The following is a 144,179-nucleotide window of genomic DNA, read 5'->3' as shown; positions in this document are numbered from 1 at the left end:
ACCAACTTTTTCCCATTTTTTTTATTAAAAACAGTACGAACGTATATAAGTGAGAATCCAAGGGACAATGATATTTTTCTCGCCTACGCAAAACTCTAAAGGTCCTAACCCGAGTTTTTCGCTTATTTAGTTTCGACTGTATTTATTTACAGATGCTATTGAGTTATAACAAAAGAAACTAAACTATTATTACGAATAAAATGGATTATTGAATAAAAATCATGATGTAAAAATAATATAACCAACCCCCAATTAATGGTAGTTTAATTTAAAATTACTCACTGAAAATTTAAAACTATAGTGTGATAATTAAATTTGTAGCCCGAGTTACGTAAGTGCTACGCCGTAGCACTATAGATGCATATAAAAAATTGCGGTCACGCGCTACTTCGGCAGTAGTATTACATACCACTTTATTTATAAAATCCAACATTTTTATTATGTATATAGATTTGCTTTTTATTGATCAACACTTAATCCATCGCTGTTTTTGGTATATTGAGTACATTAAATCTAAATTACTAATTTATTATCGTCTCATATTACAATAATATATAATATCTTGTAGCCACAGTGTCTAATCACATGGTGGAGGGTATCAAATTATAAGAAAAGTTACAAAAGTTAATACAACTTAAAAAAAAAGAATTGGATTTTTTTTTAGTATTTTTCCCCGTGTAGTTATCGATCTGGCTGTATACCATTACAGTTTTATTGTTGAATTTTGGGACACGCTGTATAATTATGTCTAACATATGTCAATTTACGAGTAAAGTATATGTTATTAAAGATTAAATATGTTAAAATAACTGGTCATATATACAATACAATAAAACTTTGTAGTACGATAATAATAATCCTATTCACTAATGTAAATCCTCTCCATATAATACAAAGCAAGATTACAACCACATTAACGCCATTTCGTCAACAATAATCACATAAAAATATTATATTACATTCCAATTCTATCTTTTAATATTACTATTTATTTATTTATTTAAGCACAACCACAACATATATATAACACACATACAACTTATCAATTAAATAGTATTAGACCTTATACATATAGAGCGTCGGTGGCTCAGGTATCTAGCAGTTGACTTGCAATCTGCAGGTCGTGGGTTCGAATCCCGCCATGTACCAATGTGTTTTTCGATTTCCGATTTACATATGTACATTTATCCGATGTTCTTACTGTGAGGAAAAACATCGTAATGCAACCTACACATATCTGAGAAGAAATTCAAAGATATGTGTGAAGTCAACCAACCGGCACTGGGCCAGCGTGGTTGACTATGGCCTAGTCACCCCTAACTTAGAGTAGGCTCCGAGCCCCTCGGTGGGGACGTATGAGCTGATGATGATGAGTCCTTATACATATGTGAATATTGGTGTACATAACGTATACAGAGGTTTATTTAGATAGTAGTTTAAGGTTTTGGAAATTATTATAAAATAGTAGCAATAGTTTATCTACGTAATTACTCTATTAATTGAGCATACAGAAATAAGTTTTAATTTTTTTTTACTTTTTTAATTACGACAAGCTGATTTAAGTCAAGGTAATAGTTTTTTTAATATCATTATAACTGTAATTCATAAGAAGTATACCATTCTTCTGCTGCTATATTTTTTTTCGCATACTTTTATTTAAGTCAAAACACGAAAACTAACTAGCAATCCAAAAGTTAGGAAATAAATTATTTATAACATTATTTGTACCTTGAGTCAGGGTAAATTGTAACACGATAAAAGCTACCACTGTTAAAGATTATAAATCAAAAGTTAACAAGTATTTTGATTTATTTGTTCTTGAGATTTCACATTTCGTTATACAGTTACGAGAAGATAGCACCTTTATATAAAGTAAAAGTACTAGCTGTTGTACGCGACTCCTTCCGCCCGGATTTAAAATAAATCATTACTACACGCCTATATGTTCTCCAGTCTATGTTCTACATGTGTGCAAAATTTCATCAAAATCCGTTCAGCAGTTCCGGAGATATCATCATACAAACATCCATTCTAACATTCGCATTTATAATATTATTAAGATTAGCTGTCGTCCGCGACTTAGTCCGCGCGGTATTATAAAAAAAAACATTATTAGTAGCCTATGTATTCGTAATAATAATAATGATTTATTTAAACTAAAGTACGCATAAAAATATACATCAGTTGTTGGAGCATCCTTTTAAGTATATAATACCTGTGACAGAATGCTCCGTTCTTCCGTACCATACATTTTTATTTTTACAATATGATATACCTTACAAATAAACAAAAAGAAATGACAAGCAATTTGGGTAGTTAGAAAGAGAACACTATTCATTGAAACATGTTGTTTTATTATTACTTACTCTTATTTTCTTCAAGTAATTAATTAGATAAATAAACAGAATTTGCCATTTGTTATCAAACACGTATACTAAACATGTATCACCTTTATACAACTTCTCGTATATAATTTTTATAAAAACTAACTACAACGATGATAAATATTTTATTTAGGCGTCAATGAACCTATTACGACGTTGATATGCCAGAGGTATATAAGCTGCGGAGCTATTTTTGCTTCACAGTTCTAACTCTGCGTCCATGAGTGGCAGTTCCTTTACCCAGTGTAATTATTGTGAAATTAAAAATGTAGTTTCTTTACAATATTAAATGTTATGTTGATAATAAAATTATTATTAAATATTAGAATAATTTAGCTGAAACGCAGAGGTGAGCTACTTTTTATTATTGTTCTGTTTTTAAATTATGTGTTGTTATCACCAAGGTTATCGTTACGGGTCACCGATGTTCCGTCAATTGCCAATAAACACGTAACATATTCGCATTTCTATTGATAATCTTTTTTTTGTCTCATTTTTAGATGAAACTTAATCATAAGTACTTTGTGGTTGAATTTTTGGAGAAGCCTTACAGTACTGTTGATCCAGTGGTTTGCGTCCCGTTTAAATGGATAAAATTAGCCAAGAAGACAAATGATATAGTTTCCGTAGCATATCCAGCTGAGCATTCCGTCTCTACTAAAACAATGGTTCGAAATATTTGTCCACAGCAAGAAAACTGACGTTATTATAAAGTTCAAACAAAATGTGGAAAACGTGAGTACACTTTTATTACTTAACGTGATTGTTAATGTAGTTTCTAATGTAATTGAGTTGACTAATAAATTAGACTATTAAACATTATTTAGAACACTACATAATATGTCCATTTTATTACGCCTTTGTGGAATTAAAGCTTGCGCTTGATGTGATGCTATTGGTACAGTACAGTAGTAATACATATTTGTTATTTTACTCGATGCTGTAAACGCCTGCACAAAAATTTCAGGCAAATATACGTAACTGTGAAAACTATATTATATTAAAATGAATGTATTTAAATCGATTTCATCAATTACATCTGACTTAGACAATAACATGAATAATTGAAATTTAGTCGATGACTTATCGCAGTACTCACAGTTATTTAAATGTCGACACAACTCCGATAACCTCCGTATTATTAATAACACTATATCAAAACGACGCTATTGTAGTCTATGTACGTAAAAACCTAACCGTCCTCAACCACGAATCAAATGGAGGGTTATTGTCTTGTACTTAATATTGACTATAAATATTCGATTATTTGCTCGTATCACTTTGCTTGGCTTATCCTCAGCAATACTTAATGTCTTTAAATAATATTTTAAGTTAAATTTGAGATGAATACCATTAAACATGTTATTATAGAGTGCACCCAGATAAGGCAAAGATAGCACTGCTCAAGCACTGGATCACCATAGGAGTTATTACATCAATTTGCCAAAGGAACAAATTACATAAAATAGATAGATATATAAAGCCTTTATTCACTGACAATAATAAAATATACTTTTACATTATTAGCGTTTTATTTTCGAATAATATTATACATATTAAACTTACATGTATGTACAATTTATTGCCCTTTGTTGTCCTTTTCACATAGGCCTACCCTAGTTTCTTCCATACCTCTCTATCGAAAAAATTACTTAAAATAACCAAACTTAAACCTGATGGTGACCTCGCGAATAAAGCATTTATTAAATATAGAAGGGCAATATGTAAAATGTAAAAAATCAATACTACCAAACTCAATTGCAAAATAGCGAGAATGATATCAAAAAGACGTTTACAGCATCGAGTAAAATAACAAATATGTATTACTACTGTACTGTACCAATAGCATCACATTAAGCGCAAGCTTTAATTCCACAAAGTCGTAATAAAATGGACATATTATGTAGTGTTCTAAATAATGTTTAATAGCCTAATTTATTAGTCAACTCAATTACATTAGAAACTACATTAACAATCACGTTATCGTTAAGTAATAAAAGTGTACTCACGTTTTCCACATTTTGTTTGTACTTTATAATAACGCCAGTTTTCTTGCTGTGGACAAATATTTCGAACCATTGTGTTAGTAGAGACGGAATGCTCAGCTGGATATGCTACGGAAACTATATCATTTGTCTTCTTGGCTAATTTTATCCATTTAAACGGGACGCAAACCACTGGATCAACAGTACTGTAAGGCTTCTCCAAAAATTCAACCACAAAGTACTTATGATTAAGTTTCATCTAAAAATGAGACAAAAAAAAGATTATCAATAGAAATGCGAATATGTTACGTGTTTATTGGCAATTGACGGAACATCGGTGACCCGTAACGATAACCTTGGTCATAACAACACATAATTTAAAAACAGAACAATAATAAAAAGTAGCTCACCTCTGCGTTTCAGCTAAATTATTTAATTTCACAATTATTACACTGGGTAAAGGAACTGCCACTCATGGACGCAGAGTTAGAACTGTGAAGCAAAAATAGCTCCGCAGCTTATATACCTCTGGCATATCAACGTCATAATAGGTTCATTGACGCCTAAATAAAATATTTATCATCGTTGTAGTTAGTTTTTATAAAAATTATATACGAGAAGTTGTATAAAGTGATACATGTTTAGTATACGTGTTTGATAACAAATGGCAAATTCTGTTTATTTATCTAATTAATTACTTGAAGAAAATAAGAGTAAGTAATAATAAAACAACATGTTTCAATGAATAGTGTTTTCTTTCTAACTACCCAAATTGCTTGTCATTTCTTTTTGTTTATTTGTAAGGTATATCATATTGTAAAAATAAAAATATAAATGTATGGTACGGAAGAACGGAGCATTCTGTCACAGGTATTATATACTTAAAAGGATGCTCCAACAACTGATGTATATTTTTATGCGTACTTTAGTTTAAATAAATCATTATTATTATTATTATAGTTATAAATCTACGAATAAAACAACATGATTTTTGTGGTTTTCTTTAATTCCATTCCATGAGAAGCTAAGAACTAATATTTAGATGCTGGTTTTCATGGGCGTCAAACATGACGAATTATTTTTAACTTTTATTTATTTATTTGCACATTTATGCCTTTTTCAGGCGTTGTAACACATTATTTCTTAATACGACACTTTAGTAAGACATACTAAATAATATACGATGAAGGAAAACATCATGATGCAATATGCATATATCTGAGAAGGGATTCAAAGATATGTGTGAAGTCAACCTATCCGGACGTGCCATGATGGTTGACTATGTAGTCACCTGTAATTTAAGGTAGGCTCCAAGCCCCGCAGTGTTGACGTAAAGTTAGGTGATGAATGAATTAATAATATTACTAAGAAGTATTAAATCAGCTGTGTATGTTGTACGCGGTGTACGTTTGAAATTGAATGGATTGGATTCTCGGATATTCGCTTCCAAATCTAAAATACTCCTAGTTATAACAACGTCAATTCTTATCAAGTTGGTAAAATTAATCGTAGTCCATTGATCATCATGTAACTGATCATCATGTTACTGTTTATTATTCTGCTTGAAAACGAAATAAAAGCGACTAAAGCCAAAAAAAATAAATTTCGTTTCAGCAAAAACCACAGTGCTTTCATTAGCAATTCACCCCGCAATGTAATGTTACGTAACAAACAGCTACGGTACGCTCGCCCTTCACAAAGGTCAAATAAACTTAAATGTATCTGAATCAACTTCAATACATTAAAGATAAAAAAAAATTGTACGATTTTTTTGTTCACAAACAAGAAATCCGCATGCTTTTCACGATTTCGACTCGTGCATGACACTATTACTGATTTTCATTTATCTTTCTATCTGCAGTCTATTTTATTTCTAAAAGTGATAAAAATGTCATCTAAAATCTTAACATGTTTTATTTCGCAACTAACTCAATTCACATGAAAATGCATTTTCTTTTCTTATATATTTGTCTGCCCAAAACATTACTTCTTCGTCTTTTGGTGCATTTCTTTAAATTGCTTTAGGTTGCGTCTAAAATTCATTATTTATTATTTAAAAGTAGTTGAAAGTTATATAATATAAAAGTTATATGAATATTAAAACAGAAACTTCAAAATAGACTAGCGTGAATATTGTCTATAAAACTTTGTTATGAATGCAGCGTGCATAACTGCTACCATCTTGCTACGAAAATACGTTGCAGTGCTACGAAATCCAAGTTATATTGACTTACTAGGTAACGCCCGCGACTACGTCCGCGCGGAATTAAAAAAAAAACTTAATTAGTAGCCTACGTGTTTTTCCAGACTATGTTCTACATCTGTGCCAAATGTCATCAGAATGTGTTTAGGTCGTTATGGAGATACCTTCAAACAAACATCCATCCATCTAAACATTCGCATTTATAATATTAGTTTGAAATATGATATAATAAGATATTTGCTAAGCGAAGATTGCTTATGTTTTATTAATAGTAAGGTTTTAGACAAAAAAAAAACTATAACTAGAAAATTTAAAACGTTATAAATTTTTTGTACTATTGTAATTTTGAACATTTCAAAATAATAATCAAAGTAAAAAAATTGTAATTTTTTTTTGTTGAAAAACAAAAAGGTGTTTAGCGGGACATGGTTTCGATCCACGGACCTCTGGGTTATGGGCCCAGCACGCTTCCTCTGCGCCATCCCGCTGTGAGCTTTCGTAGCGGATTTCACAATTCTATTATTTCGATATTGATTTTCACTTCACCTTGTTAAGCTAAAGCTACACGGAACTGTACATCGCTTTTGAATTTACTTATCGATTTCTAATGCTGAAAAACATATAATCTTCTACTTAAACAAACCGAAGAAATTTCCAAACTAAAACTGTTTGGTAAACAGTAAGTTTAGAATTTATCTACTTAAACTTACGTGTAATAAACTGAAGTATCGTAAGAAGGAAATTCCTCCCAATAAAGTCTGCGTGCGTAAACAAATGAACAGATATTTACAATACTTAAAGTGAGACATAGATGTAAAAATGTTTACTTATATTTAATGCACTAAGAAGCTAAGACTAATTGTATGATCAATCATTAGCCAAAATCGTTCAACAAATTGTTACACGAGCCGACATTTATGTAACCGTAGTCAAATTCTATCGTAATAACATTATATACGCTGTAATAAAATTAGCAGTTTTCGACGCAGTACCGTGACCTTTTTAAAATTTGCGTCAACTCACTGGTTTTTAAACTTCATTTCGTTTAATACTGCAAAAACAAATTTTTGTAACCGTGTGTTTTTACTACCGAGAACGAATCGAATCTGAATCATAGTTTCGTATAGAATTTAGATTCAAAACGTAAATTATGTAGACACATTTTGACAGAAATATTTTGGTATAAATTTTAGTGAAAATTGTAATTTCTTTGCTGTCTATCGTTTAAGGTTTCGATCGAAATGCGGTACACTCTTCATCGCTTTCCTACCTTTTTACAATTTGGGAAGAATAGAAAAAGGATTGACATGGATGGGGACAAACAGGAAATTGAAATACATTTTGTCTGTATATCTCTTCCGCACATTGACAGACGGATGAAACTTTTTACCTCTATCCTTATAACCATACTAGCTGTCGCCCGCGACTCCATCCGCGCGAAATTAAAAACAAAATCTTAAAAAGTGCTCTACGAAATATGATCATGGGTAGGCTTCCAAAATACATTGTTGACAAATAACAAAGTACTTGCGTGTACCGCAAGCAAAGGTGGTACATATTTAAGTGTAAAATATATTCCTTTATTACCACGTTGACGTCCCTGACATCAATCTGCGGCGTTCAAAGGGTTAAAACAAGGGTTAAGATAGTATCTTTTTGTAACTTTTTTTGACGAAATACGGTAAAAGTTTGTATTTCTATTATATTTGTGTTAATTGTATTATATTTATTATCATTAATAGTTTGAATATGGAAGAAAACTTTGAAAGTATTTTAAAAACCTTTTATCATTGTTCTATAAAACAGAAAACGATGTGTTTGTTGATATCCTGGTTATGAATACGTTTGATACGTCAATTTTATGAACGACAGTTCCGATATGTTAAATGATATGTTTTTCTTAGTACCTTTAATACTACCTACATTGTTTTAGAGATTATTAATTACAATCCTTTGGCGCGAAATGGCGGGCCTACATTGCAAAATCAAGTGTCAGAATGATTAGTGAGGGGATATGGGGTGAGGCTAGTGTTGTGCCAGTATACCGGCACAGTGTCGGATTTTCTTGCTAACAATTGTAAAGTACTTTCACTGTAGCACGTATAAGATGACTTGTTGGTAGATTTTGTACTTTAGTAACTAAACCACAGTATTTTTTAGAAATTTCGAATTTCAGTATCATCTTTTTGCCAAGAAATACGTCTGGCAGAATCAAATTAAATATATTTTCCTGTACTATCGAATAAATCTTTCGTATATGAAGGCTCCCTAGGGTCATGTTCTCGTGACAAGCGTAAAGCAAAGAGCTATAAATGTATACGTGAACTCACCAATCTAGATATTTGACATAACACAATTTATCTCGCCTTTCTTGGGACAACATCAAAGATTAGAAAAATAAAGATTTCATTATTTATATATGTCCTTATATCGTATCGAAATCGTAATTAAATGTACTGAAAATATTATTAAAAAAACTAACACCTATAGCTAGCTACCATTTTTTTTCTAAAAACAATTAATGTTGTTGCAAAAATCACTCACGTGTTTCTTACTGATTTCTTAAACAGCAAATCCGAGTTTTGACATGAAAATATTTCGCACAAAACAAACATGTTTTCCACAGAACAAGAAAGTAAAACAGAATTGACTTTTAAACGGCTCAATAACAACAAAAATAAGGTAGGAGACAACGTTACACTTAACAAGTAGGCAAATTGTTTATTTTTACAAATTATACAGACTTATTTTCTAAATGAGATTTTATAAGAAATGACATATTTTACAATTTATGTTAAAATGACATAAGTATTAATTTAAAAAAAAAACTAACTTTTTAAATTAAAATTTAAGTTTTATATGCAAATTGAAGAAGATAAAATTTAAATTTAAGATATTATGATGAGATAATTTATTACGATTAAAAGTCTAAGAGACTAGTATTATAGATGTCTACTGCCATGTTATATGCGGTTTACTTTGTTATGGCCTGTCTATATTTAAAATCCTATATAACTCAACACAACTTTGTAACAACTCCCTAGCTGTATGCTACAGCATTATAACCTCATCATCAGCTCACTATACGTCCCCACCGAGGGGCTCGGAGCCTACCCTAAGTTAAGGGTGATTAGGCCATAGTCAACCACGCTGGCCAAGTGCGGGTTGGTTGACTTCACACATATCTTTGAATTTCTTCTCAGATATGTGCAGGTTGCATCACGATGTTTTCCTTCACCGTAAGAACGTCGGATAAATGTACATATGTAAATCGGAAATCGAAAAACACATTGGTACATGGCGGGATTCGAACCCAGGACAAGCAGATTGCAAGTCAACTGCTTGACCACTAAGCCACCGACGCTCCCTATTATAACCTAGATGACTTTAAAACAAAAGTTTTTAAATCCTAATACTTTTCCAATGTACTATTCTAAACAATAATAATTTCCCAATTTTAGAAACTCTCAATATCTTGCCGAAATGGATGGAACTGATTTTTATAATGGCAATGTCAATCTCATTAAGAATATGAATTCGTTACCATGGCGTTAGCATTGTTATTGTCATAAATTATAAATTATTTCATTGTAATTGCGGTTTAATTTTTAAGTTCGCTATAATTAAATGTGTTAATATTTATGCGAAATATTTATTACTACAAAATGTTTAGACAAACGTAGTATAAAAGTTTAAAATGCTCGATTTAATATTAAAATGACATTAGATGTGTTGACGTAGATAAAAAGTGTTGCTATTTATGAATATTGCCCTCATCATAGTGTTGTTATATTAGTCAGGTTTTACCTAAAAAAAAGTAATAAAAAACACAAAACTATTAATTTAAAATGGAATTGTTTTTCGAAATACTCGAAATTAATAATAAGATCGTTTCACTTTACATCATGCGATGACCCAGCGCTTTTACAAATGCGTATCAATTTATGTTAATACGAGTACATTTAGACGTAATTTAAACAGTTCTAACCACAAGCAACATGTACTTTTGTATGGGAAGAATGCAATAGCTGCCAATTGTTCCATGTAATATCGTAGCATGGTATGAGAATGTACTTCTTTAAAGCTTATGGGAAAAGATAGTACTCCAATATTTTACACGATGTTTTCAATAAATTGCTTCTGTTATTAACAGGAGGTCAGGATCCCCAATTGACTGATGTATCTAACAATAGCCTTGTTAAGTTTAAACATACATCACGTTCTCATCATATGTAAACAATTATAAAACACGTAAAATTATCTTTTATCCAGTATACGTAGTATACTGGATAAAAGATACAGTATATTTTTTATTCTAACGTCATTTTTATGTGCTTTAGAAACGACTAAATTTTACGATGTCTGGTAATTCATCATAAAATTTATTTTAGTAGTAATAGAAAGGCAAAACGCTTGTGCCAAAGAGCAAATCTATATCTATCATTTATAACGAAAGTCATAAGTGTTATATGACGCCTGCCATTTTTATTCTGCAATTTATACTTAATATATATTGCTGTGGTGGATGGGTAGTAAAAAATAAGACACGATTTTAATAATAAATATTTTAATCTTTAATAATTATAATAGATATACATTATTAACGAAATTCGGTTTAATTAAGATCTGAATTGTCAAACGCGCAAGCAATTCTTGGCTTACATTTAAAAATTTTACACAAAATTTTACTCGAACGTAGAAAAGCGAACTGTCGACTTCGACTTCCATGACACTTGAATTGACACATATTGTCTCTGTTTATTCAAAGAGAATGTAAGAGATAACAATATATGTCAATAAAGACATCCCTGCAGACGAAACTGCGAATTATATATAAAGCTTGTGTACCAAATTCTGTACAGTATTGTATGAATTATATCAAAAACATTTTATATTTAGGAAAAAATACAATTAAAGAGGGCATTTTCAAAGTTGGCAACCTGTAATGGCGTCTTCAGTGACGTCACATCGTGTTGTAGAGTAGAATCGTATCTTTGTATGTTGTACTGAATACTGAATTACGAAAATATCAAAAATGACAGTGTGACGCCATAATTAGTTATAATAATTGTTATTTTCATCTGTCTTATTACGAACATGTTAATTAAATTTTAAGAAAATCAATATCATCGCAATTCATCTAGTCTTCTTCGTCGTTACAGTCTTTTCAGACTGGTCGTGGTCATCAAGTATCGTCGTACATCATCTAGTACACAAGCCGGTCATTAAACCGTTGGATTCAGATATCAAAACCTCTGTTTAAAACATAACAAGGATGTTAGTCTCAGAAACTCACGGTTATATATATAGAATATATGTGCAAACATTTAGCACAAATATTAAGATATATTTTACATAAGCACTAACATAAAAACGAATTTATATACTCAAGTTATATTTGTGCGAAGCCTTATATATTTAGTTGCATTACAATATGTAACTATATCTTATTAAGTAACATTCTTAGCTTTAAGATATATGTCATTAATTAAACAAAATTATATTAGACACGAAATATAAAAATAAAATGATTAAAGCTAAATATTCAAGATGAAGAAAAACATTGATCAACATAGTAGGTTTACACTGCGGATACAAGTACAAGACCTTTAATTCTCTATAGAAATTGAGAATATTTTATATATAAATGTTACAACAGTGAAAGCCCACAATAATAACACATTTTCTTAAACTTAATGCGTGCAAACTTACTATCTGTTAGTATTATGACTATTAAAGAATTGTGACAATGTTATTAAAAAAAAACTATTTTTAAGTTGTTTTTTTAAGCTATTATTAACTTAGAAAATATAATAACGCCCACTCAGTCATTCAGTCACTAAGGAAGCCTCTTATTGTAGATTAATCAAATCTAATATATACTAATGGCCACCCTTAGTACTTAATGACTCTGAGTGCCAATAACTATGCTAATTATTCCCGTCTTTTCCACCATATACGTACATCAATAGTTAAGTATCATTAAAAACTATAGAACAGTTTCAAAAGCAATTGCTTTCAGCTAATTCAATGTAAACATAAACTAAGCAAAATATTTCGATTAACGTATCATTAAAATAATATTTACGTGTTAAAATTACTAAGCGTTAATTATACAAAATAAAATAAAAAATACATTACGTAAAGCTTTGCCGGATTTTGTCAAATAATAATTTAAATTGTTTAGAATCTAAGTATATAGTCACAGGAATACTATTAACACTTTCAGTGCCACCTACACACTGGTCATTTTAATATTTTAAAATAGTGGCATTGAACGTGTTAAAATATAATTATAATCTAAACAATTTCAATTATAAGACATAAAATCCATAAAACTAATAATATTTAATAAGAATTACATTCAATATAGTAATATCTAATGGTTACCCATTTCATACATTTTATATGAATATTTTATTACTAACATGTAGATATGTTAAACATTAACTAAAGTACTGCAAAGTCTAATTACATATACTAAATAAAAATAAATTAATACGAATCATTAAATTAAAAAATAATGATTAATAGTTAGTGTATTCTATTACCACTGATTTATTACCACCTAGTGGTAATACATGTGTGTATTACCACAAATAGAAAACATGCTGTATTTTAAATGTTAAACTGAGTAGTTCGTCTTAGTTTTAGATTCTAGTCATTTTATTTATTTCTAGAATTGTCATGAATTTTTAAACCTGTCGTATGAAGATATCTTTTCTTTGCATATCATTTGGTTAATAATGTAGGTAATACATGGTGTTCAAAATTTTATTTGTTTCGTATTTAATGTGAGAGAAACAAAAAGCTAATTATTATAGTTATATATGAATTTGGTTTACACATATGGTAATATTCGTACAACGTATTACCACTTAGGACAATACTTCAGAGGTAATCTAAATGTGATTTTAAATGTAAAAAAAATGAAGTCCTCTAAAATACATTATTTTTTTTATTTTATGTATTTACAAGATAAAAAGATCGTGCTTTTAGCCGATTTATGCAAATTACCAAAAATTCAAGTTTTTAATTCGAAATTTACTAAAAATTATAACGAGAAGAAATTAATATATTTATGCGTTGAAGATTCTCTATAAATATGAATTAACCTAAATAAGTATATTTTAGTGTTTCCACTATACGAAGCACGCGGGAACGCCTATAAAACTAAGAATCTATTAAGTTAAACTTATAAATTTTTTGTTCGAGAAAAACTTAACTTAAAGCTTTAATAATAATGAAATATTAAAAATAAATTGTTGGACAGTTCGATAAGAGTCATATTTCTAAATATATATAAAAAATGTTACGCGAAATAAATACAATCAAATGATTGGTGACAATTAACTCAAATGAAAATTATTTTAAATTACCTTTTTTGATATAAATCACATAAAATATGTATCAATTTCGTTAAAATTAAGATATGTTATGACAAATTTAACCTTTAAAAAGTTTAATACATTGTTTTCAAGCATTTAAACATCGAATTAGTTAAAAATTCCTATAACTAAGACATAAATATTCCAAAAATTGAAGAGAATTTCACCGCGTCAAAGGGGTGAATAAATTTTAAAATTTATCTATCAATTATCTCTTGATATAATGTTATGTTAAATGAGGTTATAATTTACGTAGCTTGAAGTAATGAAAATCGTTAAGACCAAATTACATAGAGCTGTAATCAAATAGCTCTTACACCGGTGGTATGGTCCAAAGTACAGCGGTTCTGTCCGCTGACGTAGACAAGAATGAGAAATCATCCGGATGCCATCTAGCTGATATCACCTTATCAGGGTGTCGAGCGACTGGCACGCTTGGCATCGCGCATGTTAGATCACCTGAATAAAGAAAACCTAATTATAATATTTAATTTCTAGACTGTCGTCAAACAACTTCCATAACAACTAACAAACATCCATCCATCCATCGAAACATTCGCATTATTAATATTAGTTAAATGTAACTAAGTTTCAAATAGAGAATTATTCTGAATTCTATAAACTAGGAAGTAATTAAGTACAGAATAAAAACACACCTTGTAGATCTGTCAGTACAACCCGACCGTCATAACCGGCAGTCAGCAAGTAATACGCGCCGGGCGAAAGACGGACACTTCTGACGTCACCAGAGTGAGGAGTGAAGCGTTGCAATGCCCTAGAGCCACGGACATCGTGGAGGGCGCAAGAACCATCATCATGTCCGCAAACCAATAGACGACCACTAGGATCCACCGCTAGGGATGCCACTGCTGAACCCTGAACAATATTATTTGAACCCTTAACAAATTATACACAAATATAATAATAAATATTAGGCTGTCCGTAAACAAGGTAACCTTCAAGACTGAAGATGCACTAGAAGAATAAGACAAGGCAACGTAATCCGTCGTAACTTTCTTACCTTTGTAGCTTGCCCTGTGGGTGGTGATATGACGTTAACACATCCACCAGTACGCAAATCCCAGAAGCGCACCGATTTATCCTGACTGCCAGATACAAACATCGCACCACCCCAGTTATAGAGTGATAGAACGTGGCCTGAATGCCCGCTCAGAGCCTGCAAGAAAAATCATATTTACTCCTCTGGAAAGTACAAACATACTGTAAAATTAGCACAAGTTTTAAATAGTTGGAAATAATGTCCATCAACACACTGTTAGGAGGACCAATAGTCAATATATAGTCAAGTCTTAACGGAGAATTAATATAAAAGGTACTAAGCTCTTGCAACAATCACCAGAAAAAAAACTACAAATCTTTTTCGTCATCAAACAAAATATAGAATAACCTGGAAATAGTCTTAAATGAAATCTAGACTCAACACGGTTTCGTTGTATTCAGATTTCCATTTTCACGAGTATCTCGAATGGCGAAGAACAATGGACCACTTTGATATTACAACCTTCTACTTCAAAATACTTAAATTTAAAATATAAATAAAATGAAGGATTTAAATCGATTTATAAAAAATGAAAAAAGCAGCTTTAGAGATGCTAAAATTTAAACTCATAACCAACACAATAATATTAAAAAAAATCGGATTAGACTTGTTTTTAATTATTGTCCATTCTAATGATATAAATAAGACAAGTAATTAAAATCAAGACGTTTTATAGATAAATAATAGACCAATAAGAAACAGAAAACAAAGGTTAACAAATAACATCTTTTGTTTTCCGAATTTGTTAATAATTTTCTTTTAATTAATTCTTTCGTTACAGTGATAGAAGAAATGATACAGTTTTATGCTTTCATCATCTAAATAGAAGTACTTCAAATGTAGACCCTTAGCTCAAGGAAATTGTCTCCGTTAATGGCTAAAATAAAACGCTCCCTTTAAGGTAACGTAAAAAGGGTCGAGATAAAAACCGTCCCTTGTCCTTAAAAAGCAATTTGGATCACCTAATACATAGCCAACTCTAGAGTGACTTGTCTCCTTAAAATTATTACAACGTCATGGCAAAAAGGGGCAGGACATAAAATCGGTATTATAGTCTTCAGGAATTATCTTAAACTAAACTAAGCTGGATCGTATCATCAATTTTCTGTGAACTTAAAACCAAATATTACACGTTTGTCATCTTATAATTTGTACAGCAGTAACTTACTTGGAATGTCTTTCCCGTTGCGCAATCGGTAACATAAATCTTGCAATCGCCAGCGCCGCCGCTGACCAGAAGACTTGTTTTATTCGAGGTATCCTCTATAAAGCACACATCTCGGACGGTGCCATCATGCATGGTAAGTTCCACCTAACAAAACAAATTAAAAAATAAAAAACCAATTACTCCAAAAAAAAATCGTCAAGGCAATACACTATTTAGGGCCCAAAATTAGCTATGAATATACAAACACATTCTGATGATTCTAATTAGTTTTAACCATAAAACATTCACTTAAAAAATTTCGATTACGAGAACACGGTAAATTTATTACAATGTATGATAAATTAGTGTAATCGCGTTTAACCATGACTGTACTAAGGCTAATTGAATTTATAAAGACATTTTTCACCATTACACCGATATGTTAATTAATGGCACGCAAGCCCTTGAAGTAATGTAACCTAGATAGAACATTCAGTCATAATAATTTACCACATTTAGTAAAAAATAAATATATTAAAATCAGTACGTCTGTCAACTTTGTTTACTACCTTATATCGCAGACAAGAATACAAATTTTCTAGAGATACAAACTTTATGATGCCGTTCCATTTTACTCAACAAAGTTGTCGTAAACGAATTGATTTGACAAAAAAGACAACCTTGAAAATTTCCCAGAAATTCGCTTTGTTCGATACTTGGGTAAACAGGACATTTTTTTTAACAGTGGTAGAGCCCGCTTTAACATCTTCGCACGAAATGGCCGGGCTCGCCCGGTGAAATACCACGACCACACAGACGACAGGCGTGAAGTGGAAGCGGTTTCGCGTTTCGTCTGATGAGTGTGCGTCCTGGAGGCCTAATTTAGTGCTCTTTCCCTTCCCATCCTTTTTCTTATAAGGAAAGGATGGGAAGTGGAAGTGGACTTTCCGGACGTGAGGATGCATGGGAAGGGAAAATATTTTATTTCTGTGCATCGTCTCCTTCGTCGATTAAAGGTAGGCAACGCATATGCAATTGCGTATGTCTATGGGCAACGATCATTTCGCTATTTCAGCGATTTCATGTGGCCACTCGCTCGTTTGCCCTTATCATATAAAAAAAAACACCAGCGTCTTAAGTTCCGTCATGTTATTGAAATATCGACATATTTATGTTAATATATTTATCCAAACGTCTGTGCTGTCTGATTTGATTCATTAACACTTAAGCATACATTTACAGGCAAAATATGACAAAACAAATCGTTTCAAACATGTTAATCATCCAAGATTAACATAATAAAATTTTATAAATACTAAAGTTTACATTAATGTATGTCCAGAACTAAACTAGTCTAAAACATGCTACTATTTATTTTATTTTATTCCGAGCAGACAGAGCCGCGAGCGCTAGTTTATAATAACTGCAACTGTTAACAATGTAATTAAAATAATATGCACAACATATTAATCAAAATATTCTCAGTAAATAGAGTGTAACTCGAAACAAACCGTGAGACGTATTCTTGTTCAGAAACCATAACATTGTTCACGGTTTCGAATCAGGATGACTCATTATCTTGTCGTTTTCACCCACGCTTACGTTTGCCTTATTTCTTTTAAAATTTCACCAGCGAAAAATAAAAAAATAAACCTTGTTTAGCGGTAATATATAATAATAATATTAGTAATACGTTTCAACTAAACTAAGTATTAATATGAGAAGTTAATTTTATGTAATGCAGACAAATTCCCCTGGCGAAGGGAAATCGTTCCTAGGAACAGGTCTACGTGCAACTTTGAGTAATTAGTTGGCAATGCGCTCTCGAGAAATAACTCAAGCAAGGCGACAGCGCGTAGGGTATCAACATGTCTGTGGAATTGGCGACTAAGACGCTTGTTTACCTCGCTTTAGATATTTATAACGGTCGTTCTGTCGACCACCGTTCGCGGCAGGTGGCTCACGAGAACACACTGTTAAATGCGTGAGCCGCTATTGTAGTGCGCAACAATGTACTTTTTATACCTCATAGACAAACTAATAATGTCGATTCGTAATATATTTACTTTAAAAGATATATCTAACTGGAATATGAAGAAGTGTGTAATATATACTTCGCACATTCACATTCGATAATAGTGATACTTCGCACATTCACACGTAAACATTTTTTACCTCGCATCATGAATTGCCATCGCAACGAAAATGTAATATAATACTCGTATTATAATCAATTTTTATTTGTATGTAGAAATAACTAAGGATAAAACAAAATTAACTGACATCACATAAATTCCTTTCATAGTACGTTTTAGCTATTTCCAGGTATCACTATCACAATCCTAGAAGCAATTATGTCGTCTACGATAAGATAGCAATTCATTTCACAATAAAACTACAAAACGCAAAAGATTAACTAGACAAAATATCGAAAACATATTTATTAAGCAATATATTTAACCTATTTAGCACCGTATTTTATGATGAAATGATATAAGAAGTGAAAGACTGAAGGACAAATTATAACGAGCTTACAATCTCTATCATATTTTACGCACGCAATTACAATAAGGTTTGCATATTTATATAAAACTAGCTGTCACCCGCGACTCCGTCCGCGTGGATATATAAAAAAACTTAATTAGTGTAAGCCCACCCATCCATCCATCCACATCACATCTATCTAAACATTCGCATTTATAATATTAGTAAGTTAAATAGAAAGCAACTCTTCAAGGCATAAATTCGAAAAAAAAATGAATAAATATCCTATGTCCGTCTCCTGGCTCTAAGCTACCTCGTCACCAATTTTCAGCCTCATCGGTAAAGCCTTTCTTGTGTTATAACAAGTGTAACTAACACGACTTTCTTTTATATATATAATTGAGAATTAGATGACATTTATTATTTTACATCAATTTGGAAAGAGCAGCTTCTGTTTGCAAGCAAAAGATAGATAAATCCGGCAGTCGAGAACTTGCGCATCAAAAATGCTTTTGGTACAATGTAAAAAATCATTGCTTTAACTCTTTTCTAACAATCATCACATTGCTTATCAAAGTAAAATCCATAGAAAAGAGGGTAGAGACAACTTTAGCCGACAGTACATCAGATTAGTCACTTTCTAATCATTGTAATTACATTTCAAAGCTTATTTTAATGCATTTCGAGTGTGACAAAAAATTACTAATGTGGATTTCCTCTTCGGAAATATTTAAAAATAAATTCCAGCTTGATACCTTCACGCGTTTTTGACAAAAAGGGTCTTGACAGACAGACGGACGGACCACGGACATTTTTGTTATTAGGGTTCCGTTTTTTTCCTATGAGGTACGGAACCCTAATATCAAAAATATCGAAAAATCCTATCGTAATCAGTAGCATTCTCCTCAAAAATATGAGCACGCAAGCAAACAATGTTACTTATGTGTGTTCCTCTACTAGAAACATACGATTATTTTGGGGCTATAAAAATTTCTATAGATTTATTTATTTAAAAACTTGTCTAATTATTATACTATCTGGTACTTTTGACATTTCACAGCAACCTCATCAAATATAAAGGCATGGTAACACTTAGTTTAATAAACAAATAAAATACAAAGGTAATTAAGACAATGCGGGTGTATAATGACCGCGACAAAGTAAATACGGTTAGCAAATAAAACAGTAACGTTAAATATAATAAAATAAATTTTGAATTACAAATGTTTACATACAATATAAACATAGCGTTTATCTAACCATATTCTCTATTAATATTCTTTTGAATATAATAAAACTAGCTTTCGCCCGCGACTGCGCCCTGTGGAATTAAGAAAAGGGTCTTGACAGACACGGACGGACAGCAAAGTGATCCTATAAGGTTTCCGTTTTTTTCCTATAAGGTACGGAACCCTAAAAAATGATAAGCAGCCTATGTGTTCTTCCAGACTATGTTATATATCTGTGCCAAATTTCATCAAGATCCGTTCAGTCGTTCCGCAGATACCTTCAAACAAACATCCATCCATCTAAGCATTTATAATATTAGTAAGAGTAAAAAATAAGACAGAAATTTCTTACTTAGTAACGGCGAAAGTTTTCTTTAAAAAAATCTCATGTTTTTAAAGTTAATTTACATTGTCTTGTCATAAATATTACGTACATCTGTTTACTTACATTCAAACACATTTCACAATTCAATGTTACCTAACTGTACACTTGTATCATTTTAACTGAATAACATTCCAACATGTTACAACGATTTATATATGAATAAGGAAGCAAACATGAATATGATTCCGCGTTAGACAGTCCGAGATTATACTTTGAAAGAATAGACCGCCTTTCAAGTCTACCTACTCTACTCTTAATGAAAACCATTTACGTAGTTACCGTACGTAATGACAGCTAGTTACTAAATTATCAACGTAAGATATATTGAGTTGCTAAAGTTATACAAGGTAATGAGGAAACAACCTAATACAGAAAACTTTTATTTTTGATCCATTAAAGGTTATCACTTAGAATATTTATTGATTAAATCAACTTTTTTTGTAATAATTATTTTTTATGAGATAAAACCATAGAGCGGTGACCCTAAATAGCTATTTTTTATAGGACAAGGGGGCAAACGAGCAACGAATCTCCTAAGATTATTTTATCCGACACCCATGGACATCCGCAACGCCGTTATTGTTATCGTTTATTGACGTTATAGTTAAAAAAGCTTATCTGACCCGCTAACCTTTAATTTCCGAGTCCAAAATGTCCGTTTAAACATATCGTCATCTCTATCACACTATATTTAAAACGGAGATTTTGGACACAGAAACTCACGGTAAGAGATGCAGCTATGACGGTTACTTCTACAATACGCATAGAAAAAATAGAATAAACATAAAAGAAGTAATATGATGACAGCAATGGTATGTCAATGATTTTGTGACAATTTTGACAATAACAGGTGGGCGCTAGTGAGCTATAATTATTTAGCTTGACTTATATAACCGGGTCAGATAACTTTGTCGGTCTATAGTCTACCCGAAGCTAAGTGATCTGTCAGCCTGTCACTCTAATGAAAGGAAAGATTGAACGCGACTACGGCAACGCCCAACCACAGCGACCAGAGCTTCCTGTATTATCGTATTACATAAAGATTTACGGAAAATATAGTCAAAAATAGGATCTAAACACCCTATATCTAAAAGCTAAAAGTTGTTTATATATAGACGTAAGTCAAAACGTCTTTTGTAAGATTTTTTTTTTCATCTACTACCAAATATAACGGCTGTCAAAACCCTAAAATTCGCGGTATTGCTTAACGGAATATAGATTCGATCAAGCTCAGCACTGAAGAATACCAGATAAGTCTACTGCTGTCTATCTAAATATACCATACCTCTTGTCCTTCCAGATTACAAGTGTGGCTGTTGAATCGCATCAGCTTGACAGTCTTGTCATTGGAGCCGGTAGCCAGCAGATCGCCGGCCGGGCTCCAAGCGAGGCAATAGATGCTACCTTTGTGGTGTTTTGTGCGCTTCAGTAGAACAGTCGGGGCTGTTGGTGCACTGATGTCCCTAATGCAAAAAAAAATGAGTAAGATACGAGGGCACTAAAACTTGCCTTTACTTTATTTGTACTAAGGAACTAAGCGTCTAGTAAGTAATTGTGCCGAATTTCACTTTGTGTTAATTACATCGTAGTGTTGTTAATTAAAGAGGTAGAACATATAAATCTGTATTAAGACTAGACTTAATATCAACAGACGTGTATAGTCAATTTACATATGTTCGAGAATGGAGTCGTCGTTGAGAATATTTACCACCGCGGACTTTCACCCTCGGTTAAGATACATAAACATAATTAAACTGGGGACTGAGCAACAATTTGTATTTCATTATAAACATGACTTAAGACAATAAAAGTGACGGATTTCTCTCAAACATTCATTTGGACGAACAAATAGATTCGTTTATTTTCTGTTTGTTTTCCAGCTGCTACATTACGAAGTTAATAAACAAGAGCTCTCTAAGAAAATATAGATTTTTTTACACTAGTTCCAATTCATCCAATTTCATTTATCCAAGCAGACAATTAATTTCAATGGTGTATTTATTTAATAATTTTATAATACCTAAGTAAATTATTTTATTCGTTATAATGCAAAGTATAAGTTAAGAAGTACATCGTATATCTCCTTATATTTTACCGACAAACAACACTGATATGGTTTCTAGTTAGAATAATTAGAGCTGCGAGTCGTCACCGGTTATTCAAAGAGCAATCATTACAAATAGCTTCTAAAGCGGTGTAACGTCATTTTAAAACAAGGCCACCATACTACGTTGGAAACACTAGAAACATGTATGGCTTTCTATCTTTGTACCGCTGATATGGGAAACGTACTGTACATGTGCGTATTTTTTTTTTATTTGTCTACTCTGGACAAAAATTTAGTGAAAAATTAATCCACTGAATTACCTAAAATCCTATTGGGAAGATGTGTAACGAGTAAAGTTTCACACCTAGACTTAATTTAAGGTATGAGAAACCCTGTCGTATTTAAACTATTTTTTTATGCAAACTGCAAAAAATATATCCAAACGAGTGTGATAAAATGACGTTGGTGTATGACAGTCTCATTATATTATGCATTAGAAAAAAAATGTAATAAGAGAAAATCTAAATAATAAACTTCAATGCAAAATGAGTTAACTGCGAATGGAATACCAAACAGTTCGTACATAAACAAATTCACTTCGGTCATTGGCTTGGTAGAGTCGTTAGTTATTTTGCCTTTGCGTCACTAATTATCACTAATCGTGATCGAATAATGAGTCACAAACTGTTAATAAATTAAAAGGCTAATAATAGTATATTTTACTATTTACAATACTTATTAAAAACTGCGTATTTACTTTGTTTCCCAAGTATTTAAAATACATAACATACGGTTGTCGTATTCTTTAATATTATAGCTACCTATATATTGGGATAGCATTTTAATTCATACGATGGCGATATGGCTTTCTAAAGAACTATTTAACATTTCTGAATTAATACATACTACATTTTATAAATACTAAAGAATATAAATTAAAAAAACTTACTTAATATCGTCGATTTTGGGGTAGGTGCATATCCTAAGAGTTTTGGTATTTGAACCAACAGCATACAGTTTGCCGTTGGGATGGAATTCTGCGCAACGCACAGCTTGCAAGTCTTCAAGCACGGTGACAGGTTTGAATGTAGGCCTGGATCCGTTGACATCTGCCCCCAGTCCAACACTTGCACCGCCGGTCGGCGAAATCGGTGCATTCTGATGACCTCCATTCCGGGTGGTTGTCTACACAAAAAGGTATTACGTAAACAGATTATTCATCGCGTTATCATAGTAGAATTTTAATACTAAAGTTAACCATTGGTTCAATATTTGTGTCCCCAGCATTTTGGTCTAAGTAATTGTAGCCACGGATCCTATTTTATTCTCTTTACAATATGTTTTTTAAATCCATAAAAGGTTCGGTAATTCGTGAATCGCAATTATTATTAAAATTCGACATATATGAATAGAAAATATTGTTTTCATTTGATTTGCCATACATCAATTAACTGCTGACAACTTAGACGAACTGTATCCTCTTTGAAGTCCAATTAAATATTATTAATTGCCTGCCGAATTTAACTAGTTTCGAATTTTTGGCATTGACCTAGTTTGATTCAAAAATCAGTAAAAGTAGTGCATGATTTAAATGTATACGAAAAGTAATTGCAAATTACATCCGGCTAATGACAGCATGTTTGCCTTGAAGAGGCATCCACAGCTTAGCCGGTTTGCGAGGTGGCCGAGTCACTTAGCTGAATCTCTTTAAAAGTTACTGTGCTCAAGGGCTACCGCCATAAACGAGAGTCTCGGACTTAATAACATCAGGAGAGGCATCTTTAAGTGCTACACTCAGGGTCATTAATTAGTCTCTTAGACCCAACCCATTCAACGACTGAGTGTGGCAGTTAAAATAGTAGCAAAGCATGTCGATACCGTTTTAAAATTAACAATTTATATGTTATAGAGATTACTAAAATCATGTCGGTAGCCAGCATGATGTCGTAATCATTTCAAAGGAATAACACTTCAATGCAAGCACGACGCAATAACAAACCATGTGCGTAATGAAAGTGTGCTGACTTTGGATTCGAATCGTGACCATTCGGTAGTAGGGTAATGATTCATGTTTAAAGCATGACGCATCGAGGTGAACAGTCGCCGAGCATATGGCGCAAGCTTTAACACTATATACGTAAAAAAATTTAAAGGCTATATTCATTATAACACTTTCAAATTTCATTGTTTAAATATAAACATTTTTCTTAAAAATATATCTTGGTAATCTTACTTCTTACTAATATTATAAATGCGAATATTTGGATGGATGGATGGATAGATGTTTGTGTAACAGTATCTCCAGAAAGACTGTATGGATTTTGATGATATTTGGCATAGATGTAGAACATAGTCTCGAAGATCACATTGGTTATTAATTAAAATAGATATTACTTTGATTATTTAGAGCTTTGACAATGACATGAACTTGTCATTACAACGCATACATAATAATGTATTGGTAAATAGAAAAGAAAAACCATCAGCAGAAGTTAAAATTGGTCCCTAAGATGTAATTTATTGACTTATTGGATCGAAGTTATAAAGACAGATATTCTTTTGAGATGATTAAATGTTTAGATATTATTATCATTTGCGTCGTATCAACAAACGTGTTTGCTTAAAAGGTGTTATAAAAGGACATCTAAAGTCATCGTCTAAAAAAAATGACATCATCGATATCGGAATCATTCCGTATTAAACAATTCGTTTATAACGCGAAAGCGAACGACGTTATGTAATTTGTCAATAGAGAGGGGCTGCGAGATTTTCTACGTCTACGCTAGATAACGGTACATTATGAATTGCGTGATCGTGAAAATCAAATTTTGTCACCTTCGATTCCGATAAAAAGTAAAAATAGTTATAGCAGTATCGGTTACGCAACAAGAATGGTACTCTATCATGTACTCTATCGTGATTGCGTAAAATTAGAAATATTTATATGAAAGTGTATTTGTTAAATCGAAAACCGGCAAATATCTATTGCATTTTTAAATCAAGAGGATGTACCTATTATACAAATGTAGGCCTATTACAAAATATATTATAAAATGTAACTTGACGTCGGAATATTAGTAATATGTTCCAAACAGGCAAATCTTACTAATATTATTTGTTTATAAGCGGGCATCACCAGAACCGCTGAATGGATCTCGATGTAATTTGTCATAGATGTAAAACATTGTTAGGAAAAACAAGTAAGCTACTAATTTTCTTTTTAATTTCGCGCGAACATAGTCGTGAGCTCAGGATATTATTATATATACTGTGGGACTATTTTGTAAAAGGTAAACATGCATTAGCGCAGTTATCGAGGTATATTACAATAATGGAGGTTCAGTGATTGATAGCTTGTCATTACGGAGGCATATATATTTGTTCCAGCAAAAAAAGGTCGCAACATACTCGCCTCAATAATATGCATCATAATTAAAGAATGTATTTGACATTGTTGTTTCACGTAACTTTCCATTAGTGAACCTGCACAGTGTATTACAAATTATAATCCTGACACAACTATAATAGAAATCTAAAAAAAAATTCTCACGTAACATTTTACGTAACCTGCGGTCGACTTTTTTAAACAAATGAAATTCAAAGTGGTCAACAGAACTAGTTTACGGCTGCAAACCGCGCAGCCGTTATGACCGATAGAAAAGTGCGTTGCCTTGTCTCAATATCATGACCGAATACTACCAAGATTGGAAACATCAACAGGTTTTTAAGTACCTCTCAAGGTCAACTATAATAGTTTTTATGTGATTAATTACTGTCGCCCGCGACTAAGTTTGCGCGGAATTAAAAAACTTAATTAGTAGCCTACGTGTTCTTCCAGTCTACATCTACATCTATGCCTAGTTTTAGCGAGATTTATGCAGGCATTCTGGAAATACCTTCTAACAAACATCCACCCATCAAAACATTCGCATTTGTTTTATTAGTAGACGATTAACATTCAAATATATCGCTAAGCATTTACCTATAAGATCCTTTAAACTTCTAATTAAAGACTACATAAGGTCTAAATAAAATTTGCAATCGTATTGCAATAAGCGACTCAACTTCATTTAGCAATAGAAATTGTATATTTAAATGCCATCTCATTGCAACTATTCAACTTATTTAACATCACTAATGGTATAATAGAGCTGTCAAACCTATTACAGTGACATAAATGATAACTACATAATTATTTTGAAACACAATTCACTATTTAATTTAAGATTTATTATTAGGACAATTTTATTTTTTTATTCCGCAAAGACATATAGTTGAATATTGTTTTTATAATTTCAAACTAATGTCAAAGATATTGCAAAAAAGTCCCATGAAACCATAAGACCTATTTCTAAATTTCCTCTACATGTTTGAGAACACAAACCTTCTATGGCATCCTAAAAGTAACCTATCAAAATTTACTTTAAATATTTTTTTTATTTCTTAGAATATAATACAAATAGATAAACAGTGACAACACATTAGGAATATGTAAATCCAGCATTATGACTTTCTATACGGAAAAAATGAAACTTTTCAAATCTAAGCTAAGCATTCGGATTAGTAACGGAACTGGAGAACTGTGCCATTCTGTACCTACTTATACCAAACAAAGGCACAATTGAGAAATTGCTTTACGCTTTCATTATTACACAAGTAAAATCATCGTCGAAATCATTATAATAATCAAGTGTAGCGGTTACATAACATCGAACGGGTATTAAATAGATTCGAAATTACGCTTTTAACAATTATTAAGCAATTTAGAAATCTTTACTTCTGCTATAAATTTTACGACTTTCGTAATTAATGCCAAAGTTTAATATAACTTTTAGCTTGCACTTTGATATTTATTGTTACTTCTTACTGATATTTTAAATGGGTATGTATGGATGGATGGATGTTTGAAGGTATCTCTATAACGGCTGTATGGATTACGCTGAAATTTGACATAGGTGTAGAAAACAATCTGTAAGAGCACATATGCTACTAATTATGTTTTTTTTTAATACAGCGCAGACGGAGTCGCGAGCGACAACTAGTGATAATCATACTTTTATTATACTGTTGCCATAGCATAGCTATGATACAGATAGCGTGTACCTCTTATTTTTATAGTAACATTAATTTAATCAAGTCAAACTCAAGCTTTCTAAGTCCAAACAATCTTATTTTTATTAGTGACTTGTAAACTATAAAAGTATTAATTATTATTCAGTTTCTAATTGTAAGAATTACATAAAAAACATAAATAATTAATTCAACCCAAGTTTCTAATCATTATAGCAATTAAATTGTTGGAATATTAAAAAGTAGGTTTAAAAATTGCATGAATACACATTAGAAGAGACGCAATAGTCAATTTAAAATTCTAACTAATGACCTTATTAGAAGATTTTTGTATTCGTAGTATATTACAACTAGCTTTAGCTCGCGACTCCGTCCGCGTGTCTTCCAGGTTATGTTCTACATTTATGCCAAACAGCGAGATCTATGCAGACGATTTGGATACACTTGTAACAAACATACAACCAACCAAATCCTTGCATTTATAATATTAGTAAGATTGAAATTATTTTTTCTCTTGCATGTTCTAAAGTCTATTTCTAAAGATTGTCATTTATAATGAGGAGTATTTATGCAAAGATACGATACTTTAACAAATCATTGACAAGAATCATTTCTAGAAAGTACGAGAATAAGCAAATTAAAATATTTACAACTCTTTGAAAGTTTTATTATGATAGATTTATAAATATCGCGAAGATTACATACTTGGTTTATAGTTCGAAAGTTGTATTCAAATTATTTAACTTTTACAATAATATTAAAACTTCACTGACAATTATAAATACGTAAACGTAGAATATTTAAAAAATGTTTTAGCAGGAGAAGATAGTGATTCACTTTAACGTAACTTTGTTTAGACTTTTTCAACTGCTAATGGAGAACAACGCTGCTTTGTCCATGTTCACTGTTACGTTGTGACGTTACAAAACATGAAAACTATTTGAAAACGGTACATTTGTGAAACAATCACAATAGAATTCTCATTCGCATTGCAAGATCAATCGGCATACAGGGACATTGGATCACCTGCAAACCTAATAAGTATTACAACCAACATAACGCAAGCTACATATACATAGATGATAAATTTGTGGTAGGCACATGGTATTATAATAAAAAAACAAGTATCGAACATCCGTTACAGCGCATGCGCAGGACGGCGCGCTGCGGTTCAACGGAGCTGAACGTGCCTGACGCAGCTTCACAGCTACTTGCTCACTCACATGCCGATTGATCAAAATTTTCGCGTTGCTTTTAATACGAACACTTCGCTAAACCTTAATGAGGCAATAATGCAAAATATACTATTAGAAAGTGCGCATATACATGTACTTTACTTGACCATAAAACGTAAATATAAAAAGGTGAATTAACGCCAACAGAGACGTCAAGTTGTGATACAGTTTACGATGTTTTTTTGTTCCACAACTATAATAGAAAGTAGACTACCTGCAAAGCGGAAATCCGTTTCGGTGGAGGCACTTGTGGTGATTTATCTACCAGGTTTTCCATTGAATGTCTCGTAAGAAATCCTTGTTTTTGAAATGATGTATTCACTTTGTATGGGGATCGGTTAAACTTGGTGGCGGGTGCAACGATACGGTTTCCATTTTCGTCATCGTCTTCCCACTCAGTAACGACCTCGGTGCGGACATCTTCCAACGAACGTGACCGACTGCACGGACAAGCGGCGGGCGATGCCGGGTTCGGGTGACGAAGCTGCCGGGGTCTCTCTCTATTGACATATGAATCCGCATAAGATCCCGGCGTAGGCGCACCGGCAGATCGATAACTCGGCGACAGGAAGTAATAATCGCGTGACTTATTGCTATAAGCGCTAACACCAGAGAAATCTGAATAAGTAGAACCCTTCGATGAAGATGTTTTATAATTCCTTGCGTCGATGGGATCCGGGGGGCGAAAGTAAAAGTTAGGTTGCGCTTGGCGGGAAAGCGGCGGCCATGGCCTAAACGGCGGATCTGCGTAATGTGCCGGTTTCGACTTCATATTCGCGATAGTGCATCCGAGCGCGGCGGAATCGGTTCCGTGCGGATGTAGCCGAGGGAGCTGCGCTACTGTTGGCGCGACCGACGAGCAGCGTACGCTGGCCCACCACCGGCCGACCGCTCTCGACGCAAATGTTAGACAGAGATGAGAACACAGAGAAAGGCGCACACGCGTTCCGCTCAATCCGTTGAATGCGAATACAAGTGAAAGGGGTGGCACGCTCGGTCAACACGCTCATACAGTACTCGTAAGCGGCGTAAGAGCAAATATCTGTATTATAAGACTTTACTAGTTGTATTGCTTCCAGCAGTAGACAAGACTGATAAAAACCCATTTCTATGATCTGTATACACGACCCATCAAAGGTGTCTGAGGGTTTATTTACGCGTGTTAAAAATAAACCCCTTTTTATTGACTGAGACGTTTTCAATAAAAAAAAGTCCGATTTTATAAGTATGATTTGAGTCGATATAATGTCATGGAGATTTCTAGTGGATGTAATTCGCGACGATTTAATTAAAATGTCATCGCCTGACAACTTCAACTTTACATAATGCACTTGGCCTGCGCTCATATATTATAGTATAAAATGCATGAATGGTAATAATAAAGACAGTTCGGTTCGCTTGTTTCGATTCATGTAGTATCGATAAAACGTAAAATTTGTTACGCCACTTTACAGCTTTCGCTTCTTACTTGCGTTCGGGCAGTTGTTAATCCATGTGTCATAACAAACGTAATGTTAAGTTAGCATAACGTATTTTGCAAACAAGTGCGACCACATACAAGTGCAAATTCTATCAACTAGTGCGCAGTAATAAATACATGAGCGCCCACGTGTCCCAAGCAATATGCTGGAAAATTCAAATATTTAATTAGTTACCTTATAAGTGACGAAAGAACTCAAGGTTGCACCATATACAGATCACGTAATAAACAAGATTATTCAGGAGTCATCATAATCTCGTAAGCATCCCACGCCATAAAAATGAGTACATTATTAAGATTGTAAATAGCCATGACCGAGACACGTCGGTTTCTGTTCTCGAAACTTGCTAGGACGAGTCAGAAAAATAATAAATTAAATTCTTCTACACTTCCAAAAAAGATATCCTTGTGTCAGTAGATATAAACAAAGTGATCCTATAAGGGTTCCGTTTTTTTCTATGAGGTATGGAACCCTAAAAAGTTAAAAAAAATGATTTTGGACAAAATAACTTAATACATATTCGTATATGAAGCAAAGCAACAGACCTGTGAAAAACTATGACAATTCGAATACAAGAAGCGATGCATATACTATATCGCTAGAAAATACAGCAGAGATTTTAAGTCAAACACACCATGACTCCATACATCCATGAGTCATGTAACTGAGATTCTTCATGTTACAAATGTAAACAATGACAACATTATCAAAAAAAAAGATGTAAAAATGTCGAGACTCGACGAACAGTTCACTTTGATTACAGTCAATTGGAAGTTATTGGATGATTGAAATAGTCAGTCGGAATGATCCGGAATGCCGATATTAGGTTGCACCGACAAAGTGATGTTCATCACGGCGTTTACCAAGTCGTACCGTATGTGTTGCAATATGTCGGAAGGTTATTGTTTTAGTCTGGTATATTGCAATACTCAAAACATTATAAAATAAGGGATTTCGGTTCCCTTACTTCTACTGCCATGACTCCATGATACATGCTATTCATTAGTACTAATTCAGAATGTTGTTACATTTGTTTTTTAAAAATATTTGTAAACAAACGCCACGACAGTGGAATACAATACGAAAATCCTATGTCTAAATAATGACGGTTTCATTTGCCATCAATAAAATAAACAATTTCTAACTTACATTTCGTTTAACGAGTTTTAACAATTCTGAATCAAATTATTAAGAAGATTATAATTCTTTTACATTTCTTTTTCCGATATCTAAATATTAAATTGAAAATTTGCAAAAAAATATTCGTAGCATCAACTTAAAATTTGTCAAATTGTATATGTGATTTGTCGCCATTCTTTACTACCGAAAAATCTGCATGTCCGCTGTTCAAATCTAATAAAAAAATTTGTCGATGACACTCCGAACAATTTCTCGGAAATTTTCATGCAAGGCTCTGATTGCAACGAATGCAAAAATATTTTTCAAATCATACGGTGTAACAAATAGTGGTTTGATATTTCGATTTAAATAACATTTACGATAAAACATTTCAGCAATACTCTGACGAAATGAGAAAGTCCAAGGACCTTGGAGCCGAATGCAACGTATCAAAGTTTCAGATGGTATAAAAAGTCCAAACACATAGACAAAAAAATTTTTAATGTCCCGGGCAAGTTAATTTTTCAATAAAAGGTCTTAATTCCAGTTTTTAAGTTCGGAAGTGAACTCTTCAGAGTAAAGTAAATTACAGTAGTGTGAATTTTATCCACATTTTTGTTATAAATTAATTGATAAAACCTTTATTTTTAGTATCTTAAGCATTTAGAAAATCAATTTAAATCAAAGCTGTCAACTACTCAGAAAACGTAATAAGAAAGCACTTTCCACCTACGTTACTTATCCTACAAAAATAAATCGTTATTGGGATAACACGAAATACCTTTTACGTTATATATCTTTGTAAACAATTTTCATATGTGTTATTCCTTTGAAAAGTTAGGCGAGGAATGTCAGTCATTTCTATTAGACTTCAAACTTAAGCTGGAAAGATGTTCAAGTAATTTGTAACACAAGAATACTTTTATTAAACGTAGCTATAAAATCCTCAACTATGCATTTAGCAGTATCAAATTTTAAAACCATATTACAGAAAAATCTTGAGTAATATTCAGATCATCTTGTTATAAAATTGACAATGTATGTTCAATACAATACTGTTCCTGAAAAAAATTTACCTCACTAATATTTTTCCACGATTCTCATACCAATCGATATTTTTTTGCAAGAGTAAAGACGTGTTACATAACACGTAGTAAACATTATGTACGGAATAGACAGTTGTTATGTCATAGATATAACTAGAGCCCAAGGTTGAGAGCGGATAACGTAATTATAATCGTCGTCAACTACCTACTGATACTACCATGTAAGTACCGATATATAATCTATGGTAAATTAAAAATCTCAATAGCTCAGCGGGGTTTGACGAAGTGCATTCGCTACGAAGCGATTCCATAACGAACTTCAAAAATGTATAGAACTGACAATAATTTTCGATAAGCCACGTGATTGTCACGCGTCACTTACATACAATTTGAACTTCGCTATGGAATCGCTTCGAAGCTAAGGCCCTTTGTCTAACCCCCCCCCTACACACTCAATAGCCATATGAGAATCGAATATTAATAGTCGAAGTAATAAGGTCTGTTTAAGAGTTCTATAACTGTTCTATTTCCGTCTCTCATATCTATACTAGTATGAATTATTATTCTTTGGTTCGTTTATCTTTGGATTTCCGCTGACAAACACTAATGTAATTGTAAGAAACTGATAGAATGCATTTAATAGCAGCTACATTCTGATGCCACTATTATTGCCATTTTTACACCTGAATTAACCATTTCTTTAGCCCCAGCTTTGTCGTTTATGTTGTAATTTTTTAAGTATTGTTACTATATTTTTTCCTGTACAATAAAACCGAATCGTACGTAAAACAGGACGTCAGAGAATAATATTTTAAATACCAATTCCATTTATACAAAGATTATTTTTGTTTACATAAAAAGCAACAACAATAATCACAATGATGTTGATTCGTAAACAACAACCAAACAATAAACTATTTTAGTCAATAATGAAAATATCAATTACCAATCTAAACACAATTGTACCGTTAATAATAAGAAAATATTTTCGGATCACTGTAATTTTGTACAGTATAGTACAGAATAGAAAAATCAGTAAGCGCTTTTTTATCGAATTATGAAAATACGAAGTGCCTGACGTATGGACTAAACCCGAAATGTAATTTTGATTTAATAAGTCTTACAAAATTATCTTGGACGGAAGACCACATACACGTCTGCTATTCATTTATTTAGCTTAACATGCTAAGAATTCTACAAAATTGTTGTAAGCCCTAAAATAATAACACCTCAAAAACTGTGAAATCAGATGACATTACGTAGTGACTATTACTTTTAGACATTATTAATTACAATCCTTTAGCCCGAAAGGCGCGCTTACATTAGCAAGTCAAATGTCAGAATGATTAGTGAGGGGACATAGACATCGACATTTTAGTAAGACTTGTGTTGTGCAAGTACACCGGCACAGTGTCGGATTTTCTTCCTAACATTACAGAATAGAAATGTAGAATCAAAATCATATAAACTAAGAAGATGTCTACTTCTCAAATCAATTTTGTGGAAATTAAACATTTGCTTGCACGTAGATAGTTATTTTAACATTGGTTTAAGATGTTAACATTTTAGTAGCATAGACATCTAGAAGGAAACTGATAAACGTCATAAATCAATATAATCCACTAAACACACTAGTAGCTAGGTAAATATCGACGCTATAATCTAGGCTAGACATTCCATTGTAATGTACGCACTAGTGACAGAATAAAGATAAAACATCACCGCTATTTTACTATGTCCCCGTGTATTTATCCGCGTTTAATTTTAAAAATGATAAGCCAATGAGCGTCGGTGGCTCAGTGGTCAAGCACTTGACTTGCAATCTGCAGGTCCTGGGTTCGAATCCCGCCATGTACCAATGTGTTTTTCGATTTCGAATTTACATATGTACATTTATCCGACGTTCTTATGGTGAAGGAAAACATCGTGATGCAACCTGCACATATCTGAGAAGTAATTCAAAGATATGTGTGAAGTCAACTAACCCGCACTTGGCCAGCGTGATTGACTATGGCCTAATCACCCTTAACTTAGGATAGGCTCCGAGCCCCTCGGTGGGGACGTGAGCTGATGATGATGAAGCCAATGTGGTTTTATAAGTCGTAATCAATTACAGTTACAAACATCATCCAGTAAAGCTCTTTTAAAGTATCATGGTGACAAATATAAGTACATCTAAATCAACATTTATACTACCAGAGTAAAGGTTTGAATGTTTACTCTTCATATAGTGTACAAAAAGCTCTACAATGTTCTTAATACAGTCCGTGAGACAAAATGTAAATATTGACATGATTTAGTCGTGACGGAGCGATAGTCGTCGGTGGCGTGGCCATTTAAGGCGGCCCAGGTCGAACATGCAGGCAAACGCTGCCCGCTACGGGCCTTGTAAAGTTGACAGGCATTCCGAGATCTTATCGAATTTCTATTTACAATTTAATGTCATATAGCATCGACTATCGTGGAAACGGACTACCCACGTTTATGATCTATAATATAAAATTGCCATTTGCCTTTGTGCCTTTTGGGATCATATACCAAAGCCGTCAGTCCTTTGTTATAGTTCTGTTCTAAGAAATTTGATATTTATATTTTCAAATTTATACGTCCTGACTATAAACTATATGAAGTAGTAACTGCACTTGGCCTTCGTTTATCTTATTTGATATTTATCGTAAAATGATGAACCAAAAACTATAAATAAACCCTTGACATAATATGACAATAGCATGAATTGTTCCCATTAAAAGTAAGAATAGCAAAGACTTTCGCAATACGTTTTTCTTTAATTCAGTTACGCAGGAATTGTATTCGTAATAATATAAAGTAGAATCGCGTGTTAACGTTGTATAAACCCTGCAACATGCAACAACTAGATTGATACATAAGCTATATTAAATGTAACGCTTCACGCTCATTAAAGCTATAACGGCAAGATGTAGAAATTGGCTATCAGAGCGAACATTAATTAAAACTAATCACATATATCTATATAAGGAGTATTGTTACATGAAATAATTGAATATATATTTACTCTTATCTGACCTATTTATTTAATAACGTCGCTTTCATATCACTTACATTATTAATAACGCAAGACACAACAACGATAAAACCCGAGATGTAGTCATTCGCATGTATAATTGGAAAATGATTGTTCATTTAACCTTTATAATAATATATATCCATAAATAGTATTATTCGAAATATATAAAAACTTTTTTCGTTTAAATTAATTAATTACCTTTTTTAGTCCGGTAGGAAACTTTTCATCGTGGGCTAAAGAAGATATTGAACTGTGCCGGTCCGTGTCCCATGTTATATGCCAGTTATCTAGCGAGTCTGAAGAGGATTTCTTTGTTTCGATAGAACTTTTTCTTGATAAAGAATTAGTTGAACCGACGTAGTCTCGTTTCATATCCCTAACACTGCCACTGGTAACAGAATCTCTACGGTTATAGTTCACTACATTGCAACGGGAGAGATTAGGAAAAGAACCCATAGAGTGACGTTTGCTAGAGAATCTCTGGGTAGGACTGGGAGTATCCCGACGAGGTGGCGTTTGAGAAGGGCTGTGCCGTTCGCGTCTGAGAATACTCGGAAAGGTTGAGGGATGTTCCAGCTCTCGCGCTGGAGACCGAGATATTCCCAACGAATCACGGCGTCTGTAAAATATATTTTTACCATTGAATTTTTAAAAGAAATATTTTGTTTTTAAATTTAGAATAAAGCATTTTTTCTATTTAACTAACCTTATTATCAGCCCGTTAGTAGGAGATATACATTCCCTATAATATCCTGGAGTAGACTCCCTGCTGTGCAGATAGAGAGACGATCTGTAGGGAGTACTGCACCGGCCGTGTACGTCGCAATGCGGATCGTGTTCTATAGTTGAGCTTACGAGGGGAGAATGTCGTCCTTCCCCCTCAAGGGTCAAGCTCCCGAACATTGAGTCTAATTGTCGCATAGCGAGCGCTTTCTTAACAGCTGTCATCTTCCCCCGCCTCACTGTGTGCCGATACGCACAAATAAAAGCAACACTAATTCATAAAATAACCACAAACCGCGTAAACGTTATAATTTAGAATAGAATAATGAAATTGACAAATATGTATGTCTCCTAAGTATGCCGCGACGCGACTGTTCGATGCGGTCGGCATTGTGCGCACAGCGCCTGCCGATGACTCAGAAATGCGCGCGCGCAAAACGAGACTACAATAATCAACATGTCCTACAATTACAGTAAATTTATATGTATAGATTATAAGAAGGTAAATAATAAACAAGAAATCCTGAGAGCAAATTAATAATAATGTCCAAGGACATTTCGGATGTGGGCGACGATACAAGATCACGCGATGATTGTAGTTACGACATAAAAATATTGACTCGACTTTTATAGCTGCAGCATAATTAAGTGGAACTTGCCATTCAGATAACGACCAAAAATAACTTTTGATAAAAGCTATAAATATGTAAAGTCACATTATCGTCATATTAAATGCCTATCAATCCCGTAATTACTTAACTACATACTAAATTATTGACTATTTTAAATAATTTGACAAACTAAAAAAAAAATTGCGCATGCGCCATAAAACTAAAACAATATTTAAAAACGGCACAAACTAAATCTAGGACAGACGTGAAATAGATTGAATAACGGTTATCAGAATTTAACCAAAGACAGTAGTCGATTAATTTTCTTCTCAAAACCATATCAGTAATCAAGCTGATTGACTAATGTTTGTAATCGAATTAACGCGGCAACTTACAATTTCTTAACGGCTTCGAAGATCCTAACGAATTAAACAAGATTAGATATGGATATATATGGGTCGGGTCACACGTGACAAGGACCGTTCTCTTGAATCTTAATTACTCTGTCGTAATAAATGGTACGAGTATATAATGAAAATCTTTGTATGTTTTTATTTATATAGTATTGAGAATGTTATTCTTTTCATTTGACAACCTAATTTCGACACAAACCTGAACATAAACCTACTTTTTTGCTTATTTATTTGACATCACGTACGTGAAATGGTTACATTGTTTAGTAATTATTGAATACCGCTACGGAGACAAACGATAGCTTGGTATTTTGGTTCTTACCAAAAAGAACGATGTTTAACATACGTTCCAGATTACTTCTTTGAACATCTCTAAGTTGACCGTTATTTAAAACAGAGTAGGTTTGTATAAAGCCAAAACTATTACTATTATATTAGTAAGTTGACACTCCTGAGACGCTAACTATTGAGACAAAAAACTATTATCATAATATATCACATCAAAGAGGTGGACATATTTTAGCCCTTCACATTTGTGACCTACGGTATAAATTAAAAATAAAATAAATCAAATTTTCCCTTAAAACTGAAAATATGGAATTCTGCAAAACAAATCAATATGAGTCCGTTAATTAAAGCGAATAAAGGCGTCTCTAAATAACAAGCCACAATAGTTACATCATCGTTGGACGATTTTATTCAATGACAACATTGTGACAACACAACCAGTTGAACGTCAATAAATGATAAATTCAAACGACCTTGACGATACAGAAATAAAAGAAAGGTGTAATGTAACATTTGGACACGGTCGAGACGGTGGTAAACAACGCAGTCAGAACAGCGACAAAGAATGTGAAAGTTCAATCTGTATGAAAATGAAATTGTCGTAATAACGAATTTCTAAAATGATACACAATCAATATTACTTACGCAATACTTACAGCGTAAAATAAAGAAATTTTAATCTAATATCAACTAAAATCTACTAACCTAAAAATAAAGTAAAGTTTTTTTCATACGCGTTATAAGCAATGAAATTAAGTAATTGGTATTTATAAAATAGAACTATATATAAGGGAAAGATGACTAGATTAAACGAAATAAGTAGGTATTCGAAAATTGTTAAACGTCCTGAGTACAGGCACTTTGACAAACCACCACTGAATAGATGATATTCAAGTGCCATATTTTACAATGTACTAGTTATAATATAGTAACAATGTATTTTGTTTATAGGAATTACCTACACTTACCATAGAGCTTAAGAGAAAATTGAACGTAACTCATTGACGCATACATATGTAATGTGATTACGTCATGTATATATAAAAGGAAAGAAATAGAAATTTACATCGACATTAAAATGAATAAATCAGCCGTATTAGTTATTTATTGAGGGTCTTTGAATTTATCGTAAAAATAACTACATAGCATATTTTAACTATTGAATTGATTCTTATTATATAAATAAATAAAAAATAATAGGAATACTAAGTTTTCTAATGTTATGACATCCATTTTATTGCATATGAAAAGTTTTTTTTTGTTTTTTTTTATATGGGACCATTATATTGGTGCGTCCCGGAGGCCTAATTTAGTCTTACCCTTCCCACTCTTAGGAAAGGGAAAATATTTTCTTTCTGTGCATCCTCTACTCCATCGATTAAAAGTAAGCAATGCATATGCAATTGCGTATGTCTATGGGCAACGGTCACTTCGCTATTTCAGTGATTTCAGGTGGTCACACGCTCGTTTGCCACCTTATGATTTAAAAAAAACAATAAAATATTAAAATTTCTAGATAAACTTTTTACATATTTAAAATGCTGAATTCCATTGAAGATTCCGCTTATGTAAGATGATAAAAAAAATATTAGATAACCTTTATTGCATATTTATTATTGTGTAAAATGTGAGATAATTATCCAATATTGTTTGCATATGTCTAAGTTAGAAACCGGAACAGGAAACGAAAAAAACTAATGAATCAATTTTTTTCTACAACAGAACTTTATATTATTGTATAATGAAAGGTCAACAATGTCTATGATTAAAGTTAGAAAATGATGTTTTATCTAGTCGCTTAAATTCATACATCCTACCTTTACATCTTAAATACTATACTATACTATCCTCTCGCTCCTCTCGATCTCACTAAAACTTGGCATAGATATAAAACATAGCCTGGAAGAACACATGTACTATAATAATTGGTTTTAATTCCGCGCGAACGGTAACGTATCTGTAATAACCATGCGCTTACGCCGTTCTACAATGATTTGTTTGACTGTAAAATTGAAATCACTATAATATTATTAGTACGTTACGAATAAATAAAAATATATCCAAACATTTTATTCATACGAGAACGTAGTTAATGGTGCAGTGGGCGTTTGCGCTTGTCAACCAAAAGCCATATTTATCACAAAGCTATAAATAAGATCATTTTTATGGCGACTGTTGATAAATCAATCGTATATGACAAGACAAAGACAACGCCTTTGAAGTTATGGCGTCTTTTCAAACGACTTAAATGATTCTTTCTTTGTATATATTTCTTATTCGCAATTTTTCTTAAATGGTAAATAGTTCATTTGCGTTTAAACTTAGATAGGGTTATTCTTTCTATTAATCAACTAAACTACACTAACTATAATAATATGTAAAATTTCCGTTCATTAAAACTATATTTAATACTTAAAATGTAATTTAAAAACATTTAAAGACACAGCATATCTTATTTTTTTACTGTCGTGTTGTTATTGCCATCATCGTATTTATTCCGCAAGACTTTATTAAAACATATTGCGGACTTAAAACTACAGGCGTTTGATATTTTATAATGTACAACTCATTTTTTAAGGAATGTTAAATGAATAATCCCTCTGAAGCCAAATAATAAGGTTAAATTGAAAATGTGAAAACGAATTCAATACTTTTATTAGCTTATTCCATTATGTCCAACTATTTACAAATACAAACGTATCTATTGAAGTCCCACTGATATATTTCATTACACGCCGAACAACACACAATCCGATAATCCTATCAAGACTAATATTTTATAAAGTGGCAGTGGAAAACTACATTATCACTAAGAAACAAAGACTAAATTAGTTAGTTTCTTTTTAAAATTCCGCGAGGACGAAGAGGCAAAAGCTAAAATAAATATGCTCTATGTTTCTCTACTTAACCAAAAATTGCCAGTAAGGTTAACAATTTCTTCTATGTTAGAAGGAGCATAAAGAATTTTAATCTAAGTTTACTACAGAAGCCTTAGTTCTCTTACTGCCACATAGATACTTTATTTGGTCACTTAGGTAGACCCTTAGTAATAGTTTATGTATAGTCTGCAGTAATTGAATGTAGAAGTAACGATTAAAGTTCTTTTTTTACAAGAGAAAAGTGTAAACGAGCAGGAACCGATCATTTTCGCTCATGACTATAATTTTGTTATGACTATTAGTAGAGTCAACATATTTAGCATAATTAAATATAACATTAGTTTTATTTATAAAAAAAACTTGTAGGAAAATTACACATGTGTTTAGCTTGAGTTATTACAATCTTAGACACATCTAAGCATTAGTGTTCAGAAAAAATACCAGTGTTAATGAATTGATTGGATTGTTACAATATTCTTTATAACTATGCATTTCGAATGCAGCAATACTTGTATTGACTCATGAATCATATTGTCGTCTCTATGTTTTCAAAGAGAATGTAAGGGATGACAATATGTGTCAATAAAAGGCAATACAGACGACACACTTAACTACTAAATCCGCAAACCCGCATAATATACGTCTATTAGACTTCCGCAGCACATATTTGATATACACTCGCAGATTCAAACAAAATCAAAGATAAATCATAGAAAGAACACAAGAAAACATTATCAAGTGAAAAAGAACGCCATTTGCTCGCGAAATATGCGGAGAACGCAAAAAATCTAGTACAGAACGATCATGATGTTCGGCCAAGAGCAACGAACCAGGAAACAAGAACAAAATGCCGTTATTTCCAGTAATTAAAATATTTTTTTAATATACAATCACTTACCATCAGTCCTTCCAGATTTTGAGCCAGCTCTCCTGCTTCGAATTTGCTGAAATTAAAACAAAACTTTTATAACTAACTTATTATTATAAAAATATAAACTTTATGGTATTTTCTAAGTTACAATTTAGAGAAATCTATATATTTAAAGGACAATTGAACACAATAGATGTTACCAGTTGACAAGCAAGCTTAACAAAGTAGCATGTTCATTCTACCATTGTAAGAAAACCGTAACTAAATTATTCTCATATGTTAAGTGTTCAGCGAAGCAGACAAAATCGTTGTTTATTTACCATCGTATCGTATTGTTAAGTGAACAAAATTGAACTGTTTATTGGAAATCACTATCTTTATTATTTTGTACTCTTAAAAATTGTTTTATAAATGAATGAATATTTGTATATTTTAAAGCAATTTATTTTTCATAATATTGATTGTTTCTTCATAAATAAATTACTGTCATATATTTAAAATTATGTACTGACAGTGTCATGCTAAAATGATCTACAATTTAAGTAACACGGGGAAGCAGGCATAGTTATACATAATATGGCTAGAAAACTATACCGTTTTGAACGCTACAGACTTATTAAATGTTTATTTACATTTATCAATATATTATATTACTAAGTATAAAATCATAACTCATTCAAACTGGTAATTATAACACACTATTTATATATTATAGACATAATATTAACAGTGATACAAAGATTTAATTTACCTGAGAGGCTGTTTGCATTCTACGGAGGTTTCTTGATTCATCTGTTGGGGAAGTCTAATGGATTGGGTGAAGCCAGATGCCGGTTCACCTTGTTGCTCCATCCTGAAATACATACGAAAAACAAACTGAGCTTCATAAAAGTTAATTGTAATATTATTAATTGAAACTCTTAAATAAATAACTTACGATTTAGGCGCCCGTAATTCAGAGGAGCATAGATTTCGTATATAATCATCGCATTCACGCTGCTTTTGAATTTGGTATTCCTTAAGCAATTCACGGCGGAAATCACCTTCCAGAGTTGGCACAAGCTTTGGTTCCACCTCCTGTGGTGCACGTTCTGCGAGAGAAGAACGTTCAGTAGACGCAGCTGTGGTTGATATCGAAGTAGACGCAGAGTAATCTTGTCCCCTGTGCTCTGGAGTGGTAGCATTTGACGCGCCAATACTGTTCGATTCATTGGTTTTTGTCGATGAAGCAATATCTCCTGTAGGTTTCAATTGCTCCTCAATTGGTTTTAATGATTCATTTAAACCATTGTACATACTGTCGCCATTTTTATTATCAAACAGTCTGTCCACAGATGTATTCATCAGTTTGCTCCCTTTTATACCAGTCAGATGAAAACCAGCAAAGCAAGAAGATGAAGGACCGTAGTCTATGGCAGATAAAGCCATTAATGCCGTATGACGAGGCGCACCATCGGGAAGAGGTCGAAGCGATCGCGTCATAGCATCGGCAGCGGACCGAGGGCGCCTGAATGGCATTGCCAAGTGCGGGAATGTCCGAGGTTTGATTGGTGTCACAAGCATATGCTCGGTCCATGAGGTGTGTAAAGAGGGACGATCCAGTTTCTCAACATCCACATTTAACATTCTTTGTTCAAACGGTACACTAAATGTTTCAGCTGGGATTGACTGCAGCCATGATAGTAGGCTCAAATCGGATTCATCAAACCCTGAACCGTCAAGTAGTTGTGAAAAATTAACTTCATTTGACTGAGCTTCTTTTGATCCTGTAGCTTTGGCTTGACAGTAATTTACACAAGATTCATATAAAATGCCTTTGATAAGTAACTGCATTAAGCGATCATTTTTAGCGCACTTGGCCACAGTTCCAGTAGACTTCTTGTCGCAAGGTAAGAACTGTTCCACCAAAGGATATACTTCTCGGAAACACTGTACTCTGGCATTACTAGGATTCCATTTCTTAAATTGAGCGTGATCAGTTATACTGGGGAGAGTAAGCAGTAAGCAGAGGTTGGAATATTCTTCTTTTGTGGGTGCAAGCTTCTCTAATTCGCTAAGTACTTTGACCACTTCATCTACAATATTCTCAACATTATTGTAAGCTTTGATTTCAGATCTGATGCAGAGAAGTTCAATATATTTATGCCTGAGTATAGCATAGTTAAATTTGTCTGCTTCAAAAGCTTTGAGTGCACTCAATGGTTGGATGAATTCAAGAACATCATCCCATTGTCCGTCCAGGATAAGTTGACGCAGAAAGAGTACATCGTCGGCATAATTTCCATTGATGACGCCGGTTTCACGCTCAAGCGACAATTGCGTGATGTGCAAGTCGCGGTTGTGGAGAAACTCGAGTGCCAGACGAATAACATCGTCTTCGCGCAAGTTTAAGTGTGTTGATGGCATTCTTGAGATGATTTACCTGTAAGAAAGATAATTTGATTTGATATAATATCTTAGATATACTATGTACGAACAAAAAAGGAAATTGTATGTAACCTAAAATTTGTTAACTTTTGTTTCATCTAATTTAGGTCACATGTAAATTACAACCAATGTAACGACAGCCTATCACTTCACCTAAATATACAACAACTAGGATATAGGAAATAAAAAAAACTAGAAACATTAAAAACAACGGTTCTCTCTATGAATCAATGTGGTGACACAGAAATGAAACTAATCAAACTTCTTCAAATGACTTTGATCTTGAACAGCTCAGGAATATAATCCGTGTCCTGAGCCGAGTAGGACACATCTAATACATTTGCAGTATTGATCCACTTAATAACATTTCAAAACGAAATTAGCAAATGCTCAAAAAATGTTTAAATTCACCTAACTGTTACAGAACAGAACTATTAGCTCTGTTTGCGATAAACACATGCTAGTATTAAAATGTTTAAGACACATGAAGAAAAACTCAGTAATTATATCGATGTTATAACCTAGTAGCAATAATTTTGCTAAGCAGCAGAGAGAGACCGGTTGCATCAGTAAGTAACCTGTAGCCTGAAGTATTGACATATTTATATTACCTCATTAGTAACAAATAAATAATCATCCTTTTAATTTATTATAAACAACATTAGTAATTGTTTGTATAAAAATTTATGAAGAACATAGATTTAGCTGATCAACTCTCTTTATGTATCATAAACAAATTAATGTCATAGTTAATTTTAAAAAGCAAGGAGTTAATTTATTCTTATTTTATCCCATTTATTGCCAATTGTGTTAAGAAAATTGTCAAAAAGTATAGCAGTAACCATATTACATTTCAATAATTAATATTTACTCTATATTCAGTTTTCTACTTGCTATATCACTTAATGAACCTGAGTTAATGTATGAGCATGGAAGGATTTGTTTTAATTTTATGTTAGCTTTGAAGACAGATATCTTGTCTCAACTGCATTACAATAATATTAACTAAATACATGAGTCAGAAATGGGTGTGGAATCATAAAAGTTATGTTTTTATAAGTAATATTTTGTGTTAATTTTACTACCATCAATGATATGAATTTCCATACAATAATTAATGTAATATTACATTTTATACTTTACAAAATGATTAAATATAAAAATAACAAAACTCTCAAAACTACTATTATTATTAAATAATTACTCATGGAAATTGTTATGTATTTGTTTAACCAGATAGTTCCAAATAAAGATAAAAGTTCGTTTGAAAAACTTTCACTAAGAAACGCATATTTAAACGTAATTTATATTCCTACCAAGGGAAAGTCAAATATCAATGTGAGTATATTAAGAGAAAGCATAATTATTATTTTAGCATCTCATCAAAATATACTTCGAACATGTGAATTGATTATCTTGCATTTTTAACGTTGGAAAGGAATCCTTAAATTCTAAACAATATATCTACGACTTGACAAAATTTCATGTAAATGATTACACCTACACAAATGTTGGATATCGACCGAGGGTGCCACCGTTCAATTATAACATAGTTAATACATATATAAATACTATTATAATATTTACCATAGGCAAAATACAAAAATCATGAACATATACAGTTACAAAAACAACTATCAATTATTTCAGATAAGTATTACATATTTCTAAAAATAATTAATGAACACTCACCTGATGTATGGCTGAGTCCTTTATTTAGCGGTAATGCTATAATAATTTAAAATAAATTTGTCTACATTTACGACACTATTTTTATGAGAACATTTGAAAGAGAATAAAAAAAAATATTCGACATAATATCGTTGTCGATTGTCGGTCGTTGAAGAAAGCTTACACAGATAATATAAATATGAGTATGAGTAGGAGATTATTACAGATTACTTACAGATTTTAATGTCACGTTGTCACGTCAATATAGAATTAACGTATAATAACATATCATTATAAGATAAGTGTGAATTGCCACTGATTACATTGCTTTTTCATCTCACATTTCTAGACTACCGCTGTTTTGGTTTTTAAAAATTACCGTCTTGTTTTTTATAAATTCTATCTCCATTCATCTTACATTAATTGTGGATTTCTATTATTTGGATGATTTATAGCTAGCTGCGGAAAATTACATTTATACCTCGCTTTCTTTAAATCTACACGTCTGTATATCTTGGCATATCTAAACTGCTAAAAGTAGATCAAGCTGATTCATTTTATTTACAATATCCTACACCAGAACTGTGATTCCAAGATCTGTATGCATTAAATGGGGATAAAAATAAATAAATAAAGTATTTTCACGATAAATGCCAATGTATTAGAATAATTTTACAGAGGGCGAAACCATTCTGAAAAAATGTGAAAAACCAGCACACATAAATAAAATAAAAAAAAATCAATGACACTGGCAACACAGCAGCTAATGTCATTGTGATTGTAAAATAAATGTGACAACGGCGGTCTCACACACTGATAGAAATATAATAAATTAAATTTTTAGAAAAGTATTTACAATGGATGAAGAAGGGGAAAGTATTTTGCTCGAAGATAATTATTATCAATTATTAAATGTGTCAAAAACGGTAAATACTTCACCGCATGTTACTTAGTATTTCAGCATTATTGCAACATTATTATATAACTATCCCAGTTATGTCAATAATTAATTGATAAAAACTTAATGTAATATTACAAAATACCAGGGTTCATCTAATTTTACACTGAAAATATTACATCATGATGTAATTTTCTTATGCCGCTGCGCATATTTGAGGTTATATTATTATGTTTTATTTATCGGGTAAGGAGATCATTTTGCCGTATCATATGCTCAATAGAAAATATAATGGTTAAACCCCGTTCTTAAAACCTTAGTTTAGCTTTTTTGTTGCAATTTATTTGGTTGTCATGACATATAAGTCTCCACCAAAGGGTTATAAGCTACTATTTAAACACGATAATCTTTATTTGTTTTCAGGCATCAACAGAAGAAATCAACAGTGCCTACCGCCGTTTCTCACGCATGTTTCATCCTGACAAACATAGTACTGACAGCAAGAAACAAAAATGGGCTGAACAGATATTTAACAAAGTAAAAGAAGCTTATGAAGTACTGTCTGATTCTCACAAGAGAGCTATTTATGATACCCTAGGTAATATCCCTGAGATTTACTTTAACTGTTCTGTATTTCTCTGGAAAATTAATTGTACAAAAGAATATATTTCACAGGAAAACGTGGCTTAGAAGTGGATGGTTGGGAGATTATATTTAGAACTCGAACACCAAAGGAAATTAGAGATGAATATGAAAGGTATGATTATTGTGAAAACCTTCTTGCTAAGTACTTTGTCTATTGATATAAAAAAATATGAATTATGAAAATGTTTTCAGGCTGAAGCGAGAGAGAGAGGAACGGCGGTTACAGCAAACTGCCAACCCACGTGGCACTATCACTTTGTCTATAAATGCAACAGATATGTTCACAAAATATTATGATCAATATGAAATTCTGTAAGTAACATCGGAGTTCTAGAGATGACGCAAATAGTCCATTATATGTAGAATCTACACATTTATAATTAAGAAAAATATTAATTCTATCACTAATTTAGAACACTTGAAAATTAATTTTATTTACTAAAAAAAAAAATGGACAGTATTTAATATTTTCTTTTATTTTTACTATATGTTTATGTCGTAGGGATGATACAGCATTAATTCCTAATATAGAAGTTTCCGGAATGACGATTCAGCAATCCATTGATGCGCCAGTTACTCTAAGGAATACCATGACTTTATCTGGAAATATTTCTACACAAAATGGAAATGGTAATTTCAAATTTATTTAACATAACTTAAGCACGAGAATTATAAAGATTAAAAACAGATATCCTTTTTGGTTTCTTTCTTTTTCTTTATAATATTGCAATATTAAAAATGTATATTTTCATTTATTCATTGTACGATCATGTGTTATTTGTATGAAAATTTAAAGTCATACTGCCTATTCTCACCTTGTTTTATTGTTAAGTAGTCTATTAGTGTATGTTTACCTTGCATAGAGAAAAATTTAGAACTATGGTCGAATCTAGATAAACAGGAATTCTCTAAAAGTGAGTTATTGTGAATCACTTGAATAAGAGAGAAATGTTTATTATATCACAGTCCCTTGGTTACTTGAGTATCCAGATTCAGCTGTATTAGAATTGATAACTTTAAACAATAACTTTATTTATGGATATTTCAGGTACAGGATCAGTGAATGTATCAAATCGTCACTTGAGTTCTGAAAAGGGGTGGACTGAAGTAGAATGTGGTATTGGTAATGGACCACTACTCGGGTTTAAGGTGTTTAGGACATTATCCCGAGTGATGTTCCTAAACTGTGGCACTGTACTGCAATTTACTCCAAGAGGGATAGTTCCGAGTTTTGTGTCGAGTAAATATAACTTTTCTACTTATATCTTATTTGAAATATTTATTAAAAGATGATTGTGTGAGACTATTTTAAACTAAAACTGTGATTAAACTTTTTAAAATCCGTTTTACGACTGATTTACTTATTTATTCTAACATTGATTTAGAAAATATTAATGTATTATGTAGCTTGCTATTGTCCATGACTTCGTCCGCGTAATTAAAAAATAAACAAAATTAGTAGCCTATGCATTCTTCTAGACTATGTTCTATATGTATGCCAAATTTCATCAAGATCTGTTCAGGTGTTCTGGAGATAACTTCAAACAAATATCCATCCATCTAAACATTTGCATTTATAATATTAGTAAGATTAATGATCCTGACTATATAACAAGTTTATATTTCCAGCCATGGCATTGCAGTTAGATGCACATTCAGTTGGTTACCTCACATATCGTGCAGGCGGTCAAAGTGGTTCATCAATGACATCCATGTATGTCCGAGACTCAGAGAAATATCACACAAACACTGCCCTACAGATTGGGAATCCACACTCGTTCATTTCTTTCAATGTTATGAGAAAACTGCCACAGTATGATATGAAATTAAGATTGGCTCTCAAGTAAGTTTTTTTTTTAATAAATAATGAGCTATTGCCTGCAACTTGGTCCATGCAGATATTAAAATAGAAACAGGTTGATAAGTATCCTATACCTGTCCCCTAGTTCTAAGCTAACTGCCCAGCTATTTTCAGCAAAATCCGTTAAGCTGTTCTTGAGTTATAGTGTTACTAACACAACTTTCTTTCATATTTAGATTTGCTACATAGACTAATGTTATTCCACAGTTTCCACTATTTATATATACCTTATACTAAAACGTTTTTTATCTCAATTTATTCTTTGTTTTAAAAATATTATGCTGAGCTTGTAAACTGTATCTTGAAATAAATTATGCTTGTAAAATTATCTTAGTATATAAAAGCATCTGAAGCTAAAGCTGAAGCTTAAATGTATATTTTAAGTAGCTGTCGCCTGCGACTCCGACCGAGTGTAATTAAAAAAAAACTATTGGTCGCAGCGTAATATTATAATTAGCCTAAAGCCCCTTCCTCTATAAATGGACTATCAAACAAAAAAGAATTTACAAATTGGACCAGTAGTTCCTGAGATTAGCGCGTTTAAACAAACAAACAAAAGTAAAGAAATATAGTTTTTAATTTTAGATGCTTTTAAGCAATTTATTATTTGTTGTGCTGTTCTATAATGTAGTCATTGCATTCTATATTTAAATGTATATATGATAAGATTTAATTTTTGTACATAGCTGAATAGCGATTGTTTTTTTTTTTTAATTTTAAGTCGCAATTTTTACGTACATTTATAGATGTCTATCTATAGTTATGTTGTGATCACAATTTTATGTCAATATTCACATCCTTGTCTTATTTTAATTAATATCTTACTCAGTATGATTCAATTGAATATGGATATTAAATAATTCAACAGGACACATATAATGATGTATAATTATTCAATCGAGTAAAATACATCGTAATAAATATATTGAAATAAATAATTTAATCATCACTATGTCGCGCTTTTATAAACGTTACGTAATAATAATAAAACGCATATTATTAATTAATATTATGTAACATAATAATATAATAAATGGATAATAAATGCTATATTAATATTGGCATTTTACTATGTTGTAATGAAGAATATCTATGATATATATTCGATGCACTTTATCTTGTTAATTTTTATTTATTTATTTTATAGTAAAAGCTATGCTTTATGCTGAGTCTCCATACAAGCTTGCTCTATGTTATTATGTTTGATACAAAAAGTTCGAACGTGGTATTTTTTATTAAAAGTTACCAAACAAGCAAGTGAAGCATCTGCAAATGCGTTGCGTGATCAATGGTGGAGGGGACGCACAGAAAGAAAATATTTCCCCTCCCTTTAAAATTGACTGATAAATATTCAAGTTTGAACGCAATAACATCAAGTAAGCTTGTATTTGGCAACCGGGAGTTGCTCTGCGCCGGCGCTGAATGTTGTTGTTTGACAGTGAAAGCGAACGCACACATGAAAAGGCGTGGTGTCACGCGACAATAACGACCATTTTATATTATCCGTAGTGTGTTAAAATACCTATGTGTTAAATAATGCTCGGCGATTTTGTCGGTATGTTCGCGAATTGTCGGCTGGCATGTAGCGATGACAGACAGAAGCATTGGCTTTCGTCATCCATCTCATAACGGAGATAACAATATTTTATATAACATACGGTTATGTTGGTATCGGAAACCAATGATAAATATTTTATGCATGCAAAATTTCACTTTATCACGCTTTATGCAAACTGTAGAACAGATTAAATTGAAATTGTACAATATGGTTAAAAAATATTACAATGCAAGTAAAGTGATGTTTAAGAATTGCTATTTACAAATTTTACCTATTATTTTTCTGATTGAAAAACTTATTTGTTACAGATTTGGTACATTTGGAGCAATAGCTGAATACGGTGCTGAAAAGAAAGTATCACAGAATAGTAGTGTTTCTGCTGCGGTAATGGTTGGAGTGCCCACTGGAGTTGTACTCAAACTTAAGTAAGTATAGCATTTGTTTTGTAGTCTATGTGTTCTTCCAGGCTATGTTCTATATCCATGCCAAATTTCACCCAGATCCATTAAGTTGTTCCGGAGATACCTTCTAACAAACATCTTTTTTTTTCATATCATAAGGTGGCAAACGAGCGAGCGGCCACCTGAAATCGCTGAAATAGCGAAGTGACCGTTGCCCATAGACATACGCAATTGCATATGCGTTGCCTACCTTTAATCGACGGAGGAGAGGATGCACAGAAATAAAATGTTTTCCCTATCTATGCATCCTCTCATCCGGAAAGTCCACTTCCACTTCCCATCCTTTCCTTATAAGAAAAAGGTAGGAAGGGAAAGAGGACTAAATTAGGTCTCCGGGACGCACACTCATCAGACGAAACGCGGAATTGCTTCCACTTGACGCCTGTCGTCTGTCTGGTCATGGTATTTCACCGGGCGAGCCGGGCCAATTCGTGCGAAGATGTTAAAGCGGGCTCTACCATTGTTAAATCTGTCCATCCATCCATTAGTAAGATTAATACATATCAGACATGATCCATGATACATAATTAGAATAATAATACTAAATATATTTTGTTGTTACTATCAACCAGAATTAATACTACAAAGTGATTAAATCATAATCTCTTATAGCTAATTAATAATACTTAATATAATGTAATAACTTTATTTATAACCTTGAAAGTGTAATTTCAATTAAAAATATTTCAAATGGGTAAGTCATATATGGTTAATTCTATGCCACCCATAGATGATAATAATAACAACATAATGTGTGTCTGATAACACATCATGCACCTGAATGAAATTGATTGAGGAAAGGAGAAAATAAGATATCTCATATTTCACTTAATCTTATCCGCTGTTCATTTATAATTGATTTGACTAAAATATAGCGAATCTAGCCTGTGTTTTATATACTAATAAGGTTAAAATTATTTATAGATGGAGCTGTTCGTCACAAACAATTGTAGTGCCAATGCATCTTTGCGATGAAGTGATGCCATCACCTGTGTTTTATGCCACTGTTGTCCCATTGGTCTCATGGCTGGTCTTAAAGAAAATGGTCTTGGATCCTATCGCTAAAGAGCGTCAAGAAAGAGAAAGGCAAAGATCTATGGAAGCGAATTTCGAAAGGTATTTATATAAGTACATTTTTTTTGTTAAAACCTTTGATTGCGTATAGAGAAAGGTGTTTTTTAACATACCAGATATGTCAAAGACCTCATTCCTCTCATTTTTTTATGAAGACGGACAACATTGTTTTTGTAGCGTTTTTCCAGTGAAAACTCACATTTATTGTAATACAAACTCATTAAACACAAAGAAAGGTGATATAGAAACTGATTGATGATTAACATTGAAGTACTTTTTTTTATTTAGCGATCGCTCGCGACTCCGTCTGCACGATGTAAAAAATAAACATAATTAGTAGCCTATATGTTCTTCCAGTCTATGTTCTATGTTTATGCCAAATTTCATAGAGATTTGTTCAGCCATTCTAATGATACCCTCAAATAAACATCCATACATCTAAACATTCGCATTTATAATATTGGTAAGATTAATTTATTGTTTATCTTATTATAATAGGTTACAAGAAATGCAGCAACAAGCTCGTGCTACTGTAGAACTGATGAGAGAAACCTATTCGAGAATCAGGAATGATGAGGAGAAAAAGAAAGGCTTGGTTATATTGCAAGCTTTGTATGGAAAATTACCTGCAGGTAAATCGATTTAAATATCATTTCAATTCTTGCACATGGTGTCCGATATTAATTAATATAGTAAACATATGTGAATTTTAATTTTATAGACAAAAATCTTTTAAACGATTATAAATACAGTTATTAAATAACTAAACTGTTGGTTTCTGAGATCAAAATTCTTGTACAGAACATATTGACATCCCTGTCATTAGCTTTAACTAAACAGAGATAACAATATGGTTTAAATGGCCAATTTGGTCTCAGATACCCAGAGGAAGTATGGAATACTTACACAAAAATATGCTTTTTATTGCTGGCAATTTGCAGTGTATGAATAAATTTAATCAAATTGGTTTTTTTTAATATTAGCAGATTTTTTTATAAATTTACTAATATTTCTTTTGCCATTCCAACTAAGCTCTAGGCTTGTGCTAGGACATGGTTTACGACAATAGTCGAATGGCGGGATTCGAACCCCCGACCTCGTGATCGGAAATCCGTACACTTAACCATTAGGCTATTGACGCTATTAAATTAGTAATAGTGCAAGTTACTTAAAAATAATGAAGATTAGTCTATTATAAATTCCATATAAATATTTTTCTCCCCTCTTCCCGCTACAGACAAGTCAAATTTACCAGTATTTGAATAGTATTAAGTATTTGAATACCTAAATACTGGTATTTCCAGACAGCCTGTATAAGCATCATCATAATATTTTAACATACTTGTGTCACTTTACTTCTGGACCCTGTATTTGGATTTTTTGTTTTCTATTTGTAGGTGCAGATAGCCATGATGTGGCACCAGATGAAGCAGGTGACGGTGTTCAACCAGAATCACCACACGGATATTCCGAAGTGATTGAAGTTACCATACCTCTGCAGTGCCTTGTTAAGGATTCCAGGCTCGAGTTACTAGAAGCTAGCAAGGTATATGTTACTAACGCACAAATAAATATATTTTAAACAATATTTGTTAGAATTCGTTACCAAGTCAAACGTCAGATTGATTAGTAAGGAGACATAAGCCACATAAGTTGATATTTTAATAGGACTTGTGTTGCGCCGATACTCCAGCACAGTGTCGCTTTTTTTTTCTAAGAGTATAAAAAATGAAGTGACACATTCTTATGTTGAAGGAAATTATTGTGATGCCGAATTCCGAGATATTATTAATTATTTGCTTGATATTATCCAATATTGATTTATTCAGTCAGTGCAGTGCGCACACCGGCGAGGGCGCTGTCTCTAAATCAAGTCTGTCACTTGTCAAACGCATTACTGACAGATGCAGTGACTGTCAGACGTCAATCACACCGAACAAGCAATGTTGCCATTGTAATAAAATAATGTTATAAATTGATATTCTCTGATTTTTTTGACATTCAGCTAGCCATATTGGAAAAGGCCTAGTTACCCCTAACTTAAATGGAGATTTTTATGAACTGACAACACAAATATAGAAAATGCTATTTTGACTAGTTTTATAAATTTTTTAGCAATAAAATAAGAGAAGGGACCCCCTTAGATGTAGAAAAACGAATGTATCATTGTATAGGTAATGTCGGGCTTCTACTGTCGAAACATGTCACATGCGGTGTTATGAAAGTTTTCACAGTAGACATGACAATGTGTTTAGTTACAGTTGCCATGGAAACTACACGATTACGAGGTTTGTACTGCATAAAAGTGCTGAATTTCTTAAACGCTGCATTATAGACCGACAAGGTTATCTGACCGGTGGGCATAAGTCAAACTAAATGATGTCAGCTCACTACCGGGGGGCGCTAGTGAGCTGACCAAAGTCAAAAAATATCGCAAGATTAATTTTAACAGTGGTAGAGCCCGCTTTAACATGTTCGCACGAATTGGCCCGGCTCGCCCGGTGAAGTACCACGACCACACAGAAGACAGGCGTGAATGCATGAAAGGGGCATGAGAGGATGCATGGAAGGGGAAGATATTTTCTTTCTGTGCATCCCCTCCTCCGTCGATTAAAGGTAGGCAACGCATATGCGATTGCGTATGTCTATGGGCAACGGTCACTTCGCTATTCCAGCGATTTCAGGTGGCCGCTCGCTCGTTTGCCACCTTATGATATAAAAAAATAATTTTATACAGTTTGTTTATTTTTTACCTTACCTTATGATCTAAAAAAAAGATCCCCTTTATACTGTAGTTGTCATGTCATTTTCTATGTAAGTATGTTTTATACATATTCTGACAGCATTAATCGCTATTATCGATAGTAGCGCCTCTCACCGGTTCAGTTATATTTGTTTCTATACCTATGAAAATTCACAAAATATATATTTTTAAGTAGCTGACAGGTTTAAAATATTTTAATAATTATTTATTTTTTCTATTTCAGTCGGAGTTACCAGGATTCTATGATCCATGTGTTGGGGATGATAAGCATCTTACGGTCAAATACTCTTACCATAATAATCTTTACATTTGCACCATTACTGATCAACAAGCCGTCGTATTGCCGCGCAATAGTAAGTAATATTATAAACCTATTTAAAAATATATAGTTAAACACGTTTAAAACTTTGAACGCCGGTGAAGGATATAGACGTGGTACTACTTTTGCTATAAGTTTTTAATTATTTATTGGTCAAGAACTAATTTCGCTAATAATAATGTTTTTAATAGCCACGGTTTGTCAAAAATCCGTTAGTTATGTCACGGTATAAAAAGGTTAACATATGTTTAAGCTAAAATGTACGTATGAAACATAGTCTGATTTTTGTTTTAAGGCTTTTGTATAACATTTAAAGCACATTTTTTTTATTTTATTTTGTTATACATACAGACAGATTGATTTTATAAATGTGTGTTGATATGTAAATTAAGGTATGTCTAAAATATAATATCTTTGTTTCCAGGTCATCGAATAAAAAATAGATCCTGAAAATTAAAGTCGAGGTGCAAACGCTAGCACCCACAGCAAATGAATGCAGCTTCTTCAAAATTATTATTATTTATTTTAACATCTTGTTGCTGGAATCCAGTATTTGTTTTGTGAAGTGCGTGAAAAACTCGTTTTGCAATATTTAATGAAAGATATATTTATTTTTGAATTGATATGATAAATGTTATATTATTGTCTACGAACATAGCATTATATATAGTACATTGTTATTTTTGTACTATATTTTGTTGCCATGGTAACCTATATGATGTTTAAGAAGTGCCTTTACGTTCGCATGTCAGCCATGTTGAAAAAAAAACAAGATATAAGTGGACCAATTTAATAGGTCATTTGACATTTTAATGAAGTTCCAAAATGTAACCTTGAAACGACGGACTTAAAATATTTTTTTTTGAAGATAACAGTACAAAACTGGTTAACTTAAATAATGCCAATCGAACGTCGTTACAATGTTGCTTCAGTGAGAATTTTATCTTTTTAAACACTAAATATTACAAAATCGAACGAAAAACATCGATTTTTGCTAAGTGTATTCGATTTACAAATGTTTACAAGTTAATATCGATTAATTCATTTTAATCGATGTTTTTAAGCAATTTAATCTATGATGAATCTTAAATAGATAAATGTCAAATATGACCTATTTTATTAGCCCACTTATAGTACCGAATATCGCTATGAATTCGTAAATTTTACGTACCTGTATTTACAAAAGGTGCTCATTCCAAGATGTAAGTACCAATGGCTTAAAAACATCTTATTTTTCTAAGGCTATTATACGGGCAATAATAATATAAGTCCAGCAATAATATAGAAACAAGCATATAGAGAATAATGAAGTTCAATATTTTATATTTAATGCTTTTTGAAATATTTAAATAAATTGTTAATAAAGTTTTCTTCTATTATATATGTAGTTAATATTGGCACAATTAATTACTTAAATTATAGCAATAAGTCAATTTAAATAAATTATAATAATTTTGATGAACACCAAAACTATTTATTGATACGTCTGAGTAAATGAATTCAAAGTGTAATTGTAGCGTAAATGCATTTGAGTTTTTCTTGTATTAAGTATGGTATTCTATATCGTTTGATGTCAAATTTAAAACATATTTAGGTGCTTGGGGGCATTTTAGATTAGCCACATTCACAATTGTATAAAATACTCAAAAAGTTTAATGATTTTTTGAGTGTTTGTAACAAATTTTATCATGGAACGATAGTTTAAACTGTAGTTAACTGTGAATATAGTTTAAACTGTCGATTGGAAAGTCTTATATTAGGCAGAAATTTTCCAAAAGATGGTATGAGTGCATACTATATATATTTTCATTATTATTATAAAAAAACAAATGTAAGAGGTGAGTATTTAGTAAACAAAGATATTTTAAAATTAGTCATGTTGATTGTAGATGCCAATAAACAATTTTTAAGCATTTATAATATGTTTTCTTTTTCTTAATAATATTGATATCCTGTCTTATACAACTTAGGGTCCTTCAAGAAGCGAGCCTATCACCACCTCAAAGGCCGGCAACGCATCTGCGGTTCCTCTGGTATTACTGATGTCCATGGGCGTCGTTGAACCTCGGTGTTCCCGCTGCTCGTTTGCCCCCTTCTGTTATAAAAAAAAACTAAGTTTCAAAGAATTATTTAGTTGTTTTGAGTTTTTATTACCATAATAAATATATAAAAACTTATTGCTATCACAACTTTTCAAGGATAAAGAGTGATTAAAGGTGGCAAATGCAATGTCTATGGGCAGCGGTCACCTCGCTATTTTCTAGCTATAATATTAAAAAAATGGGACACCTGCAAGCAAAACCTTTCGATCAAAATCGGAACACCAGGGGCGGAGTAAAAAAAAACATACAGACGAATTGATAACCTCCTTCTTTTTGAAGTCTGAAAAAAGTTTTAGAAAATGGAACTACACAAAGGAATGTTCAAAATTTGAAACAGATTGATTATAGTCATGTGCGAAATCTTAACGAGAATTGCGAATATAAGTAGCATAAAACATTACATGTCCGTTTTACGATATAGTTACCCTTTGCGTGTTTATACTATGCTTTTGTATTCTACCACACAATAGATAATAAATCCATTCTAGGTGTGATGAGATGACTATACAAATTGAACTCCGACGTTTACAACGATTACGAAATTAAATAGATAAACCACTTACTGCCATGTAATTTAATTATAAATATTCTTATTGAAGACTAGCTGTCGTCCGCGACTCCGTCTTCATGTAAAGACAGTATTTAGTAGCCTATTTGTTCTTCCAGACTATGTTCTATTTGTATGCTGAATTCAAGCGAGATCCGTTCTGGAGACTCCTTCCAATCCATCCATCTAAATATTCGCATTTATAATATTAGTATTGTATTTCATTCCAAGATAAATGTGTCATTTTATCTACGTTATCATAATAAACAATTTTTGTAGACATAAGAAAAATTATATATAAAGTAAATTATAAATGCCATTAAGGCATATATTGTTTGAAATTCGACCATAATTAAAGTTGAAACTGACTTCTTAATTTTTAAAATAAATTAATAGTGAACAGAAATTAAAAGTATAAAAATAAAACATGAACCTCAAAAAAATCGTAGCTCTTGTACTATGTAATTAACTAATTTATTATAAGCGTTGCCAACCGCAGTGAATAGCATGTGTGTGGCCTAACATCTAAATATAAATTATATTAAAATATAAGCAAATACTAAAAATATTTATTTCAAAAAGACAAAAGAAGAGGGTTGGAAGAAAAGTTAATATTACAAAGTAAACATAAGTTCATCATCAGCTCACTATACCTCCCAACTGAGGGTCTCGGAGCCTACCCTATGTTAGGGATGACTAGGCCATAGTCAGTCACGTTGATCCAGTGCGGGTTGGTTGATTAAATATATTAAACAGAAAATCATCATACATTACAAAGATCCTGCCTCGCACAGCAACGTTGTGGAATGGTCTGTCTTCGGCGGTATTTCCAAACCGCTACGACTTGGGGTCCTTCAAGAAGCGAGCTTATCACCACCTCAAAGGCCAACAACTGCATAGCATCCTTACAGTATACAACCAATTTGACACTATACACACTTTACCTAATAGTTTACACGATAACATATTTTATAATACTGTAAAAATACATAACAATGACAAATAAAAAAACAAAGATAAACACTGCAAGAATATATCAACGCATAACTAAACATCAATATTAAAACGTCTTCCACTCATCTGTAGACAGCCTCTGTGAATTTCGGATCGCTGCAATTAAATAAATCTATATCTCTAGATATTATATTGAGAAAGCGTATAGCCCGCATTATAGGAGCATTTGCATAAATAATAAGGAATAAACATAATCGAATGATTATTTACACGTATGAATATTAGACGTTTTTCTTGCAATAACGTCATAAAAGTACAGCAAGCGCAAATACGTCATTCGCAAAGAGCCTCCTATTCAAAACAATTTAATCCTAAGTTTTTTACATAAACTAGTACCATAAAGATGTTTCCTTTGGTAAAACCATAGATTATGTTGATTGTTATCACAGGTACATCGTTAATTGCCTTCTTGCTTATTCTATAGATGTAAAAAATATCAGGTAAGTTTCATGTTATTACTTTAACAAAGCGAACATCGTGACTTAAAGAAAGGCTATACTCAAAGAATCCCAAATTCAGGAGATTAGCCCAAAAACATGTGCTAAAGCGGTATACAGCAAGAAATCCGTTATCACTGCTTACCCTTTTGACATAGGAGTGCGCCAACATTATTATTAGTAGATTTTAAATGCGAATGTTTAAATGGATGCATGCATTTGTTTGTTTGAAGGTATCTTCAGAAGAGCTGAACGGATCTCTATTTGGATATAGAACATTTTCTAGAACACATATAGGTTAACTAATTATGTTTTTTTTTAGATTCGCGCGGACGTAGTCGCGGGCTACTGTTAGTTTATTTCATAATTTTTATTTAGGTTCTTCTGAGAATCGTTGAAATCTTCCTAAATATGACACGTGGGGGAGCGTGTCAAGTATTAAACATTACATAAACGTAATAAAACGTTTGTCCTTGAGTGATGCATTGTTAAGTATTTCATTGTATAATTACTTAGTCAATTAGTGTTAATAAGAGATTCCCTCGACGTGGTGTAATTGAAGTAATAGAATACTTAGACTAAGACTTAGAGCCTTGTATACACTTTTGCCTAAACTTCTAGATTTAGGTAGTTATGTAGTCCCTGCAACGCGTTTGCCACAAAGATGATTGCCATTTCCAATAACATATTCCCAGTTTTTTAAGCCTTAAAATATCTTTTGTTACAAACCCACGTGTACAAATAAGTATTGTCATTTTTAGTTGGACTTATGACGACGTAACTGTAACAAAATTCTTCAGAGTGTCATCGTCCGTTGGAAAATTTTATAATTAAAATTGGATTTTCCTATTTTAAAGTTTGTACTAGGTTTATTTTACTAATAATTGAAATGAGAAATTTAAGATGGATGGATGGATGTTGATGGAAAAGGGTTGAATGGATCTTGATGAAATTTGGCATACATATAGAACATAGTCTGGAAGGTGTTCTTCCACCAGGCCACTAATTAGGCTTTTTATTTCGCGCCGACGGAGTCGCGGGCGACAGCTAGTATAAGATAAAGGTTTGATCGCGCACAATGTGCCTTTAGATTGATCTGAAATCTAACGAGTGTTTTACGTAATATCGCATTGTATTGACCACGATTATAAATTGAGTCTACCGAGCCTGGAATCATCATTAGTTTAAATGGCGTTGTCACTACCTCAAATTATGTTTACAATTGTTGTTTGTAACTTGCTTTTGTTGCGTAACGTAACATGACATGTCAAAGTCAATATCAACGATGGTGTACCGTCAGTTTCAGATATCTTGGTGGCTCTTAAATCAAGCGATTCACTGCGAATAATACAAATTTGAATGTAGCGATATGCGGGGGGAGGCGCCGATGACATTGGGCGGCCAAGATATTTGGAAAGAACTATACCTTAACTATTAAAAGCCTAACTAAACCTAAAAGCGCATATGTGCTAAGCATTTCAATGATATGTATGAAGCCAACCAACCCGCACTTGGCCAGCGTGGTTGACTAACCAGTCATCCCTAACTTAGGTTAAACTCCGAGCCCTTCATTTGGGACGAATAGTGATGATGATGATGATGATGATGATGATGATACCATAACTTATCCTTTTAAACACAATCTTTTGGGTTATTAAACTTTCTTATTTATTATTATTAAACTTTGGGTTATTAAAGATATGGAAAACGGTAACTAAATTTACGAGTACCAAACGCAACTTATAATTACGGTTAACAGTTACGAAATGAGAATAATTGTACCTGTACGTATCACGGGCATGCATTCTTTAACTATAAATAAACTCTGTTATAAATATGAATTTTCGGGGCACGACGAATTTTAAGTTATAATAACTCGTAACAAATTAACGTATCCATCGACATCTTAAAACTACGTACAAATACTGGCTCTGTATTATTTAAATTTCTCTGAATTTATGTGCGTTATCCAAGGATCAGTAACCTGAACAAGTTTATTATAACAATAAATCGACTTTCTTATTTCACTACACGACGATCTTTTCCTCATGATAATTGGATGGTCCCGTTATTTTTAGTTTGTAACTGACGTAATATTAATCGTTTAATCTTCACTTAAGGAGTTTCTTAGTGTGGACATATGGCGCTATAAGAATAACTGGGCCCTATGATACTAGCGCTCCCCCAGACAATGTTTAAAAATGCCTCATAATCAAACCTTGTTGTGTTATAGCTATCTTCTCATAATTGTTATCTCATTTCCTATTTCTATGTAGCTTTTATATGTTTTGTGACAGAACTATACCGGTTCAGATAAGCTTATAGCACTATACTTACTGCTCTGGCTTCTACAATGGGTATATTTATATCTTCTACAGCATTTTCCTTCTCAGTCACTTCAGTCCTTAGAGAATAGTCGTGGTCATCGAGTAATGCGTGATTCGTTTCACCGAACGCCTCCACTTTTCCCAGACTACTGTTTTTTACGTACATATATGCAGGAGGACGTCTACTACAGCTCTAACCTGGTCTGTTTGTCACTTTTTCCTGGAAACAATACATAGTTCTTAAAGGTAGTAATTTTTTTTATTTACATAGAAGGTAAACTTTATTTATTCGAATTTGTATTTTAAATTACGTTACAACTTGCTGAATGATTTATCGCCACAGTTTTATTCAGACTATTGTTAGAAATACTGTCTGCAATTGTATAAGTAAGTTTAAATTCGTACATTTATGTGAAAAAAACATTTAAATGGCGACAATTCCAAATTACTAGAAGTTTTCTCATTTGTTAGCTGCACAATGAATGCGGCAGAAAAACTCCGTTACATTTTTTTGTGACTACATTTACGATAATCCAGGTAGATAAGAAATATATCTATATATAGTTGGATGGTTTGTATTTCAGTTCCCGTTTGAATTTAACTGATGTATTTCCATTGGTGAAACTCGTGGTTAAATACAAATTTTATTTTTATAATACAATGAGATTAATTACTAAGCTGTTAACCATTAGAAGTTAACAAAAGTGTTAACACTTTTTTAAGTTAACTTAAAAGTTAATCCTGTAACCAAAACGTTAACAAGCTAATTAATGAATAATCTACCTTTGCTGTTAACGTTATAGTGGATTTCGAATGTCGTGTGTATATTACGATCCCTTTCATATCCTTTGACAAAACAAAGACAACAATATGTATTAATACAAATATGACTGCAGTTGTAATTATAAAGAAGAATGGCCTTGAATTAATTTAAGTTTGAATAATGAAGTAAACAAAAAACAGGCGTGAAGTGGAAGCAATTCCGCGTTTCGTCTGATGAGTGTGCGTCCCGGAGCCCTAATTTAGTCCCCTTTCCCTTCCCACCCTTTTCTTATAAGGAAAGAATGGGAAGTGGAAGTGGACTTTCCGGATGAGAGGATGCATGGAAAGGGAAAATATTTTCTTTCTGTGCATCCTCTCCTCCGTCGATTAAAGGTAGGCAACGCATATGCAATTGCCTATGTCTATGGGCAACGGTCACTTCGCTACTTCAGCGATTTCAGGTGGCCGCTCGCTCGTTTGCCACCTTATGATATAAAAAAAAATCTTTAAACAACGACCTACATTAAGGAGTGGAACATCGAATTCTTTGTAATTACGTTTTGAATGTCGCCATCGATTATCAGATATTTTTTTCAAACTTAAAACTCAATATTCTAACCAACAATATTTTTAGCTTCGCGCCATTTTAGCGCAGATTTTTCGAAATTCTTTCTTTATCTTCGTTCGTATGAAAACTTATATAAAATTTGCCGTGACATCTAGAACTTTCAGCTGTTAATAGGCAGGTTCATTTACAAGAAGATAACAACTTCCTGCGCATTAATATAACTTACTGAATTAAATGCAATAATTATGTAAATAGCATCCGTTTACATGATATAAACGTGTGATATAAACTCATCTAAGCATAAAAGTAATATATTTTAAGTTAAGTTACTTATATCTTTTAAGTTAATCTTCATATTATAATATTATATACATTTTACTAATATTATAAATGGGAATGTTTGGATGGATGTTTGTTACAATGTATTTCGAGAACGGCTCAACGGATGATGGAATTTTAATCGATGAGAGATGCTCTCGATGAAATTTGGCATCGATGATCATAGTCTGGTAGAACACAAAGGTTACTAATTATTTTTTTAATTCTGTGTAGACGGTGCTGCAGGCGACAGCCAGTATTACATATAGCCTTTAATGATAGAGAAATTTTATCAGCCCTTGTTAACGACCGTCATGTGATATCTTAAGGACAATCTAACAATATTTTAACTGAGGACTTTATATCATAAAATCCTTAGTTGAAATTGCATGATTCACGGAATGGATATGTTTTGGCTGGAGGTTACACTCAGTAATTTATAAATGACGTAAGCTATGTTTATAACATTTGAACGTAGTTGTTTACGATGTGCGAAAATACTAATTTTTCCACGCACAATTAAGTGCTACTAATTAACCTCAGTATTTTCAACAAGCCTGTCAAATGTAAGTCCTTATTGGGAAAGAGGATTTAAATAGAGGCCTAATTTTAGTCCACTGTCTTTTAGTCTCTTTTCTTCAAAGGTTAGCGTGGAAAGGAGAAGTAGATTTGACGGATGAAAGGACGCATATGAAGGGAAAAAGCTATGAAACAATACATTAAATTTCTCTCTGAAAAAAAAAAATAGCTTTCAATATTAGTCACATTTTAACTAATTAGTAACAATTAAGTAAAAACAAATAAAAACCAATTAAATAGAAGTTATAAGCTATGAAAAACAAACAAAAATATATTATTTTGAGAATTAAACAAAAATAACCATAATACCAACTAATTAGGGTATTTAATCGTATCAATATAGGCTGTAGGACAATTTTCGTAGCAACTATGGAGGTGGAGTCAAACCGTTGTTGTTTCTTATTTTGAAAAAGAAAAAACACTTACAAATGACATATTAAAGGCTGAAATTAAATTAACCTTCTCAAATAATCGTATCCGGAATCACGTCCTTCTTTGTTTAAGATTAAGATTTACCTTTCTGTTGCATTCATTTCTTCAAGTTTGTTGAATACTGTTTATCTTTCGCGCACTGCATTTCCTTTTTTTAATGAAGTATTCATCATCAGCTCACTATACGTCCCCATCGAGGAGTTCGAAGCCTATCCTAAGTTAAGGGGGATTAGGCCATAGTCAACCACGCTGGCCAAGTGCGGGTTGGTTAACTTCACACATATCTTTGAATTTCTTCTCAGATATGTGCAGGTTGCATCACGATGTTGTCTTTCACCGTAAGAACGTCGGATAAATGTACATATGTAAATCGGAAATCGAAAAACACATTGGTATATGGCGGGATTCGGACCCAGGACCTGCAGAATGCAAGACAAGTGCATGACCCCTGAGCCACCGACGCTCTAATGAAGTATTGCACTTTGATAAATATTGGATGTTAAGTTATCCGCTTAATAAACTATTATTAAACTTTTAATAGATATGTTTGTATTTAAAAATGTAACATTTAGTTAACAAAAACAAAAATAAAAGACTATTAACTAATGTTTCACTTTTAAGTAATAGGTTACATTCTTTCTTTTATGTAGTCTCAAGTAATTGGGAAATTATTTGCTTTGTGTTTACAATAGTAATTCTATCTAGATATTACATATTTTTTTCTATAACAGAAGGGGGCAAACGAGCAGCGGGAACACCGAAGTGTTCAACGACGCCCATGGACATCAGCAATACCAGAGGAACCGCAGATGCGTTGCCGGCCTTTGAGGTGGTGATAGGCTCGCTTCTTGAAGGACCCTAAGTCGTATTGGTTTGGAAATACCGCCGAGGACAGACCGTTCCACAACGCGGCTGTGCGAGGTGAGAAGTTGCGCGAGAATCGCACCGTTGTAGAATGCCAGCCATCCAGGTGGTGTGGATGGAACCTGGCGGTCTGTCGTGTCGTCCGATGACGGAACTCGACGGAACATATTTTCTTCTTCGCATACTTCATTACTGAAGGTATTGCTCGTCTTGATATGATTTTACGGATGCGGAATGGATTGTACTTTTGTGCTTTGTAAATTATTATGACGGAGTACATGCTTATTTTCTGGTTGTGGATTAGGCGTCCGGTAATAACAGTCTGCAATGTATTAACACTGTTGTTATGCTTCTTCCAATAAATTAAGTGCGCATATTCTTATCAATCCCATGAATTCAAGGATTGTTTCTATATATACAATGTATCGTGAGTCTGTTCCACTTGGACAAAGGTAATTTTACATTTTGTATATTTATTTCTTGAGAACAACAGGAAATTGTACGTGAATTGTATAATAGAAGGACTTTGGTGAATTATAAATTCGGCTGTGGACAGATTATCGTTGGTATTATTGAAAAAAATATATGGGATGTTCAAAAGTAAGTGTCGAGAGTATTATATCTCTATGTCGATGTAATAGTGAACTCAGTGTTGAGTTTACTCTTGGAGTCGCATTTTAAATGCACTTAAGATGAAGTGCGTCTAGAGTGAGCAAAGCGGAGTAAACCAACACGATAGCTGATTACATAGAATGCTATTCACCAATTCTCGCAGCGGTGGCGCCGAGGCTAAATAATTTATAGACAGATCTAAGGGATGTTGTTTTACCGTGAAATATGACAACATTGTTAGCGAAGGTTTTCTGGGATTTCCGGTGGCGCTGTAATACATTTTCTGAATGCTTGCAGATAAAATCGTAACTAAAACAGTTTACTGTTATGTAAACATCGAATTCATGAAAACTCCTGAAAGCATTTTCTGTCGTGTAATCGTCCTAGATTCTTTTCAGTTTTTGTTGATGATGTAATAAAAGATGACAATTTCAAAAGCTTTAACAACAATAAAAGCAGCGCAGAGTTGAGTATACATTTAAAGTTTTTGAAACGAGTGTTATATTTCAAATCGAGGTGTAAACTTGAAAGGCGGATTCACTATTGTGAGCACAATGGGCGTGCCTAACCTTATCTGTGACAATCCCATTTCGTGTAGGTAGTCGCTTTTTTATTACTGTCCACAACTTTTCTAGAGACCGAAACGTGTTGATCGCCACCTAAAAATAATTATTGTAAAATTTATCTTTTAAGTTTTTATCGCCAGATTCTTGCGCGGTGTCTGAAAGATTTTCCTGGCAAACCTGAATATGCTTAATGTAATGTAACCTTATATATCAAAAATTGGGCCGCTGAGATGTCAACGGAGGCGGCTGCGGAGGTGGTAGCGCGATGACGGGGTGACGGGGCGGCGGGGCGCGGGTCAGGGGCGGCGAGGGCGCAGGGTGCAGCGGCGCTGCTCCGGCGCAACATAAAGCGCCCCCCGCTCCGCGCGGCTTCAGTGCCCACCGAGACCCGCGACTGTTAACACGCTTTCGCGACTCCCTGCCGCACTACACCGCTGACGCTGAGCCGCAACACGCGATTGTGTACACTTGTGAGCGAGGCGCGCGCCCTTTCTCTCACGCAGTGTGATCGTGCCTCGGTACGTGAATGCAAAACCGGACTGCTCTCTTGGCAAGAGACAACGAAAAGGAATCTACCGCCGTGCGGGACTCTGAAGTATTTCAACGGGTAAGTTTGATATTTATAATTTTTGAACAGCCTCAGCGACTGCATTTTGCCTCTGCGAGAGTTAGAAGAAAATATTAAAGGACATAAGTGTGGACTTCATGAAAGCCTCTCAGGTATCCAAGGTGCGGTCTGTGTTCGGTGATCCATGGTCGGGATGCATTAAATATTTCAGATATGCAGCAGGCCCTTATAATTAAGTGTTCCCTTCGACGGGTTAGAACTGCGCGCCGAACGTTGCGGTGCTGTTAAGGTGAACAGCTCTACGGTATTTGTAAATATTGAGACTCGATGCGAATAATTCACTTTTACGTCGACTTTGAAACAAAAAAAAATTAAAAGACGCGTTCACGTTTTATTTTTATTTTCGTAGTATTGTACGTTTGAAAAATTTAAACGTCCCATATCGATGTCACAGTGAAATGTGGCTGGCGATTCGACGCGTATGTTTGGTTCTTTTGTTCAAGTATTATTCACTGCGACTGGCACGAAACACAAAAACCCATTATAACAGCAATGTATTCGCCGTCAGTTTGTTGGGTAACAACTGAAATATTGCCGTCCAGCGCCCCCCGGGCTCGTTCGTCCGACACTAAACAACTCGTCGGTCGTCGCTTATAGGATTCTGTTACACGTTCATCAAAACACAACTTTCTTTTTCACAGAAAGTAAACAGAATACGTCGTCCGATACATTTTCAAAGTTTACCTTGTTCAACAATCGGTCATATGATATTATGACCCGTATAAACAACATTATTGTAACGAAGAACAATGTTATTGTGGACATAGGAAACAAGTCCAAGCGATTGCGCCCGCTCCTATTATCAGGACACGTGTACATACATAACTTAAATAGATATGAGGTCCAAATTCTTTCTTTAAATTTGTCCGTTCATTTCTTAACTGAGGTGATTTTTTTGTTTATTACCTACCCACCTTAACGATCTAAACGACTCATTAATTAATGGCATGTACTCATTAAATAGTTTCGAAGAGATAATGGGTTTTAACTTGTCGATAAGTGCATTCAGAGAGCCACTTAGCAATGTTTAAATAGAAAAATGACAGTAAACACGTTCTCTTAAGTAAACATTAATATTCAGCTCTTTTGAAATTAATATTTTATACGATTTTTATGTATATTATATGTTAAGATAGTTAACAGGATAAAATTAAAAAAGATTTTATCAAATCAATTCAAATACATTTAAATCAATTGGTTACAGACTATATAATTTTTATAACACTTTTCCTGCTGCCAGCGGCTTCTGTAGTATTACTTGGTGTAATAATAATAAAAAAAATATTTATTAAATATTGTTTTTTTTATAAAAGCATTTTTTTTCGTATTTGCAGTACTAATATAAAAGCTATAAATTAACTTATTTTGATTTTAAAATTTTCAATAAATTATCGCGTCTATAAATATAATACCTAGGTAATTTTATTTTTTATCCATATAAATGTAAAAAAATAATTTTAAATATGTATTATAAGAAATTCTTTAAAAATATACATATTTCATATGTTCTAATATTTTAAAGCGTAACACATACTTCTTTGTAATTCAAGATCTATGCAATTCCGCCATATTTTTGAATAATTCTCTTTGTAATAAATAACTATATAATGACATGATTTAGGCTTGAAAAAAATATGATAGAAAAGGACAAAAATTGCAAGCCAATAGCAACAAAGGTAGTTACGGTAGTCAACCAATGGCGAAGGCCTTCGTTGTCATTTGAATTTTGACATTTGCAATAAAACAAAATTTATCTGTGTAACAAAATTTATGGATATGAAAGCGGATGAAGCCGCAATGAAACAGTTTAATTTTTTTTTGCGTTATGACATTAGTTTTGCAGTTTTAGCAAGTACGTTTATTAAAATATTTAATAAAAAATATGTTGTTTAATCAGATTAAGTGGCTTTTTTCTCTGTCGAGCGTTAATTCTTACGACAAAAAGCATTAGTTAGTTGATGCACGATGAGTAATTATTCAATTATCTGCTATAAACAAGGACTGGAACAATTTCTGTATCACAGTGGTTTTCCTCCTTCATAACGATTTAGGTTTCGTAGAGGCCTCGTATTTTAAATTCATAGATATGTACAGTCAGCTGCATAAATATATATACATCTACAAAACTTCAGAAAGTTGTATACGCTTTAGTTTCAAATAAATATATACATGTATCTGTGTTTCTTCTGACTATGAATTCTATGTTGGTCGAATATATATCTATTTTTGAAAGTGAAGACCTGTACAAATTTGTAAGTTTTGTAAATGTGTACATATTTATGCAGCTGACTGTACATACGTCTTACCATTTAATTACTTGTCATATATTGTACGTTTGTACATGAATTAATGCTCAGATGGAACTGTCAATAATGGATTATCACAAACTGGTCTTGATGGGTAAATATTTGAAACATTTTAGAGCTATGTTTCTTTTTTAATTAGAAAAATAGTAAATATATAAATTATTTCATATTACACTTCTCAACTTGTATTAAAATTATATTTGTATAATATTGTGATAAAGATTAGAGCAATTGAAATTGATTTAATTAGTAGCGAAAACCTTAACTGAAATTTTTTGTTCCAAATTTAAAAAAAAATGGCCAGTAAAAAGTGAGGTTATATTTTAGTTGTTAAAAATGACAACTTATTTAGTCCTTGTTATTTTAGCTATAAAATCGTTGAAGTTTAAAAAGCACGCTTCTCCGTTATTTACTTTTCGAATTTATATATAAAAAAAACTTTTCAACGTTATAGAAATGTGTATTCTTGATTTAATAAAAGAATAATGAATAAGTTATATGTTAACAATTATCGCATTATTTCCATTAATTTATGATCTGATATTTTTTCCTTTAACTCCTAATTAGACATTTTTTATTGATTTGTGCCAGTATAATAATTATAATTTCTTACAATAAATATTTTATACCATAGTTTTCAAATGAACGATCCCCTTATGTAAAAATACAGACAGAGGAACGACGAAAAAATATATAAAACTAGTGTTCTTGTAGCTTAGTGAACCGGTGGAAAAAAAAATTCTCTGAAAATGGAACACTCCGCTCACCTTTTGGTTGCGACCCACGGGTTGTAAGCCCCTGTCTTATACGTTCCGTGTTACCTTAAGATTATGTCTACAGCGTAAAATGTTACATGAGTGATTTCCACGATGTGACGTATCGTATGCATGTAAAGAAAAACAATAAACAGTTTGCCGTTTTCTCGTCAACTTCGTAAGTCCTTAGCAGAGGTGCGTTACCAAATGATTGTTACAAGTGTCGTGTCGCAACATGTGGCGAGGACGTGTTTGTTTACTTGGTACATGTTGCAACAACTCACAGTTTCGGAGCCTTCGGATCCTCCCCGGTGCTAAATATAGCCTGTTAGTATATGTTATGTATTTCCCAGAATCAATCATGACTTGAATATGTTACCTGAACCTAACGGATTTTTTTTTTATTAATTCTTCTTGAGTCCGCTTAATTGATTTCATGTTATAAATAAGGTTGCAAATTGAAGATTATTATTTTTTTTATACTACTGTTATATCTGTAGAAATAAAAAATTTAATATGAAATTGTTAAAAAAAAACAAAAATAAAATAAAAAGTATTAAAATCAAATCAATAAAATTATCGTAGACGTAGAACCACAGATCTCGCCGCGGTTGCGTGTAGCCGAGAAAATCGTTTACAATAATGCGTCATTTGAAATTAACTTAACCAGATTTAACTGGTACGATGCGGTTAATTCGGTTGACTTCATTGGTGCCATGAAGAAACGTGGAAGGTGGACGTGTTGCGTAACATTGCTAGGAAGCATAAACAGTGCTCGTATAAAATATAAATTCGCGTTCTTTATTATGTCGTTGATGTCTTCACATCGGTACGACTGTCACAATTAACTCGTTTTTAATACGTCACACAAATATTTCGCGTTTGAAGGTAGACAAAAAAAATAAGGTGCGTCTGCTCGGATGTCATCATCTGATAAGCATTTAAATTTTGAAACAATATTTTATTCGTATTATATATGTATTTTATACATTCAAATAAAAACTAGAATAACAGCATGAAGCGCATGATTGACATTTCGTTTTTACTAAGTCAGAATTAAAAAAAAAAACTTAGTGTAAACTTATAAGATACACATTATAAATTTAATGTTGGTAAATTAAAAAAAAACCTTACTTACATCATTAGTGAAGTTTGCTTATACTGGGGTAACCATCATTGGGGGGCTTGTGCCAATAATCGCCACTCTTGGCAGGCGGGTTGGCGATCGCAATAGTTCCACTGTAACCTAGGGACGCTGCTGCCCGACCTCCTGCTTATACTATTCGTAGTTAAATTGATAAATATTAAGACGTAATGTATATTAAACTTAACTTTAACTATGCACAAACCAACGCTGATATATCATAATAGAAAAAATCTACGGATTTAATTTAACTATAAACTTGATTTTATATTATGGAAACAATTAGTACCTTTAAATGGTAATTAAGAAGAACTTTAATTGTGATTAAGCCAAACTAATCGTACATTAAAAACAAAAATACGTTGACATACATATTCTTTCTATGTAAAACTAACTGTCGCCCACGACTCCGTCCGCTCGCAATTAAAAAAAATATTTAGCCTATGTGTTCTTCCAGATTACATTCTATATGTATGGCAAATTTCATCGAGATCGGATCAGCCGTTCTGAAGATAACTTCAAATATCCCTCCATCGAAACATTCGCATTTATAATATTCGTAAGATGTAAGATGTCCGATTTATTGGCTAAGAGATATGAAAAATACTGACGAAATCTTAAATACAAGCTCTAAATAATGTTGAATATTTCTAATACTAGATTTCAGATTATTAGAATATTTGGATATCACGTCAAAAGTAAACCGGTATATATAAATACGTATTTAAAATGTATTCTGTAATACGATTTAAACCAGTTTCTAAGTTGTTTCACTTAATAGCTTGTATTAGTGAATTGGTGATTCAAACGGGGGTTTGGCTCTTGTAAGTGCACTTGATACAACCTTGTCAAGGTTGGAATGCATTAAATATAACTTGTATAAACTTATACTTACTACATTCTGTAATAAATACATTTATAAAAATAGAGTTCCTTGCCTTATAAAATTAAAAAAACTTAATAAGAAGCTTATGTGTTCTTCCAGACTATGTTCTGTATATATGCAAAATTTCAGAGCAATCCGTTAAGCCGTTCCGGAGATACCTTCAAACAAACATCCATCCATCTAAACATTCATGTTTTATTAATCAAATATATACTTTTAATACAGCAAATCGATATTGCGATAATCTTGTTCCATCCTCTAAAAAAACGGGGTTAAAGTTTGGTTAAAGAAACATTTTCTTTAAGCAGAATTAATGATAAAAATGCTTACTTCTTCAAACCGTTTTTTTTAATTTATCCTCCTCGTAAACTTACTAACTTTAACTAGTTATAAATAAAATGATTTAGGAATTCATTGTCGAGAACAAAGACGAGTACGATATGAATCTTTTGCATTAACATTAATTCCCTTTCTAGGCTACATGGCAAAAGGACTAAGGAAAATTAACCAAGTATCATGCGCCGTCTCGGAAACCTTCGCGATAAGTTATTTAAAACTTTTGTTGTACATGTCGAGGGCAATGATAAAGTTATCGAAAGATTAATCCACTATTTTTTTATTTATTTATTTTTTTATTTATTTATTTATTAGTATTTACCTTTGATAATCTATAGTTTTATTGTTATAAATTACATTACATTTTACGTAACGCAATGCAATTATTAAGTAATATGAAAACAATAATATCAAAGCTATTATCGGTGCTATAAATTGACTTTTAAACGTGGCTAGACCATCAATGATTATAAATGCTTATGTGTTAACATTATATATAATTGTATAATCACTTTAACGGTTTGTTTTCGCACTATAAAGAATATTATCTAACTTTATATAAAATCTATAACTATAGAAGAAAAAATATACTATATTAGCTGTCGCCCACGACTGTTTCTGCGCGGAGTTAAAAAAATCCTAAGTGTTCTTCCAAATCGTTGTCAGCCCTTCTGGAGGAACTTTTAAACAAACATCCATCCATCCAATTATTCGCATTTATAATATTAGTTAAATTAATAAGATTTTTATATTTAACAATTTTAAGAATAACTACAACAAACTAGGGTTATATCTTTAAAAACTTAATTGAATTAATTAAGTTTGTTAATATTTTTTATGATTTATTAACGAAAATACTAATACTAAACAATCACACTATTAGACCGTTTTTCCGTTATATCAAATTGTCTTTGCTAGTATGGTCAATGTATTTCGCTTACTTTGTTAATGTATTGTACCAATGCATTGTTTTCGTATGTGTCGGGCGATAACAAACATTTCCTCGTACATTAGTTACGGCTTAATTAAATTCTAGACACAAACAAATTGTCTCTGAGAACGTCTCCATATCATCACGTCACGGAATTATTTAGTTGTGTTGAAAATAGACCTAGAGATTAATGTGAGTCATATGTTCAGTGCTCTAACCACAAAGCGTTAAAAATGAAATGCTAGGAAGATTATCATGGTCAGGAGGAATTTTGTTTAAATATTATTAACTTTTTAGATAATTAAAAATCTTTTCATTTTTGTTTCCTATATGACAATATTACTTTCAGCATAAGTACATACTAAGTTTAAGTTAGACAAAGCTAATTGCTGATTAAAATTATAGATATTTGGAGAGATATAATTTTATACACAAGTGTCTTTGTTTACGCTTTCGAAATTTTCGATATTTTTTTTTCAAATTATTTTTACCTTTTAAATATTTATTTGGACTCGTTAGTTGTGTAAGTAAACATACGGAACTTTTGTAGTAGCCTGATTTGTAAGATATGTTTGCATTGTGATGAAACAATTATCGTGATAATAAATGATAAGAGATATTTATCAAGAACTATACGATTACTACAATTTCCATACTAACATAAGCTTTATGTAACTATATTTTGAATGCAATCACTCTTTCGAAATGTTGCTTAAAATAATTCTTTACCAGAAACTTTCTGTCACATTTTAAGCGATCTGTCGCTCGAGACTCCTGCCTCGTGAAATTAAAAAAAAAACAATTAGGATCCTATGTGTTCTTCCAGACTATGTTCTATATCCAAAGCAAATTATAATATTTGTAAGGTTTAAAATTAAAAGGGCATCGTTTATTTTACTAAATTATTTTTAGCTAAGCAAAATATTTCTTCCTTCTTTATACGTCCGCATCGTGCGTGTTTTACTTGCATTGGTATTTTACAAAGTGTAGGGAAGACAAGTTTACATAATACGTGACTAACATTTTTTTATGAATACCTCCTTAGTGTGACTGGAAAATGATGACACATAAAATATAAAAGAACAATTTGATTTTAAAGAAAATACATAATATGTTTTCTCATCACGCATCGACGGTGTCTTCGAATATAAAACCTGATTCGTTTCACCGAAATTGAAAGGTGGACATCTCAAATCAATCCTAACTTAAGTGAACAAATTTAGTATTTCTCTACTCTGTCGCTGGTAAAGGTAAAGTGGACGATACCTTGAACTGATATGAAAATTATAATTTTATTGCCATATACGAAAAATAAGTATTATTCCTGTGATATGGTAAGTTTTTTTTTACGTTTTATAAGCTAGCGCTTGACCACGATCCCACCTGGTGAAGTGGAGATTTGGTCGAAAGATGGTACGCGCTAGCTTAGTAAGTGCCTATTCACTCTCAAGTTCAAGGAAACACGATATTTTAGTTGCAGAAGTTCTCTATAACCCGAGTTTCTTTTGGAGGTCGATTGTCAAAGACTCGATTATCCAAGTTCAAATGTACCTACAGATCTACTGTTTGTTAGTGACCTGATACTTATTTTTAAAATATTGCAAAGACTTCTAAGTAAAAATGTCAACTGTCAGTGAATATTCAAGAAGCGACAAGTCAGAATAATATGAAACACGATTGTCCTTATCACGACTTGAATACTTGACTTGAATATTTCGCGTGCGATTGCAATAAATTTTATTGTTTTTTTGTTATCACCCCTTACAGTAAAACGTGCATATTTATGACGACGCTTCTTAATCTTGACACTACCTTATTATTGTTAAAACACGAGCATCATCATTCAAATTAAGAATTATACATCTATTTCTGCAACTGATCTTAAGGTTAGCTAATTTTGTAAGAAAAATACGTATGATGTTAACACGTTGAGCGCCACAATCCCGTTCAGGCCATAAGCGCCGCATATACGCAGTGGTATTAAAGGGCCAGTGTTTTCGATCGCAGTACAAAATAGTTTACATTTTTAACGTAATACCTATAGGCTTTGTTTCAACACATTACGCGCCAAGTCTGTTTTGTTTTTCTTACCGTTTAGCTCGCTCAGATAAAATTTCTTCGAAATGGATTCGTGGCCGTTAATCTTTTAGCGACAAATCAGTTCATTGCAGTTCAAATGTCATTGAGCGTCAAACATCCTAAACGTAAAATCTAGTGTCAGCCACTGATGGCTGACGCGGCCTAAACGGAAAGTCTAGTGTCAGCCACCGATGGCTGACGCGGCCTGAACGGAAAATCTAGTGTCAGCCACCGATGGCTGATGTGGCGTTCAACGTGTTAAAAGTGACCGTAAACAATAATGTAATACAGTATGTTTTAAATGCCGTGACCTATGTACATATTGTCATCCCTAATCATTAAAGAGACAACAATATTAACATGCCAGCACAATTTCTACGGTTAGTGAGACGAGAATGATGTTTGATAGAAATTATCTCTGGCCTCTAAATGTTAAGACTGCAGTTGCGTGACACAAAGTAATATTAGGTGTGAGAAATGTATAGACAAAACACAAGTCTAGCCTTTGTTTAAATAATATACAAGTAATATCAAAGAATGTATAGGAATAAGATGCAAATATTTCAGAATTTTATAATCAATTATTGTCTAGAATAACTAAACTACTCAAAGCGTCTGTTTTTATTTTTAATTCTTCAATATTTTTAAAATATTATCTATGAATTTACTTTTTTTATTTTTTATTGTTAATGATAAAATTATAGAAATAACACAAATTATTAGAAACACAAATCGTAAACATCGTTGCATATTTTTCATGGCATAAATATAAAATACTTATAAATCTAGATTCTTCAATATTCTGTTTATTTTTTTTACCTTAATCGAGTGTACGATTGCGTAGCATTTAATTTTTAAAAAGGTTTTATTTTGCATTATATTTACATTTTAATATTTTTTTTTGGTAAATTACTAAGACGTTACGCTATTTGCGTTATGAGGTAACCATATAACTTCAAAAAAAAGTTTAACGTATCGTATTCTGGAAGTGTCACAATGAGGTTACGTTCAGTAGATATCTGTGTTAGATATTCATACCCTTTGGTACACACCGGAGTCGAACAATGAAGAGCACACAGGAAGTAATCAACACATATACATCCTGCAAGAATTGTGTTCATAATTGCTTGCTAACTACTATAATATATGTGATCTGAACATTGTGACAACTACAATTGTATACGATTTAAAAATCAAACAAATAGCATTATTATTTTGTAGTATTTTCAGACTAATGGTCGGAAAGGGAACTAAGGGAAAACCTGAATATTGAAGTTGATTCGTATTTTCGTAGATGTGGGCAAACGACTTTATTAATACTTTTTTAATTCTATCTCATATATTTATTTATCTCTAATCTTATCATAGATAATAAGCGAACATGTTCCTTAAGTTAACCTCACTTAGTCAACTTAAGACGTGATGATGGCGAGACGTTGATTGCCGTTGCAGATTCTTAGATTAGTCGAAAAAATTGCAATGTAATTTATAATGACTTCGAACTTGGAACTTCGGCCCTGGTAATACGTAATTGTTGCGGAACAATAATATCAGACCTTGCATTAGGACGTGTTGATTATCCGACTTTGTTATATTTAATATGTCGGCTAAATTGAAACGACATCCTTAAGCGATCTGGTATTGAAAACAATTTAATGATTAAGGTCTCCGGACTCTTTGTGGAAGCGCATCGCTTCTTTATTGATGTATGAAATAAATGTAGTTTATTTATTTGACGAGAACAAAAGTATTCACGACTTTAGAATTGTATGAGAAGTGACAATGTGTGAAGCAATGATGTGGTTTTATTTTTGCTTCTTAAACTAAGCCTGAAAGTATTTTTACTTTTACCATTTTTATTTAAGACCTAATTTCCAAAAAGCCTAATCTAATTTTAAGCTTAGATTAGATAAGTTATATTATATTATATTTAAAAGATCATGTTCATGCCTATTGTTTTGAACTTTAAAAAACATTGTCGGGCTTTTTCTACGAAACATAATGTAATTGATAAATTGCCATTCCTTTATTATCGACGAAGCTGGACTTGGTTTTATTGCTCGATCAGGAGGAATTTTTCCAAGTTCATGAAATCGTGATTACGTATGTATTATGACCGAAGGCGATTCGAGGTGAACTGCAAAGTTCAATGCGTATAAATAATTCATAGAATTTTTATTGAGAATATTATAGCGTTTATGACGTGAACTATAACATTAAAATTATGGGAATCGAATATGTTCTAAGGCAAAAAATAGTTATGTATCATCCTAAATTACTTTAATAAGGGACGTGCTACACGTATCTCCAAGCAGTCAGTTCTGCACCATTTCTAACGGCAACAGAAACGGACGGACAGTGCACGTGTACGGCAGACGTCAATTGCCTTAAAACAGTCCATGTGTGTTAGCCCTAACAGTGAATGAACAAGTTTGGTAATAGTATAAATATAAATTAAGTAAGCAATAGGGTCGAATCACACGGACATCTTCAAGAAGTCGGCAGCTTCAAACACTACTAAAAGCAGTCCGTGTATATCGGTAAAATTATCTTAGACTTGTTTACTATCTTACTAATATTAATACGAATGTTTGGATAAATGGATTGATGTTTGTATATTTTGATGAAATTTGGCACACATGTACAACATACTCTGGAAGAGCACACACACGCGTACGGTATCACTAGCTAAAACAAGTATATCTGAAAATATATTATAATTAAGTCCTTCACAATAGATTGGCACACTTCCTCATAGATATTGTAAATTACACTTGCTTATTATGTCAACAAGTCTTTCGGAAAACCGCTCAACGATTACCGCACAATACCAGTTAGTTGACATGACACTAGTAAACAAAGTATAGATTTATAATGTCATTTGTCTTATACAGACATGATTATTCATAAATTCCTAAGCGATCGCACCATATCTATCAGATTACATTTATGTAAGATTGTTCAAAGAACTAGAACAATATAATTAAGAGATGTAGGTAATAACTTGATATGGGATAAGATTTTCCTTTAAATAAAATACTTTGCTTCATTCAGATGCAAAATTGATTAAACCATCGAAATAATCTGGCGCCAACATGGAAGAATTCCTTTCTATATTTATGTAAATTCAAAAATTATTATAAATAATTAATTAAGTCTTGCAGCTTTAGAGTAGATTGTGCATTGGTATAGACAACTGTAAGGGATAACAAAGGATGGCAAGTGGAAGTGGACTTTCCGGATGAGAGGATGCATGTAAAGAGAAAATATTTTCTTTCTATGCATCCTCTCCTTCGTCGACTAAAGGTAGGCAACGCGTATGTCTATGGGCAACGGTCACTTCGCTATTTCAGCGATTTAAGGTGGCCGCTCGCTCGTTTGCCACCTTATGATATATAAAAAAGGAATTAGAAAAGGCTAATTGCAGTTTGCAAACGAAATAATCGTATTGGCCAAATGACTCGATATTAAATACGCAATGTCCGCGTATGTCTTACCTAAGATTTTTATTTGACAATTAAAAGCTTTAATTATGAGATACATATAGAGCGATTAAGTTAGTTGACCCGGTGGACGTAAATCATGATATATATCATAGTTCACTAGTGCCCCTTCTGTATGTCAAAAGTGTGCTAAAAGATCCTTTTCTTACTGTACTTATCTTGTATTTTATGACATTTTGTGTGGCTAAGGTTTTATATATCTTGTGACAAAATTAAGCCGTGCTTCTTTTACAGTGGGTTTCTGAGACCGAAATCTCTGTATAACATATCGTCATCGCTGTCATTATCTTTAACAAAATGTTCTAAACGGATATTTTGGTCTCAGAAACCCCGTTGTCGTACTATAAACCGTATAGTTTCGTTACTTTTATGACCATTTGAATGGAAATGCATAAAACATTTTTGTTAGTATAAACTGGATGAAACAAGGTCGAGATATGTAACTTCTTTTGGTAATTATACAAATGAGCGCTCGATGCCAACAACTGTCAACGTTGTACCTTGAATTTGTCACCAAGTATTATTGTTCATATAAAACAATATAATTACATTGAAACTTGTCCAATTAGTTAACTAACGAAGATATCGTGAAATAATTGTTATTTTATTCTCTCAATATACTATCCCTAATAATTTACGATGTTTCCATCAGATAATCTAGCATTATACTTACATACTAGCTGTCGTCTGCGATTCCTTCTGTGAGGTGTTAAAAAAGTTTTATAGAAGCATATATATTGTGGATAGAGTGGGATTGGACTGTCCAGTGCTGGCCATGTGGACACGTCTACATGTGCCCTGTAGTATTTCATGTTTTATTTTTGTGCTAGAATTTAAATTTGTATTTTTGTTTTGTATGGACCATGTGTCTGAATAAAAAAGATTTATTATTATTATATATGTTCTATCAGACTATTTTCTATATGTTTACCAAATTTCAGGTAAATCCCTTTTAGTATTCTGGAGATACCTTTTAACATACATCCATCCATCTAAACATTCGCATTAATATTAGTAAGATTTATGTTTACTATAAATCTGTCACCCGCGATTCAGTTCGAGCGAATTTAAAATAAGTTAACGAGTAGCCTATATCTTCTTCCAGACTATGTTCTACATCTATGCCAAATTTCATCGAGATCCATTCAGCCGTTCCCGAGATATCTTCAAACAAACATCCATCCATCTAAACATTCGCATTTATAATATTAGTAAGATGTTTATGAATGTATGTAGTTTAATTAAAAATATATTTTAATATTATGTATGCATTATGTAATAAAATCATTCATGTATTAAATGTAATCTCCAACCTTCGTGATGAGGGTATTGTTTACAAGTACATAATATACAATTTAACATTGAGTATATAATATCTAGTTATATTTTTATCCTTAGAATCCTCTCCGGAAAGGTCAACTTCTAGCTATATAATTATTATTCTAATATAATCACGCATCATCGCTTCCTGTTGAATTTAATTTATTAGTCGTTATAAAAATATGTTATTTATTGGGTAAAAACACATTTTCAATGTGAGGTCGCGAAAAAAATATCAACAAAACATAAGTCCAAAGGCCACTCATGGAACATCTCTAAAAAACATATTGTGTTCTCTATTTTCTGAAATAGAATGAAAGGGTTGACAATATGTTCGTGTATTTGTTTCGTCAGTGGAAACGGACAGTTGAAAGAGGTTATTGAAACTAGAATTGCGAAACGTATGCTTCGGCGGTCTGCGCGGATAGAAAGGATGGATGAGGCAAGAGAATCGAAGAAAATTTATGTTACACAAAAGTGAGTGGTGTTTGCTTTATCTAAAGTATTTAAATACGATCTGGAATAATTTTTATAACAAATATTGTTGTAGACAGGAGAAAGAAAGAATGCCTTAAATAGATTCCTGTATCTTACTTCTTACTAATATTATAAATGCGAATTTTTAGATGGGTGTTTGTCTGAAGGTATCTCCAGAACGGCTCAATTGATCTTGGTGAAATTTGGCATACAGAACATAGTCTGGAAGAACACAGACTACTAATTACGTATTTTGATTTCCCTCGGACGGAGTCGCGGGCAACAGCTAGTTCTTTCATACAGTAGATACTCATTCTAAGATTAAGTTCCGTCTAAATTATGACGCCAACATTAAATCGTAATATGTAAAAAAATAGTCGTAAAATAAAGGAAATGAAAGTCGTGACGTTGATACGCAAATCACAGTATCGCTAATTTAGTCCGTAATACTAACAGATCAAATATTTGCAAAGAAACCCGAGATCATTTATAAATTCCGGTCCACATAAACAGCGAAGAATATGCCCCGCTGTGAATACGGCAGTTGACTAAATAGCCTCTTGAAGTAACGAGTTTAGAGACCTATTCAAAACGGACAAAACAAATATCCAAGGTACAGGAGACCGTTAAGTTGGCATAGATAAAGACGGCTGACATCGTTTAGATCGACGGAACGAGGTCTCCTGTTGACCACTGAAGCAAACTTGCCAGCATCCTGACAATTATTTTTGCAATGGTTACACACTCATGATATAATTAAAATTCGTGGTCAGTTTGTGCTATTGATTAATGGTATATTTGTAAAAGGCATTTATTTTGTTCTAGACTAGATTAAAAGCCAGTTTTTTATTTCACTCATAAATTATGATCATAATATGGAGTGAATAGCCGAAACTATAAAACTTGCGCACAATGATCATATTTACGTTAAGAATAAATAAAAAAATAATATTGATTCATTAAAACTTTTTACTTAAAATTATTATTATTAACAAGTTGCATATTTAATTTACTGGATTACACCAATCATCATCATCATCAGCTCACTATAAGTCACCACCGAGGAGCTCGGAGCCTTCCCTAAGTTAAGGGTGACTAGACAATAGTCAACCACGCTGGCCCAGTGCGGGTTGGTTGACTTCACACATGTCTTTGAATTTCTTCTCAGATATGTGCAGCATCACGATGTTTTCCTTCACCGTAAGAACGTTGGATAAATGTTACAACAAATTACACCAATAATAAGGTTTAAAAAATTTATCATGAATGTTTGACCTAACTTATAAAATAATAGTCAACAAAAGAAATAATACACGTTGTTACAATACATTGTGGTTATGTGTCATCCATCTATCGTATTTTATGTATAATACAAAGTTGCGCTACCATAAAGCAAAACTCATAGTCAACATAAACAAGTAAAAAATGGTTATTGTGAAAAAACTGTAATAGAAAGATATATGCTATCTGGGACTTTTATTTAGCACATTTAAAGAGCTACAATTCGTTCATGCATCATTTTTATATAGGTATAGTTTTTAGCCTGCCTATGCCAAGAAAGCAAAATTGTCTCATTTTTTTCGTGTTTTTGGCATGGTTTATTGAAAATAACTCAAAAACTACTGGATAGTTTTTAATTTTTAATAAAAAACCTACAGATGAATTAAGAACCTCCTCCTTTTTGAAGTGAAGAAAATTAAGTGATAGTATTATATAAAGAGTATTTGTACGTAGTCAGAGGTAGACTCTTCCTGGCTTAAAATATTTTGTCTTGATTGAAAATCTATCTAGGACCTTAGCAGGGTACTTAACACTTGAAAGGTTGTACGCTATGCTCTGATTAAAGTACAGCAAGTAATAAGAAAAGTGACCTTTATATTTTTATACAATAATTTATAGTCACTTGACTAAAACATGGAGTTGTCTTTGTTTTTTGACGCCATATTTCAATACAAAATAACACATTGTATTAAAACTTTTTGGTATACTCGTTTGCTTAGGTCTTCTATGATAACCTAACTCTATGTCTTTAGACAAAAATTACTCTAAATCCTAACCTTTACCTGATTCATACGGTCGTGAGAACTTATTAATATTCACTTATTACCCTGGAATGCGGGGAAGTGAAGGTAACCTACGTCATTCTACTTTTCTCAAGGCTTGTTTGGGGCAACAAACAAGGTACATTGCACTATTAGCTTGTGGTTCATTGTTTATTATGTTAATTAACTGTCAAAAAATCGTACGTATTATAAGGGACAATTCCGTATTTGATTAACAACTTCGTAAACCAATTACGTTTAAATACATGCTTCAACTTTTAAATGTTATTTATAAATCACGAGACGGAATGTTTTGTTTTGTTTTTTTTTGCGCAGTGCCCAAATCGCTTCCTATAATGTATACGAAAAATCTTGTTTTGATGTTAATCATGCATTGTGGTTGTATGGCTCAAGACAAGTTTTAGGACAAAAAGTATATATACGACATATCGTAACCGATAAGGTCGGCCGTTCACCTAATATCAGCTGATTTTATACTTAACCATTACGTTTAATCCATTAAAGGTCATCCATGTTTATCAATCTTCACATTTTATGTTCCGTTATTCTTACGTCATTAATCTCCATCCATGTATTTTTATGTATGAATACGTAGATGTATGAATGTATTATAGAAGTGAAAGAGTTGTGTCGGGACTGCACGAAACGGAGGTTCGTGGCCTCTGCTTACCCCTGTTGGTTACGGGCGTTTTTATGTAGGTATCAATTCTAAAATACCAATATTCTTAGCCTCCTTTGGAGAATTCACCGAACAGTAATTTGTATATCCATAATAAAATCTTACAGTGGGTTTCCACAACAGAAATATATTTTCAACAATATAGTTATCTCTTTAAAGAAGGCTTTGTTTTTATATTAATTTTCTGATAGTGGAAATCCACGAATCCCTAATGAATAACCACAGACTAAATGTGCGACTACTCAAAGATACTTGGCTTGCCTGTTTGTGATATTGTTTTGCGATTGTTATGTAATTTTAGTAGCCTTTAAAACGGTACTTGGTGATAAAACACATGTACAATTTCAACATCAGTAATCTTGTTCGTTACGCGTGTAATTCTTGAATAGTATTACAATTTTTATAGGTATTACGATGTATTTTATGGCTTTCAATACAAAGCGTATCGATAGGTTATAAAATGTATTGAAGGATAATATTTGTTTAAGTATAAAATATTTGAACAATTTTTTGACTAGTATATATCCCATTCTTGTACTATCAACGATAACAAGTTAGGTTTGATAATCTTATATATATAAAATTCTCGTGTCACAATTTTCGTTTCCGTACTGCTCCGAAGCGGCTTGGCCGATTTTCATGAAATTTTGTGTGTTATTGAGTAGGTCTGAGAATCGGCCAATATCTATTTTTAATCCCGCGCGGGCGACAGCTAGTATACAATAAATTTGTTTGAACGACCTATTACTACGTAGAATGGAAATAGGAATCACCTAAGTTGTTAACCTAAGTTACTGTATGAAGAATCGGTAAAGACGTTTAAGTTATTCATCCATTGGTGGCGGATTTAAGTTTCTTTGGTATGATTTTTTATAGCGCTGCATACGTCCGCGGCCGCATCGCATTAAGGCAAAGCAAATCTGTTTAAACCGTGCGTGTGGTACGTGTACCTTTAAGGTATGTTCTAAAGTCACATTATATACAGTGTGATCGTTTTAGTAATATAAAGGGTGTTCACGAATTGCGTTACCGATGTCCAGTAAATCCAAGATTCTAAGAATAAGAAATATTAAAGTTAGTGTTACGATCAGCTGGTAAAGCAGTTATTACGCACCGTTCATTGTTAGCTATCAGTGACTTAACACGTAACGCGTACTTTTTATAAACAATATTTTTGCTCTCTGATGTTTCACGTAACAGAAGTAGTAATGCCCGTTGCTAAGAATTAATTAACTATGCCATTATTTCAACTAGCTTGCGTACTATGTATATACTAACTAACAGCGATGATTTGGCATAAGTACAAAGAAAAAGGTAACTAAAAGAAGGTTTAAATAAAAAATAATGTTTCCGTCAACTATCATAAACAAAGTAAGTAGTATTTAGAAAACAGCCATATTAGATTCAGACGCATATGAATATTTAGGATGTGTTCTTTAAATAATAAATATAATTAAAAAACGAATATCACAGTACTGAAATCAGATTGACGTCATTATTTTTTAAATTATAGACAAATAACACAAATTTGACAAAAAAGACTATTGGTCGCAGCGTTATGTTATATAGCCTAAAGCCTCTGTAAATGGACTATCCAACAAAAAAAATCAAATCGGACCAGTAGTTTCTGAGATTAGCGCGTTTAACTAAACAAACAAACTCTTCCGCTTTATAATATTGTATAAATAGTATAGATACCTAGTGTAAAAAGGCAAGAACTTTTCATAAGTCCTGTATACCTACTTAGTATATTTAACAAGTCTAACCAATTTTATACATTCAAATAAAAATATTAATAAGTCACAATATTGAACATTATTCTCACAGCATGTCTTGTTTTCGAATCGTTATTTCATTTTTTGTTTCCAACAATCGTATTTGGTATGAAAATATAATTCGATGTTTTTTTTTATTACTTGCCATTGTGTCGATACTAAATTATACGGCTATTGTGAAAACGCGATTTCTAACTTTGCGTCTGCGCATTTAAATTACCTTTGTAAAAACCAGATCTATGTAGTTTATGACCAAAAGCAACATAATCAATGACGTCTTACAAAGAACAATATTGTTTTGTTCTTTGTTAAATATTTTTAAATAAATATAAAAATTTAATTATTCAAACATTCGTTATTAGGGAGGACGGAATTTTTAATTTTTTCTAAGCTAAATACCCATTATAGTATGGTATTCTGACATGGTATTTTCATTATACGGGTTTATAAATCAAGACATTTTATAACCAATGATGAGGCATTTGCACTATTTTTTTTACATTATAAGGTGGCAGAAGAGCGAGTAGCCACCTGAAATCACTGAAATAGCGAAGTGATCGTTGTCCATAGAGCGCATATGCGTTGCCTAATTCTTAAAAATAATAGCTAATCGATATTACACTTCGATAATTTCACAATATGCACAAAAAACTAACAGCTCCGAAGAAAAATATAAAACAGTAATAATCGCCTTGTGAAGTAAGTTAAATTTGTTTACATTTAGTTCTTAATTCGCAGCAACGAATCGTCTATCTGCGTTTGTCTTTTTATACGAATACAGTAAATATTTGAACTGTTTATTTAATAATTCGCCTTAAAGTGTATACAATCAGGGTCTACGACCAGTATTTCCCATAAGAATAAAAGAAACTCATAAGGTAATATGGAAATAACTGAGCGTATCTTTATTACACTTTTTTTTGCAACAGTAACACCAAAACAATGGATTAAAATTATTGTAAGGAAGCTGAATACAAATAACCACATCGTAAGAACTTGCTATTAATTATTTTTTTAAAAAACAACGGAAAATACTACAAAAACTGAGATGCTGACCGCCAGGCTTACGTCAACACAGTAAAGTTATTATTTAGCTTATGAGAGAAGCAAGGGTATCAAAAGTGGCCGTCCGTTTTTCGTGTGTTAGGTATTTAAGACGAATGAACTAGATCAAATGTTAAGGAATGTTAACTGCACTCGGTCACGCTATGAGCGAACGATAATATACCATTCACTCTTATGCAAAACATATTATAATTTCTATTAGGTAATTAATTACAAATTGCATACAATAAAACTACATACTTATGTCTATTAAATACTGGAGTAATGTAAGCAAATATATCGAAAGATTTGTCTTTATTTTTGTTGTTGTAAATATCGTGTGATAAAGTCAATTACAACACTGAATAAAAATATACTGTCTCATCATCATCAGCTCACTCTACGTCCCCACCGAGGGGCTCGGAGACTACCCTAAGTTAAGGGTGATTAGGCCATAGTCAACCACGCTGGCCAAGTGCAGGTTGGTTGACTTAACACATATCTTTGAATTTCTTCTCAGATATGTGCAGGTTGCATCACGATGTTTTCCTTCACCGTAAGAACGTCGGATAAATGTACATATGTAAATCGGAAATCGAAAAACACATTGGTACATGGCGGGATTCGAACCCAGGACCTGCAGATTGTAAGTCAAGTGCTTGACCACTGAGCCACCGACGTTCAATACTGTCTACTTTAATAGAATTTACTAAGTATTTTTAAAATTCAAGGCCAGTTATTGGTTGTTTCGTTTCCCCCAATTCAGATGTTCTCAGCTTAAGGGCGAATCGCAACTAATTTATAAGACTCTCGAAAAGGGATTATTTTTTATTGTTATTTTAATTAATATTTCGTAGACATTGTACAAGATATTCCAAAAGTACACAAACATTATTTGAATAAAAAATTATTAAATATTTGTAAAAAAGATAATGTATACGAAAACATTTTTTGCATTTTACATTATGCATCGCTGAATCAGTTAACAAATTAAAAAGCAGACCGTCTCCACTCCCTGACTGGGACCTTGATTGATGCAAACTGTTACATGGGTATACGTGACAAACACTTTGAAACATGTATTGTTGACATATTTGCAAGCGAGTACACGAGTCCAAAACTTGTTCAAATCGGTTTTGTTATTATCATTTTTTTCAGTTCTCTGGTGTATGAAGCGTGCAGGAAGCGTAATTGTTGTCTTTCCCTTCCCATTTGTGATAAGGAAAGAATGTGAAGGGGCAACTGGAATTGAACGAGGAGGAAATGCCTAGGAAGGGGAAATAGTCTGTTTCTTAGCGACCCCTACTCCATAGATTTAAGGTAGGCATCGCATCTACATTTGCGGATGTCTATGAGCAGCGACCGCTTCGCTATTTTGGCCAATTCAGGTGGCCGCTTAGTCGTATAAAGAATCAAAACTTTGCCCCAACACGAAATAGAATTAAACAAAGGACTGCCGAATAGACAAATGGCTCATATCAGTGGCTGGTCACACAGCAAACGGAACGAACGCGAAACGAAAATGGATCCTGTTGTTTTTCATGACAAACTCTACGTTGACCCGGAAATTGAAATGCTGTACTATCCAATACGTTGTACATTAAACTGAAGTATGGTCCGCTAAACCGTTTAACCTACCTTACAACGCGATTGCGGAGCGGAAATCGTCCATCGGTTCCGCTCATCTTTCGTTAATCAGTGTAGTAGCGTGAGGTAACCTTTCGGATGTTTTCTTATGTCAAATGTTTGGCATGGCCACTGGCCGGTCGTCGGCGAACTATCAAGAGCCTTGCAACAAGGTTGTATTGGCGCGATGGCTCGTGAGTCGCATCCGTAATAGCCTTGCGGAATACATGTAGATATTTATGAGTACATTATAATTACACTGATTACAATATTCTGACCATCTTACCACATCACTTATTCATGTTAGTTCACTGACATGCCCCCATGATGAACTCAAGTACACGATCACATGATAAATGTGCATTTCAACTAATTAAATATTATAAATAAAATTATTTACCTATAAATAGAATAAGTACATTTCACTATATTTAAGTCAAATAGATTGCAAATGTAAGCAAATGTTGAGGTATGTGAAGACTATAAAATTAAAATCCGCGATTTGAGTGCCATTTGAATGTCAGATATAAATCACTTTATATTAATTCGTTGAATTGAACAGAGATTAGCTTGTGGTGTATCTTGACTTTAAAATATATTCTTTAAAATATTTGTTTTTTTTTTCAATTCGTTAATACCATTCGTGACCGGATAATGACCTTTGTTAATTCGACCCTAATTAAAATATTTTGCTCTTAAATTAGCAAATACTTCCCTGTTATTATCATACGTCTAAAAAGAATATTTGCTAAAAACTAAAATACCTTCAAAATTTTATTCAATGAATTAACTTTAATTATTTAACTAATCTTCGCACATTAATAACAAGGTTATTTACAATCGTCAAGTCTAATTGGTATCATAGTTTATTTATTTTTGGTAGATATGATTATACTTAAAATTAAACTGTTCTTAATTGCCATTTTCATTACATAACTGTTCTCGTAATAACAAAGAATGTAATAATATTTATTTTATCTATTACTTCTTATCGATTCCTATCTGGAGAGGATTCCTCTATGTTAACTAAAGGAAAAGGTTCTATAAATATTTATCATTTATTTTTATGCTGATGTAATTAATTTGTGACATTATTACGCGACAAATGTCAATGTCAAAATGACATCAAAAGTTAAAATAATAAAAAAAATTAAGGGCACAAATCTTTTCTATAGTTATAATACTTACGAGAACTTCTTTGTTCAATTGTTTAGGAATTCATCCAATCGTTAAAACATCGATTAACGAAAGATTATGAAAGTAATATGAATCAATCCTGTTTTATTTCTTAAGGAAAACATTGCGTTAAACTGTTGCATATTAATTTAAAATACGGTGACATAAATTTAGGTTATTGAAACAATTTTTGTACTTTTTTCGATCCCTAACACGTGTAGAGAGTAACCATACGTTGACCCTAAAGGTACAATCATCATGGCAATCAAAGTTATTGAACCCACGTTTCAAGACAGTGACCACACACTCATCAGAAATGAGGCCAAAGGCATTTGTGTTACGTTGTTTATGTAATACTTGCTATCTATAGTTGAATGCAAACTCAAACGCTACTGTAATGTTTTTATTTCTCCTGTACATATAAATACAAAGTAGATATTTCTTTTGTAACATCAACGGTACAGAGTAATGAAAAGATAGAGATGACGAATAACTAAAAAGTTATTGTTTTATAGTTTTATTTTTAGTTTGGTTTATTTTTAATATATAGTTTATTTAATATAATATTAATTAATTTTGTTTGTAGTGCATTTGTTTTGTAGTGGTTAGTTATTTAGTAAGATGATTTTAGATTTTTCGATTTTTTAGGGTTCCGTATTTCATAGGATAAAAACGGAACCCTTATAGGATCACTTTGTTGTCCGTCCGTCTGTCTGCCAAGACCCTTTTTTTATTAAATCCAAATGTCTTTACATCAATAGACGTACTTGATTTTCAAAATTAATGCTTGTATAGCAAAGAGATTTCAAAACATTTTCTCTAGTAAATTAAAATTTCACCGTTTCCCTTGCAGCTGTTTAAGACAAATACCAAGGGTGTAACAATTTTGATGAGTAAGATGTCGAAACGTTCTTCCCTGTTTGTCAGATTTTTCAGTTTTTTTTTAGGTAAAAAAGTCTTGTAATTTAATTTTTCGTTATAATTTTGAGGAGGCGTAACAACTTGAGAGTTAAGGCATGTTGTGTGCGTGAAACTTGTTTATACGTCGAGACTGGAAACCGAAGTCGGCAACCCTGTACTGGCGCCAATTGTATGTTTCTCGGCACAGATCCGTCGAAATCCCCGTTAATCGACATGAAAGTTTAGATTGCGTCAATCAAAAACTGAAAATATAAAATTAAAATGATAATGTATACTTTGATGTCTGTGGCTCAGAGGTTAAGTGTACTTGTAACCTGCAGGTCCTGGGATCGAGGCCCGTCATGTACCAATATTATTTTCGATTTATGATCTGGTCGGCCGCGGACTGATGATGATGATGATTATTTTGATTCAATATTAGCAAACATTTTATTTGCTTTTTAAATAAGTATAATTTATAAAGGGTTACATAAATTTTAAGTTATCAAATATTTTTAATGTTTAAGGCTCTCCCTAAATTTTTTAAAGAAAGGACCCAAAATGTCATTGCCATTTACTGCCTATAAATTATAAAGATCTTTAAATTTGATACAATCGGAGTATAGCAGTTTGTTTTTGGAGAGTCATTAGGAAGTATATATAAAGCGTTATGTTCATACATTGTGACTGTACCACTGAATATTTACCTGATTATTGTACGTACAGAATTGGACTTTATAATAGCAGCATCGGTTACATTTTAATGTAATTTTAAATATTTCTAAGTAAAAAAATCTTTATATATATAATTCTTCTGTGAGTGTGTATGTCACTGAACTTCTCTCAAACGACTGGACCGATTTTGATGAAATTTTTTGTGTGTGTTCAAGGGGATCTGGGAATGGTTTAGATTCACAATTTTCATCAAATATTAACTTTATATTAATTTATTCAAATTAAAGACGTGTAGACAGGACAACGTCTGTCGGGTCCGCTAGTATATATATAAAAGCGATTCTTCTATGAAAAAGTATAAGTACCGTATTGTCGTAGCATTGGACAAATACAAATGTACGTTTCTACTCGACGTCTGCGAATTGACACAGTATATTTGTACAATTTGCACGCTGACATTAATATGAGTGACCCATATTTGTGACTTTTACTTAGCTAACTTTTTACAGTTATCATTATATGGATGTTACGTCGATAAATACGTTTAAACAAGTTATAAAAGCTACAAATGTTTGACCGAATTATTACCACCTTCTACATATCGTATTAGTTGTGTTATTGTGCGATTTGTTACTATAGACTTACATTTGAAGGGTAAGCGAGTGTACATAAAGATATCTTTGTAATTAAACAAATATCAAACATACAAGGGCGTTATCAAAGCTAATGTTACAATGATGTCGTTAATTGATCAATAATTACAAAACAAAGAGAACACAGATTTCTTACGTCCGTCATTGAGCTATTGCTATTTGAATAAGTGCGATAAGTCAATTAGGACAGATGTATAGGTTTAAAAACGAAGGTGTTTTATCAAACATCGTGTCCGAGACGGACGTCACAACTTCTAGAGATGGAATCACCGCCAACTGGCTTGTTTATATATAGCATCAATTACTAACGCACTCACACTTGAAACATCTTACACATAAACGGTACCTTAAACAAGTTTGCGACTCGGCAGAGACGAATGAGCACTTGCGAGCGCCACTTCGAGCCACTTCGAGGCATTTCGCGGACCTACTTTCCAGCAAAAAGTTAATCGACGTTTCGTACATCGTACTAGATACTGTTCGCACCTTCCTTATCACATGTTATTTGTCCCCAAGTAGGTATCACAGTTAATCTTCTTAATGTCACTTGTGTTCTATCGAACAATGGGCCGTAACCGGTATTCAATGGGCTCTGTTCAAATAACATTATAGATGTTTAGCGACACTATAGTATTAGGATTGTCATACTCACAATGTACAAGTAGTTTAAAAGTGTCCCCATCAGACTTATGTGAATTGTAAAATCTGATTCGTTATACTTGTGGTGTTTATGAGATAATGTAATATGTCGTTGCCACCAAAGCATGTATATAATAATGACTAATGTACGTCAGACGACTCAATTGTTGCGTGATTAAATACTGCAGTTCTCCACATCTTTCTGTTAAGTTTTTATAATTGATTTGACACAAGATTATCCTTCATAACTTTGTCGTGACGAAGATATTTAACGTCGTGGTTATGAAATAAAACAGGCATATTTTATATCATTATCACGACGGTCAATAAAGATAAGAGAAAAATAGGGATAAATAAAATACGATTAATACTTTATTTCCTTAAAAATAATTCATGAAATACAAATATTTAGTAAGACGTTTTTTTGTTTTTTTAAATATCTCTGACATAGCAAGAACTTTTTAGTTCATTTTTTATAAATTCATAATTTATGAATATCCGCAAAAGTAAATCAAAAATACTAATAAATTTTAATAGAATAATGAATATAATATTCGCTGATATACTCTGAAAAAGTGAAACTTCTTCATAATTACGATTTTAAATCCTAACTTGATGTTATGATTTGTTTTGAACAGTAATTTAGTTGTCGCTCGCTGCTCCGTCCACTTAATTAGTAGGCTATGTGTTCTTCCAAACTATGGTCTACATCTATGCCAAATTTCACCGAGATCCATACAGGCGTTCTGGAGATATCTTCTAACAAACATCCATCTAAACATTCGCATTTATATTAGTAAGATACTCGTATTTGATTTTGCAGTATACACGGGAAGATTTTTCAGTATGGAGAAAACAAAATACGTAATAAGCATATCTTCAAAAATAATCTTCGTCATGATCGATATTTTTAAATTATTTAACACCGGTTTTTACGGTTATAGCATTTGTTTTTTATCAATACCCAATATCAGACACCGTTATTCAGGTACACCTTTGTATTGTTTGGGATATGATAAAAAATCACGTGTAATACTTTTTCAAATGGCATAATTCCTAATGTAATCAATTGTAACTGGTACAGTCATTGTTCTAGACTGTGACTAAATATCTTTCTCCATTTACATATGGCGATTAGTTTTTTCATTCGATACCGGTATAATCTGAATTGAACCGGTATTCCGGTTATAACAGGAAAAACTTGGAAAAAAATCACAATAAATTCTAGCGCTTCTGACAATTTGAAGTACTCAATTTAGTATGAAACCTTAACCATAGCTTAAATAGCTTATTGGAAAACTTTTTCCTTAAGCCTTTTCCTTTTATATGCATAACTCAGTGTGTTTAAAAGATACTTTAATAAATACATTTTTTTAATGCAAAATTGCAGTAATTTTCTTTTATTTTGCCAAACTTTATTTTGTTCATTTATTAAATTTTATTGGATTGAAACATTTCAAATAATGTCTTTCGTTTATGATGTAGTACGCAAGTCAATCTGCGTTTGAAAACATAATGCGTATAAACATTTTCCTGTATCGTCCGTCGAGTTTATTATATTAAAATTGTTGATTGGGAAAATTTGCTTTAACCTAAATAGAGGAGGCCGCGAGGATTCGCACGGATGTGGTCATTGAATACTTTCTTGTTATGCAACCATAGAACGAGTTTGATTTCATTAGTATATCGCTGAGTTCTATGTTTGCGAACTCATTTGTATGCTCTGACGACCCCACTCGGAAATTTGTTCTTGCTTAACCAAATTGTTCTCTCATTTTCACCTAATAGCGCCGCACTATGACTCGCTAATTTGTTTACAGATTTAAACTAGCCATAACAATCACCTTTTAAGTTTATAAACCTAACAAATTTATATATATTCGTATCTATATATATAAACGCAAATGTATATAGGGCGAAACTTATTGTTAATATTAAAATGTACACATGTCTTATGACAAAAACATACCGTTAAATACATGTGTCATAAAGAAAACGTGCCAATTGAAATAATGGCGAACGGTTTGGTATTTTTTACACGTCCTAATAACGTTTGCGGTATTGTCCGTCTTATCACATTGACATTTGTCAATACCTACAGAATTAGAATTCACAAAACACTGCTCGTGTCATCACCACAAGTACATACATACAAAATAAAGGAGTGTACACACTGACAATATAAAACCTTTTTACTTATCATCATAATCAGTGCAGGTAATCTTTACTGTCTCTTGTAGAGAGACTTAATTGGTACTAAGTATAAAATAGAGGATTAATTAAAGCGGTTATTGCAAATGTGTATGTGCCCTTATTAAGTAAAGAGAAATTATCAATGCAACATAAAGAACAACGTGCAACGATACTTGGTAATTTAGGAAGCAAATGTTTCGTCGTTGTTCTTGAAAGCCGCTAGGTCACCTTGATATCGGCGTTAAAGACAAAAACTGAATACTTTTATAAACGGCAGAGGTATGTTGCAACAAAATACTAGGAATTGTAGAAGAATAAATAAAAACAAACGTAATATTGCTGCTACTAATATGTGTAATTGTAAAGATTATCTTACTAAAATAACCCTAATAAGGGATGAAAAAGTTTTCCTCCGTGTACAGAAGTAGGTAAATTCTGAATTGGGGATGTTAGAAATCAAGAAAACTTCTTACTTAAAACATTTAAGACAAAGAAAAGTTAGTAGATTAACTAGCATTTAGCTATACTTGATGTAGTTTAACTACATTTAATATTCAATTTTATAATTACATAGTTAAATGTGAAAATCTATTAACAAAGAGAGGTTTTTTTATATAAATCTGTTATTTTAAAGCTATTAATTACAAAGAAATATGTTGTAGTAATAACGAGGTCATTATATATTATAAGTAAATTAAGAAAAGGGTCGTTGTAAATTCCATCGCAAAGCGACTCGGAACGTCCTTTTGCACACAAGTTAATAATGTATACAGGCGAGATTCATTTATAAAGATTTCACGTTTACTTTCTCCCGACTGTTTTCTTTTATTGCCAGTTGGCGGTCGGACTCTGTCTCGTCGCGGCCATCCTTTAGAATCATAATATTTTACTAGCGCTTTAAATATTTAGAAAACTAATCGAAGGCCACAAATCTTCGCTACGACCTTGCGGACGCTTAGCTAATACGATTTTAAACTGTGTTCGGTTTTTAAAAACATGTTAATGACCAATATGTTACTCGTTTGACGTTCTAAAACGGCTATACACCAATGCTGTGGTTTGAGAAATATATTCTTAGATTCGAATTATTTAAGTCCATCTCTCATATGAAAAGCAGGTTTATATAACTCTAGAGTAGAACTATACTAACCTATTAGAAGGCTAATAAGCGCAATAATTTAGCAAAGGTTGAAGATATTTTTGTTTGTGAACATATACAGGGTTATTTTTTAATTACCACAAGAAACAGGTAATTTATGGTAATATTTTTATTTACTCAAAAATTATAAAGTTAAAAATGATAAAAAAATAAAAATTTTAAAAAATCCTATAAAAAATATGTATACAATACTTTTAATTTTATCAATGAAAATGTCTTGGCCGCAACAGGGTGAGTGCGAGGGAAGTAAGTATAAATTAAGTTGCGGCTTTTCATTAAAAGACCGGGGCGGTAACTATTTTTACAAGCTTTATCATTAGTGTGGGCGCACGCACACTAGTATATTTATTCCAGTCGATCATTAAATAGTTTTTTAAGATAATTTTTCGATGTTTATTTTCATTTTTTTATTTCATAAATATGATCGGTAATAGTTAACGTTATATTTTTTATGGTAATAAAAAAATCACCCTGTATACATGTTTATAATAATTGTTTATATTTTACGCACATTAAATATAGTTCTTTTCCAGTTGTTAAAATAGGAAAAAGTGTTATTTTTTGCCACATTGTACTACACAACAGGACATCACCTGACCGATTCCTAGAAAGCTCTTTATCTAACTAGTCGGGCTTTCTGCCAGAATAATTCCTGTAAATTTATATATTAATGCGTATTACTTTTGCATAATTCCATATAACTTATTTATAAAAATATATGATAAAATATTATAGCATATATAATATAATATATACAGCATACATAAGTAGAGGAAAACTGGCTACCGCTACGTCTTTTCATTGTATAGGGTATTCTTAGAGTCGTAATTATAGTTGCATTTAGATTTTATCATGACGTTTTAAACAATATGCTTGTAGAGGATTTTAGTATTAATGAAACGTTTTCATTCGCGATGAGCTGGGCTAAGGCAAACGAGTTCCGCTTTTTTGTTCGTTTGCACGATTTTTTTCGTATAGCATTTTGTAGCAGCAGAGAATGAATTATGTACGTTTTTTCTTAAGTTATATCTAAGAGAACACGTGACACGCGATTCGAAAACGCAATTTCGACATGGCTATAAAGTTTTTTTTTATTTTCTACGTCAACTTTAAAAAGGTCGATATACTAAACACGCTTCCACTATCATCGCCTGTATTAGCGTCATAGAAAATATCTTATATATAAAATTCTCGTGTCACAATTTTCGTTTACATACTCCTCCGAAACGGCTTGACCGATTCTCATGAAATTTTGTGAGCATATTGAGTAGGTCTGAGTATCGGCCAACATCTATTTTATCGCTCGGACAGAGTCGCGGGCGACAGCTAGTAATTTATATAGAACCAAGGAACTCTAATAGACAGACCTTTCAACATAAAATGGTAGATTAAAGAACATTATTAATATAGCGAATCGCTTCCGTTATTCAAATCCTCGAAAATCTCGAGGTCTCAAATATAAAGCCACGACAGCGCACGCAACATTGTTAAACATACATTAATAGACCTATGAATTTGTAGACAGGAAAATAATGTTTTATGTAATTAGCCACAAAATGATCACGCACAATCAAAATATCAAGGCTTAGGCAGTTTCATGGACATGATACAATGATATCAAAATCAAGTTTTACATTTTATTTTTTTTATATTATGAAAATCATCCTATCATCCTATCATCATATTGCTAGAAGAAATATTAGCATTAAAGTCCTTTTACTTTTTTTGTAATAATTTATAAGCTAACTCAGTAACGTCTTAAAATAAATATTAAAAATATCATTTTGATTAAAAGTTATTGTATAACATTTATTTATTGTAATTTATTGACAATTTTCTAATGAATTTAATATTTTAGAAAACAAATAATTAATTATTTCAATGATAAGTCAATATTATAAAAACAAAAATCTTATAATGTATAAAAATTCTAAACATAAAGTATTTTCGTCGTTTGCTTTGAAACATAAGCAATTTCATATTACTTCTTACTAATCTTACTAATATAATAAATACGAATGTTTAGATGGATAGATAGATGGATGGATATTTCTTTGAAGGTATCTTCAGAATGACTGCATGGATCTCCCTGAAATTTGGCACAGATGTAAAACATAATCCAGAAGAACGTATAGGGTACTAATTAAGTTATTTTTAATTTCCCGCGAACAGAATCGAAGGCGACAGCTCATCTTTAAAACATAAGCAATAACATAAAACCGCATTCAAAATAAAAAGATGCATCCCGATTAAGAACCGTCATTATTACTTAGTTTCGAAAACTGTTGTTCGTCTCATTGTCAACGGAAGTACGATAATGATGGATTTTTGTTTCTCGTTACTGTCATTTAGTCATCAAAACGAACCATTACCAACAAAGAATATGCGGATAACAAATATTCTATTGCGCAAAATGTAAAGAAATGACATTCAGTTAAAAACAAGACTCATACTAAATACGGTCATAACTGTTTAAAAAAGAACACTGTATATTCTTCGAAGTTTCAAAGTATGCATTATAATAATATGACATTGTACGTGACTGTGTGTTGCCAGTTGTAATCTATAAATATAAGATCTAGTAAGGATCGGCGCGTAAAAAATACAAAATTCCTAAACAAATGAATTTGAAATATACACTATGGGTGAATTTAATCACACATTGGTCTTGTAATAAGTTAAACATCAAACTAACCCAAATACATGTTACTGATAACATTTAACAGGTATAATTCTAAGTAAATTGCTTCGCGTTGAATTATATTAACATGTTTTTTTCACACCTTATTGAGTAGCACATCATCATATCATTTTTATGCGTTATTTACTCATTTATTATTTTTCTACAATATTATACGAATCGTTCTAAATTTGATTATTTGTACGCCCTTGCTCTTATTCCACTTAATTTGTTAAATACCACACAATAAACCGTCTTGTAAACAACTTGGATATGATAAAGAATTAATTAATATTAGTAAAATGTGTCAAACAAATTGTTTGACACAAATGATAAATTTCATGGAAATTAAACAGAGTTGTTCAAATATTAAAATGATCGATGTCTTATTGACCTCAAATAGCCAAAAAACTAACGGTCGAATGACCGTCACATACTTAGACCTCGTTATATACAAAGGAGTCTTAAGATAAAATGTTGCGGAGAAATCGCTAATACTAAAGATAAGTTAGCGGTCAAAGACAATTATAAAAACCTAAATAAAATATGTCTAATCATAAATTTCTGTTACATGGCTTCTATTTATAAACTCTATGACAATTTAAATTAAGAACACCGCCATTAAGATGTTTTTTTTTTATTTGTAGAATTAATCCAGACTACGGCCAGCTTATCTGATGTACGAATGACGTCAACGGAACACAGTTATTAGTGGTTCCTCTAATTGACACGATCATTTGCTACATTCATCATCCTCTAGAAATAAATATAAAACGCACGAAATCAATCAACTGTAATTAAATCGCGGTACAAATGTTTTATTTATTACTAAATATCCTGTTATCTTTTTAGTTTTACTTTAGTTGACCGGATTTCAGGATTTCTCCACTAATTGACGTTCTAAAATAGATCCGGGCAAAGGCCTTTACACGTTCAGCCACCTCAAGACCCTGATAAAATTGTGGATCACCCTTAATGGCAAACAATGGTTTAACTTATGTATATATGTACATATGTATAATGTCTGTTTTACGTGAGTCGATGGCGCACCTCGTCATTGTTTATTCAGCTTATAATTACAGACAATAAAGATTTTAATGATCATTTTTTGCGTGTTTTGCTCATTCATCGTTTTAAGACGAAGTTGGATTCAGTAGGTAATGTTGGGTTACTATACATTTATGAGTTTTTTTTTTATCTTTATATACCTTTGTTTTTTGTTAAATTGGTAACTCTCATAAGCACGGATATTTAATGAGAAGATGTCTTTTAAAAATTAATAAACACAATTAAAAAAAAATTATATGCTCTGCATTAACTTGATTCATTAACCGTGAGTTTCTGAGACCAAAATGTTGAAAATATATTCCGTTTTTTCAAAGGTAATGACAGGGATGACGATATGTTTTATACGGAGATTTTGGTATCAGAAACCAACGGTTACTCAATTCATTTTCGATTTGTTCACTAACATAATATTACTTATGAAATTACCTTTTAAAATGTATTAAACTTACTTGTTATGCATACATTTGTAAAGAGATTAATTTCAAACGTTAATGCTGTGGGCGGTAGTTAGCGAAATAACAGAACTAGTTTCTAGGCATTTTACAATGTAGATTATGTTACATAATATAAAATATATGTAATAAGCACTTGATAGAACATGAAGAAAAAGATAGCCTTATTGTTAGAACGTGACAAATTGCATTTCTCCAAGTTAAGCATTTACAAAATAACTTGATGTTGACAATTATCTCTGTTATCAGCATTATATACAATTGCTTATGTCATTTTATAAAATTGCTTAACGGAAGTAAATGTCAATTATGGTTACTTAATAGTGCAATCTCTTTTTTTTTTTAAATAAAAATATTAGCAGATTTTTTTTAAAAATTTACTATAATTTCTTTTACCATTCCAAATGAGCTCTAAGCTTGTGCTAGGATATGGTTTACGACAATAGTCGAATGGCGGGATTCGAACCCCCGACCTCGTGATCGGAAATCCGTACCCTTAACCATTAGGCTATTGACGCTTAATTTTTATTACTTTTAAATTCTTTATTTATATACTTTCGCACGTCTCTCATAAAACACATACAGATGTGCTTTTCTGAACTTCAACAAACATATGCACGCGTCACTGTTTCGCTTTCATTGAATATAGGAAGGAATGCATTGGTATTTTTACACAATAACATACTAACGATAAATGTTTTTAAAACACACTGAGTAAGGCCTCACTAACAAGGATACTCTGATGACACTTAAACACGTTACTAAAGACTAAATAATTAACATTTAGCTTCAAAAAGTAAAAAAAAAAGACATTGGTTATTTAAATTTAATAGCAGCGTTTGTAACTGCAATAAAAGTTATACTCGTATGATTTGATAAAATTAATTTCTTGGTAATATTATATTTTACGTTTTACTTATTAAGTGTTCGAATAACTTGAGAACCTTAATCGTTTTGTTCACAAACTGGTTTAAAAAAAGTATTTTTACAGTAAGTCTTGTATTTCACTTCACATATCTAAATTTCTCTCTCCCTATTCTTTTATTATAGATATTTGCTCATATTTATCTTGATAATCTTAGTGTTAATTCAACTTTGTTTTTTCACGATTTCAATTACGATTCTATTAATAATCAGTACATATTATTCCAACGTTTATATTTTTTCATTATTTAAAAATTATTATTATTAAGGAAGAACTCATGGAGACTAAAATGACTTCAATTACTTGAATCGTAGCAAACCGCTGATAACTACTAGATCAGTCTTAGTAGTAAATATCATCATCATCAACTCAGTATATGTCTCTACTGAGGGGCTCGGAGCCTATCCTAAGATAAGGCTGAATAGGCGTTAGTCAACCAGTACAGCCCAGTGCGGGTTGACTTCACACATATCTTTGAATTTCTTCTGACATTTGTGAAGATTGCATCACGTCTTTTTCCTACTTATTAAGAACATCGGATAAATGCACATATGTAAATTGTAATTCGAAAAACTCATTTGTAAATGGCGGGATTCGAACACAGGACCTGCAGATTGTAAGTCAAGTGCTTAACCCCTGAGCTACTGACGCTCCAGTAATAAATATATGTGGTTTACTAATCTAGTGTTGAGCTGGTACTAAGATGTTGCTCATTTGAACGGAAGTCAAGTATATAAATAACATATCTATTGCGTTTATTTAATCTGTTGGACTTGAGAAGCGGAACCGGCTATTGTCATAAATTGTACCCCGATGTTTTATCAGCGATGCATCGGGCGTTCATCACTCTTTTATTATTAACACGAGGTTTTCCGTAGTCGTTTCTTGCATATTATGTTGCGGCAACTCGGGGAAGCTAATGCTTATTATATCAAATAAACGCATAATAATCTACCTTTTTATAATTTGTAAAATATAATTAAATAATTTATACGTTAACGTATAGATGAATAAGGTTTATAATCATCTAACATATGGCGTTAGAAATATAAGAAAATTGAAATAAATTCTGTTTTTAGATAATGATAGGATCTATATTATCTATAACTTATTGAGATATATTTTTCTGTCCCATATATTAAAGTTACTGTAAAATGTACCACAACTTGGCAGTTGACAGTGTGACAGACTAAAAATACATTATTTCGTCTTTAAGTAAAGTTATTAAATGAAACTTAAGATTTATCTAAAAAAAAGTTTTTGTTTTATTGTTATATTTAATTTGATTTACTTGAACCGCCGTGAACACAGCTGCAACCTGAATCCATGGCAAAAGTTAATAAATTGCGAATCACGTCCCTACATAAATTGACTATAAGGAAATCAAACTTCGCAAGAACGCTAAAAGATAGACTAACAATGAATTTACAAATATATACAACACAATTGTGAATACATAAGTTTGGATAATGTAATCCTACGATTACTGAATTATAATAATGATTAATTACAAGAAAAAAGAAAGAAAAAAATATATCTTTCAATTTAACACAATAAAATATCATTCACTAAATCAAATTAGACATTTTCTTTTTGGAAACAAATTTTAAAAGCATACTTAAAATTATTGTTTAAATAATGATGTAAGTTTTGTCATACCTCGTATTTAAATCCGGTTTTAGTCCCTCTAACATTAAACTAAGTTTTAACCTTGAGAGAGCATCAATTATATCGTCCTGTAAGAGATTTACTAGATGTAGACAAAAAACGTAATTTGCTATGCGGATGTCGTTACCACTATCAAATTATTTTTATGCATCAAAGCAATTAATCATTACGTCGGGTAAATATTCGGAATATTCATAATATTATTAAGGGAATGGAATAGTCGCCTCTTCTCATATTCATGCTAAACTCATAAAAAATCACTGACTTGGTCTTTCTTAATCAATGTACATCACTAGCTGTTTTCCGTGACTTCTGGATTTGGGCGACTTCTTTAGACCGTAACCTATTCCTGTTCTAAATTTAAATTCATTGAGTCGCTATGGATTTAATATAAATCTATACATTTAAACATTCCCAATTGAAATAGATTAAAAATTTGAATATTAAATTACGTCATGTTGATTAATAATATACCACAACTTACACCCTCGTGTAGATCTAGTTTTAGTCGGTGTAAACATAATGTCATCATCATCATCAGCTCACTATACGTCCCCAACGAGGGGCTCGGAGCCTACCCTAAGTTAAGGGTGATTAGGCCATAGTCAACCACGCTGGCCAAGTGCGGGTTGGTTGACTTCACACATATTTCTTCTCAGATATGTGCAGGTTGCATCACGATGTTTTCCTTAATCGTAAGAACGTCGGATAAATGTACATATGTTAATCGGAAATCGAAAAACATATTGATACATGGCGGAATTCGAACCCAGGGCTTGCAGATTGCAAGTCAAGTGCTTGACCCCTGAGCCACCGACGCTCTCATAACATAATGTTATAATATGCATAAATTGTCAAGCCACGAAAAGGTTAGCTGTTTCATTGTGTAACAAATATATATCTATTGATCGAAAACATTTATTAAAGCGTTTACTTAGTTTAAAATACCAATAAAAGTAAACTCGTTTCATCTCATTTCGTATCAACATATTAATGACTTTTAAGAAATGTTTAAGGAAAATACTTTTGCATTTTTTCATTTGCGATAATCCCAAGTTAAAACGATTGGGTAGCGTCCTCGATTATAATTAACTTTAATTTTGAGTGTGGTTGTTTGACCACTTGATGTCTTTGGAATGTTACAATAATTACTTCATATTTTAACGTGGTACTAATACATAGATCTTAAGAAAATAATATCGCTATGCGCTACTATTTCATATCATTTTCATCAGTGGTTTTCAACCTGTTGGTAGCGAGATACAAATATATAAGGGGGTCGATTAGCGAATATCAGTTAAGTAGTTTTAATATGTTAACGTCCCTATTAAATCCGTTCACTATTATTTGGAGGGTCGCTAATTATTTTTTATATATTAAGCGGTCGAAAGGTTGACAAGCACTGAACTTGTAAAACTAGATATGGCTTTGTATTAGCTGTGCGTATTGCTGGGCGTGCTTGCGATGCTGTGCGTTGTAACGCCTCGCTCACGTGTCCGGTTTGATTGTAGCTACGGAGGGCTGGCCTGCCACTCGCCCGGACCCCGCTCCATTCCCGCGGGGACTCTTTGCCGATACTCCGCTAACGACAATCACGTAGTACGTATTACAATTGAATTTATTGAAACGTTTATTTTAAATTGTTAATTAATTTTATAGTATAAAAGAAATGTGAGTTTTTTTTAATTTATTCTGTGTAATTTATGGTGTTATGAATATTTAAACTTGATAATATAATATACTTATTGGTAGAGTGACGTAGCGAACGCAACTTGCGCGTGATCAGTTTTCATGCCTAGTAAGGAAATGTCAATCGCAAACTTTTTTATATCAACAACGAATGACTTTATGATATTAAATAGTTGTATGACCACTATCAACTTTTTATGATACCTCTATTATTAAATGGAACTGTGCAAGGACAGGGTTACATTTGTTTGGTTTTTTGGTGAAGTCACTTAAATAAGAAAATGTTTTGTAATTTTCATTAAATCGAGGATCTTATTTCAACTGAAATAACCTCATCCTGAAAGATTACTATTGAATTCTGTATAATTAATTTATATAATTCTTAAATAGTTAAAAACTTTTATATGCATAACTTTAAAAATGATTTAACCATGATTAGGCCACAGTCAATTACGTTGGCCAATTGCGAGTTAGTTGATTTCGCACAAATCTTTGAATTTCTTCAATCATTCCATTAATTAAAGCAAATTATCACTTAATATTTTTACTGCTAATTAAAACGATTAGGATGAAAAGATGATATAAAAGTATTAAGTTCAAATAACAGTACTAATATACACTTTTATGATACGTACGTGTTTTATGCAAATTGAATTCCAAATAAGATTGTTATAAAATAATCAAAAGAAAATACAAACTTAATAAGACATTTAAACTTATGGGAAATATATTGTAGTACATACAAATCTTACTAAATACATGAACCACAGTCTACTAGTAAACTGCGTTAGATGTATGAATGTTTGTTAACAAGTAACTCAAAACGGCTAAAGGGATTTAAATTAAATTTGGCACAAAGATAATTTATTCTGTGTTAAGTATTCCGCGCAAACAAAGTCGCAGGCAAAAATCAGTTTCATCATATCTTTGATATTATGTTGTCTTGACTATACAGACAGATAACAATCACTGTTTAGTCTAGCCTGGGAAAAAGCAATATTGTATTTCGCAAAGCAAATATCTTGCAGTACCAAATTAAATAGGAGTTCTGAAATGACATTACAATAGCGATTACATCAATGATTTAAACACCTACAAATTATACAATACAAAGCAAAATTTTATTATAATCATTATAACTTTAATTATAAAAATATATATGTATTGTAAATAATATTTCTAATCTCGACAATCAAAGGATTTTTAATTAAATGTATATTTCATAGTAGCTGTCGCCCGCTACACCGTGCGTGAAGAATTAAAAACACTTAATTAGTAGCCTATATGTATTCTTCCAAACTATGTTCTATATGTATGCCAAATTTCATCGACATCCATTCAGCCGTTCTGGAGATAACTTCTAACAGACATCCATCCATCTAAACATCTAAACATTCACATTTATAATATTAGTAAAATGTCTATGGTAAAAATGTTATAACAAACTACATATGTTTTTAAATTACTTTAATGCCTGCAACACAATGCAATATCGTTTCAGGATCAAAGCGAAGTTGGTAGAGAAACCATATTTACTTTTGTATTTGATTTTCGCTTCGTATTCGTGTCTCAGTGTTTACATTTCGCCTCGATTCCGGTTCGCTTTTGCGGTTGTGTACTACAGGTGTACAATACGAGGTCACGCTTTCTCTGGCGACAGCAACCTTGCGACAATTCGGTTTTTACGCTTCATTTCACACAAACTCCAGCAACTAATTGCGATTACATACAAGTTTTTTTTACTACCCAAAATTTACAATTCGATTTTTAGTTTTTGCTAGGTTGTTTATGGAGTCTTTAGGTGTAAAGATATATTTTAAGCAATTAACAGCAACTCCTCCAATCTCACTAATATTATAAAGCTAAAGTTTACATAGATGGATGAATAGATGTTTTTAGAAAGTATCTCCATAACGGCTGAACGGATCTCGCTGAAATGTGGCATAGTGTAGAACATAGTCTAAAAGAACACGTAGGCTACTAACTACGTTTTTTATTAATTTAGCTAGTATATAATATAAAAGCACAGAGGAACAACAGATTATAAAATGATTCAACTGTTTATTCTTATGGCTTGATATGATGTAAACAAACGGTAAAACTACGAGTTTATTTTTAACTTCATTAAATGTTTTTCTGTTTGTTTTCCACAAATACCTTCTACTATGTATATTTAATTTAAAAACCATCTTCAAAAGTTAAATTATATATTTAACAACATTTAATTAGACATTGTTGGCGCTGAAGCAATTTTAAGAATCGAAACAGGAAAATATTTTACACATTCCTCGTACCCGCAGGTTATTTAAAAAAACATACCACTTTTGCGAGTCGCACAAATAAGTGTTCTGTAAAAAAGATAATTTATTTTTATAACGACTTTGAAAATAACTAGTACATTCCGTAAATAATTAATATATTTAATTATTAAATAAAACAAAACATGCATTATTTCAATTTAAATAATCTTATTAATATTATAAATGCGATTGTTTAGATGGATGTTTGTTAGATGGTATCTCTAGAACGGCTCAATGGATCTTGGCGAAATTTGACACAGATGTAGGACATAGTCTACAACACATAGGCTACCTAGGTTTTTTAATTCGCATAAACATAGTTGGGCGACAGCTATTAGAATGTATTTTATTCTAACAGTGAAACTATTATGTTGATTAATTCGATGTAAGAAATTAAGAAATCCGGAACCATATTCATAGTTGAAAAGTTGTGCGGTTTTAGCAATAGAAATGACCGTTCATGACAGATATGGTGGTAATTTACATACGTAAATGTTAACATCCAGAAGAATAACTAAGACTTTTGTTTTATAAATATGACTATTATTATCATTTGTAGGTCAGATTGTCACGTGTCTTGTTTAATATTATGCATGTGATACGACTACTTAATTTTGCTGGGTTGTTATTTTTTTTTTAATCTTTGTTCCTAATTCGAATAACTGCTTACCACAGATATAATCTCGATGATATCATTTGTTATGGTTTTTATTACGTCATATTTCGATATTCTATAAACAACAACCTTTAAATACTTTAGATAGACCTATTCTTCTTCTTCTAGCTCTACAGCCCTTTGTGGGCCATGGCTTGGTCCAGCAACATTTTCCATCTCGGTCTATCTCTGGCCACGGACTTCCAGTTTGCTATGCCCACTTTTTATTGCGTCCTTATTAACGCCGTCTATCCATCGGAGCTTTGGTCTCCCTCGACTTCGACGACCTTCGGGATTACTCGCCATCACACTCTTAGGGACTCTGGCTTCATCCATCCGCTCTACGTGGCCGGCCCATCTAAGCCTGTTCAATTTGATGTGTCCCGTCACGTGCAGCTCCTGGTACAAGTCATAGAGCTCTTGGTTGTACCGGCTTCGCCATTGGTTGTCTTCGCACACGGCACTAAAAATACGCCTAAGGATTTCCCTATTAGATAGACCTATAGTGCTAACAAAATTATTATTAAGACTCTTAAAACTTTGGTAACAATTAACTTAGGTGATAAAATATTACAAACTCGATATTTGTTTTTATTAGACATTTATATTGCATTGTTTTGTTTATTTACTTCTAAAAAATGTTTAACAAACGTTTAAATTCCGTACATAAAAATGTATCTTTATCGTACTTACAATGTTATTGTATGGCCATAATTTTAATCTGTATATATATAAGAAAGTCGTGTTAGTTACACTATTTATAAGTCAAGAATGGCTTCACCGATATGGCTGAAAATTGGTGAGGAGGTAGCTTAGAGCCAGGAGACGGACGTAGGATACTATTTGTTCATTTTTTTTCGAATTTATGCCTTGAAGAGCTGCTTTTTATTTAACTTACTAATATTATAAATGCGAATGTTTAGATGGACGTGATGTGGATAAATGGATGGGTGTTTGAAGATATCTTTATAAAGGATAAACGGATCTCGATTAAATTTGCCATACGTATAGAATAGTCTGAAAGAACACATAGGCTACACTAATTAAGTTTTTTTTATATATCCATGCGGACGGAGTCGCAGGCGACAGCTAGTAATATTATGAATGCGAATGTTCACGTGGTTGGATGTATGGATCTCGCTGAATATTGGTATAGATGTAGAATACATAAGCTAAGACAACACACTAATTACGTTTTTAAATTCCGCGCGGACGGAGTTGCGGACGAGAATATCGTTTAAAAAAATCCGGGGTCATGCGGAAAAATAAAAGTTAATACTAAGAATCTTTAATAAAATAGGATTGGGAAAAATAAGGATTGATTACTTTTTTCTCAGCTACATTTCACTGCTTCATTAATCTATGACGTACTCATTGGCTTATATGCGTAAGTAAATCAAGTTAGGCATATACGATGGCGTATCAACTAGTTAGCCTCGACAATCTTTGTATATGTAATTCTCTTTTGTTTTGCCTATTTTGACGTGCGTTAGATCTTTCACTTCTTGTCCAGCATAAAAAAGGGTCTTGACAGACAGACGGATGGACAATAAAGTGATCCTATAAGGGTTCCGTTTTTATCCTTTCGAAGTACGGAACCCTAAAAATAATTGAACTTCATACTTATAAGTTATATGATTTACCAAAAACAAGACTGAACAATCTTCTTTTTGTACACAGTTTCAGTCCAGTGATTGAATCGGGTTACGACATTGGAAAAATGTAAACTGATATTATCTGACACAATGCATTCTATATAGTATAAATTACATTTTTCCAGTAGGAATCAAAATATGATCACTGGACTGGAATAATGTAAACTGGGCAGTTGTTATTCTAACCTCTGATTATTGGCTTCAATTGAAAGGTATATAGATGTATATTTAACATTAATGATTGTATTTTTTATAATATGTAAAAATGTATGAAGCATATAAAATAATGAAATGAATAATATTAATTTGAACAAGTAGGCCACGTCTGGTAAGAGTCTTGTTAACTGGCTAATTTATAAATATGTTATATGTTTTACGTTCACTCGATCGTATTCTTTGGTTATATAAATTGAAATCGACTTAGACGTTTCCGCATTATTGTATGCAGTCAGTTTAAAACACAAGTAAATACAATAATACTCAAGAAATAATCACACCGCTGTGATTACATAATGCTTATTTATTCAATTATGTATTCAAGTGTAGTAAAACATTTTTTTGGCGTTAGCAAATGCTAGAAAAATAAGTTTTTGTTATAATATTTAATTCAAGTTTCCTCAGAAAGACTTTCTATACTTACATTCGAGTATTTAACATCGACTGAAAAAAGTAAAGAATAGAAAGCGACTTACTTTTTTTTATTGGCACATTTTGATAACATGTAAAGTGCAGCTATTTGTATACAGATATCAGTTGCCGGGTGAAAAAATTTCGCCGTCATATAAAGGTTTCAAAAAACGATCAACGTATTATATTACACGCGATCTGGTTTTTTGTTAAACAGTTTCGAAACTCGTTGATGATGAAGGATATTTTGCCTTGTAAATGACTAGAGTGGCACAGTCACTCAACTACGACCTTGACCTCCCACAAAAATGGCCCCATTTTCTTACCATGCCAAGATTTAAGCCTGTGGTTTGGTTCTTCTCCTTTCCGCATATCTAGCTGTTTGTACAGACGTCACTTCGTCACTTTTTCCAAGAGCTGTCAGCGAGGTCTATTGCTTTTAACTCTAAGCTTATTAACCGAATTTCCACAGAGAATAAGAGGGATCTAATGTTTTTGTACATTAGTATCTACATGCTTTTGGACAGTGGAAATCCATCCTAAATCGAGTTTTAAAACGAGGTATTTTCTATAATCTTCTTAAATCTATTTTAATTGGGTGCTTTGTTATAGACTTCATGATTGAAAATTAGTAGACCTGTATTTTTCTTTCTTTGAATACAGACGAAGTCTCAGTCTGCAATAAAGATTTAGTTAATGGCTTAGTATTATGCGAAATTTGTGACTTATCTAGTATAGATATATTGATGGTGAATTCCCTTATCTTACTTTTATTGTGAATTGAGTTAACTATAATATTTACGAATTTATTTTATTTCCTTAAGTCAGATTACACTTTACCTGTCACTGGCCATTGATTTTATTTTTAATTCCAACACTTTGAAGAAAACAGAAGACTATTCTATTAAATATAACGAAGTAAAAATTAATACAATGTTAAAATAGACTATTCTATAACAATAATTTGAATAACATCGATCAAGGTTTATCCGCTAAATTTTAATTATCGTGAAGAAACTTTATTTTATACATACGAAATATTTAACCTTCAATATTAAATGATATTAGGAAATAATGTTTTAACGATGATTGAGAATGGAGGACATTCTTTAAAATTAGCAATATTTCCTAGAAAAATTCGTAAGAATGTGGGCTTTACTAACAACAATTTATTGTATACAAAACAAACAACACTGCAGTTTTACTTGATGTTTTATTTGTTAAATTCCTAAAATATCATACGCTAAGTGCCTTTGTACACAAGACAACGTAAATCTTCATAACCCAGCGAGTTTAGTCGCTAAGCGACTTACGCAATGTTATATAGGTTCGTAAACGACTACGTTCCACTACGACCTTCAAGAAGCGAGCTTATCACCTTTTCAAAGGCCGGCAACGCATCTGCGGTTCATCTGGTATTGCTGACGTCCATAGGCGTCGTTGAACACTTCGGTGTTCCCGCTGCTCGTTTGCCCCCTTCTGTTATGAAAAAAAAATAACGTGCGTCGCCGACATTTCTCTATCAGACAGTCGTTCGTAACCTGTTCGTTCGTCATGAGAAAAATTCAATCAATTTTCAAAATGGCGGAGCAAATCTAAACAAATGACATGTGATCGTTGTACCTGTTCTCAACGAATAGACGACTCAAGTCGACGATTCAAAGTTGAGTATCCGGAACGCGCGAAACGCGATTTTGGCGCCGCAACCATACATTTTTAGTTTCGAAGATTTACATTGCTTTAAGTAGGAAGTGTTAACCTGTTGTCTACGACTCTGTCGCGTGGTGTTAAATAAAATAGGCGCAGTTTTGCCACATCTCTCATTCCTCTTCCACATTCATTTCAACGTAGTCGCATAATAAATCTTTAATGCTGGAGATGTGTGCGCTAATACTTACCTTCGCAAGGCTGGCTGCATACCATAAAGTGCCGCAACATCTATTGAAAGGAGACCCTACGACCTCTTCACCTTTGCACCTAGTACAAGGTGTACTGACTGCATGCTTCGACACTAACATCATCTTTGTTTTTGAATTTATGGACATTATTATATAAATTCTTAGTATAAGATGTGTCTATGTATTGGGAAATATATACTTCGCGAATATGATGTATATTTGCTTTACTTATAACAAAAAAGCAATTGCAAAAATATTTGTCTGTCAGGTTCGCAAGGCCGAGTTTGTACCGGGTATTCTCCGGAACGATGTTATTGATTTTGATGGGACATTGACGGGAAGGTAGATGATGCATATAGGTTGGTTTTTCTGCAAGTATGTACTGAACATGTTGTCTTATTCATTCATTAAATCATGTACATTTTTGCAAAAGCTTTAACGCGTCAGGATTATTGACATAAGGAAGTCTGCTCTCAGCAGGCTATTTAGCTTTTTTACATATATTTTTTTAAACTTAACGTCTGTATGTGTTGATAAAGCTTTTAACACTTTAAGTCGTGCGAACGCTTTACGTGTTCAACATGATATGGCTTATAGCCAATGCATGCGGTTGATTATCGGCCACAGATTATCACGACACTGCTAACTGACAGGCGCTGTCAATTCCACTTGACAAGACAAAATGCTTGATTGGTTACTAACGCGGTAAAGGAAGTCAATGACCTTTCACATACAATAGATTCCTTTATGTTGTAGATAGGTAAAAATAGGATTAAACATTTGAATAAAGAACTAAAAATGGATGGATGGATGTTAGAAGCTATCTCCAGAACTTTTTTGCAAAAATTTGGCATAGATGTAGAACGCAGCCTGGAAGAACACAAAGGTTACTTATTTATTTGATTTTAATTCTGCGCAGACACAAATCATTGCACGTTAATTACCTTAAATATTTAATTTTTTGTTGTTGTTTTTTTAAGTTATAAAAGAAGATGTGACGACAGCATGCCATTAAACAATATTAAATCATATTGCAAATGGTAATTCACCTAACAAAAAAATAAATTACAAGTTCTCAGAATCTTATAGATAAAGGTCATTAAGGCGCGACTGTTACTTATATCTATAATCTTATCGACGGATAATAATAACGAAGAATGTAAACAAGTATTTTTCAGACATAGATAATTGTTTTTTTTATTTATCCTTCCTTGGAAATGGACAGACGGGAACTATTCAAAATTACTAAAAAAAATTTTGTACAGAATCGTATGAACTTTCCTTCGATATTCAGTTCAAATAGTATTATTAATTGAAAATGGAATTAAATTATGACCAATATAAGTTTCATTGCGTTTGTCAACTCCCAGTCAGTGGATCTAATATATTCACGGGCCATTAGTATTTCTAAATAAAGCAGCGTCCAAGATTACTCAATATAGAACATGGTTGTTCTTAAAGGCGTTGGAAATCGCCGCGTCACGTCTGGAATTCGCTTTAAAATAAAGCACTCACATAGCATTGTTGAAGGTCAACGTGCAATAGTTGCATTTAATTTCAACACAAATGCAGTAAGTAGTGCTCGACGCATAATTTGTGATTGGAGACATTGGCCGGAGGCGCGGCGCTATGATAAAAACAAAATGAGTAAGCCGCGCTAAATGACAGGTTTGTAATGGTCACAACGTCATGAATGTTTATTTAAGGTTAACATTAGTATGATGTTAATGTGTAATATATGACGTAGACAGAATAATACCTTGAAATTAATCACAATACGTACAGAGAACATAATTGTGGGAATAATTTGTGATTGAATTACAGTAGTCGCTGTTGGTTTCTGAGATTATAATCTCTGTATAAACATATCGTCATCCTTGTCATTATCTTTGACATAACAGAGATAACGATATGTTTTAAACGGACGATCTCGGAAACTTACTGTGTACAATGTTACAGAAAAGTTAACCTAATATTGCTTTCTTTCTTTAAACTACAAGTTATTAATCGTTAAGTTACATTAAAAATAATACAAACAGCCACTAAACTTGACCGCACCTCCGGTATGAAATAACAAAAAAAACACAGACGTATTCAGAAAATTCACCTTTTTGAAGTCCTTTTTCATCATCTACGCTACTACATTTCTTTTGTATCGATTAAAAAAAACTTTCTTTGAATATAACTGAAATTGAATAAATACAAGCCAAGAATTCTAAAATTTATAACGATATTTGTAGCAAATTTTGTAATAAATGTATTTTTATCAGAATATGAAATGCGTCTAAATCACGAAGGTCGACTGATGATAACGTGTTACGAATTAACTGTTTTTTTGCTTCCGATAATTAACATGTAAATATAACATCTTTAAATATAAATTTAAGGTACACAGGAAATATCGATCTAAATAAAAATACCAGTGATGTGCTAGTAGGTTAACGGTTAAAAAAATAACTTTGGGATTTAGTTAAGGAAACGAAAAAAATCGTAGCATTGTAATGTTACACAGATCTATATATATATATATATATAAAACTCAATTGCTGTTCGTTAGTCTCGCTAAAACATGGGAACAGCTAAACGGAATTATCTTATCTTCGTCTTGAAAAGTTCGTGGAGGTCTAGGAAAGGTTTAAAAGGTGAGAAAAATGTCGAATAATTGCCGGGAAAATGCTTTAGGAACCTTTTTTTTATCACGTGCTGACGGAGTCGCGGGCGACAGCTAATATAAGTTATTTATTTATATCTGCATAATAATTTCTATTCTAAATGCGATGGTTTGACGTACGTTTAAAATATGTACGTTACTAGAATAAATTTACATGAATCGATAGGCCGAAAGGAAAATCCGTTTTTAACCTGTGCCACAGCGCAGAGTTGAACCCTTACTTATATTTGTATTGTTACGCCAGCTTTGCAACATTGCAATTCATGTTGCGTACTCGTTTTAAAAGGGAAAATTCAACGTCTACCCTAGACATCACGATACTATAAACATTCAAGACAATGCAAACTATTTTCGCGTATTGTCCAGTCATTAATGTTGGATTAGTTTCTAATTTAAATAGCAGTAACTTTGTGTACACATAGCTGGATAGTTTGATTATCTATAATCAAATTCTTTATATGTTTAAGAGCATCGGTGGCTCAGGGGTCAATTACTTTACTTACAATCTGTAGGTCCTGGGTCCGAATCCCGCCATGTACCAATGCGTTTTTCGATTTCTGATTTACATATGTACATTTATCCGACGTTCTTACGGTGAAGGAAAACATCGTGATGCAACCTGCACATATCTGAGAAGTAATTCAAAGATATGTGTGAAGTCAACCAACCCGCACTTGGCCAGCGTGGTTGACTATGGCCTAATCATCCTTAACTTAGGGTAGGCTCAGAGCCCCTCGGTGGGGACGCATAGTGAGCTTATGACGATGATGTATTTTTAAGACAAAAATCTCCGCTTAAAACATTGTTATCTCTGTTTTGTCAAAGATAATGACAGGGATGACGATATGTTTTATACAGAGATTTTGATTTCAGAAACCAACGCTTAGTCAGGGACTTTGAATGATGACGTAGGTGCACTACTGGCCTTATGTATGTATGTAGAAATCTAAAAATATAAGTATAAAAAATACTATGGTATAAATAAACAAGGAAGATGACAAAAAAGTTACTCTAACAAATGAAAATTAACTCAATGATTACTACTTATTACTTACTAATTTAAGATATTAACTAAAAATAAGACTTTGACTGCGTAAACAGATTAAAAATGGTCCTACAATGGCCCTCAAATGTAATACGCGAAAGTTTCACGAACTTAACATTGAGCTTTTGAATTGAGAGACGGGATCACATCAATTGCATTAATTGCTATCAATTGTATTGCCACTTAATGAACGGAAACTTATATCTGTAATCTTATTTATCCTAATAAGAAAGGATCCCTAAATATCATCATCATCATCATCAGCTCACTATATGTCCCCACCCAGGGGCTCAGAGCCTACCCTAACTTAAGAGTGACTAGGCCATAGTCAACCACGCTAGCCAAGTGCGGTTTGGTTGACTAAATATCACTTATACCTAAATAAAAAACATACCTGACTTTAGAAATTTCCTACGTTAAGTTATTGATAAATATTCACTTACATTTACCAATGCCAAATCTTTCACTTAGAAGCAATTTTTTAGTAAACAAAGAGTTTCTACTACCGTGAATTGCATTTGTTTTTACAAAATTAATCGCAGTGTGTTCACATTTAAATGTCCTAATACATAATTACATACACACAAAAACATACACACACCTTTACACACACTCACACACACACACACTCACACTTACACACACTATAATTGTTAATTCATAAATTAGTTGTTTTTCTACACAAGCAAATATTAAATTTACATGTAAGGGAAGTCCTTTGCTCCTTAAGTACAGGTCTTCCTAGTTAAGGAGCTAAGGCAACATTGAATTTTGATTTTTTTGTGAATAACAACAAAGATTTTTTCATTTTTCATTTTTTCATAATTAAATCGTCAACACTTAAATTTGATCCATTGGAGATTCTTACGTAAAATCGATTCCGATGTTATATCGATTTTATAAAATATCGTGCAAAAACCGACGATGCCTGCAAGTAACTTAATCTTCTAAGAATATCTCGACTGCGCTCTAGTCTTGACGCAAACAAGTAAAACAAGTCGGCTCGTTGAATGGCCGTTTATAAAAAGATCGCTAAAGAAAGTAAACGACGTAAATAGATTGAGTGTAACTTCGCTAAGTAAAATTGTTGATTAGTTAAAAACAAACTTATGTTTTATAAAACCATCTTAAAATATTCAAATTATTCCATCATCAGTTCACTATACGTCCACCCGAGAGGCTCGGAGCCTAACCTAAAGTAAGGGTGACAATAAAAATTACTGCTACTTCAAACTTTGAGCCAATAATATAAATTTTCAAATGAAATTTTAACGCCAAAGTTCAACTAAAATTGTAGGCCAAATTCAATTTAAATCATCTATTACTCTGATATAAATCGTTATGAATAGATTTTAGGGTTCCGTAACTCATAGGAATAAACGGTACCCTTAAAGGATCACTTTGTTGTCCGTCCGTCTGTCTGTAAAGACCCTTTTTTAAATTAGAATAGATATATTTTATCATAGATATTTATACAATAAAATCTTGATAGACAATTGATAACGTACTGCAAATATTTATTTCATGTAAACAATGTTATATATGTTAACAAAACATGACTGACGTGTGAGCGAAAGGAACTGATTAATGAACTTGTCATGAAACAAGGAAATGACGCATCACTAATACAGTAATTAACTTTATGTTTCAAACTAAAGTCTAACTATTGTCATTTCTATACTTAAACTCGTTAAAGTTTTAAAATAAATCTGTAAAAACGCTTATTTTCTTTTAACTTCATATATTTTAGGAATTAATAGTTTAATTAGAAAGGGAGATAAGTACACTTTAAGTACGTATAATAAGTAATAGGACGACAAAGTAAGCAATAGGAGTGACATAATTATTTATAAAACATTCATGTCACGATGTATGTTCGCGATAAACTCCGAAACTACTGAACCAATTCCTATCAAATTTTGTAAGCATCTGTATTTTGATCCAACTTGGGAAAGAGGTTAGTTTTATCACAATTATTGATTATTTTAATTCCGCGCGGACGGAACCTCGGGCGACAGCTAGTACAGTGTCAGTACCATAGCTAAATTATTGCTTGTAGCCAAACTAATATTATAGTATCCGTTAATTATGTAGTAATTTGAAATTTAAGATTTAATTTCATTAACTGCACAGTTTTATGTTGTTTTATTTAAGGCTTATAGGTGTTTAAACGTATATTTTTAATTGTTCATTTTACACTTTTGGTGTTATACTTAGCAATTGAGTGTCGTAAAGACTGTTCGACTACTACTACGCGCGTGTTCTATCGTTTACGAATGCTTGTAGGTCGATAAACAATGTAATCTATTAGCCTTCTAGTCATCGTGTGAATTATTACACAAAAAATTATGAGTTACATACATGGAAATTTAATAATTATAAATATGAGCTCATTTTTATCCATTGCCTGTTAAATTGAATTAGTTGGTTGCTTATTAGCATTTTAGGTCACTAAAGACACATCAAGATTTTAGCATATGTTCTACAACGTCAATTAATTTTGATGTTACCATAAATTCGGTTAGCTGTCAAGGTTTTTCCCCTTGATAATTAAGCAATATGGCTCTTTTATGTTTTTATTTACACAAATATTTTTATAGTTTTTTTCGAAGATTTACTTGTTTATAAAACAGACATCTAAAAAAACAAGTTTTTCAAACGTTTACTATCATTTTAAATACATAAAAAATATTTATTTTTGGTGATAATATTTTTAAGTTATATCTAAGTATCTACTTGAAATACTTATCACAATATTTACATAAAGATATTTTGTCAATCCCTTTATTTAATGTTTAAGTCCGTGCACAGGTTTTCTTTTTGTTGTATTATGACTTGTTTTGATGAATTGGTTAAATTGTTAAACTGCGCATTTCCTTTTTTCCTTCTAATGTTTCCAAAAATATGTTTTGCGACTGGAAAAAAGATCGGGACTCCGTCCGCGTGGATTTAATTAAAAAACTTTATTAGTATGTTATGTGTTCTTCCTGACTGTGTTCTACGTGTATACTGATTTCAGCCAGATTCATGAAACTGTTCTGGAGATACCTTCAAATAAACATTCATCTATCCATCCAAACATTCCCATTTATAATATTAGTAAGTTATTCCAGGATCTAACACGAATAACATTAGTATTTGTGCTCCGCGGTTATAGTATACCCAAAATCTCATACTTATTTTGACATAATTGTTGATGACGATACAAAGGCGCTCGTTGCAAATACTCGTGCTAGGTCCACTGTAACAACTTCCTTGACGAGACTTGACAAGTTGCAACAATTTGCGTGTGAACGATACTAATAAGAGCAGGGTTTAGGGTTGACATTGAGTGATTGCGCGCTTTGTTCTGTAAAGTTTGTGTTCATACGATGGTATTAAATGACCTCGTTAACGCCCCTCTCGGGTGCACATGTGCTGGGATCAACGACATGATCAAGAAACCGACTTTGTCCTGATCAACCGCCACATATCAGATTAAAGTGGTTGGAACCAGCTTCAGCCGGTGGATTAATTGCAATGAGGAATTAAAGATAGCATGATGTGTTTGATAAAGTTATTTTAGATTCCGCGCTGTTAGCGTGCCTGGTGCCTCGGCCCGTTACTGTCGCCAAGCTTTTGAATACTAACGCTGAAACACCTTAAGCGCATGCAAAGTACATTCAGTTTGTAAGACCAACAGATTAAGACAAACAGTAGTCGTGATTTTCGTGTATATCTTTTTAACTAACACAAACTTGTTTGATGGAACGGTAAACGAGACTTAAGTAAGCCGCTGCCTGTTCTTAGATAGGAATTACGGTTCTCTTAAGATCATATGCAAACGGAATGTTAAGAAGGTAAATTTGTTTCGTCTTTTTGATATCGATCTTGATTGTTAGAAAGCTCGTTTGAACGGTTTTTTTTCTTTGCCAATGAATTCAGATCGCGCCGGCGCGCCTGCATAGGAATGTAGGACTTATTTATTATTGTATATTTATCTTAACTTGAAGCAGGAAATCATTTCAATAAATAGGCGTCCGCGATCAGACCGGTTAATGCCGTCTTGAATGGATCCGTTAATTCTGTGAATGCAAGAATAAAATGTTCGCCATCTCATTCCGTAAATGTTCTACAAATACTTTGTGTATAGATTAATTAATTTTAATTATATAAATTCCAAAGCGTTCAGTAAAATTTCGAATATTTACTAAATTCGGAGCGCTAAAAGAATTTACAAAAAAAAAAACATTAATCACATGTAACAAAAAAAAGGAACAATCGCAAAATCGAGACAAAAAACTTACAATTCTCTGCGAACAACAATTAAATAACGCTTCCCAGAATAGTTGTACGTAATTATCTAAACAATTTAGATGAAGGCATTGAGATGCTGTCACGGGTGATGTTTGTTTTTAAGTTTTTCTGTTCTCTTTATATATGAAGGAATTAATAAAAATGTATTCGCGTGACGAATTTAATTGTTGAACGATCGCGTTGATAATTTTTCCGTGACTAAATCGCAACTTTAACATCTCGACCCTCGATTGAGAGTTTTATTGTCACAAATTATTGATACTTATTATCCCTGGCCCAGATGTAGTCGCATGTACCTTCAGGCTATCTTACTAATATTATAAATGCGAATGTTTAGATGGATGTTTGTTTGAAGGTATCTTCAGAACGGTTGAACGGCTCTCGATGAATTTTGGCATACATACAGAACAGAGTCGCGGGCGACCGCTTGTTATGAGTAAATTTAATAAAGTAATGTATTATAAAATGTACTTCAAAATAATTTAGCCTCAATGAACTTTATTTTTGCTTATACATTGACTGACTTTTAGGTACTAAGTTCCATATCTTTGAGAACAAAAACTTAATTAGTAACTGTTTTTGTTACCTATTTCGGCATTTAATTGTTAATAAAACAATATTCTTGTTACGTTTAAAATCTTTATTGAAACGAAGATATGATGAAGAAAAAAATATATTATTCAACATGAATTTGCTATGTTAAAAACATCCGTTTTATTCATAGTTTTTTTCGCTTTTATAGCTATTTATCATCGGCAATTTAGATGTTTTCGTGTTTTCTTTGTTAAGATAATTTATTTCTAGCGAGTTCTGTTTCTGTTGGATTATTGTTTACATAAAAACAATGTTTTATGTCGTTTAAAACGATTTATGATGAATTAATTAATATTTTGTATAGAAAATAAAATCATTAGAATTATCAAGTACGCAGTTTTAAATTGCGAAGGTTAGAATACTTGGCCGAAAATTAAAATTTCTCTGAAGCTTAAGTTCAATTTACTGAAGCACGTCTCTATAATTAAGAGAGTAATTTTGAATTGGCCATTGAGATTCGTATTTGATACAGTCCTGCAAACAAGCGACTGTCGAAACATAACATAGACCATTGAACTGTACACTTCTCTACCCGAATGTACTTATCGTTTGTTACATATTATCATTAGTACCTGGGTAACCGAGCTTTGCTCGGTATTTTTTTTTAAATTGTGTTTTTTGGAAATTATATTTAAGTACGAATTACTAATAAAATGATGAAATATGAATAATATTTTTCGATATTACCGATAGAAAAAGTTAAGTTTATGTTTAAGTTGATTATCGATAAAACACAAATAAAATGACATTTTCCAAAAATGATTCCTAGCTAGATCGATTTATCGCCCCCGAAACCACCTATATACTAAATTTTATGAAAATCGTTGGAGCCGATTCTGAGATTCCAATTATATATATACCTACAAGAATTGCTCATTTAAAGATATAAGATTTTGTAACTTTGTTGACGACCTGACGTCATCAAAATCAACAGAAAAATATACGTAATTCTTGGTCATCTGTCTTAATAATTACCTTAATACTGGTTACGTGTTTTATACGTATGCAATCAAATGCTAAGTGCATAGTTAGCAGAACAAATAAATTTAATGATTGATTATTAAGTGCAAATTGTAATTTATAACAATAATACCTTATTCTATTGTCCTCTAAATAAACAATAAAGTTCTAACTAGCTCATCATATTAGCGTACTACTTATTTATGTATAGAAACATCAAATTATCTTCGTCCACGTCTCGCTAACTTTATATCAACATACAGTGTCATTCTTGTCTGTATAGTTAGTTGAATTGTTATATATTATATCGTCATATTATGTAGATGTTTGAACTATTGTGAATATAAATTATTTAGTACCACTTCACACATCGAGAGTAAATATTAATAAAGAACAACATTGATAAACTTTGCTTATATAAATAAACTATTTACTTAACACTGGAATATTTGCTAAGAACAGGATTTTGATATTTGTTACGTAACTAGCTGAAGTTCGCGACTTCAAGAGGAATTAAAAAAAGTGTAATTAGCCTATGTCTTTATCTAGAATACTCTCTACATCCATGACAAATTTCATCCAGATCCGTTCTGTAGTTCTGGAGATACCTTCTATCAAACATCCATCCATCCATTCCTCTTTCGTATTTATATTAGTAAGATTCTGACGGATGTTTAAATTTTTATTTTAATCTACAAAATATGTTTATATCCCAAATATACACTAAACATTGAAAATAAATATATATTTTGTTTTCTGATTTAAATGTTTTTTATGATTTCCTGGATGTGTTATTTTTTTTAGTAAGAAAAACGTGTGACATACAGAATAGCAATGTAATAAAAATCGGTCAAGAGGAAAGATGTACGAATACAAACATATTGGTCGAGTTGACGTCCTTGTTGCGACCAGTTTATTTTTACTGAACAATGATCATGTACAAGTGACGTTCCAAGAATTAATAACTAACTGATAACTACATTTTGTATATAGAAATATGTTAAATAACTTTTCCATACTATTATAAAAAAAAGCAGACAAAATGCTGACCCGATTTACCATATTTTATCAACCTAAAACCTTACAAATGTAAGTTTTAGAAATCGTAAATAATTTTTTTTATATCTACGCAAACTGGAAACATTGTCTGTTGTTTAGTTGTGATTTTTTTGTCTATTTCTTACTGTTAATTGGGCATCTATTAAAACTTAATACTAATCCCTATCTTCGACGGAACAGAGATAAAAATATTTCGCATGCACGTGTAAATAATAGGCATGTATGTTAAAAATCTATGTCCTAGATGTTGTTTGGGATTATTCAGGTCAATAGAATTTTACTGACCCAGTCTTAGAATATAACGGCGCGATAGACCTAGACTAACAAAGTCGTACATATTCTAAACTTATCTTTTAGATATATTTAATATTTAAGGAGTGCATTAATTAATTAATAACTAATTTAATTGCACACTTATTTTTTTTATGTAGACTAAGCATATGTTAAGATAAGGTAGTATTTTTATCAATTTTGACAAGCAACATTTTTTTATTAAAATAATCCTATATTATTTTATATGTATGTCTGTCGATGTATGAGCCACCTATTTTCTTTAACCCTAGCCTAGAGTTTCAATTTTGATACCAATATTTAAACAGAATGTTCACATTACTATTAGTTTTTTTTTAGGTTGGCTGTACCTATTTTACTGTTGTATAATATTCTTTCCAACGAAATTAAAAAAAATCATTATTGTTTTATTTTATCAAGCAAACACATTATAATATTAAAAATAAATCACTTTCGTATTTAAATCAGGCTACTAAGGGTTAATTTCTTATAAGTAATGGTAGTTGTTATTTAAATATTTGGAGACGAAAATCATGACTAATTCACAGTGGCATATACAATCTGTATTTTATCAAATTCCTTTAAGATTACGATAATCTATATTCCCCTTTAAGTCTGCTAATTTATCTTTACTGTAACAAGCGATTCTTGAATTTGACTTGCTGTAAATGTTTTGATTATGCGAATCATGGTTTGCCTCGTATTGCAACCTGTCAAACTTTATTACACCAATTTGGTTCTTATCACAAAAGTCGTTAAACATGTGACGCACGCGACCTTAAATCGTTTGAAATGATTTAATCACATGTAAAACGTGTAAGAAATGGTTTATTTCAAAGTTAATTTTTAAGATTATTTAGATCTTATCTTACTAATATTATAAATACGAATGTTTCATCATCAGCTCACTATACGTCCCCACCGAGGGGCTCGGAGCCTACCCTAAGTTAAGGATGATTAGGCCATAGTCAACCACGCTGGCCAAGTGCGGGTTGGTGGACTTCACACATATCTTTGAATTTCTTCTCAGATATGTGCAGGTTACATTACGACCTTTTCCTTCACCGTAAGAACGTCGGATAAATGTACATATGTAAATCGGAAATCGAAAAACACATTGGTACATGGCGGGATTCGAACCCAGGACCTGCAGATTGCAAGTCAAGTGCTTGACCACTGAGCCACCGACGCTCTACGAATGTTTAGATGGATGGATTAATCTTTGAAGGTATCTCCAGAACCACGGAACGGATTTCGATGAAATTAGGCATACGTTTAGAACATTGCCTGGAGGAACACATAGACTATTTATGGTTTTTTTTTCAATTCAGCTCGGACTGAGTCGCGGGCGACAGTTAGTATATAAACAAGTATAAAAGGTGTTAAAGTAATGATATCAAATATTGATAAATGTTTTTGTATGCAATTAGCGAGAAATACAAGACATAGCTAATTCAATACAACTTAATATAATATCAAGAACAAATGTAAACAAACAACGTGTATTAGGAACCTTGGCATTTACATAGACAAGTAAACTGCGCTTCGACAATATATTTGGACAAAAAAACGAGAAAATATTTAAAAATACTTGTATATATAAACGCATAAGGATGTTTACTTAAAACTGATATTCTTTGAAGTTTAAAAATTCATTATTTCTTAGAAAAATGTTGATGGCTACAAAGTTAGAGGAAGACCAAAAAAAGTACGGAATAATTGTGTTAAATAAGATATGTGTGGGAAGGGGGTAGATTCGGATATAACGGCTGATAGAGATGTATGGAGAAGTACATACTGTGCCAACGCTCAATAGGGATAAGGGCAGGTTGATGATGATTATTATTTCTTAGAAAAATAAAGCTGGTTTTATGTTTGCGTGTAAACATTATACCATTTTCTTTGCTAGACGAATACAGTAACAAATTACGTATTTCCAAGTCCATTGCATTTATTCCAAGTCTTCCAATTGTTTTATAATATTACAATATAATAAAGTAAATATACAAACTACAATTTCACGAATTTTACCTTATTTCTAGAAAAAATATAGGATTTTTTTTATATCATAAGGTGGCAAACGAGCGAGCGGGCTGAAATAGCGTAGTGACCGTTGCTCATAGACATACGCAATTGCATATGCGTTGCCTATATTTATTCGACGGAGGAGAGGGTGCATAGAAAACATTTCCATGCATCCTGTCTTCCGGAAAGTCCATTACCACTTCCCATACATTCCTTATAAGAAAGAGGGAAGGGAAAGAGGACTAAATTGGGCCTCCGGGACGCAAATTTTAAATTTTATTATATGATGAAGAAAACAGTCTGGAATGTTTTTTACGTTATGCATCGGTGCGTGAGTCTGGGCTTATTTTATGTCATATTTGAATCTAATTAAAATCTGTTATAGAGAAAAGTCAATTGTGATGAAAACTAGTTCAACGATGTTTTTATATAAACATTATGTATATTAAAAAAAAAGTTGATACATGGCTAATAATGTCATTTAACTTTTAACAAGTATAAACAACAAGGCTTATACATTCGAAGTCATGGGCAAATAACAAGTATTTCTATATACTTCTATTGTTCGTTACTTTTTTTGCGGATGGTTTCGAAGACCTTGAAACAATCGTTAATTCATGATGACAGGGAACTGACATAAGCAGGAAACGGAGATTGATGCGTTTCAGTCATAGTTGATGGCGCGACTAATTTAATCATTAAAAGAAATAATAAGTGGAAAAGTACGAATAATCATATGTTCGATACATCACGTTGGAGAAATGCAAGTCACAAAGAACACCCTCTGCAAAACCAATGCATCCTGTATATGGTACAATGAGTATCTTTGTTATATAAACTTTTGACAAATTTATCATCCTGTATCTATAAATTCATTCTTAAAAGTTTATTGACTATAATAACACGTTTAGTATTTCATCTTAAATATTCGATACAAATTCATACAAGCAAAGAATATTAGCATTTCATCCACAAAGAATTGACATTGTACCTTTTTAGACTCGACACATAAACGCCATGGTTTTATAAATGTTTTATTACAAATTATTTATTTATGAAGGAATACATTCAAAAAATCTGCATATAATTATCAATATTAACAATGTCGTGGGAATGAATACACAGATTAAAAATGCAAACTTCAGTTGAGGCTGTCATGAGTCATGCACTAAAAGTGCTTGTAACTGATTGAATAGAAAAAAATAATAAAAAAGTATCATTTGACAGCGACAAAAAAAACTGGTAAATAATATAACCTATGTTAGTCAATGATAATGTACCTTTTTAAAGGCAACTGCCCCGTAGTTTTTGAGTTTATTCTATACTAAAAATGTTTTCTTTAGATAAGATATTACTCAGAATTGCACCATACTATGCTATGATTTTACAAAACAAAAACAGTTGAATCAATTGAAATCTATAATATAAAAATTAATCGCAAAATGTGTTGGTAAGCGCATAACTCAACAACGCCTGAATCAATTTGGCCAATTCTTTTTTTTAAATTCGAATAATTGCCGGGAACTATTTGTATTTTTTTCATTTCACGCCGACGGAGACGTGAGCGACAGCTAGTTGTTAATAAAAACTTATATAGTATAATATGCAAACACAATGGGCTGAGTTTTAATTTTGGCAAGTACTTATACGGATCATGCTCGCAGTTGTTTCAATACGGTGTCACACGCTGAACGATTATCTCACAATCAAACTTTAATTGCATACTATCCTTTCTTGTCCATACAAATCGTATGAAGTCCATACGAACATCGATCACGTATCGCCTCGTTGAAAACTCATTTTTGTCACTATCGGAGGACGTTTGAGTTAATATTTAAAATATAATGATGTAAATTATTGCAAATTTAATACTCTCATAATTTTGATGAAAATATATCTTAGTAATATTATAAATGCGAATGTTTCGATTGATGGATGTTTGTTTGAAGGTATCTCCAGAACGGCTGCAGGGATCTCGATGTTATTTGGGATAGATATAGAATACAGTCTGGAAGAACTTATAAACATTTACAATTAGTATATAAATAGTTGGCAAAATAAAAATTGTCATCTTTAAAAACTGCTACCAAAATAAACGATTAATCATTAAAATGAAATGAAAGATAGTATTAAGGGGATTCCCAAAAAACACGAAATAAATTATTAGATATAATTTTATGCTCGGTTTTTGAAAGGTCAATTAATTTAATTTAATGATAAAACTCTTGAGAGATATTAATTCACATAATTTGGGTTGCTGGAACGTCTGTTTTTGTTAATATAATTTCGTACTAATTTGATATTACGATCAAATTGTGTTAATAGAATTTGGATAGGTAATTTAAAACAACTGCTTCTACACTAAAATAAGAGTTTAGTCAAAATATAACAGTACTAGCTGTCGCCCGCGAATCCGTCCGCACGGAATTAAAAAAAACATTATTAGTAGCCTATGTGTTCTTCCAGACTATGTTCTATGTACGCCAAAATTCATAGATATCCGTTCTGCCGTTTTGGAGATAACTTCAAAGATACATCCATCTTAACATTCACATTTATAATATTAGTATGATGTAGAATATTGTAAAAGAGAAGTAATCAAAGATCAAAATGTATGACCGCAGAAATGATCGATTTGCCCGCTGCCTAACTCCGAACATAGTTTTCACAGAGCGAGGCATTATATCATGACGAAACGGTTTGTGGAGCCGCGAATACAATGCCAATGTATGTACACAGCCGGTGTCGACCATTGTGACGTGCGATGCGAAACTAATGGAAATTGTTACAGACCTTCCTAAATGAACATCGCGACACAAACATGTGTTACTCTGGTGATAACAAAAGTCAACATTTGTTTACGATGGTTGCAGACTTTTCCGTTTCACAACTATAAACTACAAAACGCCAATTATTTCTCCCATTCAATTCTATAAATTCGATCAGCACCACTTTTTAATTATTTTTAGAAAACCGGACCATTTTTAATACGAATTTCTACTCATAAAGTACTATCTTGAACAATACGAATCCTTGATTTCCTTATGCGACATTATCATTTATTGTTTTGTGTTTGTTTCCACAGGACAAAAGGAGGTAACACGTAATGACTGCTACTCACGGAGGCGGCTGCGAGGACGCCCGCCCTGATAAGGATTACACCAACAAAACTGGATTCAAGAACGATGCATACCAACACGACAGAGACTCGAACGATGATATCGTCAAGCCACCACCGCTGCCAACTGAAGAAGATATGTACGCTTCTGGAAAGGTCAAGCTATCGAGAAACGAAAAATGGAGGATACTGAAGAACGTTGCAGCTGTAAGCGCTGCTTTCATGGTACAGTTCACAGCTTTCCAAGGAACTGCGAACCTACAATCATCTATCAACGCTGCTGACGGACTTGGAACAGTTTCACTGAGCTCAATCTACGCGGCGCTCGTCGTCTCCTGCATTTTCGTTCCCACATTTCTAATCAAAAGGCTCACGGTTAAATGGACACTATGTCTTTCCATGATGTGCTACGCGCCTTACATTGGTGCGCAATTCTATCCAGCATTCTACACTCTGGTACCTGCCGGGGTGGTGGTTGGCTTAGGAGCAGCTCCAATGTGGACATCCAAGGCCACCTATCTGACTCAAGCTGGTAGTGTCTACGCTAAATTAACCGATCAAGCAGTAGACGGTATAATTGTCCGATTCTTTGGCTTCTTCTTCCTGGCATGGCAAACTGCTGAACTGTGGGGCAACCTCATTTCCAGTTTGGGTAAGTTTTTTGGCTATTAAAAGCTTTATTTCAGATAATACAAAAAAATATGTTATTTGTTACAATTCTACAAGTACAATTTCTTGATTTCTAACTATAATAACACACTAGAAATATATTGATCGAGACTAATAGGTTCAATCTTTGCAATTAATTTATATACATTCTTGTTGCAGTTTTCTCATCTGGAGTACACAGCGGCAACAGTGAAAACACGTCTAACACGTTGCTGACGTGTGGCGCCAACTTCTGCATGATCGGCGGCGGTCACCATGACAACCGCAACTTACACCGGCCGCCAGACAGCGAGATATATGAGATCAGTGCCATATACCTCGCCTGCGTCGTCGTCGCCGTCATCATGGTTGCCGTCCTTGTCGATCCCTTGTCCAGGTATATTCTACACTAATATTATAGAGGAAAAAAAAATTATTAAAAAAAATGTATACGAAATATATATTCCAATTGCGATGGTGATACAACAACTTAATTTCGCGCGCTGTGGTTTCGTCAATTTTTTTGCACAGCGCCGTTCCTACGTTGATTGACATTGTATGGGCATAGAAACCAACTTTTTTTTAATATTGCGATTTGATAGCTCGAGTCTTCTAACTCGAGTCAATGGTCGACCTTAGGTTCATGAATTTGCGAAGAACGCTTTACTTTTATAATAGCTTTTAACGATTTTTATTTTAAAATATTGCTGCATCTTTTTCCTGTTTCTCAACATTATTGAATAACATATTCTAATGTACTAGTTCTAATTAATCTGGCTAAAACGTGATTCTATTTTGTATAGTAATACCATATTTATCTTTTCATATAAATTAATTCTTTGAAAATTTAGGTACGGTGAAAAACAGAGGAATTCGGATCCTTCCAGAGAACTGACAGGAATCCAATTGCTCTCGGCGACCGCTTACCAACTGAAGAAACCCAACCAACAATTGCTTATCCCTATTACACTATGGATTGGAATGGAACAGGCGTTTATTGGTGCTGATTACACTCAGGTAAACAATAACTAAAACATTTATCCTAAAGACAGTAAAACAAGTAGCCCAACATTAAAGCGTGCAAAGTTATGTCCATTTCTTAATATCAGGTGATTTTGGATTCTAAACGTTTGCTGTCTGCTCCAGCATGGATTAACCTTAACACTTTTGGTGAATTATTATAATATATTGGTATTTTGAAAATCGACATAAATTGTTTTTTCTCGTATATTAAAAAGCGCTAGCTATCTGGATATCACACATTTTAGAAACTATAAATAAAAACAATTCAAACATGTAGTTAAAATCTTAAAGAATATCCTGTCTTATACGACGCTGGTACAATAAAGTATCATGTAAATGGAATACCTCTATCTGGCTAATTATTTTACATCTGATATAAAATGTTATTTAATCTTGGTCCCGTCTGAAGCACGTGCATATTTTTTTGTAGTTCATTATACACGAAACATTTATCTTTGCCGTTAGTTTTTTTTTTCTCTTTCAACGAGAAACCTTTTTTATTTCTACTTTAGCTACGACCGTTAGAACAAATTGATTATTTCACTACAGAAATACAGATTGATAAAAATACATTTAAAGCATAAACATTCTACCAAAGAGACTGCATTTACTTGGCCTGAAAATATACTTGTTTTAACAGGATATTGTCGTGAAATCAATAGAGTTGTCTATACCATGACCTTTATGTTCAGATAATATCATTTTACTATCTTAATTATGTAATAAACACATGTTATATCTCCTTGCTTTTGGACTTAAAATTTCGAGACCGAAAATTCTAAATAATTCAAGGAACGAAAATTTTCTGGTACCTGCACGTATACACTGTCCTTTCCACTGAGACTTTCTTAATAACTGGTTGACTATATTTATTCTGTACCGGCTCTGTATTTATTCTACTCTTTGAGGGTCGGATGACTAGGTTTTTGTACTTCACGTCAATAAACTATTCGTTATTAAGATAACCAAGTTTAATCATGGTGCCTTTATTTAAACAATACTATTTTACAGGCCTACGTCTCGTGTGCTCTTGGAATCCGATCTATTGGATACGTGATGATCTGTTTCGGAGTTGTCAACGCGATCTGTTCTCTGCTCTTCGGATCAGCCATGAAGTTCATCGGACGATTCCCCATACTGTTCATGGGCGCAGCTCTTCACCTCGGATTGATCGTATGGCTTCTGATATGGAGACCTAATCCTGAATCACCCACTGTTTTCTTCGTCATATCCGGATTATGGGGAGTTGGTGATGCTGTTTGGCAGACACAAATCAATGGTAAGTTTGAACACGATTACTCTTCTTTTTATCAGGTAAAATGTTTTAGTGGTTGTTCCACCTTGGTGCTTGACCTACAGGAGACAGTTTTCATCACTTTTATGTTTCTTAATAAAAATTTAAATCTTCTGCAAACTTCTGGCAACATCCTCATCTCACTGAACTTTAAAACGTAGAATTATTTGCACGTGTGCATTGTATACATATATAATGTGTATGTATACTATTGAATGTACAGACAGCTACATAAATATGTATACATTTTCGAAACCTTAGAAACTTATATACACCTTCGGTTTCAAAATATATAATAAAGTGTGTTTTGTATATTTTCAATACATATTATTGACGGTGAAGTGCATACGTGTTTTCGAAACTGATGTCCTATATAACTTTCGAAAGTACTATAACTGTATCCATATTTATGCAGCTGACTGTACACTACCGGGCACCAATTTATTTAATCAGGTGTGAAAATCTATCCACTTTTATGAAAACAATTCAATTGTATCGTATTCACGTTGAAACAGTTCCAATTTATGTCAATGGCGAGTAGATTGAGGCACAGATTTTAATATCGAAAAGAAAATTTATTTTAATACAATCAAATCTTATTTTTTTTATTCCGCAAAGTTTAGATTTAAAGACATTCTGTTAATAAAGCAATATTAACACGTTGACTGCCTTCAACTCGTCCTACTAGATCAATGAAAAAACCATTAAACGTGTTAAATAATCGACCAGAATTATGTATATATTGAATGTAAAAGCAAAAAATAATCATAGATATGCCATGTCAATAATTCCTTAGTTTGATTTTTCTTTTTAGGGATCCGTACCTCGTAGGAAAAAAAACGGAACCCTTATAGGATCACTTTGTTGTCCGTCCGTCTGTCTGTCAAGATCCTTTTTCTCAAAAACGCGTGAATGTATCAAGCTGGAATTCATTCAGAACGCTCGGGGCGCGAGTCTGACTAACTGAATACTTATTTAGTTAAAATAGCTCTAACATCTTGCTTGGTCGTTACTATATTTTTTATCAATTAAAATGGATATCGATTTCTTTTATTTTAATTTAAATAGTATCAATAATGTTGTTAATTACTCAATTTTTTATTTATTTGTTTATTGCAATAGGTTTTAAAACAAAAAAAAAATCGGACAATCGTTTTATTGTTGACTTTGTAATGACCGAATTGTAGTAATTATGGGTGTATTATTGTGGATTATAAAGTATACAAAAATCCACTTAATGTATGCGTAAGCAATTACAGTATATGTATACGTGGGAACTTTTATCCGTTACACAACGTTAAACTCATTATTAAATAGCTTACATTGATTAAGGACGAAGTCCTCGGCGGTATTTCCAAACCGCTACGACTTAGGGTCATTCAAGAAGCGGGCAACGAATCTGCAGTTTCTCTGATATTGCCGATGTCCATGGGCGTCGTTGAACACCTCGGTGCTCCCGCTGCTCGTTTCCCCCCCCCCTTCTGTTATAAAAAAGGACGAAATAAAAATTAAACAATTTACCTTGGCTTTCTGATACTAAAATCTCTACGTAAAACATATCATCTCTGTCAATATCCTTGGTTAAACAGAGATAACAATGTTTTAAACTGATATTTTGGTTTCAGAAACACACGGTTAGTCTTTTTAGGTGTTCAAATTTATCATATTGACTACACTATGTTACATTGTAGTGCAGTTTTCAATAAAAGCTATGAGCTCTTTTAGAATATTCCTTACTTTGTTTATATTTTATTTCATCGTTTTATCCTCGCTTGTAACTTACGTACACAATGAATCATTTCTGATTGCCATCCAATACACTGGATTTTTATTTTTAACTCATAAAAAGCAAGACTTGGTTTATAAATAGAATTGCTCATCGCCTTTCCCTAACCAACCCAGCTAGTATCTTATCTAAGCCAGACGAAGTCGCGCCTCTGCCTTCCACCTGTAAAACAGGTTACAGCTATTAATTTCTGACTCAGACAAAACTAGTATCAACCCTGAACTCACATGTAATTAACTAAATATATAACAATATAATTTATCTGCAATTTTTAACTGTAATTTATTCATCGCCTGAAAGTTTAAATTTTCACAAATATCTGACGATTTTAGTACTTTTAATCCCATCATTGATCTATTATTTCCTATAACCATTTCAAGGACCATAAAGGCTTGTCTAAAGATCCTTACGAAAGTTAAACCAATAATCTTAAAAAACTTAATAAGTAGCCTTTGTGTTCTTCCAGGCTATGTTCTACATCTATGCCAAATTTCAGCGAAATCCATGCAATCGTTTTGGATGTACCTTGTAAAAACGATTTGTTCATCCATCCATCTAAATTGCATTTATAATATTAGTAAGAAGTAAAATAATTCAAGGTTTGAAATTGGATAAAGTGTTTTTTAAAGTTAATTTCTTTGTTTCGGACTATCTCATAAAGAATTATTATAGGTTTTACAATGTTATTAGAATCAGTAAACCTAATTATTAATATTTCCGGTCTGGTTACTGATCGACCTTTGGATGGTTCTCAACTTACGTGCGGTGCAAAAAGATTAATAACCATAACCAATTCAAAATACGTATAATAACTTCAAAAAATATTAAAAATATTATATTATATATACGTTTAAAAATTACACGCTCGATGCCAGGATTTACATATTGAATGGAAATTATACATCCTTTCGTAAAGATGACAAATAACTTTAGATTGGCAACAACCTCAAAACACTAAAATTAATTTAACCAATCGGATTCCTTACACATCTAACTCCATGTTTCATATTCGGAATTAATATGATTGAGATTTAAAGCAACCATACACGGACGACTTTAAGCAGACGGTACTGACTACAAGTAGCTTGTGTTAGATGTTGACTAGTTATTATCATTTTGTTTTTAATAATTTATATATACTAGCTGTCGCCCGCGACTCCGTCCGTACGGAATTAAATAAACCTATTGGTCGCAGCGTAATGTTATATAGCCTAAAGCCTTCCTCTATAAATGGACTATCCAACAAAAATAGAATTTTTCAAATTGGACTAGTAGTTCCTGAGATAAGCGCGTTTAGACAAACAAACAAACTTTACCGCTTTATAATATTATTATAGATATCATACTGAGATAATAATGTTGAATACATCTAAATAATGTGCTCATTTATTATATAGTCGCCACATTATATCATTGAATTTGTACTAGTTACTTGTATGTATATACAAAATATTTAAAATTACGTAATACTGTTTTTATCGTACAAAATTTCAATGACGCAATTTAAATTAAATCAAACTGAGGTTTCGTGTACAAAGACCAATCTTACTATTTCACTTCTTACTAATATTACAAATGCGACAGTTTAGATGGATGGATGGATTGATGTTTGAAGCCATCTCCAGAATGGCTACTTTCTAGTTGAAATTTGGAATAAATTTAGAACGTAGTCTGGAAGAACATATGGGCTATTAATTAAAGATTTTTAACTTACCGCGCACGGGCGACTGCTAGTTACCTACAAACTGCTTAATGACGCAATTTAAATCAAATTGAGTTTTCATATTTAAAGACCAAAAACAATATAATAAATTTTTTAAATTGGAATATCTGAGTATGTATCGCCGTTGAATAGGTATAATAAACTCAATATCACGATGAGTTACTTATCGGGGATATAAAACCTCCTTCTATATATAGATAAGCAATAAAAGTACTTCGCATGATAGCTCGCTCTATACTATTAATAGCAATCTCGAGCTTTGAAAGTTAACTTTAATGTGCTTAATTTATCATCCATTTACATAGATAAACTTCTAACTTAACTAGAATCTAGTTTTATCTAAATTGAAAATTAAAAAAAAGATTTTTTTACCTTTTATTTATTGCGAGTTTAGTTTCTATCTTATAAATTTGTCTGACTAATATTATAGTACCTAGAGATACTAGACCTAGAGAGAAATAGCACAGAAATTTGATTTATTATGCTAGCGAACACTAAAAATAGATTTTCTCTAAAATTCCCGTTTTTGAGAAGGAAAAGAGGATTTTGTCTAAAATCCCCTTTTTTGCAAATTGCTATCATCTATATTTGTTTCATCATCAGCTATACGTCCCCACTGAGGGGTTCTGAGCCTTCCCTAAGTTAGGGATGACTAGGTCAACCACACTGGCCCAATGCTGGTTGGTTGACTTCATACGTGTTTGATCTTCATTCTTTAGTATATCCAACATTCTTTATGTTTGTGTTTTAAAATTGCGTATTGTTTAAAATCCTTTTTAAAATGTCGTTATCTAATTGTTATGCCAACATCTTTATATTTAAATGTCTGCATATAAATATTTTTATAGCTTACTTAGTATTAGGATTTTCCCATAGCCTGCGACCGACTATTGTTTAGTCGAACCGATGTCGATGATTAAAAATATTTTTACAAACGGTATAAAATAATTGTAATATTACACAGATCGAAGCTCCTTAATCTTACTAATATTATAAATGCAAATCTTTGGATGGATGTATGTTTGTTAGAAGGTATCTCCACAACGCCTGTATTGATCTTGCCGAAATTTGGTAAAGTTATACAACATAGTCTGGAAGAACAAATAGGCTATTTTTTCTGACTTATTTTCATTTAAAATTGTGATATCAATGTTTTAAATGGTTGTCTGGGTGCTGCAAACACGGATAGATGGTATAACGAAACCAGTTTTTGTTATCAACTTAAGTTATTGACATCACAGTATACTCGATTGTTCGACATAGAAATCGACGTACATGATAAAACCCATAAGGTCGTTGACGTTACATCAAAGATATACATACGCAATCAAATATCCTATTAAGTCAATTTATCAATCAATATAATAAAATTGGAATGTATGTAAGAATAAAAAAAAAAAATCATACATAACCTTAAATTTGAGGTATACAAAGAAAATATATATTTTATACATTTGTCCATTTGTCTGCGCATCCGCGTTTTTCTGGATAACCTCAGAATTTGGAATTGCAACACATGCTAGGTTAGTATTTAATGGAGTAGATAAAACTTAAAATTGTTAAAGTTATATGCATATTTTTGTTCGACTGAAAGGAAGTTTTTTTGTAATGTCTGTTCCGTTGTGACGATTTGTGATAAAAACGATTAAGATTTTTCGATTCGTATTTTTTATTTATTCTCGAAGAGTCTTACGTATTCGTTAAAATTAGTGTTAGAATATTGGTTTGAAATTCGACCATAATTTTTTTTTCTTATTTAAATGTACTAAATTTCGCAATCAACTGTTCTCGCAATTTACTTAAAAAGGGGCATAAAGTTTTCGTTTCTAGTTTTGAAATATGTATTCTTGTATTACAGGCTTGTACGGAGTACTGTTTAGACGAAACAAGGAAGCGGCGTTCTCTAACTACAGGCTATGGGAGAGTGCTGGCTTCGTTGTCGCCTATGCATACTCCACTCACTTATGTGCCAGGATGAAGCTATATGTCATGATGGTCGTCTTGCTCATTGGATTCCTTGGATACATGGTTGTTGAAATACTGCACAAGAGAAAGGTAAGCTTGTATATCTTTCAAACATAAAATGCAGTTTAAAATTTAAAAAATTGTCTTTATGCAATGCATATCTGCTAAGGTAAATCTGTATATTGTTAGGAAGATAATCCGACACTGTGCCGGTGTACCGGCGCAACACTAGCCTTATTAAAATAGCAACGTTTAGTTCCCCCCACTAATCAATCTGACACTTGAGTTCGAGTTAAGTAAAGAAAACGCGCCATTCGCGCAAAAGGTTTCTAACTAATAATGTCTAAAAATATTGATGTATAATATTAATTATTTCAGGCTCTTCGTCTCAAGGCGATTGCAGAGAACCCAGCAGCCGCCGCAGATGCCGCGATGCAGCCACCAGAAGAAGATGACGAGAAGGATGAGATTGACGACGAAATCATCATCACACATCTCTAGATCATCTTAATCAAATCGTTTACGGTTACAAGAATGATCTCCGTCAATGATGGTTTGCGTATTGAAGCGCAAAATACAAAATTGCCATACATCAATTTCGTTAGGTACAAAATGAACAGAAAAAAATATTTTATAATCTCAATTAATTAATAATATTTATATATGTATCCGATAGTTTAGTATTTGGCCGAATTAAGTGAGTAAAATAAAGACTTGACAAGTACAAACGCTCCCTTATCATGATAAAGTTCATTCCAGTTTTTTAACGTATTAACATTTAAAAAAAAATCTTCGGGTCCAAATCATTAACACTAAGGTAAATTATTATATTTTTCTTAAATCATCGTAGACGTTAAGGAAAAAACTAAGAGACCAATGTTTGTATTGTCTGAGCATTACCAGACTTTTATAATATTATAAAAGTAGCTCTTATTTTAGATCTGAATAAAAGAAACAAGTTCTAAACTATAAGGTCTTCATAGTACTCACGGTACGAAACGTATTTACTTTGAGGAACTGATAGTAACTGACGTGATCAATATGAATATTGATTTACTGAACATCTGTATTTATTATTATTTCAATAGTAATTATTCGCTTTGTCTTTTATTTGGCTCAATGGCCTCTTCAATATTTGTGTCTACTTATTGTTTTTTTCTGTGGAGAAATTTAATTATTTCCTTGAAATGTAACGCAATTTTTCGTACGTACGTTGGCCCTCTTATTAACGAACAAGGATAACAACACAAGTGTTTCGGCAAACTTATGGTCAAAACATCATTGGTTGCGTGCAGTCATTTAGATATAGACGGACAAATAGATCCTGTGATGATATTGAAACTAAATCAACCGCAGTAGCGCCGACAATGTCAAAAAAGTGGCACAAGATTCATGTCGTACTTTATAGACCGACAAGGCTGTCTTAACTGGTGGGCATAAATCAAAAAAATTATGACAGCTCACTAGCGCCCCTTATCAACGTCAAAAAATATAAAATCCCCCTGTACTGTAGCTGTCAATTTTTTTTTTGTTTTATGTCATTTTCTATGTCTAGGTAGGTTTAATATATATTCAACAAGTGACAAGCAACTATGATAGCCTCTCATCGGTTCATATATCGTTGACTATATCTCATTTTACTTTGACCAACAAGGATGTGATAGCACTGCCCCTTGTCAACATCAAAAAAAAAATTACAAGATCCGTTTCGTACTGTAGCTGTCACGTCATATTTCTTTTGCTGCCATTTCCCATGTAAATTCTACATATTTTCTTACAGAATTTAACGGGACAGATATCCTTGTCGGTCTATCTTGTCATGTCTTATCTTATGTGTCATTTTCTAGTTACTTCTGCGTATAATTTGACAGAACTTACTGCTTTAATAGCGCCGTTTCTTACCAGACCTAATGAGTTTGTCAAATACGTCCTTACGTGTCCTTGATTGTTTCCTTCTCTGTGGATCTATCATGAATATTTGCGAGAAACGCCTTGGTATCGTCATCATCAATTGTGTCAAAATTAGTATGAGATTTTTGGTGTACTTTACGCCCGATAGGGGCGCTGCACAAACTTTAATACTTTTTTCGATGACGATACGATGGGTCTTTTCGCACTAATGTTATTGTCATTATTATTCGATTATTACGAGGGATATTTTTATTATTCTAAAATTTTTGAGCAATGTAAAGTTAGATTGGCATGACTATATGTTATTTTAAATGTGATATCTAACGAATAGTAGATTATAAATCAATACTATAGTGTTAGTTGTAACATTTTTTTTATTATAATCAATTTAATTATAAAGAATATATTGTTGCAGCTATTTTCTTGTTACTTTTCTGTTCTATTTATTTAACTATCGAAACTTTGTAAAAAAAAAAGGTATATACAGTTATTATATACTTTACTCTTTTATTAATCACTGTTAATTATATTTGAATAAAGTGCAACTATTTTACAACAGATGTCACTAGGATACAATTAAGATAAAAGTTGTTTTAAATGTTCAATAAAATTAACATGATCGTGGTTATTTTTGGTACAAACAGTATTCTGAAGACAGTTTATTTTCTATTTTGTTTTGAATTTGTTATTTTTTTAGTATCATTTATAGTAGAAAATTCATTCATAATTTATGAATTTTAGATCAAATGAAAAAAATATAATTTTAGGTATTTTACCTTTTATATATGTGTATAATACATATTTATTTTTAAGTACATATATAAATTTTAATTGTGTAATTACCCATTGCTATGTTTCCACATAGTAATGATGTAGAGATAATAATTATATTAAAATAAATTATACATTTGACTCATGACCTTTGTTATTTTGAAGATATTTCTTTATTTTATCAAATATATGTTTATTAAATTTCGATATATCTTAAACCAGCGTGCTCACAGCCGTACAATGACAATTGTAAACATATCAAATTCAAAAAAAAACTATTAAATAGTAAATAACAAATTTGTAGTTTATTTTTATTATAATTTAAAAAAAAATCCGCGATTTTCTGATTTTATTTCTTTTATAATTTGATTTTTCTGAATCTGTTCCTTTTATTTATTTAATGCCAATATGAAAAAAAAAATGTAAAATATTATCTTATAGTGTACTTTTTAGATTTAAAAAATATATAATTACCGGCACATATACCATGATTATAGTTTTTAATTTTAATTAAAGCATATTATATTGCTCGTTTAGCGTGATTATTACATTCGGCTCACATTGTATTAAATAGAAAAAAAATAACGTTAAATATGGAGTCTGCTTTACAAACGTAACAATTTAATGTTAATGATCCATATAAAACATTCAATCTCTATGGCGGCTTGCAAACTGTAAGTGGAGATAAACGTGTGCATGGGTGTCAATTACTTAAAGACCTGCATTCATAAAATTGTATCGCACAAAACTGGGAGCCACCATAAAGTTTGAATAGCATTATACCTTAAACCACCACCAGATTAATTCCATTAATGTTTTAAAGATGTGAGCGTTATGTTAAACTTTAATTAGAGGTTAATTATAAATACATAAGGCTACTATATTGAATTTAGTTTATTATCATTTTAATTAATAATTTTACTAGTAGCTAGTAATCTTAGTAGTTGAAAAAGGAGGTGTGCTACTAAAATGTTACTTTCATATGATATTGTAAGACCTTGTGATAAAAATTAAAAATTGTTTTGATCAATGTTTGGATTTTTAATATTGGAATATCCCTTACAATTATACGAAATCTACTCTTCGGATCTTGTAGTCCATCATTAAAAATAAACTGATTTACCAAGGACCAGATAATGTATTCTGGACTAGATATCCAAGCCTATAGCATGTAAATACTCCTAGACACAAAATACATTCTTATAATAGAAAAACAAAAGAAACTGATCAGGTTCGATCATCGAAAAGTCATCGACGAGATCGTAGGACTTGTAAATTCAATAAAAATGCTTAACTTATTAACCTATCTTTAAGATAAATACAATTCCACCGTGGGTTTCTGAAACCGAAATCGGTCTTTAAAACATATTGTTATCACTATATTGTCAGACAAGAATGACGTTATGTTTTGTACAGAGGTTTTGCTCACGGCAACTCACGACAGTCGCAAAATCTCTAGTTACAGAGCTTACGTTATTACTAAGTTAATGTTATATCGACGCATGCACATCGCAAATGAGTGCGAAAGAGATACGACATTAACGAATCGACGTTATCATCCAACTCTCATGCACACAGATGAAAGACGTTTCGCGATGTGTGAGTCAGTAGTTTACGTTTTATCATTACACATTGTGTCCGTGAAGCAAGTCAGTCGCGTTAGGGTAACGGCAAGAAAACGTTGTACAAAGGGTTTAGCCACAACTGCACGGACTTTTGTGTTTGTTGGTGGAAGTGATGTGGACAGCCAAGGATGATCAGCCGAGCGATGCACTCGGGCGCACGAGCACCAACTCTGAAGTGGTGCTGGTGGACGGCCAAGGATTGGCCCCTGCCTCCACGCCCCCGACTATAGCTAATCTAAATGTTACAAAATCATCCCGAGTCCACATCGGTCCCAAGTTTGTTTCCGTGACACAGAATCTACAAAACACTGAGGTGGTTAAAGGTAAGACTATCCTGGCAATATTAATTTTTGCACATATTTTCCTGTTGCGCGAAACGAGACTCGACGAGCTTTGTCTCGTTTTGTGGCTATGTATACTATATGTGTTGTATTTATCGATACTGTAATGTAACAACGAGTTAATTGGGTTCACAAACCTAATCTTTATGTTCCTACTTAATCTACAGTCTCGATCTAAATATATTTCTAGTTTGCTGGCGTTATTTTTTTTAATTTGCTTGCGTTAAAAATTTTATATTATTTTTAATAAGTATTTATATTAAATATTCCTCACATTAAATATAACTTTAGTATTAGACATTTTCCTTATACACGTTTACAATTTGTTTTCCGTGAAAAAACGCTGCTGCGCAAATCATAAAGCGAAGTCATTATAGAACAACAAAAACCTCAACAGGATCTATGTTCAATAAAAGTTTTTTTTAACATATTTTTTCATTTCGAATTTCAAAAAATCACATGAACTTTATAATGAATAATTTTAACTACCTACAATTACTATTTATGTCTATAAGGACAAAACAATATAACACACACGTTAAAAACACAATACGAAATTCCAAGATATTTTGTTCAATTCTTTTGTGCATAGCTAACGTTATCTACTATTTCGAAACACTTTAATACCTCTGGTGTCCGATTAACATCGATAACGAATATAAATTAACAATTCCTTTATGTAGACCCACACCTACAGCTTTTCTTATCACTGTAATAAATATTTAATCTTATTTGTGTCATTATACTCTGAAACAATAATGTAATTTTTGCTTGATTTATAGAAATAGAAATGTGAAACAGAACAAATGGTTTCTAATACCAAATTCTCTGTATAAAATATATTATCATCCCTGTCTTTCATGTTTGACAAAACAGAGATAGCAAGAAACGGGGATATTAATCTCAGAAACCCACGCTTAAACTATTGTTAAGTATAAAGAAACCTATCTTGAAGTACGCCAAACAAATAAGGGGAAGTGTCAACTCTGACGCAATGATGTTTTTTTTTTATATCATAACGTGGCAAACGAGCGAGCGGCCACCTGAAATCGCTGTAATTGCGAAGTGACCGTTGCCCATAGACATACGCAATTGCATGTCCGTTGCCTACCTTTTATCGACGGAGGAGAGGATGCACAGAAAGAAAATATTTTCCCTTTCCATGCATCCTTTCATCCGGAAAGTCCACTTCCACTTCCACTCCTTTCCTTATAAGAAAAAGGGTGGGAAGGGAAAGAGGATTAAATTAGGCCTTCGGGACGCACACTCATCAGATGAAACGCGGAATTGCTTCCACTTGACGCCTGTCTTCTGTGTAGTCGTGGTATTTCACCGGGCGAGCCGGGCCAATTCGTGCGATGTTAAAGCGAGCTCTACCACTGTTAACAAAGTTTCATAGAATGCAAATCATGAATATTTTGAATAAAAAATAAATAAATAAATAAATATACGTACAATGTACAATTGTTTTGCAATTATGTGGTTATTTAATAACCCGTATATAATGTATATGATGATGTTTTATTTTTGTTGACGTAAATACCAAAGGTTATAAAAATAGCATAACTCGAACAATACGAACACATATATCTATAGGTTTTGACAGTTGGAATACTTGTCCCTTTTAAACTCCTTGATAAAACAAAGACAACTATATGTCCAAATGTTTTGGTTAGATTTGTTCAAATCGAGCTATTTCATGACCAATTTTTTTTATTGAACTTATGAGGTTTAAATCAAGCTAATCCACTTAAGATAAGTTTTTAATCATAAGAACAATTACAACAACGTTATGCGAATATTGTATCGAATAATCAAGATAATTAATTTTGTTTTCAATAACAAATGTACAGAATAGGATACTGTTCGATGCGCATTTAGTTAACGCGAAAGTTAATTAGTGAAGAGTGTTGATAAAATTATATTAGACGTACACAAAGCTTAGATATAAAACTTATTTCTTTAAGATTTCTAAAAAAAAACAACGAAGTATTATCCATTCTATCATGTATTTACAATGAAAAAAATGATTGTTATTTGTTTAGAATTGCTATTTATGTGTGTTTTCAATAGATTTAATATACCTATTGGGTTTCCAGACAAAGTCACAAGCTACGTAAATAATTGATATTAAAGTTATATTATCTTTTTGAAACTTCATATGAGTTCATGTAGGTCGATTCCATTTATTCCTTTGTAGCCTCAATGGCTCTGTTGATTGTTACTTTTGCGGTGTCATTATGTTTTTTATTCTTCCTCAGAATCGTATATATTGAGGTTTATGGTTTTGTAGATTAACAATATCTTGTTCGCTATATTAGCGTAGACGTTTTAATGTTTCAGGCCGCTTACTGGGCCTAGAGTTGGTGTCACCTAAGGGCTCCCGCCGTCTACGCTGTAGCGTGGCCGTCTTCGTGTGTTGGGCCTTTCTTGTCGCCTCTGGCCTCGTCATCTACCTCGTCGCGGTCGCCCTGCCAAGGCCACAGGGTCGTCTAGACATAGGTAATTTATAATTTTTCCCTTTGGACTTCTAGACGTTTCTGTTTCACCATTCACACCACTAAAATTGTTTCTTCTGGATCTATTTATCATAAAGCCACATAATTCTGGCGAGTTAGTTTGACGCTTTGGTCTTGAATAATAAATTAATCTACTATTTGCTTGCTTTACTATTTTTTAATTATTTCGGTTTCCTTCTTTGTTTCCTTTATCAATTGCATATATCATCTTTTTTGTATCTTCTGTTTTGTTTTTTTTCGCTGTAATTTGACAGTTTTATAAATAGAACCAGTTTCATGAATAGAACAGCTTAACAGCTAAAATGTCATATGCCTCATGATTATACAGTAGATTGTACTTATTGTTTTGCTGTGTTGGTACTCATATAATTTTGTTTTGGCTAGGTTTGAAGGTGCCGTGGTACCTGCGCCGCGGGGACTGGCAAGCAATGCCGCCTTACTCAATAGATTTCCTAGATTTGCCTCTATCGTATGTTATCGTCGGCCACTCTGCTGCCAATTTCTGCGAACAAATGTATGAATGTATAGAGCAGATGCTCGTCATACAACAGGATCATTTACGCAGAGGATTGAACGATATCGGCCCTAATTTTCTTGTAGGCGGCAAGGGTTTTGTATTCGAAGGCAGAGGTGCTAATGTTTTTGGTGCAATGGTTACTTCTTGGAACGTGAAAAGCATCACAATAATGTTCATGGGCAACTACGTAAATGAATTTCCCAATCAGGAACAATTTAATCATTTAAATATACTGTTAGATGTACTCGTGAAAGAACATGTTCTTGTACCAGATTACACGTTATATGCGCAATGTCAGGTACAGCCCGACACCGTCTCTCCCGGGCGTCACGTGCTTGCTCATATGGATTACTTCGAAAATTGGAACTCTTATAATAGAAGTGGCTGTCTTAACAGATGATAAGGATATATTCATCACAAAAAGTATATTTTGAATAGATATATGTATCAAAATAGGGCAAAATAGAATCAGCTTTGATTATATTATAAAGCTATTAATGCCGCCTTTTTAAACCAAGTGACATTGTCGGAGTGCCCGAAGAATCCAGAATGGGGATAAGGTATGCAGAAATGATAACCTCTTGAGATATAAACCTTCAGAATTATTTACAGCTATAAAAGAAATGAACTTATGGCCGTGAAGAGTGACTCGATTGAGTGCTAAAGGCAATTAAAAGTAAAAACAATTCTTATGAACATAATAAATACGGACTATTAAAATGTTAATAATAATATACAGTTTTAATTATTCAAAAATAAAGGCAAATAATTAAGAAATGCGTTATTTCCATGTATTGCGTTGTTGTAATTGTTTTTGTGAAAATATATCTATTGATTACGTCAAAGTGAAAAAATAAGTGTCTTTTATTTTGTTATGGAGTATTTTTATTAGCTAATTCGTGCTCTTTTTAAATCAAGTATTTTGGAAATATTCAAATTCACTCAAATTAATGCAATAGTTCATTTTTTTCCAATTTTAAAATTTAATAAAACAGTTTGTGATATGATACTTTGTCAAACGTAAAAAAAACCATTGAAATACATTTGGATAACCTAATATATAATAATTAATAAATAATTCCTCGTATTTTAAATTTGGTCAATTTTTTTTTCAAACTTTTATTAGTTTCTATTTTTAACCAATTTCACAAAGGAGGTTATCAATTCGCCTGTATTCTTTTTGTTAAACAAATTGTTTAGAAAATGCGCATGAATTGTATATTATAGAAACATAAGTATTTGATAGAAATTAATATGTAATGTGATATTAGAAAGTGACATCTGTGTTATAAAAATAAAAAAAATGTACAGTACTTCTTTTTTTATTCATATAACACTTATCTATAGTTAAAAATACATAAGTCTACTGTTTGACGTAGATAAAAATAAATCTCACTTAATTGATTAATTACATTTCAACTTAGTTTTGTTAAAGGGACAAGAAGCCTACCCACTAAACCCCCTCTGGTTCCCTCGACTCACTGTTTACCGGGATGTGGGCACATGTGAATACTCTTCGCACAGAATGGTCTA

At 32.4% G+C, this 144,179-nt stretch overlaps 4 protein-coding genes, 1 long non-coding RNA gene and 1 other non-coding gene across 7 annotated transcripts in view; 4 read left to right on the top strand and 2 right to left on the bottom strand.

Annotated features, from left to right (window-relative positions):
* Positions 1–2,544: 2,544 nt before the first annotated feature.
* Positions 2,545–3,218, top strand: LOC106126402 (uncharacterized). Its single transcript, XR_001228361.1, has 2 exons — positions 2,545–2,733; positions 2,885–3,218. It is a non-coding gene; the product is annotated as an uncharacterized LOC106126402 (long non-coding RNA).
* Positions 3,219–6,988: 3,770 nt separating this feature from the next.
* TRNAM-CAU (transfer RNA methionine (anticodon CAU)) lies at positions 6,989–7,060 on the bottom strand. Its single transcript has one exon. It is a non-coding gene; the product is annotated as a tRNA-Met (tRNA).
* A 6,983-nt stretch (positions 7,061–14,043) lies between these two features.
* On the bottom strand, positions 14,044–45,365 carry LOC106126342 (WD repeat-containing protein 47). Its single transcript, XM_013323953.1, has 10 exons — positions 45,214–45,365; positions 42,032–43,516; positions 41,846–41,947; positions 41,122–41,167; positions 23,262–23,497; positions 21,551–21,728; positions 16,189–16,332; positions 14,982–15,137; positions 14,617–14,836; positions 14,044–14,419 (listed from the first exon to the last, which is right to left on the bottom strand). The coding sequence occupies exons 2-10, from the start codon at positions 43,498–43,500 to the stop codon at positions 14,274–14,276; spliced, it is 2,697 nt and encodes an 898-aa protein (XP_013179407.1). The 5' UTR covers positions 43,501–43,516; positions 45,214–45,365; the 3' UTR covers positions 14,044–14,273.
* A 602-nt stretch (positions 45,366–45,967) lies between these two features.
* DnaJ-17 (dnaJ homolog member 17) lies at positions 45,968–56,640 on the top strand. Its single transcript, XM_013324083.1, has 13 exons — positions 45,968–46,118; positions 46,514–46,688; positions 46,766–46,847; positions 46,928–47,047; positions 47,238–47,365; positions 47,784–47,975; positions 48,365–48,578; positions 50,463–50,579; positions 51,540–51,731; positions 52,188–52,321; positions 53,087–53,235; positions 54,677–54,806; positions 55,197–56,640. The coding sequence occupies exons 1-13, from the start codon at positions 46,050–46,052 to the stop codon at positions 55,220–55,222; spliced, it is 1,728 nt and encodes a 575-aa protein (XP_013179537.1). The 5' UTR covers positions 45,968–46,049; the 3' UTR covers positions 55,223–56,640.
* A 9,624-nt stretch (positions 56,641–66,264) lies between these two features.
* On the top strand, positions 66,265–137,350 carry LOC106126293 (UNC93-like protein). 2 transcript variants are annotated; one of them, XM_013323853.1, is made up of 8 exons: positions 66,265–66,507; positions 103,152–103,239; positions 126,491–127,175; positions 127,352–127,568; positions 128,023–128,188; positions 129,206–129,473; positions 134,856–135,052; positions 135,341–137,350. In XM_013323853.1, exons 3-8 carry the CDS (start codon positions 126,512–126,514, stop codon positions 135,461–135,463), a joined length of 1,635 nt encoding a protein of 544 aa, XP_013179307.1. In that variant the 5' UTR covers positions 66,265–66,507; positions 103,152–103,239; positions 126,491–126,511; the 3' UTR covers positions 135,464–137,350. The 2 variants fall into 2 exon arrangements, with proteins under 2 accessions (XP_013179307.1, XP_013179306.1); XM_013323852.1 differs by lacking the exon at positions 103,152–103,239 and having other exon boundaries at positions 135,341–135,463.
* Positions 137,351–139,232: 1,882 nt separating this feature from the next.
* Positions 139,233–144,179, top strand: part of LOC106126098 (peptidoglycan-recognition protein LF-like) — a 12,340-nt gene continuing 7,393 nt past the window's right edge. The window contains exons 1-3 of the mRNA XM_013323561.1: positions 139,233–139,592; positions 141,954–142,112; positions 142,514–143,044. Of these exons, the coding sequence (XP_013179015.1) occupies positions 139,382–139,592; positions 141,954–142,112; positions 142,514–143,044 (901 nt within the window). The 5' untranslated portion in view covers positions 139,233–139,381. The remainder of the gene's footprint in view (positions 139,593–141,953; positions 142,113–142,513; positions 143,045–144,179) is intronic.

The sequence above is a fragment of the Papilio xuthus genome, unplaced genomic scaffold (genome assembly GCF_000836235.2).
Source record: "Papilio xuthus unplaced genomic scaffold, Pxut_1.1 DF825017.1, whole genome shotgun sequence".
In the NCBI taxonomy this organism is placed as follows: domain Eukaryota; kingdom Metazoa; phylum Arthropoda; class Insecta; order Lepidoptera; family Papilionidae; genus Papilio; species Papilio xuthus.
Note: the sequence above shows the minus strand (reverse complement) of the source record. Positions and strands in the feature narration are given on the sequence as shown.

What these genes read in the sequence shown, in the direction of transcription:
- LOC106126342 (XM_013323953.1), bottom strand. Translation starts at nt 43,500, where the DNA reads ATGCCATCAACACACTTAAACTTGCGCGAAGACGATGTTATTCGTCTG. An exon ending in GAATGCAAACAGCCTCTCAG is followed by an intron (nt 41,168 to 41,845) that starts GTAAATTAAATC and finishes TTTTAATTTCAG; the next exon opens with CAAATTCGAAGCAGGAGAGC. An exon ending in GTAATCTGGAAGGACAAGAG is followed by an intron (nt 16,333 to 21,550) that starts GTATGGTATATT and finishes TTGTTTTGTTAG; the next exon opens with GTGGAACTTACCATGCATGA.
- LOC106126293 (XM_013323853.1), top strand. Translation starts at nt 126,512, where the DNA reads ATGACTGCTACTCACGGAGGCGGCTGCGAGGACGCCCGCCCTGATAAG. An exon ending in CAACCTCATTTCCAGTTTGG is followed by an intron (nt 127,176 to 127,351) that starts GTAAGTTTTTTG and finishes TTCTTGTTGCAG; the next exon opens with TTTTCTCATCTGGAGTACAC. An exon ending in AAATACTGCACAAGAGAAAG is followed by an intron (nt 135,053 to 135,340) that starts GTAAGCTTGTAT and finishes TAATTATTTCAG; the next exon opens with GCTCTTCGTCTCAAGGCGAT.
- DnaJ-17 (XM_013324083.1), top strand. Translation starts at nt 46,050, where the DNA reads ATGGATGAAGAAGGGGAAAGTATTTTGCTCGAAGATAATTATTATCAA. An exon ending in AGCTATTTATGATACCCTAG is followed by an intron (nt 46,689 to 46,765) that starts GTAATATCCCTG and finishes TATATTTCACAG; the next exon opens with GAAAACGTGGCTTAGAAGTG. An exon ending in AGTTCCGAGTTTTGTGTCGA is followed by an intron (nt 47,976 to 48,364) that starts GTAAATATAACT and finishes TTATATTTCCAG; the next exon opens with CCATGGCATTGCAGTTAGAT.